The sequence below is a fragment of the Buteo buteo genome, chromosome Z (genome assembly GCF_964188355.1).
Source record: "Buteo buteo chromosome Z, bButBut1.hap1.1, whole genome shotgun sequence".
In the NCBI taxonomy this organism is placed as follows: domain Eukaryota; kingdom Metazoa; phylum Chordata; class Aves; order Accipitriformes; family Accipitridae; genus Buteo; species Buteo buteo.
Genome location: NC_134204.1, coordinates 17,023,935 through 17,168,113, shown reverse-complemented (window position 1 = coordinate 17,168,113; position 144,179 = coordinate 17,023,935). Strand labels below are relative to the sequence as shown.

General features: G+C 38.0%; 1 protein-coding gene across 4 annotated transcripts; it reads left to right on the top strand.

Moving 5' to 3' along the window:
- Positions 1 to 67,289: 67,289 nt before the first annotated feature.
- FGF10 (fibroblast growth factor 10) lies at positions 67,290 to 133,213 on the top strand. Of its 4 annotated transcripts, none has more exons than XM_075021719.1 (5): positions 67,290 to 67,573; positions 67,995 to 68,069; positions 68,161 to 68,724; positions 126,070 to 126,173; positions 130,097 to 133,213. In XM_075021719.1, the coding sequence occupies exons 3-5, from the start codon at positions 68,388 to 68,390 to the stop codon at positions 130,292 to 130,294; spliced, it is 639 nt and encodes a 212-aa protein (XP_074877820.1). In that variant the 5' UTR covers positions 67,290 to 67,573; positions 67,995 to 68,069; positions 68,161 to 68,387; the 3' UTR covers positions 130,295 to 133,213. The 4 variants fall into 4 exon arrangements, with proteins under 4 accessions (XP_074877820.1, XP_074877821.1, XP_074877819.1 ...); XM_075021720.1 differs by lacking the exon at positions 67,290 to 67,573 and adding an exon at positions 67,650 to 67,879; XM_075021718.1 differs by lacking the exon at positions 67,290 to 67,573 and adding an exon at positions 67,650 to 67,905.
- Positions 133,214 to 144,179: the final 10,966 nt, after the last annotated feature.

The following is a 144,179-nucleotide window of genomic DNA, read 5'->3' as shown; positions in this document are numbered from 1 at the left end:
TGGAGCCAGGAGATCCCTAATTTAATCATTACATCATATATTCCCAAATAACAAATCTCAGTAATTCCATTTCTGAGCAGCTCAAAGAAAATCTGGCAGCAGTGTGACTTGCCTTTCATTACAGTCCCTATAGATTTTATTCATATGCCTGGTATGTATTCAAACATGTTCATTTTCAGGTTAAGGCACTTTCAACAGATCAAGCTAACAGCAGGAAAACAAAATAATACCCAGGCTTTCAGAGGCTTACTCTGCATGAAAGAGCCAGCTATACAAGAATCATCACAGACAAGATAGTCACTGTTGTGATGGGGAACAAAGGTAGTAAATTGTATAAACTGTACTAAATGATATATAATTTTAAAGCTTTACTTGGCTGTTTTCCTGAGTGAACTTCCTCCGCTTAGTCCTTCTCAATACCTTGCATGATTTAGTCCCTAGTGAAGTGGCTCTTTCTGGCTACTTCACCACTTCAGGGTGAATGCATAGTGGGCTAAAAACATATGGTTCATGTTTCAATACAAACACTTATTTTTCTATATAGAGCCTAGCAGGGTGAATGTTGGCTTTTATTATGCAGATGCAGAAATGTGCTATTGTTTTGATTTTGACCTATGGTTCCCCTATCATCCTTTTGAGTTCACAATCATCTATAACTTTCACACTGAGAAGCAGTGATACGAATGTAAGAAGTCACTCCACTTTTCATGAGATTCCACTTAAGGCAATATCTATCTTCCTGTTGGTAGTCCTATCATGCAGGGTAATAAAAGGGATTTATGAGCCACCAAACAGTTACAAATGCATATGTAAGAATCCGCAAATGAATCATGAGCATGAGTCAGGAGTAACTGGAGTTTGAGACTGGTTTTAAATGCAGCAGTTTCTCTTTGGCTCTTTATTCATAACAAAAGTACATCATCACTAAGTAGAAAATAAATTGTTTTAAAAACATAAACAAAATCTCTGTAAATGGGAAATAATAACAAAAGAAGCAGCTGTGAAACTGATGACTATATTCTTCAGTTGCTTCTGTTGCCTCTAACACGCCATTTGCTTTCTGATTTTCAGTAACTGTGTCCTTTTTTGTCAGCATCAGTCCAAGGATCTCGCTAGTGACTGGGATTTGAACTACTTCTGTAGCAAGATAAACTGGAGAAGTTCTCCTGCTCTAATTGAGATATGTGTCAACACAACTCAGCCTTCATCCCACCTGAGTGTGAAACTACATGATCAATGGTCATTTTCATAAACCATCATAAAACATTTTAAAACAAAATACAAAATACATTTTCTTACATAATACTTATTAAATAGTATGTTCTGAATCTTTATTTATTTTAATATGGCATCAGAGCTCCTTATTTCTGTATTAGAGTTTTTAAGGGGGGGGGGTGGTTAAAAAAAAAGAAGGTGACTGACACTGAAGTGTATGAACAGAGGAAAATACTCTGACACTGACTCAGATCTCCCCTATGAGCTCACAGTGGGATCAAAGCTAATTTGGTTAATTAAAGACCATCAACACAGCACAATAAAAACAGGGAAAAAGGAAGTGATTTTTGCTCACTTTTTTCATCATAATAATCTTAGTTGTAACTAGAGTAAGTATAAAAACTTAGGGCAGAGATGTGACCTTTGGTTTGGTTTCTTTATTCAGTTGCTTTTTTCTTAGAAAAATACGGAACATAACTTTAAAATTTGAGATTTCCTTACCTATGTTCATTCAACTTAAAGCACTTACTGTTATTTAAAGCCTTGCTTTAATGAAAAATTCAGTCCCTGTGCAAGTAAATGCAGTGCTACAGACAGCTGTAACTTTTGTTGTTCATTTAAACTCAGTGTTTCTGTCCTAAACCAGGCTCTATTACTCTGTCGACACAGCCTGTGGTACTATGCTCTCATTTTCCAAGCCATCAAGACCTAGCCTGTCTTTAGGAACAAAATCTGAATATGAATCAATCTGCTTCCCCTCTTCTCATAACACAGTTTCCCTGACTGGAAAATTACTTGGGCTTGATTACCAAAAGAGACAAAACACAAGATAAAAAATAGATTGCATGGATATTCAAAGTATTTTGGCTTGTGTGTGATCTTGAGTCCTAAGTTTGAGCATAGAGAGGTACACTCCTCTGGATGCACATGCGTACACAATGAAAAGATGGTTTCTGTTGCAGAGATATAATGCTGTTTTATACTAGTTGGATTTGGCCACGAGTGTTTACTTCCAGCATGCGGTTCTTTTGTTTACTACAGTTAATTAGTTTTTTTTTTAATGTTAGCTGTATATAATTGGACTTCTAGTTAACAGTTTTAATGTTCTTAGTTTGGAAGCCATACACCTTTATAATTTTCTATAAACATTTATTTTGTCAATAAAAAATCTCACATTCTGCAGGACACTACGAAGTATGCAGTGAAAATAAAGAGATGGCCCATTTCAAACAAACAGAGGAAGGTCAAGGCAGCAGATATTTAGTGCCTCGGCCCTTCTGCCATATGAAGACAGAGAATGTCTGTTTCTTGTCAGCTCGCAATAGGAAGCAAAGCAGGATGTAAAAGCTGCTGCAGTATGGAGGAAAAGGGCACACCAAACATCATTCATGTCAAGTCCATTGTTTGATCCGTGCTTCTTTATCCTTTACATCTTTGCATATCCATACCATTTAGGTTTTGTCTACATGAACATGACATCTAGCTCTTGAGGTCACAGTCACTTTTCAAGAACTTCTAATTTACATCCTGAACATGTAGATAATTATCCTCTAAGCCTATTCACGCAACTAATAACAGTTATAATGCTGTTAATAACTTCAGTTCATGCACTTAGTCAGTATTTTCTCTATAAAGCAACTTGAAAAAAATCTTCCATAAAGTATTCCATAGCTTTCAGAAGCCTTATTTCTGAAGACTTTCTGCCTAAATTTTCATTAAACTACTCTGTTGCTCCTAATTCTTTCATCATGCATTACACTATTTCTTAACTGTAGTCTCAGAGGTCACTTTATATCTCAGAGTCTCAGGTGCCCCAGCAGGAAATTTTCCATGCTTACTTCAGTGCATCTCTGGGCTAGTGTAGTAAGATGTTTCTTGCTGTAAGAGATATTATGGATACGTGGAAAGAAGGTTTTGGAAATAGACATAAACTTTGCATTCTTTAGGTTCTTCTTTAGCTAGGAAGATGAAGGGAAAATAATCCTTAAGAGATGTTAAGCTAGAGAAAAACAGACCTAAATGTGTCAGCATTTTCTCTGAGAGCAAAGTTGGGAGTTTGGGTCCTTTTAATAGTTTGTGAGGAAGACGAGGCAAAAAATGCTTGTGGTGTAAGTTTGTTTATATAAAATTGGCTACCAATAGTACTTTTCATATTACTATTATATGAGGCTTTCTTGCTTAGAACTTGAATTCAGGTTGATTTTTATACCTTTCAGAGTATAGGAATGATGCAGGGCCAAAGACACAGACAGACAGTACATAGACAGTACTGTGTACTATAAGCACCTATTTTGCTAAAGCAGGGCTATGCCATTAAAGAAATGATCAACTATAGTAAAACAAAGAAACAAAAATATCCCATGAGCCAAGTTCCATTTTGTCCTTCCAGTACACAGACAGGAAAACTACTTCTTTTTTGTCTTTCCTCTATGTAATCTCTCTCATAGTACTCAACCCCACATTAGGGCTTGCAACACAATATGCAAATGTTACCTTCACTGCCATAAGACAGTTGGCGCTAGATTATGTATGTATGAACTGAATGAAAAGAGAGCCCAAAAGCTTGCTTGTCTTCACTAACTAGCAATGAGCCCACTTAGCATTACCACTGCATGCCTTGCTTCCTCAACCCCTTTAGACCATTGCATGCCTAACAAAACTGTCGCTGCAGGGTGCATTGTGGTGAACATAATCTCATCTCAAACTGCATGGACAGCTTACACTGGAGGCAGGGATTAACGGGAAAAAGAATGTCCTCAGATCCAGGCCTCTAAATGTTGACCTCTGAGGCACAGTCAGGAGACAGGCCTGTACAGTTCAGCTTGTTTAGGTAATGGTTCAGTATTATAGCAAACACTTGTACAGCCGAATCTAAGTTACATTTACTTTCTCAAGAAGCTACTCAGGTTTAGTTTATGGGCTTATCCAAATATTGTTAATAGGAAATGTTCTTGGCTCAAAAATCCTCTCCATGACCAGAAGGGTGCATTGTCTGCACAGAATTAATTACTGCAAAACGAGACTATGAAGACACGTACCATGTACCATGGGTGGAGTCTAGCTAAGTACTTCAGTGTTGAAATAATGGCCTAAGAAAGGCATCTTTTGACTGCCTATTGTAACAGTGCATACCCTCATGTGGAAAGCATTTTTACACCCTATTCATCAAACAGAAAAGCCTCCACTGACGCAGTACAATTGTAAACAGACAGATTTTAAGAACCTCACACAAGAAATCTGACTGTAGAAGTTTATGGTACTGCTGAAACTCCTGTTGATGTCATGTTGGCAACCAGTTGACTTCCTCAGCATCTGATGCTACTACACTTGATCAGGTCAGTGGTGACTGGATACCAGTACACTAAGAATGGGAAGGCTACTTCTAGCTTGCTCTGGGGATGCAAGTCAAGAAGCTTTAGGGCAATAGAACAATAGAACAAACACCCCAGAATTAAAAAAAAACAACACTGACTGCAGGCAACGTCCAGCAGCTAACTCTGCTGAAAGGAAATGAAGCAAACAGGAACATTTCATGCAGAAAGCTTGTAACTTCAAAGGTACGACACGAGAAATTTCATGACAGTGTATGAAGAACAATTTCCCTGTGAATGCTGACAAGACTCATAATTAGTTGCTTATATGTTGTCAGAGGCATACACAAAATTCATATTCTATAACTAGACCAACTAAAAGATTTGGTAGAATACAAAGACAAACTGAACTGTGACTCAATGTAATTTTCAGCCCAACTATTATTTTTATTTAACTCATATGTTAGACCAAACTGATATCCAGTGCAAAGTTGCTGTCAATTTTCCTTCAAAAATGATTTCTCAGGATTTTAGCACAGCTGTTCAAACATAGTTTCTTCTCATAAACCAAATATAAAAAGGAAATTAATCTAGAAATGCTGAAACTCTACCATATGCTAAGGCTATTTTGACAAAACTTCATCTGCCACTGCAAAGGTCCATTTTTAAAGGATTCACAAACAGGCTATGAATATCTACAGTTCAGAAAATAGCCAACTATTATTCTGGGAAATTACATGGTTTGTTGACTGCCCCAATAACATTCAGTTGAACTGCTGGTTAAAATGGTTTCCAGAAGTACAATTCATATTTAAAATCTTTCTGCAGGCAAAAAATAGAGTCCTACAAAAATAAAATCTTTTTTCATCATTCAACTTAAAACAGATATTTTGTCTTGTGTTGATACAACCAGGTTTTATGACACTTGTCCAACTGTTTCTAAGATAGTTTCTTCTATCCAAGCTGGCATAAATCTGTGCTCTGTCTACTCGGTAGTAAGAATTATATATCAGAGCCATATCTGAGGCAATAAACCATGGAAAAGAAAAATTCTTACGTATATTAGAAGGCATATCAGTGGAATTTAGCAGTACTTTCATTAATTAAAATTTCATTAAATCTGGTGTAATGAGATTGGTGCAGAGTGGCTAAATTCATGTTTTGCTAATTTGGCACAAAATACTAGTGTCTGGACAATATTAGGCAGAGTACTAGGAAGGCTGGCTGAGGAGAAGATTCATCCCTCAGACCTGAGTGAGATTTGGGCATAGCCATATCTGTATTTCATAGAGTTCATGGCATAACATGTTTCCTGTCTCTATAAAGGCTTACTCCATGTTTCAGAATCATAGCAGGGGTCTAGTTAAGGGTAGAATATCGGCATTTTGATTTGTCACCAGCTGGTCATGGCAGGAAGGTTGGCGCAGCTTGATCTCCTACACATTAGCACCATCCTACATGGGATGTCATTCTGACCCTTCTTTCTCCCTTGTATATGCCTGGGCCAAATGCATTCAGAGAACAACCTTTATAAATTAGAAAAATTGCACATCCATATGAAGGATAAGATTTGAAACAGAAGAGAATGTGACTGTAGTTTACATTAAATCCAGTATGGAACAAAGTAGTTAATGCATTTCTGCTTATGCCTCTGTTTCTTACCTCTTCCAACAGAAAGTGGAAACTTCCGTTCCATGAGAAGTGCTGCAAACAGACATGAAATTACCTTTGCCATCTCTAGACAGCTGACTATTTTTACAGGTACTGCATCAGCTCCTTAGCATGTGAAAGAGTAAAAGATACTCAGACTTTAAACATTTGAATGTAACATAGGTGAAATTAAGCAGAAGGCAAGATATCCCACAAAGCCAATCTAAAATTTCTAAGTATTTTCCAATTACATTTATCATTCCCTTCTGGAATGTGAAATGGAATCAAGTGGAGTGGGTCAGCAGTCAAGGAATTATTTCTTGAGAAAGACCAATTCCTTGTTATCCAAACTAAGCATTAAAGAGAGTAGTTGAATGCCCTTTTAAAATTATTTCAGTACCCTTCTATTTAGATTTATTTTACTTTTTGTTGCTTCATTTGTGAAACCAAGGCTTCTAGGAGCTTAGTTTCCTCTCCTATCTTCCTTTAAAGCTCTATATGTTTCCAGAGTAATGTATATGTCTGGTATAAACGGATGTAGCTATAACTTTCTGCAAACAAGATTGTAGAGTGCACTTTCCTACAGAAAGTCAGCTTTTGCTTGAAGGAGTGTCCAATTACTATAAGTAGATTCTTCAGTGAAACATAAAATATTTCAGAGACACTACCTAAATTATTGCTTTAAACCTGTAAATTAATTATTAAATTTGTACACAAGGTCTTTGGTCATATCATTTCTGTATCTCATACTAGCTAAAAAAATCCTGTGTCAAGGAACTTAGATCCTCATTAAACTTTCTGTATTGCTGAAGACATGATGCCATTCTGTCACTGCAAAAAGCCATGTGGATCATTTTTTCTTTTGGTTTAATCCAAACTGATTTGGAACAAATGAAAAAAAACCCTGCAATAGGCCATTCTTAAGCCAAGCTATTCACAGAAGCTTGGATTTATACAGATTTGAGAGTAGAGAAAAATGCTGAGACAACTAGTACAAGATTTCTTAGAAAGTAATCTCAAAGAAACTTTGATTTATTTGCATTAGATCATATGGTACACAATTGCTCATTGTTTACATTACGGTGAAGAGGTAATCTCTTAATGCATTGCAAACTTTGAGTATAGGAAACAATTAAGACTAGGCAAGTGTTGAAACCCAGTTGAACAAAGGCTAAGTAGCAGAGAAGGGAGCTTCTTTACTGGTTCGTCATTACTTTTAACTTTGCTATAAGTCGTGTAGGGTCTCTGAAGGACAGAATGGTTTCTTCTTCTTCTGAGACTCTTCACAGACTTTTTCTCCACCAGCAGTATTTTTAATTGCCAAATGCAATTCTCATTCATACAGCTTTGGCAAAAGCAATCAACAAATATTTAGCTAAGAGATCCCATATCACTTTCAATGTGTATTTTATGTGCATATGTGTGTGTACACATACACATGCACACATATTTATACAGATTTAAAGGAAATTATTAGTTCCTGGGTGTAATCTTATCCTGGTACATATACACAGAAATATTTTAGATCAGACATGCACTTAGCCTTCTAAGTATACTAGATTTAGAAAGAGTCTTCTAAGTTTAGGACACATTGCTTGCCATGGCTACTGCATAAACCTGAGTAAGGACAGCATCTCCAAAATAGGAACAGAAGAGAACACTGTTTGCAGCCTTGTTAACCCAGGCCTGCAAGCACGTTTGTTTGGGAAGATGAACACTGTTAACTGAGCTATAACGGAGTTGGATACTAATAAAAACAGTTGTCAACTTGATGTGAGTCAGCTTGGGCAAAAGACAAGTGCCAGAAGAACCTTAGGATATAAAATTTTGACTGCTTCCCTCTTTTTCCCACATAGTTTCACAAGCTGGCACAACAAGGAATCAAGGCATCACATTCCACTGCGACACTAGTTTTAGTTTAGTTAATAACTCAGAAGCCACACAAAACTTGAGGATGGTTTGTCTTAGTAATATATGCATTAAACATCATAAAGGTCTTGTCTAAACAAGGACTTTTAAGAAATATAGGGTAAATCAACTAATTTAATGTGCAAGTGCATTAAGTTCTTGCTCCCTTTAGACTGTCACATTCAGGGGCACAGTGGTTTTATTTCAGTTTAAGCTAATCCTATCCAAAAAGAATTAAAATTCCTTTACTTCTGTAAGAGGTCACAACTAACAGGTAAATCCATTTGTATTTTGTGCATTAGCTCTGGTTGATCCCTCCTAACTTTTCTTTTTCCTGTATAGACTAGCCTGAGCGAAATTTTTGGCCCTCTACTCAGGTACATGATTCAAGTACCTGACCACTATGTTGATTTTCAGGCATGCCTGTAAGATACATAGATTAGAAGAGTCCCAGAAAATAAGAAAAATTTCTAGGAAAGCTCACTATAGAGCTGTCCTCCATGAGATCTCTTTTCCATTCCTGCAGCACTGGCATAAAATCTAACTATGTGAACTGTAAGAGGATAGAAATCTTAGGCCTGCTCAAAATAATAGCAAAATAGGTATCTGTCAGCAATGTGGTTTGCATTACATTGGACAGAACATAAAACCAGAAAAACAACATAAATTACTGTATAAGAAGCATTGTAACAGTGCTGTAATTTATGTCTGTTTTTCACAGCACTTGATTTCATTCCTGCTAGCCTTCATTTTCTCTTTGCTATCGTCCACATTCTGCTTTGGAAACACTGTACTAATTTTAATATCAGTTTAGCAATTAACCCTAGGGAGAGAAATGGCAGCTAGATGCATAGAGAGGAGCTAAGGGATGGCAACAACAAGGTGAGCCACGAGAGAAAAGAACAAATGCCAATGGATACAGGTAGGAAAGGTCAATCTCTTTTATTTCTCCCCAAGCGAAGGAGAGAAAAGGAGAGTGATAAGGACAGAAACAGGAATAGAGTCACGGAGAGGGCAAAGCATACTAACTTTGTTAAGTCTGCATGTTAGAACTGCGCCTATAGTTCACGAATGTTAAGCTGTGCCTATCAAAAGAGTGTGGCATAAACAACAATCCTACAAAAATCAATCTAGTTTAAAAGCAGGAATATTTTTTTCTGGGACAATTTTTCTAGCACTTTATATCCCCCTTGCCTTTGGGTTTTCTGTTTCCATCCACCTTGTATTAGTGGTCAGGGAGAGGAATGCAGTAGAATCACAAAATGGGAGATGTTGTCTGATACATAACATGGCATTGTGTTTTGGAGTTAGACATGGAGCAGGAAAACACAGGAATGAATGAATGAAATGACTAAATATCTAAAGCAGACATTTCATTTGCAGTTTGGTCACGCAAAAGTCACTTCCAATCATGGACACTAAAGATATGGTTCTTTTCTAACACTCTCTAAGATATACCTCATATCTGTCTATGAATTATTGCTAGCGATTCATTTAGTAACTGGAAATTATCATTTCCCTACACATTATTAGTTTCCTTCTGACAAGTAACTTTTCGCCCTTTTTATAAGTTTAACATGCAGCTAAACTCAAACTGTCCTGTTTTTATCTAAGGATGCAGGCTGAGGTTACAAGTAAACGGCCCTAACCGTAAGCTGCTGTCAGAAGAAGCAATCGTGCTTCCTCTCTTCTCCCACCAGCTCTGTACTCGCAGCCCTCTGCCCCGCCTCTGCACCAGGGAGAAGATTTTCTTTCTCTTCCTTCCTTTTTCTTGTTTCCCTCTCTTTCTCTTTTTCTCGCTCTCTTCCGCTGTCCCTCCCCGTCCTCCTTCTTCCTTCCTTCCTTCCTTCCTTCCTTCCTTCCTTCCTTCCTTCCTTCCTTCCTTCCTTCCTTCCTTCCTTCCTTCCTTCCTTCCTTCCTTCCTTCCTTCCTTCCTCCCTCCCTCCCTCCCTCCCTCCCTCCCTCCCTCCCTCCCTCCCTCCCTCCCTCCCTCCCTCCCTCCGCTCTCCCTCCCTCCCTCCGCTCTCCCTCTTTGGCCGTCGCTTCCTCTCTCCTGCCCGAGCCACCTCGCCGGGGCCGGGGCCGGGGCCGGGGCCGGGGCCGGGGCCGGGGCCGGGGCCGGGGCCGGTGGCGGAGGCGCGGCGGGAGCGCGGCGGGGCGGCCGGTAGCCGGCGGGGTCAGGGCGCCCGGAGCCCGGCTGCCGGCAGAGGGAGCGAGCGTACGGCGTGGCTCGGCGGGGGCCCGGGCTGCAGAACCGCCTCGTCCCAGCCCGGCGGCGCAGTAACGGGCGTAGCAAGAGCGGGGCTGCGTCTGGGGGTCCATTCCCGACTCTCGGCCCGTCAGAACTGGGGTTTAAACCAAGCACGGGCTTAAACGGGGTAACGGCTTCCCCCTTGTCCTTGCAGCAGGTTTCATACGAGTCAGAAGAATCACTGTTTATTTAACCATTTGGTCAGAATTCAAATCTGGGATGTGCGGTAAACACACACAGGAAATCAGTTCTGGAGTACAGGGAGGTAACAGGGGAACAGCTTGGAGAGAGCCAGGAGTGGCCTCGCAGCTCTTACGATTTCCATAAAACGAGTGCATTTACGTAAGAAAATACACGCGAGCTAACACAAATAAAGCAACGTGCACTCAAAGTCAGGAAAGCCAAATGCTAAGCTCTAACTTCTTCAGGTTTAACTCTTCACATTGTATATCCTGTAGTTTTTATGGTAGACCGTAAATAACAAAATGATACATTACGGTTTCCATTTAATAAGGAAAACCAGGAATAGAAAATAACACGTGTACAGCTTGGCCAAGTAAACACTGTGGAAACAGTCTTAAATTTTAGTGTTTCCTGAGTCTGGATTGAGGATGTTTTAGACCCACATCTGGATCAAATGATGTGACTTGAGTCCTTCTCAGATATGAAACTATGGCATAAGATACATTCTTGTATTAGCACAACTTGGCTCCAATGGTTTGGGGTTTTTGGTTTTTAGCTTGGGGGGGAGGTGTCGAAATTTGGGAAATTTAGTGTATTTAGATTGAACAGCAACAATTATAAATTTTACCACTGAAGTAATTAATTTGAAATAGTTGCAACATACTGGAAGTAGAGTGAGAAGGTTAAGAAAAAACATCCTCTACTGAGAGAATTTCTGCTTCTTGAGATACCCACAGTTAAACAAGAGAGTGTGCAGTTAATTGCAGCTGATAATGAACCATCTTACATGAAATTACACCAGAACTACTACATCAGTTGCAACTGAATTGTTCCAGATTTACACAAGCACAAGTGAGATTAAACAAGACCTTTGGTTACATCTAAAATATGAGATCATACTTTCCAAGAGCCTACCTTTTTGACAAAAACATCTATTCTACCTTCGTGGTACTCATAGCAGAAAAGTCCCATGGTAAACTCCAGTTCTCTCTTTATTTGTATAAAATAACGTTATCTTTTTTTAGGGCTCAGCTGGAGTCTCTGGAATGTGCACCTCTCACTTGGTTTAGAGCTCTAATTTTGAAAGTGTCTATAATCAAATTTAAAGAAAGGGCAAAATAGGTGCACATGAGCGTAAGTACAGATGAGTAACTGGAGTGTATTTTTGAGATCCATGATAACATAAGAAAAATCAAGATGTTATCTGCTGTACTGTAAGTACACTGTAAAGCATCCTATGCAGGTAACAATCATCAACAGCTGCGGAATCCCTGAAAAATGGTTGGAGTCATTTTTGAACTATGAGACACTCAGAGTAGGCATGGTAATGATGATGGCCTCAGACATGTTATCGCACCCGCCTTGACACATCATACTTTCCTCAGAGAGTTGGACTGAAGAGGATTAGAAGGAAATGTATCTTTCAGCTTCCCAGTTCTTTCCCACCTGGACTCCAGATGGCCTCCAGGGGCCTTGCAGGTGTTTAAGTTACACCAGCTTCACGTATGCCATGATGTCCGGTACATCGTATAGGGAATCAAGTATATAGCTTCAGGATTCCAGCTGCCAGAGTTGTTAGCTATTTTTGCTCTAAGGTGTTGGACGAATGAGAGGTATCTTCTACAGCACCTGCAGGTTTTCTCCATTAGAACGTGGGGTTTGATTCACAACAACCTGAGGACTCTCCAGTTCCAGAGTATGTGTCTTTAATTTAAGGCATTTGTTCTAACATTCAGTCAGTGAGATATTTGCTCAGACATTTTGTCTGAAGGCCCAAGGGCATTTCCATATATACACAGCCGCATTTAAAAGCAAACATCTTAATGTTTCTGCCTCTGAAATTCTTGAATTAAAGTTCTGACCACTTACCTCAATTTCTTTCAGGTAGCTATGAATGTCAGAGATTGTACAAAGCTATGAAATATTGTACAAAGCTATGAAATATTCACCATTAAAGTTCACTTGGAGCTTTAACTGGTTCTGGAAAAAGCCCATTGCAAGTGTTCCAGTAAAATCAGTTCCTTGACGTATTTTATCACCTCTCACTCTGTTGGAGCTCAGAGCACCTAGGGATATGTCCAGAACAAGGCAGGGTTATGTCTAGAACAAGGCTGGGACATGCGCAGAGGCACTTTTCTGAAAGAAGCATGGAGTGCTCACAGCCTCGCTCACAGCCTCTCCAGACCAAAAGACCACAAACAAGTTCCCAAGTACCAGGATGTCTTATTATACCTCTACAACTCTCCGAAGACATAGTCTGCTGAAAACATGACTCATGCTAGCAGAGTGGTCAGCATTGATGCAGAATTGTCCAGCGGCCACAAGCAAAAATCTGCCTGCAAAAGACCACAGCAATGCAGCTGTGTACAGAGGCACACAAAACACATAAATCTTGCCCTGCTGCAGGAAAAGGACCCCAAAGACCTCTGGAGAACTCCTATATTTTACGTAAAAATCAGAAACACCTTGTATTCTTTTTCTCTCCTTTCTAATTTCTGTTCTAACCAGATATTCTGAGTAATCACTTCCTTCTCTGAACACCACAAAAATCAAAAGGACCTTGGACAACCTGTCAGCTTGTCATTTTGCATTTTGCAGACCAACACATCATTCTGATACAAATCAAAACTTCATTATAATTTCACATATAAAATCTCTCTGCAGATATTTTCACGTAGTTCTATTCCTAAATTATTGAGCCATATAAAATACATCTGTGGTCATGCCTGCTAGAGTCCTTGTAACTCAGTGGATAAGCACTGGTTACACACACTAGAATTTCCTAACGTGGCTTTGGCAGAGCAGAAGTGCTGAGATTTTTAAACAAGATTTCATAGTGGTTTGGTGAAGAAAATATTTGTCTGGTGGATTTACTACACTATATTCTTCTTGCATATATTTTTATTTTCCTATATGTTCTGGCAAGATTCCCAAAATATTAAGTAAACTCAAAAGAAAAACTAAAATACTTCTAAACATGCAAATATTTCCTTTTTGTTTCTTTTGTAAAGCACAACACTCAAAATGAAGGCATAGGATAACTTCCATTTAGAGTTTCCCACTGTTAATAGCTGATACTGTGTGACTTTGATCCAAAGACAGGAGAGAATTGTCAGGGAAGAGACACAGACCACGCAGACCTTTACATCTTGAAGAGGTTTTTGCAAAATGTCATTGAAACTAGCGATGTGTGGTGCATGTCAGGTGGTGTTGGTCTGAAGGGTGGTTTTCCCACCCTACCTGGATATATGCTCCACCTCCTCTTACCTGTATGAAAATTGTTTGTTCTCAAGCCTGTGGGGGCTTAGCCCTTCGGCACGTGCCTTGCAGGGTGGTGCCCAGAAGATGGGGCTGGGAAGAGGTGGCTGAGGAGCCCGGGGCTGAGACTGCACCAGGAACCCCAGAGGTTTCTCCACAGTTGCACATGGGGCAGCCACCTGAAGTCCCTAAAGTTCACTGCAGCTTCCCCTCACCATAAAAAAATTAACTGCCAACTATGATTAATTTCAAACCAATCATTTAGCTAATTGGGCAATATTCAAGTAACCTCTGAGCTGCATTACAGACTTCGTTTGCTATCAGTAAATAATAGTTTTAGCTGCAATTAAAAAGCAACAAGTATGCTAGTGTATAGTAGCATAAGATTTAGGTAAAATGTGGTGGGGAGGGAAAACACAGTTCTGATAGCCAAAAAGAGCAACAGATAAAAACTTCATCAAGGAATTTCAGATTATACGTTAGTAAGCACTTTCTTGGAGTGTGGACATGAACAGAACATATTTCCTGGCACCCCCAGCATCAGGTTGCAAGAGCAGATGGGACAGACACCTCTAGGAAGGACACACATCCTGCCTGGGGTGGCGAGCTGAGGTCTCTCTGCTCCTGCCAGCACTGCTTTCTCCAGCAGCAGGGGAGTCTTTACAAAGAGCACCCAGCATACCTATTGCTACCCAATATTGTTTGCCAGGTTATCCACTGTATTACGAATTCTATTGTTATGGGGTCTTTTCCTGTTACTTTTAACACATCCTCACAATGTTCTCTGCAATATTATCACAGCAGAGAGTAATCAGTGTAAGGTAGACATGCTGAACTCCATTCCTTCAGCTGGCTACCTGTGGTATGGGTCCTTGTCTAGCTTGCCAACGTGGCCTGATTCACCTTGCTCCCCCAGTCCGTTAAGTCTATTCAGAACGGACATAGGAAGAATCTGTACTTTAGTCCCCTTTGAAAACTGATTGGGAGCCATTACCACCTGCTTATCATGGCTTTCTGTATGATACTAATAAGGTTGCATTCTTTGTAATTCTTTGTTTTCAGAAAAGTCTTGAAAAATTAAAACTGGCTTGTTCAGCAAAAAAGCAAGTAGAAGGCAGCAGGAAAGGGAGTATTTTAAATATACACTTGCTTCAGGGCTCCCTAGTGCCAGTGTTTTGGGAACATATTCTGCATTAGTCTCTCTCTCCAATAAAAACTGGTGAGAGTCCAAAACTCCAATCTTTTATTTTTGAAAATTATGCCCTTGATAGACCATTTTATGTAATAAAAAGTTTAAACATTTATTAATAAAGGAGTGTCTTCTTTTTTTTTCTTTTTTTTTTTCCCCACAGACACAGGATCTTAAGGCCCCAGTGTCATACTCAGTTATCCATCAGTGGATTTTTGCATCTACCCCAGGAATAAAAATAACAATAGAAAAAGAAAAGCATTACAGTAATGGGGTCTTGCAGAGAAACTGTCAATTCTAATCACCAATTTTTGGTAGGCTCCAGATAGGACACAAGTAACATATATAGCATAACTAGAATACGAAACATGAAATACAGGACAATGTTAAGTCAGGAAATTAAAATTATGCTTCCTGCAGCAAATTAATCTGTGCTGCAGATAGACACTTATTGATGGTTTTGGAGTTGGTCCATATATGTAAGGTTTAGCATAAAGAGTGGAAGAAGGAACATGCAGCTGGGGACAGGAGAAGGAAGAAAGTGTTAAATTGTTTCAGCCACAGTATTAGAGTAAGGCTCTGAATTTCAGGAGTCAGGGAAGTGGGCAGGGTCTAGAACATCACAAAGTCCTTTCTCTGGGGTCAGTCAAGCAAACTCTCTCTGACACTGTCATAGATACACTTCACGGTTAGAATAAGACAGGTTAGTAAGAGCCCCTTGCTGTAGCTAGGGGGGATAGTGTTTTTCATTATCAGCCTTTACCTTTCTTGGATGTCCATGACATTCAGGATGGTTTCTCAGCTTTATTTCAATCACTGTTACAGCAGCCCAGAAAATTCAGAGACGCCAAGCAGTGCCAGGCAGGGTGAGATGAAGTGGAAATTTGCCATTCCTGTAATCACAAAGGAGCTGAGACCAGATAGCGAAACCAGTTTATAATCTTTAGGCATTTAGCATTTTAGTTTATCTAGCAAAGGGTTGGTAACTCCACCAAAAGTACAATTTTTTAATGGGAGGATTTGTCCCCTCCCTCATATATCTGAACAGAAAAGTCATAAATCTCCTTTAGGTTTCCTTTGGCTGAAATGCTAACATGGGTTGTTTCATCACATTTTTAGTAATGAACAAGCGAAAACAAAGAATTAGGTCAGTTCCAAGTTTGCACCCCAAAAAACATAGCTTTTATCACTGACCAAAATGTATAATGTAAAATAATGCAATTGGTTATCCTGGAAAAACTGTGAACATTCATAATATAACTGCCTCTGCCAGAATTCCTTCTCAAATTGTTACTTTGACCAAAAAAAATAATGTTTTGCCTTTAAAGCTCCTCCTATACTAAGTTCTCTTAGAGTCATATCATAAGCCTTTTTTACAACATAAATCCCTAGAGAAAGCAAGAAGAAATTTCAAAAGCTCTTTATTTCAACAGAGTTGGCTCATCATAAGCAATTGTCTCAAGTACAATTATTTGAGTTATCTGAAGACTAGAACCTTAGTAAACAGGAAAAACTGATATAACAAAGCTTATATTAGAGTATCTTGTTTATGGAATTATGGCCTATTGCTAAACCTGGTGTATCTTGTAACTGCTGGATGATTACCCAAGAGAACTCGGTCATTAACTTGAATTTTTCTGTGCTCACTTTTTCATTCGTTTATTCCAAAGCCCTGAATCTAAGTCAAATTAAACACATAGCAATGCCTGTCAAGGAACAGATTAATGCTTTTTAACTCCTGCTTAATACATTGTTCTAACCTGTTATGACTGTGAAGGCAAGTAATACTGCCCAAACCAATATCAGATTCACCACAGGGTACATCATTCCTGGCCAATGACCCAGAGTGGCTGTCAGCAAAAAAATGACTCATTTGTCCAATCCCTTAGTAAAGTTGGAGGATTTAGTTCAGATTCTCACATTATGTTTGGCTTAAATGACAAAGGCATGTATTGCTGTAGTGGCTGGCCTTGGTAGATGAGTGATATGAAGTTAGATCAGGAATCCCTAAAGAGCAGAAGCAGGACCAGCCACAAAGAGTTTTTTCAGAGTAGGTTTTAACAAATTAATTTTAAATGTGGTTGCAGGAACACATACTCGTTTTGGGAAAGGCTCTTCCCTGTAATTCCTGAGCTACAGCTCCTCAGGGGCTGAACGCAGCCCATGGCAGATGAGCTGTACTTGCAGCATAAGCTGTTCCTCAGAGAAGACTTCAGCACACCCCATCCCCCTCAGTAAGTAGGGAGAAGGACATCAATACCATCTCCTCTTCCTTCTTTCTGAGCTACAGATCATTGCCAGTCATCAACTTCAGTGGTCACCCTGCTGAAGAGGAGTCACTCCACCTATTCCATCAGCAAGCATCAGGTAAGCAACTGCAGTCCATCTTTTCTTCTCTAATCTGCCTTGCCAAATTTGCAATCCACATGCTTTTTGTGGCGCTGAAGTTATCTGCCCGGTCTCAAAGGCAAATTCAAGTAGATGCAAGTGGCAGTATGGTGTTTTTCATAAGATGACTGCTAGAAGTGGCAAGCTCTACTAATACTAGGTTATCCAGGAGCAGGTTTTGAGGAGTTGAAAATGAGTATATAATGCTATAGGGAAATCTTTTGCATCTGGTCTGTTGTCTGATATATTTTGTGTCTTTTCTGTATGTGTCTGCATATTAACAGAATTATGGGAAATTAATATATTCATTGTCACAGTTCCACAACACTATTTTTAAAAATATAATTTTTAAAAAATACAGTCCTGTTTATAAATATCTTACTGCTTTATGTTATAAAATATAATGCTATATGCATTTCACAAAAGCATATAATAAATTGTAAAATTATCATTATGAAAATTATATACAATATAAAATTGATCATTTGGTAATAACCTATTTAGAAGGTGAAAAAAAAGTGTACTATTTCACAGGCAGGCATTTACAGGATGTCCTTCCAACACCACTAGGTTTCCAACAGCTCCTTCCTGGAAAAGTTTGTACTAGGTAGAACCTCATTTATTCTTTGCTATATTTATTCAGTGTTACTAAAACACATATGTTAAAATATGTGCTAATATATTAAAATAACATCTGTTAAAAATACACATACATTAAAATATGAATTAATTATATTCATTGTAATTAAGAGCAGAAGTGGCTTTCTACCTTTGCTAGCCAAAAATCTGTATAAATTTTTGATAATATTGAAAATATTCTATGAATTTTTTTTTCACAACACTCTTTGGCAGCTAAGGAGTGAATGGTAACTTAGCATCTAGGTAAATACCATGGTAACATTTTAAACAATTGTAATTGTATTTATTACAATGAATATTTTAATTATTGATATGATTTTAATTATGAAACTGCAGCTATTAAACCATTTACATGGCCTTTAAATCTTTCAGACTGATATTGCCAGCAGTCAGGATTTCATAACCACTTTGTTAACTATCTAATAATCCCTTGCACAGCTACATAATGCTGATTCAGGTCATAGCACTATTGCTTTTGAGCACTGTATCACAGTTTGGAGCCAGATTTTCATATATGTTATTCCAGCAACAAAATTATAATTAACTCTTTCCTGTGCTAAGACCCCTGCTGAACCTTCAGATCTACTAATTTTCGTATGGATCTAGAAGTCTATTTCAGATATTGCTCCTTGGAAATTATGAGAATAAATTAAAGTCTAAGTGTACTGCGATATTCAGGGTAGATGCTGAGTAACCTGAATTTTCACCAGCTGCAGGCAGTTACCTCTGTAAGTTAATGGCTCAGAGAGAGATGTTCCAGGGAGGGGAAACACTTTCAGCCCTTATCAGAACTAAAACCTTCAACTGATGCAAGTTAAATAGTCCTTATTTCCCAAGCTGTGGCCCAAAGTGATGGGTTTGAACTGCTCCCAAACACAACACAGGTTTAAGGCTTACAATAAAAAAATGGACGTTTCTGGAGGGCATTTTTATTAGGGCTGGTTTGGAATTTTCTTTCAGATTTTTTTTTTCAAGCAGAAATTTATATTTTCATTTTTAAAAAATCACAATTCTTAAGATGAAAATGGTCAATTCTGACTTCGCAAATTGTTTGGGGGAGTATGTGGAGAGTGCCAAGAAATAAAGACTTCCAGCACTGTGAGTCTGGAGAGCCTTGGAGACTGACAGCCTCAGAGCAAGGCAAGGCACTCATGGTCCCACATTCAGCTCCTTTACAGCGGAGCTTCCTGGCCTTGCCTGCTGTGGCTGAGCTGACATTTCCAGGCTTCCAGATTTTGCTGTAGGGCAGTGAGACAGCAAATACAGACCAGTACGTCTATTTAATTTTGTAAAAGAAAAAAAAAACAAAAATCAGTTTCAGAGATAAGAAGAATTTTGGAGGTTTTTTGTGACTTGGGACATGCAATCCAGCATGTTTCTCAATCCAGCTTTAATTTTAATTAGCACTAAAAGGAATAATCCTGTCTTATTTCAATAAAAATGTTGAGTAACACTTGTATTTTATTCCTACTGCAGTCATTGTCTCAAGCCTGACTATAGTCCTAGAACATTATTTGATTTTATGCTATGCATGCTGAGCAAAAAATATAAGCTTGTACTCTGCTGGCATTTGGAGAAAGGGACAAAGGCTTATTTTTGTTAAAATGAAACTAGAAGCCAAGTCTGTGTACAAGAAATGTGTGTGGGATACTTACTCGCAGGAAATTTTAGGCATGATTCTTAAAACACAACTGAAACCTTTATTGTATGAGCACAAGGAACATGGGAGAAAATGGATGAAGAGCTACTACTCCAGGATATGAAACCAGAGATGGCAGAAGTAACAAACAGCTGCTGTAACTGAAGCATAGGTGTAGGATTTAGAGGAACAGACAAACATAAGGATGAAGGTGCCAAACTGAACACTAGTGATGACAGACACTGTGAATAAGAACTAATATAAATAAAAGAAAAATCTTACTGAGTCAAAAAATCAGTCTCTGATGAAGAATGATGGTGCAAGGGGTTAATTGGGGTTAATGCTGGAAATCTCTGTGAATCCTTTAGATTATATTTGGATATAAACAAAGATCTTGGTAATTTTATTTGAGACAAATACTACAGCAAATTTATGTCATTATGGGAGACTGTAACATTGGATATCCAATCTATGAATAACATAGGGCTAGTTAGCCCTGGATGGGGTAGCTCTCACCTGACAATAAGCTGAACACATGAGAGGTGAGGGTCTTTTAGACTTTGTTTGAGCAAATAGTAAAAGCCATCATAAAACCTTAAATGGAAGGACAAACAAAAGCAGATCTGCAATGGAGGCTCACAATTTCAGGTGGGTGAACTAAGAAACTCTGAGAGCTAGTCAATGAAGTCAAAGGGACTAAAAAGATAAGGAACTATATAGGAGATGTGAAATGTTTTTTAAAACAAAAATGCAAATAGTATTCATGGTTTGCATTACAAATAGAGCAATAAACTTAAGGGAAGTAGTCTTCAGATGTAATCCAGTGAATAAAGAGCTGAAATGGGATACCTGCTTATGAGGAAAAGGGGGGAAAAAGACTGGCTAAAATATGCTCAAAATTCATCAATTATAGGGATAAGGAAGAAATATCAAAAGTCTACAAGCTACTTTCTAGAAGACTAATACAAACCATAGGAAGTTCTCTGGCAACATAAATGAAAAGGAAATAAAAACAGAGGGGTAGAACTTCTATGACAAAATATAGAAAAAGATAAAAATGAAATAAAAGAAAATAAAAATAAAATAAAATAAAATAAAATAAAATAAAATAAAATAAAATAAAAGTCTATGTAACAGCTCCCAAACTAAACAGATATTTTCCCTCAGTTTCCAGTAAAAGTTTTGATGCTGAATACCAGAAAAAATGAACAACCAAAATGGGGGGAATGAGAATGAAAAGAGTAACAATCCAGGTAGACTAAAAAAATTCCTTGAGTTTAATATCTCGCTTAATGGGAACAGAGTAATCCACCTCGCAGAATTTTAAAACTGAAATAAAACAAACATTTTGATTCAGGATTCATCAGACAGGATGCATACCCAGTCCTCCAGGTATTAAAGCTCTTCGCAAAATATGCAATACTTTGACTTATGTCCCTGCTTTGTATGAGCAAATTTGAAGTTAGAAGGGATTCCCTGATCACTGAATTATGGGGTATTTTGGTTTGATGATAAAGGATAGTCCCAGCCCCTCATTTCCTCCTTCAGAGTCAGTAAGTGGCTTTGGAATGAATTTAGTTCCCATTTTGGGACACTTAGTGGAATTTGTTGAGTGGCAAATATTTTGAACAATAAGTGGTGGTAAGTGTTAAAAAAACTAGTCCTGAATGCTTTGCACTGTCACTTGACAATGTCTATGTAGTTGTGACCTTATTTTGACGTTTATGTTGTACTTATAAAGTTGGGATTAATATTGGAAATCTCTGTGAATCCTTTAGGTTAGATGAGATGTACTTACAAAATTCACTTGTAAATCTACGAATTTGTAGTCTTTACATGGCAAGGGGCATTTGAAGGCACAGTTTTGGTTGCTGTTGAATGATACAATGAAAATCGGTTTGAAGGCTCCTATTTCTAGATCAAAGATGCTGCAGCCATGAGTCACAAACTGTGGTTGCCTTATAAAATCACCCAGTACTTCAGGTGCATTCCAAAACTATTGCTTAATTAACTTGCTACCTATAGGTTTTATGCCAAATACTCTGTCTTTCCACAACTAGCATAAAAACACAAGGCCAGTATACTTTCTGGCACTGTGCTTTAGTTCATTTGGCAGCAAGATTCTGTGCCCATGCCTGATGCAGAACCTGTGTATATTTCTAGGGATTGGACTCTGAAGGCCTATAGTATGCCAAAAAGACACATACACAATGATCAGAACAAGATATAATGTAAACCAATATAAAAAAATTTCAAAAAAAACCCCAAACAACAAAACAAAACTCTGGGAAGAAATCTTGATATATATAATTGTCAAATCTAAGGTAGTATAGCCAAGCCACGCTTTTTCATTTTATCTAATTCAGGAACCTTTGGTGTCTATTAAGGATACAGAGGTACCCCGGTAGGTGTTTTGATTCTCATTAGCTCTTTGAAGCACTCTACTGCCAATGAACACTTGAAGGGATCAGCAGTGCAGGTGATTGAATATCCAGACAAATTAATGATATTGGATAACAAAGTTGCCATAGTTATTAGTTTCCAATGTTCCATCTACAATTTAATTGGGAAAGCAGTTCAGTGTTATCCATCTCTGGAACAGAGGCTGGCAATTAAAGCAGAAAATTTTATAGGTCTGCAATTTTTGGAAAATCAGTGAAATCAGAATTGACATAATGAAATCCTTGTTGGAATTTTAATTTAAACTCAAAGTTTATTTTTGACAGATTTAAAAGGACATCTGGCTCCTCAAGTAGTTCAAGGAACACTCATTGTAGAAAATAAAATGCTTTGCTACCTCAACTTTAAAAAATCGATATATTTATTTTTCTACTTTCTATATTTCAGTTTGTATTATGCCTGAAACCCAGCAAAATTAATCAATAGTATCAAATCTTCTCTCTGGGGGAACCCAAAGAGAAAATGCTATACCAGATGTTATTATGACCCAGCTGCAGAAACAGAGCAAATGCCTAGTTTGTCAAAAATCACTGGAGCAGAAGCTTTCAGCAGCTTATTTAATCTAGCATGGTTTATCAAGACGTGCTTCGGCAAGAGCTACTTACGAGTAGCACAAGTTGTTCATTCTAGTATTCTTCAGCCAAGTTAGTATTAACATCCATCTGATTTAATGTGGAGAAGCACTGCTACCACCGGATAAGATGGCTTCACAAATATCTCAGTGGCAATCATACACATATATACACTTTTAGCTTCTAAGCTCGTTGTCAGTCTGTCTGTCAATTAGAGTAAAATGGTTTTAAGCCTCCAGCTTTATCTACCAGTTGGACTCCAGTCTCCCTGAACTAGGTAAGAGTTGCTGCTTTACGTCAAAGAATAAGCCAGGTTCTGAACTCTCTTCTTATACCTGAAATCAAGTAGTTAGACTATGATAAAGCAGGTGTCAAGGATGGTAGAGAAAAACAGCTGCTACAACAGGTCTGTAAAACCATGTCACTTCCACAAAATATCTCTTCAGCAGATGCCAACAAATCCCTATTGCTTGTCTCCCACTCGAACACTGTGGTGCCTGTTATAAGAAACTCTGTTAGGAAGACAATTCAGAAATGAGATTAGATTTGTTGCTGCTTCTTAAGGTATATAAAATGGGAACTGGAAAACCTGAGCTGTAAAAACTTGAACCAGCTACTGCTTAGAGACTGTTTGTTCTGTTCTGCTTATTATCTGTGATGGCAGCAAACAAATTCCTCTCTACATTAATTCTGATGATGAGCTCTCCTATGATTATGAAATCCAAGGACTGTTTTCACCACACAATTGTCAGACTTAATTTAGTGTAGCTCTTCCTTAAAAAAAAAAAAAAAAAAGGTGGTGGTGGGGAGGTCTTCAGCTAGCCGGACACTAGTTGTTTCAAATGTACTTAACACCCCTGTAAATCATCTTCTGCCATTTTTTGTTCTTGTTGTTAGGAGCATCACGAGCTCATAAATCAGTGGACTTTTCACATTTTTAGCATTATCTCTAGAAAATCTTTATAACCCTTAAGCTGACTCCCACAAGAGCGTTTACCACACTTAAATGTCTTATGGGAGAGTCTGCCTCCACACATTTAGATCACATGGCCAACCACTTCAAATGTACATTAGAGAACTCCCTGATGCATTTGTTCTTAGTAGGACTTCAGTGTCTGCTACCTCCTGCCACCAGAGAATTTCCATGGTCTTTGAGGCAACTTAAGGAGAAGTGAGAGTTTCTTAATGTGGCTGTGTGACAACACACTGGAGATGTTACAACATTGTCTTGCAGGACTTAAGTTTTGTTCTCAGTTTGATGCCTCCTCTCTTCACAGTCTCATCCAGAGTCTTCTAAAACACTTAAAGCCTTTGATAATCTGTGGTTTATTTCATCATGTGGGCGTGCATCCTATAAATGGTGCTTCTTAGTGAATGACTTCATCCAGAGCAGACAGCAAACGCCTAATGGTGATGTTAGCTAGCATTAACAAGAACTGGTTGATAAGTGTTTTTTATCTTTTTTAAATGAAGAGTAGAAACAAAGTTATCACAAGTCCTATGGACCTTACAGCTACCAATAACACATTTTTTTTCAAGAGAGTGTTAGGATCACCTGGATTATTGTTATGTGGAACCAATGGATCAGAAAAGGAGGAACCTAATACCAAGATCATGAGAGAGTGTTGTTAGTAAAACAAGAAAAGTCTTCAGAGAGACGGAGGATTTCATTAAAGTTCCTGGGCTGAAAAATCTTGCTGGAAATGGAGTCTAGGTGAAGACAAAGTGAATTCTTTCCCCATTTTGGGGAAGAGAGTGAATGGAAGAAAGGCAATTCATAACATAGGAAGAAAGGTAAGATAAAGGAAAATAGTTAAATCAAAGTGAAAAATTGCCCTCCTTAAATATTTATGATTTAGATTGATGAGATTTTTAGTCCTGATGGACATCTTGCAGACTAATGGGCTTTTAATTGTCCTTGATGCAATTAAGGGTGATGGTCTTTTGCTAAATCCTGAGTTTCAGCCATGGTTTATGTAAGTCGTTCACATTACTCAACCTATAATGATGTACTTGGCTTCATTGTTTGTGGTCTGGTTCTTATTTGTCTGGCATTACATTCTAAGATTGCAATGACTCAGATTTCCTTTAGTTTTACAACGAAAAGCACTAGCATGTATTGCATGAGGCATTTCAAATTCATTCACTTGTTTGTGGTCTTCTTGTGCAGGCTTCTCAAGCAGGTGTATGCAGACACATATCTCTGTATTCAGAGGATAAATAGGAACTCCCTGCTAGAACGTCAGTATCGTGACTCCTTCACTATATAAAGACTGCATTATATTTGAAGTTTTTAATGTAATTTGAAAACTTTCAGTCCAGGATGTTCCTGAGAAATTATTTAATCATAGTCCTTTATTTTTAATAGAGACTGAGATCTATGTCTTTCTTCTTACAATGGAGGAGAAAGCTATACTCAAACTATACTATGTAGGAGAAAACAAAAATTGCACATAATCTACTTGGCAGTGCTTCCAGAAAACCTTGCTTAACCTTTATTCAGACAAAGCTCTGCTAAAGTTGATAAGTCTTTTACCTGGAGCAGGAAGGCAGGAGTTGGCCACTGTGGTGCTACAGTATGTTTTCACTTATACAAAAGGAACTGCTATATGTTTCTGTTGGCTTTAAGTCAATTAGTATTTTTGCTGTAAGCAATAAAAAGGGCTATCCAAATGTTCATGCTGATAAGGTGAAATGGATTCAAGAATTTTAATAGACTTTGTGATATGACTTTTCTGTGTATTCAGACAGCAGAAACAATGGTGTAAACTTCAGCATATGCTAACCAAAGCGTGTAGTCAGATTCCCTCAACTGTTTATACCTCAACTGTTTCTGCATGTCCATGGCTTCGTTGTCACTGAGCCCAGGTAGGATTATTAAAATTAAAATTATTAAAATTAAACCAGACAGTCAAGTGTATGGTATAGTCTTACCTTCACTTTGTCATGTGTTGTGGTGGGTTGACCCTGGCTGGATGCCAGGTGCCCACCAAAACCATTCTATCACTCCCCCCCACCCGGACAAGTGAGAGAAAAATATAACAAAGGGCTCATGGGTCAAGATAAGGACAGGGAGAGATCACTCAACCAATTACCATCACAGTCAAAACAGACTCAACTTGGGGAAAATTAACTTAATTTATTGCCAATCAACCAGAGTAGGGTAATGAGAAATAAAACCAAATCTCAAAACACTTGCCCTCCACCCCTGCTTTCTTCCCGGGCACAGCTTCACTCCTGGATTCTCCACCTACCCCCTCCAGTGGCACAGGGGGATGGGGAATGGGGGTTATGAACAGTTCATCACATGTTGTTTCTGCTGCTTCATCCTCTTCAGGGGGAGGACTACTCACACTCTTCCCCTGCTCCAGCATGGGGTCCCTCCCATGGGACACGGTTCTTCATGAACTTCTCCAACATGGGTCCTTCCCAGGGGCTGCAATTCTTCATAAACTGCTTCAGCGTGGGTCCCTTCCATGGGCTGCAGTCCTTCAGGTGCAGACTGCTCCAGCGTGGCTTCCCCGCAGGGTCACAAGTCCTGCCAGAAAACCTGCTCCAACGTGGGCTTCTCTCTCCATGGGTCCACAGGTCCTGCCAGGAGCCTGCTCCAGTGCGGGCTTCCCACGGGGTCACAGCCTCCTTTGGGAACCAGCCTGCTCGAGCATGGGGTCCTCGCTGGACTGCAGGTGGATATCTGCTCTGCTCTGGACCTCCCTGGGCTGCAGGGGGACAGCCTGCCTCACCATGGTCTTCCCCACGGGCTGCAGGGGAATCTCTGCTCTGGTGCCTGGAGCACCTCTTCCCCCTCCTTCTTCATTGACCTTGGGGTCTGCAGGGTTGTTTCTCTCACATGTTCCCACTCCTCTTTCCGGCTGCAGGTTTTGTGCCACAGCAACTTTTTTTCCCTTCTTAAATCTGTTATCCCAGAGGTGCTACCGCCGTTGTTGATGGGTTCGGCCTTGGCCATCTTAGAGACAGCTGGCATTGGCTCTGTTAGACATAGGGGAAGCTTCTAGGAGCTTCTCACAGAAGTCACCCCTGCAACCTCCCCCACTACCAAAACCTTGCCACACAAACCCAATACACATATACACAACCAGAATACAGTATGTCCAGGAAGAAAAACCCTAAAGAAAGAAGGGAAGAACTGTAAGCAGGTACAGAGGATTTGGAAAAACAGAATGATCATTTTTTTTCTGCTGGGCCTGGAAATGAGATAGAATTCAAAGGGACATTGAATTTAATTCCTAGGCTCTAGATTCCTATGGATATTCCTTTGGACCCATCTCTCCAAATTGGTAGGTGGCAGGGAAGAGGGTAGAAGAGGACATTGAAAAGACCTAGCACAGACAGATGATTTTTGAGGGAAGAATGCATGTTGTTCTACTTTGGATGGAGAATATTCTTCCCAGGACTTCAATAATCAGTAGGACCTAGCTAGTAGGCTGAGCTCAGAGGCACTGTATAATGATCAGAAAGGACTCTGAATTTGACTGACACTGTGAGAAGCAACCCAGTGAAACCTGAGGATTCACATTCTGGCAACAGATTTTCTCTGCACTTGCAAAGACTCAGTCACATAATAGTTTTAGTTCTACACATAATTAAGCTAGAGTATTTAATAATTCTCTATTATGTTCAGCTATAGCCTCTAAATAAAGTAAGGAAAACAACAACAAAAAAACCCCAAAATTGATGGCCTTGAGATCCTGAACTACAGACTGCAGCACCTGGATGCAGAGATCCAAAATTTTGTGGTCAGGGTCTGCAACAGCTCGTACTCTGTGGATAAATAAAGGGACAAACCTACACAATATACTCACCAGGAGGTTTTGAATAAAATCTCAGTTGAAATAGCTCTATCTTAGTTATACCTGGACAGATTTACCATTAACAACAGGAATTTAAAAAAAAACCTGTAGGATGACCTAATGATCACCTTGTCAACAAAAAAAAAAAAAAAAAGAGCCTTCAACACTTTTTGTGTTCTCTGATGGTTTTAATAGAAGTTGTGTATTTCTTCAAATATCAAAACATGTTCTATCTTCTGCAGTGGCCAAAAAATTAACTAGGAAATCATAAGTCCTCCTGACCTTGGAGAAAGCTTGTGTGTATGCCTGCAAGCATTGTTGGCTTATTCTGTTCCTTTTCATTCTTTTTTTCCATGGTACCTTTAGCAGTGACCCCTGAAAACCAGGCACAAAACCCTAATTTATTTTTCTTTTTGATGAAGAAATGGCCAATAACAAAGATAAATATAGAATACTGGATGGCCATTGCCCTGATTCATTTTGGCAGTTCACAATAATCTTATGTAAAATTCAATTGGTTCCTGGAGTCTGACTGTATGTCATTATTGATACATTTCCTGGGGTCCTCATTCAAATTCATTCAATCAGCCCCTGAAGCAACTCCAAGGATTCCAGATCTCTTTCTCCAGGGCACTCTGTTCTAAAACCAGTATTTTTTTTCTCAGAAAATACTTTAGTGGCATACCAAAAGAAACTTTACATCACCACACATGAATTTATAACATAGATGATGACGAGATTTCAATAAGCAATGCAACTTGATGCTGATGAAAGCAATCAGCTTTCAAACTGTTCAAGTATAGAACACAATGGATCTGTAGCCAGTGGAAAGGCTTCCCCTTGCCTTTCCAAGGTCAATTCAGTTGTCTTAAGATTAGGCATCATGATTATTATTTTCCCATGAGGACAATGAGGAAGGTTTGCATTCCTCATTCCATTATGCAATTCACCTTGACATGTTTTTTACATTTGAAACTGTCCCCAAAAATGTAAAATATCATAGTCTTGTTACATAGATGTTTTATTTTCAGAACAGCATTAATAGGAACATTACAGTTTCAGGAATAGCAATAAAAGTTAAGCTACATTGTGTAATGTGTGTTTTTAAGAACCTGCAAAGAATTAGTTGGAATTGTAATGGTTATTACAGATGGACTGTAATAATTTTGAATCAGAAGGAGATCACTAAGACTCAAATTTCATATGGGCAAAACTCTACTTTTTCTAACTCAAATGACTCACAAGAGTCAGTGAACCAAGAGAGGAGTAATTTGCATTTTGCAGGGCTTACAGGGACAACAAACATCTTGTAAGTGCATATTCCATGCTCTTGCTTCTTAGGAGAGACATGAAAGCTATCGTCCCAACAGCAATTATTTAGAATCCCATCTTAACCTGCCTCCTTCTTAAGCTGACTGATTTGCAGTAGCAGGGGCCAAGAATGGTGAAAATTGAATGGAAAGGACCATCAGTCATCCCAAGCAGAAGTGTAGGATTAGGAAACTAAGGCAGCTTCATCCTAGGAGATACAGCACCTCTAAAGCAGAGAAGTTTGTGCAAAGACCAGTCCCAAAGGCAGCATCACCACATTGTCATAAAATCCTTCTAGTTTTCTGCAGCTCTGCACTCTAATACAGGCAAAGTCAAGACTGGAAAAGATACAATACATTGCTGGCGTACAGGTACTGTTAAACCAGGAGAGGGTCAGGGCTTCAGTGGGTGCAATGGCATCTAAACTTCACCTAATATGAGATCTCTGCCCATGGCTAGTTTGGCCCACTGGAAAGGAGGCCATTGTAAGATTCAGATGTGAATCCCAAGCTTGATCTTAAACTGGAATTTGAAAAAAACCCAAATTTAGTAATTAAAGATACTTTATTTTCCATTCCCATAAATTTAAGGGGGTTTCATATTATACAAAATTCTAACTAGTAGCAGCTTGTGGACATTTTTTTCAAAACTGGATCATTTTGCAAGATTTCCCTTCCTCTATAACACCAAATGAAAACATGCAATTTTAAATACATCCTCTATGCTTTAGAGCAAACTCTATGCCTTTTCCAGCTAGTAGCACAAAGAACCATTTGTAAGATTAAAAATTAGTATAAATTCTGAGTCTAGCAAGATCATTTGAAAGAAATGATCCTCTTTACCTTATCCTTTATCAAATAGTCAAAGTAACTATTGAAGTTAAAACCTTATTAAGAATTATCATATTAAATGAGACACAAATGTCAATGAACACCAAAAATACAGAATGCCTCCAAAACAAAATAACACTCTCCATGTTGAAACTCCTTTACAGAATAATAAAGCATAGAAGAGCTATCAAAATAACCTGCTGTCCTCTCTTCATGTTATATTCACTGATATAACCTGACCTGCTCTTCAGAGAGAAGAAAGCACTGGGGCATTCTGGGGGGGAGCAGGGTGCAAGTAGTTATCCTCATGAACAGACATCAGAGTCCATTTCTCAGTCCTACAGATTTTGAAGCATTAGTGGAAGGGCCAAGGCCACCTTACAGCACTCGTCCCTTGGCTGCAGGTCTCTGACCACCCCCCACAGGACACTCATACTTGAAAGCCCCTCTTTAAGAAGAGCACCCATTGCAACACAGAGGAGATATGGAACTGTATTATCCCTTAGTCTAGCCCAGGATGCTGACAAAAAATGGCGTATCCTGTTCTCTTTGAGTGGAGCTTCAGGCACACAGGGAAACCTCCATGATGGCCTAAGCACAAAAAATAGAAAAAGAACGCTGATGTGAAAAAATCTGTCCTCCACACACAAAACCACCATAATCCAATGACAAAACAAAGATGAAAAAAGATGATCTTTGAAGATAACACACCCATGTCAGAAAGGGAATACAGAAGTAAATTTTTCCCAAAGAAACACGCATTGGAAGTGAGTCTCTTTCTGACAATATAGAGTTTGCAGCAAAAATACCAATACCAAAATATTCTGATACCTTTCAGTTTTCAGTAGGCATACTGGTCTTCTCTTTCCCCTGTATTTTTCTGAAGAGACCAAGATGCCGAGTGATAAGAAGCTGTGCATTATGAAGACTAAAACTGACTGAAGAGATCTGCCTAAAATAAAGTAGCAGCACAAAGCTGAGCAATCAAAGGCATGAATGTTCACAAGGCAGTTCAACCTTTCCAAGGCTAAGATATGAAAGCCTTATTTTAAAAGGAAAAAAAGTACCATCAAAAGCAGACTTGATTAAATTTGTTCACAAAGCTCTTGGAATGATTCTAGCTGGAATCCAAATCTCTAAACTTTTGGCCCAGAAGAGAGAACACCAGTAAACTCATGCTAGCTTTTGCAGCATTTTGCTTGTAGAGTCTGATCAGAGTTTAGCTTGTAGGATCCAAACACAGTTGAGCAACACTTGATTATGATTATTTTATTTGATTTTCTGAAGTATTTGCACAATATTATTGTTACTTTGAAGATACCTCACTTCAAGCTGTTCAGCTTTTATTCAACAAAGCTAAACACAATTTCTTTTTATGAAATACTGTAAATATAGAAAGCTGTAAATTAAGTTGCTTTGGAACAGAGAAAGCAATTTCAAGAAATGTCAAGTGATATATCTAGCTTTGAAATCACTCTCCATGGGAAGGAACAGGACTTTCCCTGTGTTCCTGCCACAATGGGTAGCAAAAAGGCTAGTTCAATTTCAGGCCAGAAAAAAAAATAACTATGTGTTTACAATGTAACATATACCAGTAGGTAGAAGAGATACTGAGAGAAACAAGAATTGTGCTTATGACCACAAAACTTAGGTGTTAGCGTAAGTATTAGAAGTACACTCCAATTTTTTAAAGCTATGAATCATTTACTGCAGCACTTACTAGAATATAGGCTTTAACTACTCCTTTACCTAAAATAATCACTTACAAGCTTGTACTATTGGTTACACACCACAGTGGTTTTGGAACTATCTTTATAAAATTAAGTAATTAAATAATTATTCAAGAAAGCACATATATTGCAGTACTGATATGAATGGGTCTGTTAATGATACAAGTTATTCTTGCTTTTAATGTGCCTTTCACACATGAATGATCCAACCATTTAACTCTAGATAGACCTGAAAGGTATTCTTCTGTATGGGCTGGTAACTATTAAAACCTTACCATGAGCAAAGATTTTGGAACAAGTATTTCCAAACTGGTTTGCTGAGCAGACCTTGAAGAGTTTCCCAAACGATGGTGATGGGTTACTTGAGTTGAAGCAGTTCTACACAAGCATTTCCAGCTGATCCCTATTATGTCACTGCTGTGTGCTGCAGAGGTTACTTCTTGGCAGCCTGTGTGATTTGCAGCTTTTGCTGCAAGAAAACAACCAGCACTGGAACCTGCTTTTCAGGTTCAGCACATGGGAGCAGGGCCAAGGCAAGGCAGCTTGCTTGGAGGAGGGAGTCGAGATGTTCTATATAGGCTTAAGGGTACAATAGCCTTGGCAAAGCAGTGGAGTCTGAATGGGAATGCACGATGAGAAAGCAGGACCTTTGTAGTGGGGTCCTGGCTTTAGGGTTTTGCAGGACAAAGATGGCAAGAAGGGGAGAGAGATGTTAGACTTCCATTTCACACACACAATCTGCATAAAACAGGAACAACCAGATTTTTAAAAAGCCCTCTGGTGAAAGAAAAAAATACAAGGCCAATTTAAGGATATATGTAAAAGGTTATTCATTCAAAACGTGTTGTAAACCAGTCCTATAGTGTGCTGGTCAAACTGCTGAAAGGAAAGAGCCCTAGAAAACCTGTAATCTCATTTCCACAAAATTTGAAAAGAAATTTTGATTCTAAGTTTGTTATTACACACTAGGTAAGTGCAGGTACTTGTATAGTGAATTGTCTAAAAAAATTGGTAAGAAATTATGCCCAGAAGTTGAAAGTGATTTCTGAAAATGCAACTTTATGGACCCTAATGTGTATGATTCCACCATCTACTTAGTGAAAAAGTTCCTGTGGGTTTATACTCCCTTCCAATTATCACTAGTATTGTTCATTGTGCTTTCAATCCTGCTTAGATGCAGTTTTGGGGGGCAATATAAAACAGCCAGTCATGCTTTGTAGATTAATAACATGTCTGAAAAATGCATAGATAGGCCTCCATTAACCCAGTGCTCAAAACAATATCGGTGTCCAATTTAAACAGCTGTTGACTGCAAATCAGTGATAACAAAGCTAGAGCATTGTACTACTCTAGCAGTATATATATATAACCCCGGAAGTTATCTTCTAGTACGTTTATGTGTCCTGGTGATCAATACATCTACATAATCACACCTGAAGCCTCTAATTGCTCTACTATTACAGACCCATACCATAGTGCTTGCTTAGTGAAATGAAATTATTCCTTAGGACATCACAAGTAAGCATCCCACAAGCACAAGCAGATTTTAATCTCCTTCTACCCAATCTGAACAGAAGAAAGACACACTATGAAAGATGTCAGTGTGAAAACTGGTAGAGTTTGATACTCAGACTTCTGATTACAGCCTATGTTCCATCACCTTTCCCCTTCATTTAAAGAAAATTATCTACAGAAGTTTTATATTTGTCCAAACTCCTGAAATCCAAATACTGTGTCTCCTGACTAGGTTTTGTTAGCTTTCTGTTAAATTTCTGCCAGAGAGCATTGCTTATTCTTTGATTGAGATTATCAGCACTTTTAGCCAGATCTATTAGCTGGAAGGAGATCTCTCAAGTCCTGAGCAATTTCTCCTCCACAAGCCATCTCCTATTAAGCATAAACTTGCTGGTAGAGTTCCAAATTCCCTCTTCATCCCTCTGGGATGTTTCTTAAATCTCTGCACCAGGTCCTGAACAAAGGAATGAGTTCTTGGGTTTGGATTCAACAAGAATAAACTGTTTAGTGTCTTAATTACTGGGCTAGGCTCTCTCCAACAGGGACTAAGTTTGGGATTCTTTTCCTGGCTACTTTTTCTAATCAAGAGCCAAGCATTTGCTGCTCCCTGGATGGGCACATAATTCTTTTTGTTTCTTTTGGGCTTCTACTGTCTTTACTTACAGCTCAGAACTGCATTATATTGAGGAATACTGTGCCAAAGGCAGAGATATAACGACGCTGCAACAACAGCTACCTAGAGATGACTGATAATTATCAGTGCCTTTTTCTTAAGGCACAGGAAATCAGAAGTGCAAAAATAAGATCTGGGAAAGTAATGGATAATAGAACACTAGCAAAGACAACAAATGTTATTTTTATACTCTAGCATTTATAGTCTTCACCAAGACTTTAAGCATTTAATTTGCAGCCTCCAAACTCCACACCAATCAAGCTCAATTTATTCAAGTGCAAATCCCACAGCAACTTTCAGTGTTGCATAAAAGTAATTTCCCATACAGAAGCTGCAAGAGACTAGGATCAATTTGGAAATTTAAATACAATCTAGTTCATAAAAATCCTTTCTTCACCAATTCAAATCCTTTTTGCTGGTCCTCTGTCAAAAGTCACTCTATTAGCTGGTACTACAATGGTATTGCCCACTCGTCCAAACTGTATACAAGTCGTCTGTACTTTCAAACCAATGAATTTCTTCCAGTCTTGAAGAAATTTTCTAGCCCATTCTAATGGCCAGTTCTGTAATTGGAGGTGCAGGAGCATATATGACGTTACTTTAAGCTTGCTTTCTCTTCCTGTTCCTACCAAATATCTCTCCTCTATTCCATATAAGCTGTTGAAATAATATAAGTAGTTGAGAACATCTTCCATTCCCAAACATTGGGTTAGAACAGTTACTGCTCACTAGCAAATCCAAAAAGCATTCCACAGTGAGGTTTTCCTTACTTTAATTATAGACAGAAACAAAATATATTACATATTTTGCTGCCAATGTTTTACATTGTGTGCTACAGGAGAAAGCTGTTAACTATCTTGAACTACCCGTGCATTAGGGATCAGGGTCAGGACATGTCCTCCCGTTTCTGTCATACTTGTAAAGTTATTACCATAAGGGATGTCTAATCAGCTTGTTATTTAGTTTCTTTTCTCTTTAGGTGACACCTCATGAAGTCCTACAGACTGGCTTTCTGTCAGTAACACGCTTTGATTTAAGCTTGTCCTAGTAACACAGGATCGAATCTCCCAAGATTTCTGTTATTTTGGAAAACATAATAGCATATGTTGAGAACTGTAGTTACAATTGCCGTTTCCTGCTTTTTCAGTTCTCTATTCCAAGGCATCCTCTAGATCCCTGATTCATGGCAGCTTCATAGAACTTGTTCTCCTGCAATTAACTTTGCAGCATAAGCTGCAATGAACCCAGTATCCTTGGTCTGATTCTTGGTCAGCCTCAGTATTCTCAACCATAAGTCCCTCAGGAGTACAGCTCTCCTCTACAGAGCAAAGATCTTAATTTTAAATGCCAGTGCATTCACTGCCACAATCCAATGCTAGTTTTATGCACTCACATTTCTACTTCATTTACTTTGGTTTGAGAAACCTTCTCATATAGAGTTGGCTGTTTCCATATGTTGTAACACTGACCTTAGAGGATCATTTTGCCACAATTAAGCAGTATTCTGTATGTGTAATTGCTGCAGAATTCACCCCTGACCTGTCCACTGCATTCTTCCTCCCCAACACTGTGTTTTCTTTTATTCCTCACACACCCTCTAAGCTACTGAACTGCCGGCCAGGGGAGGAAAAAGTCAGCAGAAGTATTTCACTTATGCTTAGAGCTTCAAATAGGCTACAACATCATGAAACAATATCCCAAATGATAAGATTTATGGACACCATTGATTAATTTAGAACAAGACAAGACAGACAAACTGTAATGACATGAAAGCAACCACTAGATAAATCTGAAGCTAAGTGCCTTAACTAGGTAATTTCACATCATTGCTTTTATTTGGTTTAACCAAATCTAAAGCAGTATCAGCCAAGAGTGGGAGGACAATAAGAAATTTAGATTCCTTTCTTAAAACCAATTTTTTTTTTTTGCTAATTTCTCTTCTAGAAAGCTTTCATGCTTAGAGAAATCAGATTCTTAAAAATGGAAAGGAAAATCGTGTTCCAAGACTCCATCAGTGTACTGTTTTCAAAAAGATCTTGGAGAAGCATGTGTCAGGCACTTGGTTTAGGTAGACTAGAGACAGTGACAGTGTTCTCTGTCAAAGGAAGACATTTTGACCATCAGAAATTAAAGCATTTCCAAAGTCCTAATAGATTTGCAGCAAGTCAAGGGTTTTTTCCTAGAAAATGAAATGTTTTTGCAAAAACACCCTGTATTTGAAAACTTAATTTTCTATGAAAAACAAATATGACAAAAACCACTTGATCACTTTTGGCTGGACACATGGTGACATGTTATGAATCTATTTCTGAAGGCTTCTGACTTACTGTGTTGCTCCCTTGATCATCGAAACTTTGCGGATATCCACTGACTAATAAATCTAGGCAAAATTTTAAAATACACTCCTTTTAAAAAGGAATTTAAGTTCTAGTGTGCTTGGTGCTGCACAAACTTTAACAAAAATACAGTTCCCTTCACAGTCCTACAGTCTCATAATTTGGATAAGATCCTAAGAATACAATTCCCATTTAATTCAATGGTAAGTACATAACTAAAACCCTGTGCAAGGCATTGAACATTTAGCGCAGTATTCACTAAGTAGATCCAGATGATGGGCCAAATCCAGCTCTGATGTAGGTGGGCAAAATGCCATTGAAATCATTTGAGTTGCAACACTAGAGCTGAATTTGACCTTATATTTTTTGAACATGATGCCAAATGACTGCAAAAACAATGTAGTTTTTACTCAAGTGCAAATGAATGCGGTGGTTTCATCCTAGCCCCTGGAGGACATGTATTCAGAGCACAAAAGCATCACACAGCTTGGCACAGCTTGTAACTGCCTTTCCGCAAAGATCCAGGACTAGAGTGTTCAGGGCGTTGCAGGTCATGAGCAAAGGAGGCGAAGCAGGATAGCTGCATGGACATGGCTGCACACTGTTTGCCTCTTGCTAACCTCTTGCCAGCACTCGTTACCTCATTTTCATCATTCACTTTAATGTTTCAAGAACAACAACAGCAATTTGAATTATTTTGAAGTCTCAGTGGATGTGCATTGTTCCTCCCCAGGGCCTACTGAAAGGCAACTCTATAACTTTGTATTTATGCTGATAGAACTACAAGCTGAATTTGTCTTAGTGTGGCTATTAACACTTGGCCTGTGTAATGTTCTACCTTCAAAGATGTCAAGGGTCTTTTGAATTCAAATTTATAGAAGGCTGTGATAAATGGGACCAGCATTTATAATACTCGTACTTGTTAGCCATTCATATTTTCATATTTAGACTTTGACTTCCAGAATTAGTAAACATAAGGAAATTTTATTAGCTTCCTTGAGAACTATATTCACCCTATGCCTCCAGGGACCTCATTCAGGATATAAATCCAAGCCTTTACATTCTCCTTCAAGTCAGTGGCAACATCTTTAATTAGCACAAATAAGCACAAGACAGGTAACAATTGAAAAAAAAAAATTAAAAAAAATTCAGGTAGTCCACAAAAAGGCTGCCTGGATTATGACATTCAGCAACAAGATAAATAGGAATGCAGTCAAGAAGGGCTCAAAACTCTGACTTAAACCTGTGCCTTCTCACTGCTTTATGAGGGTGTTGAGTAAATTTAGCACCAATGTCCCTGACTGCTGCTTTTCCTGTTTACCTTTTCTGTCTAGAGGTAATAAGAAAAAGCAGAAAGCTTTCCACACACACACACAAAAAAAGGCACAAAAATATAATGTCTGGGGAAAATTTCCACATTTTGAAGGGGGGTGGGGGGAGAGATTAGTGTCTAATAAGTTGAAAATTCAATAGAGGAAGAAGACGCAAGCCTTCTGTTTTTGTTGGTATTTCATAAGAACAACTTTTGTTCTGCTCTTTGTTCATCTCATTTGTAGTCTTCCAAACTGTACTGTCACCAAAGAAACTTCCCTGAAAGAAATCACAAGGATAACACCCCAGGGCCACAGAATAGCTGGAGAAATAATCTGCAGTAGTACTTGCTCTCTTCTCACATAGAAAACGTGAAAGCTAATTTGTTCCTCACAACCTTCTGCTCTACTCTCCTAGCAGTATTTATCACCAGTTTAATTCTTACTTCCAGCATTCTCTGATCCGTCCAAATGAGATATTATAGCAGTGTTGTTTGTTTTGCAGCTGTGTGGATCCCATACTACCCCAACCTGCAGACCAAATCTACAAAGCAAGCTAAGAAACTGAAACCCAAAGCAGGCAGTACCAGTGTGAAGTGAGCAGAAGCAACTCTTTGGTCATGTAGATAGACTATTAAGGAAAAGTTATGAAAAACACAAATGGAAGCTGAGGATTTATCAGGAACTGTCCCAAAAGCAAGTGAAATTAAAAGTCTGAATTCATTAAGCCAGTTTGACCACCTTGACTTCCTGCTCTTCAGGCTTCTGATTTGGGATTTTTAATTGTAATTAGGAGTACACACCATTCCATGTTTTCCAAGATATTCTAGAAGACAAAGGTTCAGATCTCACAGTTCATTTACACATCTTTCAAAGAATCTACTCAACCAACAGCATGTAATGTTGTTATATCTACATAAACTTCATCCGGTTGCAATGACATCAGAATTACATTCTTCACAAGAACTTTTAAACTGCTGCTGAACAAACATTTTAGATTTATCTTCTGATAGGTCGCACATATACTTTTTCTTGCCTGTTTTACTCCAACAGGTATCAGGAAATAGATACAAAAAACATCATGGAAAACAAGAAATGTATTCCTGTATGAGCCAAAACCTAGACTTTTCAAATAAAAAGATGTGCAACATAGTTCTTTTAAAAACACACTTTACAACCTTCTTTTTCTTTCTCTAACTCATTTTTTTCTTACAGATAGGATGTCTGGAAAACTGTAGTAAACTGGCTTCCAATTCCAGTAAGCCCCCCTAGGAAAGCAGCTTTCAGTTCCAGGAGAAAATTTTTACTTAGTGGCTAAAACACTTCCAAGTTCATGATCCAGAACAGGCCAAGAGCACTTAAAAGTCAACAACATCATAAATTAGCTAAGTAAAATTAAAGTACTCAAGTATCTGAGGTTGATTTTGGGGATATCAAATCCGAATTTAACTCAGACTTCCAAACCCTATTTTCTTATAGAAATTCTGTCTAAAAAACAGTTCATTCCAAAATACTATATCCCACAAAACACATCACTGAAACCTTAAACAGGCTTTTGCATTACAAAGGCCAAACTTTTTTTTCCCCTTGACCATCTTTTTGCTAAATCAGACTTCAAATAAAGAGCTTTTCTGGGAGGAATTAAAAGACACTCACAAACTAACCCCATTTTAGATTGAATTTGACATTTCATAAGGAGGTTAGAGCTAAGTCTAGCCAACTTTTGGGTGGAAAACTTCCAACCCAGGATTCTGTGGCACGTAGGACTGGTGGATAGGTCACATTCTTTCCTCCAGCCATACAAATTGATGTCCTAATATGGTGCTAGGTGGCACTACTCTGCGAACAGACTCTTTTTCAAATGTAACTCTTCATTACTAAATATCACTGTACTGTTTGACAAAAATGTGGAGTTAACCCATTATTTGGCAAATCCAGGGCATTAGCTACCTTAGGCCCACAGCCATTTCAGCCAGCCTGTTTTGGTTCAGTTCATACATCCAACTGCATGTACTGCTGCTGCTAGACAGGATATAGGTCTTAAAGTATTGTGTAAAGATGCTTGTGCTTTCTAAGTAGGGTATCATTAAAGTTAAGAAAACCTTTGAAAACATTCAATACAGTATTCATTTGTAAAATCTCTGCGAGATCTTGTAGAAGAAAGGCTCCAGATCTGTATGAAGAATTATTTAATGAGACAAAATTTTACACCTTTGCACTGTGCTGTAGGTAATTCAGACTCATACTGCCCTACTCCCTAATCTGCTGATCCCTGTAAGAATATACAGATGATTCTTTCTTTGCAGTGTACACTTCACACCTTCCTTCTTCCTTTGTGGACATCACTGCTGCATAAGGAAACATGAACAAGAATTCACTGAGACAGAGCACCTATTTCTTTAGGGACTGAAAGCCAGAAACTTGGACTGCAGTACCAAATGTACCATTAACATCCTGTAACAGCTTTAACCTGTATGCCTCAGTTTCACTTAGAAGAAAATATGTGGCAATATTTTGCCATGCTTATGACATGTCTTGACATAACTAAACTGTGGCATTCAAGTGCCTTTTATTATCCCTTTCATATTTCACAGATAAGCAGAGTTTATATAGGCCAGCAGATTTGCTTTCCAAAAAATGTAAAGCAGCAATGAGGGGAAAAAAAATCCCACCTCCCCATCATGAGACCTTACAAAATTTCTTTTTTGTCTTGATGTTGCAGTCACTTAATGTAGTACCACTTTCAGATGACACTTCTATCTGTAGTCACTTGTAATTCCTATGTCTCCCCAGAATACCCTTGGGGTTATCAATCTCTTGTATTTAGCTCAACTTCTTACTGTAGCCCAAGATTTTTAAAAATAGCAGCACTGGGGACCTCTCATAAGAGAGAAGATATTTTACATTTATTTCTTGCCATCCATTCTTACTGGCAATTTGATGACATTCTGAAAACATTTGGCACTAGGCAAGCAGTGTGATTGGGCTAATTAACAATGATGTTCTTAAATACTACGCTTTATTGAAAAAAATCCTCTAATAACAGACAACCAGTTTTCATGACAGGAAAGCCACAGAACTCTGTAGATATTAAAGCTATATTTTCCCAAGCATTTCAGGTTCAGCTTATGATAATTGGATATCTGTTGAAGCTGCATTCCCAGGTTTAGACTGCCTTTATAAATAGTAAAATACACTACAATAGAAAGGTATCAGATTTATCATGAACACATTTCATGGAAAGGAGCTCCCTCTTTATTACCTGCCAAATGAAACAAAGAAATTATTCATAATCCGAGGGGGCAGAGTGAGTTTTGTTTTGCCCTTTTCCCACCCCCCCATCTGTCTTTCTATCTTGTCTGTTTTCTTATATATTCTATCCTGTGGAAGGCCATTTTGCATTCCTCTTCCCTGGTCTCCAATTTGTCCATCTCACGTGAAAGATAACAAGAACGGGCCAGGTAGCAAAGGCAGAGCTTGCTATGGTTAAGACAGCAGAAGAATTAGCAGGCAGTGTGGTACAGAGCCATGCCTCCCCTCCGCAGCGCTGCAGCCTGCACAACTTTCCCTCCCTTTTAGAGGGGCAGGTTATGGCCAGGAGGAGGGGCAGCCCCCAAGAGATACACTTTCACACTCCAGTCAATTTGCAGACATCAAACAGCTCCATGGGGTTGTTGTACTAACACTATCCCATTTGTTGTCGTCTTAGGCTCTGGAGAAAACTTTTGAGTAATGCTAAGTTTACTTAGCTGCAGAAAGTTTGGTGAACTTCAGTTCATTCTGAGGCCTGTTAACAGCAGGAAAAGTCCAGCCTACAGCTACCGAGGATTCACTGCTTGATGACATTAATAAAATCCAGATCCAAGAGGTAGACACAGCTGTGATCTTGCGTATCCTCTGCCTGCAGGGTGAGTAAGCTAAAGCTTTTCATCCCCTTTATAGTGTTCCTGCTCCCCACTCAAGTGCTTAGGGTGAGGGGAAACCAGGAGAAATTAGTGCCCTACTTTTGCATTAGTAAGAATTCGTAAACCTCTGCTGAGCAGATAAAGCTTAGAGAGACTGCTGTGAAGGTGCTTCAGCCTTACTAACTTTTTAAACAGATACACTTATGAAGAGCAGAGAAATAGAAGCTTTTTACAAATAGCAAAACCAGGAGAAGATAAACATACGCATAAGGAGGCTGACAAAGCAGTTTCTTTGATAAAGTCAAGATTCTGGAAATAAAAGCCACAGCAAAAAAGCTGAGGATGCATTAAGCTCCCAACATACTTCATAGAAGTGATTTCTATGTCTACATTGTTATTACACTAAAAATATGTTTTTCATGAATAGACACAGATATTACCACAATGTTTAATGAAGTGCCTTTGTATTTTTATCTAATATCAGCATCACAGCTGAAAAATATAACAAAAGTATCTGAGGGAGAAAAAGCAATGTGCCTCTTTAGCTTTTTTAGCTTTGTCTTTTCAAAAAATTCTTCCATTTCTAATGTGAGGAATTACATTATGGGCAACAGTTTGCTTAGTGTCAAGTATCATTTACATATGAGTTATATATGAAGCAACTGCATGCCACAAGCTATTCAGACTAAACAATTTACATTCTCTATTCAGAAAACAGAGAGGGCCCTATTCTGAAAATCATGGCTTGTGGGTAGGCACTGATCACTGGTGGTATTTCTTTGAGCAGAGGTTAGCAGGATTAAGTCCTAATCTATGCACCTGACATCAAACCATTAAGGAAAATCCACACAGACAACAGATGTTTACCCTGAAGTTTAACAGTGACACACACAAACCACATCAGAGACAACACAAGAGCCCTTTTGAACTGTATTTATTATTGTCAGGAAATACATATCTTTCATCTCATGTAATGGAATATTTTGGCTTATTAAATCTAACTTGAACAGGTGAAACTGTAAGAAATAATTCAGTTAATAGCTTATTTTTAAAATTCAGATGACATTGCTATAGTTAAAGGGAATATCAACAGAAGGCGCAAAAGGTAAAATGAACAAAGTCATAAGAGACCAAAAGATCTATTTGTTACTGCTTTAGACAACTAGCTTCCAGCAAAATATTTCTTTGATTATTGACAGACAAAAAACTATTATCACTAGAACATTTCTAGCCGTGTGTTATTTTACTATCCTTATAAAAATGATTAATTATCTAGTTTCAAAATAACTTTCATGGAATACAGAGATTTTACTGTATAAAATTTAGATTCAGAAGGAACCATGATGTCTAAATCAGTATATTGTCTGTGTGCTTTTTTTCCTCCCTTCTACAGTACTTGCATTTCCAAAATATGCATTCTAGCAGTTGTCTAATTCAAAGTTGCTGTCCATGCTTGGCCTTGACTTCAATTATGCAAGTTGTGTGCCCATATCGTGCCATAGAGTTGGGATCTCATTTAGGTGGCACATTATTGACATTGGTAAAAAAAAAGCATTGCTTTCAGAATGAAAGCAAAAGAATAAATAAGAATTTGAACACGCAGGAAGGTCAAACGTTGCAGATGGTTCCTATCAAAAGACTGATATCTAGATATAGCTTTATTGGAAAGCTAAATATTTATAAAATAATTTGGGTTTGTATTTAAAGGTCATCTAGTTAAACAAATAAGTAACATTAAATTAGTCATAAAGGTTCTTAAAATATTGGTTTGTGCCATTTACAAACCTTTTACATTTAGCCAGTAGATAGTTGACTCATACTTCTCACATCTGACAAAGTGTTACTTTTGATTTTTAAAGCTATAAAAGGTTTTAAGCTATATGAGGCTACTAATATTTAAATGGGAATTGAGAATAGGCTTTGAGTCATATTTGGCATGATGTCCTACTTCTTTTCCCTGTGGTAAAAATTATTGCTGAATTTCCCATTAACTTTCACAGCAACGTTCTTTGGACACAACCTGACAAATTCTATCCAGATTTACAGTCTGGAATCCCAAGCAAAGCCAGTAGAGATGCAAACTACAGCCCAGCAGCTATCTGCCAAAAGGTGACATGCTGTGATGTGTCTGTTTGTCATCAGGATACTGCTGTGGTAAAAACTAATATTACAGTTATCCCAAACACCTTTTCAAAGCCACTGCTCTTACTTTGAACATTTAGGCAATGTTTACTTCAGAGAAACACTAATCTGAATGTATGGCGAGTTAATTTGATCCCTGCAATTTAGCACCTTTGTAGTACAGCATTTGTAATGGAACAGATAAGTAAGTGGTTTCAGAGGAAGGATTTTAATGAGACAGAGATGCCTTTTTTTTTAAAGGATGGCACCGATTCTATCTAATCGTTGTAGTACCCACTATTCTTCTGTTGGTGTTGACAAAGGCCATTTCAGCTTTATTTAATACCTTCTTGATTTTTGCTACAAAAAGGGTGATTACACATAGCCCTGCACTGAAATGTTTGCCCATTTGCCAAATAATGTGAAATAAATTAACAAATATATACCAACAAAAGCGTTCCCCTAACTGTAACAAGCCAACAAACTACACAAAGTTCTTAGCCTGATACAGCAACATTTTACAAAGTAATAATAGTATGGCCCTGGCAAGATTGTACACACCAGTTTCAATTGCTGTAGAATTATTTTCACTTCAAAACAGTTTATGCTCAGAGTATGTTCAGTTTTAGTTTGCAATGCTGAAATCTAGTATCTACAACAGGTTTCGTTTTGATCTAAACTGGCTTCACTTTGGAGGTCATTTTGTTAGTATAAAGTAGAATCAATGAATTCTCAATTGTACTTGATTCCTCTTTTCAATTCTGGGCATAGCTCTGCTCCTGAAAAAATTAAATGACAAGGAAATACAACACATGCCCAAATCTTTTTCTGTAGCATATGCAAAATAGTAATATATGGGTTCCAGTTCCTGCTTCAGTGATAGTCTGCAGCAAAATTCCCATGGGTACAAAACCACATTGCGTCGTATCCTCTTGACACAATATATAACAATATCCAGCAAGCTTAATACTCTACATAATATATTTCAACATCAGAGCCACAATTATTTTTAGACATCTAATTCCCTAAGCCTTTCTGTGTTATTGTAAGGAACTTTAGCCATCACATTTCCCCTCTGCCTGCCCCCCCCCCCCCCCCCCCTCCCCAAAGTAAGCTGGAATAATATCTGTTGAGAGCTCAGAACTTACTACAGAGCAGACTGGGAGATTGCCATCAACACCAGCAGCCTACAGAGTTCCTCCCACTAGTGACAAACAGAAAGAGGCTGAGATTTTCAGTCTGATCCAAACTTAATAGCCTTAAAATATTTGCAAAGTGAATTTGAATGCCATTGTAATTCACCTATTAATACAAATTTAAATCTACATGAGACAGAAAAATATTCCTGCCTATTAGGGTCGTGTCCTTTCAAGGATTTCAGTCCTTCCCTAATTAAAGGAAATTGCAAAACTCCTGTCCGCTTCACTGGAAGAAGAATCAGATCCTTTCAGATCTTTACCAGGGACTACACCCTGCTATGCATGTTTCTACATGAGAATCATCCATATCCAAAAGTATTTTTGCAATAGGAATTAACACAAAAAATGAGGCACATAACACAGAATCCAGAGTAGATAGTCAGTACTGTTTTCTCAACCCCTAGCATTTGGCTGTCTTTCTTAGTCCCAACAGGCTAGTTATAATCCACTTCGTAGGCTTCAGGATGTAGGAAAGATCCAAGAGTCAACAAAATTTAGCTGAAAAAAATAACAAATGTGCAAGTGGAGCAGGGTGTCCTGCTTGCTTCATTAACAAGCCCTAAGCACACATGTGCTCAGCTAAGTGTCACGCACGATCACACTGTAGGACATTGTAGTAACCAAAGCAGCTCTCACTGCAGTTGCTTTCTGTCCTTATCAGACTGTGCTGTGCCTTCTTCCCAGTAAAAATAGTCAAATTCTCCACTTGGGCACACCTTACAAAACACTGAAGTCTTGGTATACAACTGTTTCTAACACTTCCATAATTAGCTTGAGCTCTGGCTTGGAGGGTGTTGGGGAAGGAGCAGGAGGAGAGAAAAAGCTCTGTGTTAAATATTGTAAGACTTCCGCTGTTTTATATGTAACATCAGAAAGAGGGAACTTCTGCATAAGGTCATTCTCATGGTTTTCATTATCACATATAGTTAATCAGAAACACTTCAACCCCAGGCAACCAACACACTGCAAAGAGAATATTAAGAGGATATAAAAGCATCCTACTCACTTGGAAACTAATTAACTTTCTTAAAAATGAAACAGTTTTTTAAAAAGTACTGTAGTGTCAGGAGGGGCTTGTTGATACCTCAGATTTACTATGTGTGCACACAAATGAAAGCCAATTTTGCTTCTGTTGAAGGTAATGGCAAAAGTCCATCCCCAGTGCAGGCAGATCAGGCCTTTAGCATTAGACTTAAATCTTGAAAAAACCAGGATAGCTGTATAGTGGCTCAGGTTTTAAAAAAAATAGGCTTTATGTGCCTGATGCTAGTTTAAGAGCAATTTAGGTACTTAACTCCAAAATAATAGCCCTGAAAATCCTTCTTCAACAACTTCCTAAACTTTGCAGTGCATCTATTATTGACAATATCTATTTCCAGTTTGGCACAGACTAAACAGCTTCTTTCTCAACTATTATACTGCTCCCTGCCTAACTTCCCACCTACCCGTGGCCAGATACAGCCCAACACTCTGGGGCCAAGACCCTTCCATCAAGCTGCGGTGATCTACCATGTAGGTGCCCCATTTGACATCATCAGCAAGAATCTTTCTATGGTCAAGGGAAATCCAAGTCACTGTACTTAATGGAGTTTGGGACACAACTACCTTCTCCCAAGATTTGCTCAGAAGAATTATGGTCTAGATTCCACTCTATCATCCACAGGACAAATACCTCAGACATTGATACTCGGAGGTAGGTAAGAAGAACTCTGCATTCAGGGTCACTCTTCCTATTTCTTTTATCAAGCACACATTCTCTGAGCACATCTACTGAACACCAGCTGAAGCAGGATCTGCATAAAATGCAGTAGCAATCCCTTTCATTTAGAAGATGTTTGGAAGAACTGCCTTCCCTTTTACACCAAGAGATCAGAGCACACATGCAGATTATGAAAGAATAATTTTCTGTCTGAGGACATTTGAATTCATGTCCCCAGATGTTCAAAAGCCCTGCAAGTATTGGTTAGTCTGATGACCATGTCAGATAAGGAATTGATGGTTTCAGAGCCTCTTGATGAAGTTGTTCCACTAAACAAACAAACAAAAACCTAAAAATTTATCAAGGTGGAAGACAGCAAGAAGGAGCAAGACTTTTTGCAGCATGGCATGCAAAACCCCTGACTCCTGAACAGACTCCAGAAGCAAGTGAGTGCATCCTTTCTCTTCTGCAGGACAACTACCTTTCAGCACGAGCGCACATTCCCATCTCTCAGGAGATGGTCATGCTCGAGTGTCCCACCCACTTGGCACTCCATGGGGTTTCCAAATTGAGATCCCTCTGAAATACTGAATAAAATATATAAAACATCCAAGAGCAGAACAAACCCACCTTTGTTCACCACATTTCACCCAGAGTAGTTTGGGTGACTCTAATCAGCTGGTTTGGATTTCATCCTGAGGTTTTTCTCTGTATGGAATTGATATTCATTCTGGGTACTTTTCCAGGCACCAGACTGATAAGAAGAAAGCACCTTCCTTAGGATGTGCTCACCCTCTGCCAATTTCAGTTCTGACCCTACACTGAAAGCTTCCTGGCTAGATCCTATATCTATATGGGAAGCTAATGAAATTCGCAGCAAGTGCCTTAATATGTTACGGGAGTTTCTGAAGAATGGAGGCCCTAATTTGAAATTCTCCCTCACTGACATGGATTAAAATTGGAATAGGCAAAATTAATAAATATTTCTATTTAAAAAAAAAAAATCACATCAAATCCTACATTGGAGTATTTTTGGACATAGCTTCACAACAATTTAAATAAGGATCTCAAAAACTTAGTACAGAATAGGTCACAAGTCTTTAAAACTGTTACTGATACCTATTGTGTACTGGGATTATTCTGTTGCACTGATTAATAATAGATAGAGCACATTAGAGTGGTTTTATTTACTCAGCTTTCTCTCACATGAAACTAATCCATACATACATTATTGATAAATAATGCACACCTCTCCAGTTCACAGCATCTAAATTATGCAGAATTAGGAACAGCTGACAAACTAATACACATAACTGTTTATCCTAGTAGATATCAGGTTATTTATTGGCAGCATATTTGGTGAATGCAGTTTTGAGTAAAACCTGCAGTTTTATATATAGATGGAGTTTTTCCATAGATGCCACAACGTCTGCCATTCAGATTGATACCACTCTCATTACTCTTTTGCTCTGATAAAATATATTAGAATTAAGTTAAATATATACAGAAGCATCATTTGAAAGCAATAATGCAGCTTTATAAAAATAAAAAGTTCTGCAGTATTTTACAGTATATTAACTTGCAAATGTTTCAGTACTGCATTGCACTATAGTTGTTCCCTCAACAATAAATAACCTTCTACCTTCTTTACAAAGCAGTGTTTATTTTCATCTAGGAACTAAACACAACATCATCAAGCAACATCTCTCAACAGTCATGAAGTATTTAGCACAATATTCACCTGAGAGCATCACCTAGTACAGATTTTCAAAGCAACAATCTTAGGTTACATTTGCATTGGGTTTCCAGGAAGAAGTATGAGTTTTCCTATGCAGATACACAAGGCCAAATTCACCTCGTCAGTTCACTTAATTCATGTCTGGAATGAATTTGGGCTATTCTCTATTCAACTGTGTTGAATTAAACTTTGCATCTTCAGCTTTATTTAGATGGAAATAATTACCTGAGAAAAGCCCCACAGAATATTCATTGTTTAATATTACAGTATTACAGAGAAATATGCAAAATTTTGCATAAAGTTCATTATACGCTGTATGTTCTGCCAGTTATGACTGGACAGCTTAGGTGAGCAATTCACAGGGCCAATAACGTACATTGTGGGGTTTGGGGCTTTTTTGATCACTGGGGCAATACAAGTATGAGACGAAAGCTTAAAACCCTAAAAGCAAGCCATTCTTCAAATACTGAAATCTAAATCCCATTTTATTATGCTGTCAATGAACTGCTGAGATTCTCCTTTGCTTGTTAACATGATAGCAGACAGATGAGAAGAAATAAAAAGTACTGGCCTGTGAAAGGCAAATCGAAAAGGGAGATTGAAGGGATTTCTCAGGTTACTCAGGTGAGTCTTTAAGCCCCAGCCAGTGACCCAGCCAGTGGTCAGAACGGTGCAGGTTCCGTTTGGTTGCTCCACACGCTTAGACACGGTATCCAACTGTCTGCCCAAAAGGCTGAGAATTTGCAGTTTCTTTGTAAGCTTACTGCACAATAAACAAAAGAAGGGAATTTGATACTAACTAAACAAAGAATGAATAGTCAATAACATTGTACAAACTTTTTCAAGGCACAAATCTTTATGCAGCAGGAGCAACTTTGCATGTTACTGAAGTCTTTTACTGCAAAGATTTTTGTTCCCTCCCCTCATTTTTTAAGTGTAAAATGTATTTCTCTAAAATGAAACCCTCAACTGTTGGCAGATAATGACATGGAATCCCTAACTTCTATAAAAGAAAGGTAAACCATAGACTAAATAGAAATCAAAGTGAATGAAGAAAACAGAGAGCACTATGGTTATAGATACTTAAATATTCTACAGAACTGCAAAATAATTATATTACTTTCAACATGGGTGGCTTAATGTTTAGGAAATACATTATTCTAGTAAAACAAAGTATATTTTTTCCATTGTTGGATCTCAAGTTCTTAAATTTAAAAAAGCATTTAAAGTATCATAACCAATATTTTGAATAAAAAATTAAAATATGTAACAAGCTCCATGCTATCATAACTCAACAACCATGAAATGAGGTGACATGTGAAGAAGAAACACAGAGGACAAAATGCAAACAAGGATATTTGTACAACAATTCTGAGTGCAGTTAACCAGAGTTTATAGACCTAAACCTGAATACTCTTACAGTGGAAACATTATTGTATGCATCATGGTGTATATTTCTCAGAATGCGTTAGCTGTCAAGTTTAAGTAATACCTTACATGCCCTTTTCAAACTTGCAGAATTAGCTTTATGAAACCCAGCTGTTCGAAATAAACCCTGGACTAGCAGTGCCATCTAGCATCTTTAAAAAAAACCCCAACAACAACAAAATCTCTGTGCACTTACAGAATTGGTAGGTTAGTATTTATTAAGACTATCAATCTTTGTAATAGATCTATGCATCAAGTCATAACCCTCAAGTGAGCAACAGAACATGTTTTGATAATCAGTGTATTACCAAATATAACATCTGTACACATCACAAACCATCTGGACAATAAAAGTGTCAGACAAAACTCTTTAGCCTTTGGAAGAGCTGAACTGAGACTGGGAAGAAGAGGGCTGCATTTACTCATGCAGTGTTGGGTTATAATGCATGGATAGTGTGAAGCTGCAATAAAGATGGGAAGAAGGAACAGCAAGAGGTTTTCTTCCTTAAGCAATATAAAATACGCAGAATGCTTTAGATGACCGAAGAAAATATTTGCTTATGCCAGTAAAAAGAGACGTCTGCTTTGCACAGCTTAATAAATAAATTCCCATTCTGATATCTAATAGACTTCTGCTTTGCACAGGTATATATTGACATGTAACAATGCATATGAAATATATTCATTTGCTCCTCTCTATATGGAGTTAAAAGTCTTAAGATTTGCTAAAGTATAACACTGAGAGAAATTTCACCCACTTTTATTGTTTGTTGAACAGAATGAATTGCTTGGCATTGCATAAGACAAAACATGAAACCAAATACTGCCTCTCAGAGCCTACAGTATAGAAGACAGGCTCTGAAATGACAGGATGTACTGGGAAGCCTTGAAACACAGTCATTAATTATCGCCATTGTTAGGAGCAAGCCTTTAGAAAGAACTTGAGTGCAAACAAGGATGGGAAAACCTTAGCATAAGGAGCTTAGAGAAAGAGAAGTGAGATGAGTTATTACAAGCTCAGCCACAGCAGCCCCTTGGCACAACAGTGTACAGATAGGCACACACCTTTGCCCCATAGCTATGAATCATTTCTATATTGCATAAACCAGAGGAATTAATTATATCATAGGCATGATAATTAGATTATGAATCTTTCAGTTGAAAGCCCCTGAAGAACCATTACAATGTGAAAAATTACTAATGCCTTGGTGACTTCAAACAGATTTCATCTGCCACTGTTTTCCCCTGTTCCTGTGCATTTTTGCATGGACATTCCCTGAGAAAAGTTTCCTTGATCTAGAACTGTAAATTTAAGATAGAGCTTGCAATACCCTCGATTATGCTGTTCGTAAAGCAAAATTCTTCCCCCACCATGGCAAAGCTTTCTTGGAACAGAAACAAAAACAGAGTACGAAGATGTAAACAAATACCTCTGGAGCAAAACTAACCCCACTGAGTCTGGATGCCCAGTCACTCAGCTCAGAAAACCAATGTGTCCAGTCTATGACACCACAAGCAAACTTTGTTTCCACAGAAACACATACAAAACAAACCAATTGAGAGACAGTTTAATATACTATTCTGCATCTGGCTTACATGTTAAAAATAAACTAAGTTATGTCAGTGTAACTGTTTGGCAGCCACTGTAAAGTTACCTGGAAATATCTCAAAATCATTGCTTTGTTAGCAGCCCCAGTAGGAAAGTGCTATATCTAGATATATATTTAGGTGATTTTCTATCAGAGAACAAGTGCCTTTTATCAGTCAAAAGACACACTTTATTATTACCTACTTATTGCAACTGGTATTACATAAGGTTTTGTGACCTTCAACTATGGCACAGCATTCAGCTGAGTTAGATACAAACACTAAATACATATCCATGATATTCTCATTTTCCATGTCAGGACTTGGACTGTTTGATGTTTATTTTTCCAAAACACTTTTCTTCCTAGAGAGAAATACTACTCTGTAAAAATAGTTATTTTTAAAATACAACGTATCTGCAGTACTTTCAAAAAGACCAGCAGGTTTTACAGAGAAGTGGAAAAGCAAACTGTCAACACTATAGCCTGTTAGAATGTTTTTGCCTTTGTAAAAGAATATACAAATGGTGGCAGCATGCCATGTGTTTTCCAGTGCAATCACCCTAACTTTAGACCTACCAACAGAAAGGAAAAACGTGCACTTTGAAAGAAAATCTAAAGGAAATGTGGGAATGAAGACATGGCAGATGTTTTACAGAGCTCCCTTCTGCCCTTAGTTGCTTATTTTAAGCTTGCTAGAAAGGAAATGCTGTGAGGTGGTAACCAAGAGATTGTTTTCTTTTCACACTCTTTTCAACTTTCTGCTTAAATGCAGGTTAGTATCTTACCTTTTTGCTGTGTTCTAATTAAGAAACTTTTATTTTCCCTTCTTATTTGCGTTACAGCAGGCTGGTGTGATTGGGAATTCATCCCCACTGGATGACTCTCTGTTTATAGACCTAGGGAGGCAAGGAACCTTGTACACACTAGCATAGCTATTTATGCAGTTCACATCAGTTTATTCAGACGACTTATCATAACCCTGCAGAGGTCAGGGCTTGATACGAGAGTGCTCCCATTTATTAAGCATCATCCCTTTAATGCTTAAACAGTAAGAATGTTTCCAAAGGAAACCAGCAGCAGAGAATAAAATACCAGGAAGGGGGAAATACATTCAAACTAGACACCCCCCCCCCCCACACACACACACACAGCTAACCCACTGGCACAAAACTGATTAGCTGCCTAAGGCCACTGAGAGCATAGGCACAGGATGTTTTCCTAAAGGGAGGAGGGGCTAGCTTGACCTTTTAATTTATAAAGGGAAACCACACACCCAGGTGTTGCAGCTCTGCTCACTAGGAGCAATTAGGACATAATCTGGGTTGTTTATTTTGTTGGGTTCAGAGGTCCACGCTGAAAGATCAAAAAAGACTTATAGTCACTCAGTAAGCTCCATGCATGTGATGTTTTTCAACTGGCTTTTGTGTTGGTACCATCTAGTTATTTATTTGTTTGGAAAGAAAAAACAGTCTCTTTAAGTAGGAAATCCCATTTGGGCTACAACGAGGCAAATCACCCCTTCATGTTAAAGTTGGATTTTAAGGGAAAAGAAACTTGAAAGGAAATATATGCCTGTACAGTGAGCAGCAGCCATTCAGTTAAAGGTGTATTCTTAAAACTGATACAGCCAATCCTTTCTAGATGAATGTGCTTTTATTGAATACTTTGTGACTTAAGGTATATTCTTATAAACAAATTAGTAAAAAGATTGATTTAGTATATTTTAAACCAGTAACAGGCTTCAGAGGCTAGAACAATTCTGCTTGTTATCTGTAGAGACATATAAGAGAAAACATATAGCCATCAATGAGAACAGGTGCTTTAAGGGACTCTTCTGGGCAACAGTGACATCAATGTCACAGCCAAAGTTGCACAATTACCTCTGCAACTTTCCCAGAACGAAAGAGTCAAGCTTGCATGGCTCTTCTGACACAAACTGTGCCAGCATGGCAAAGAAAGTTGGGCAGTATTTCAAACAAGCAATAAAAAAATGTTTCTCAGGCTGTCAGCACAGAACCAATAGTGACAGGAACAGAACATGCTGTGGTGTTCCCAACCTCTGGCATCCCGAATCTCTCCAAAGATTTACAGGTGCTGTCCTAAAAGTGCTGCCTCTTAGTGTGGTCTCAGGTTTCTTTAAAACAGTCATGGATTGAAGATGTGCACATGTGCACAGTGCACCCTTTGACCTTCATACTGGTTCAAGGATAAATCTGACTGCAACAGCTTAAATTACTTTTTTTTTTTCTTGATGGAAGTGGAATATAGCACTTAAAAGATGATTGCTTGTGTCATCCACCCAGGAAATGTAGGTCCTCCTGTCAGACAAGACTTATCATGTATTGTATGGATATGCAACTTTTAGCATATTGTAATGTCTTGGACAATCTTCAAGCAAGCAAGAGATTCCTCCCCTCTACTAAAGTGCTTGGTAGTTGATCTGTCATCAACTACCCACAAGAGAGAAAGAGGGTAAAAATAGCCATTCTTCACAACAAATTCCTTTCCAAATCTTTTAGATTCCCTGTCAATGCCTTTTCTGTGGTGACTGTTCTTGCAGCTACAGGGGACCTTGGCCAACAGGATGGCAGGCCAGCCATACAGTGGAAACTCTCTGAAATCTTGAGATTGGCACAGAAAGATGTCAAAACTCGCCAACAGTTACATTACTGCAATGACTAACAACAGACTGGGATACTGCAATCTGGTCGCTACCCTTGCAAAGACTTGTACGCAACCTCAAATTAACATACTGGTAGCCTGATCCAGAAAACACTGATATTAAAGGAGACCTTTTTCCAGCTGATGTGACAGATCTTTGGCTCAGGAATTGTAAACAGCCTTGTTTGTGTGAGTATGGTTTCTTTCAATGTGTGAACTTAAATCATGAAGGTTATGATAGCAGCACCTACCTGGGACATGTTGGGATAGAGCAGCCAAAAGCATTAGAAAGGAATTAATACAGGGTGATTTTTTTCTTGAAATATTCTGCTTATTTCTAATGTTTGCTGACATTTAATCTTACATCAACAAGAAATTTTAAATGAAGACAAACTGGCTGTTTGGTCTTGTCTTCACTATTTAGAAATTTCCTCTCTAAGGTTTTCATGGAAAGAAAATAAAAACCAAGTCTAATATCTCAAGCTTCCAGAACAACCCATAAGCCTAGACATGTCCATTTCTTTTCTTTTTTTTTTCCACAAATATGAAGCAAGTATGTTTTTCTAAAGGAAATGGCATATGAAAAATTTGGCACTGTAAGATCTGATTCACTGCAGTGTCTTCTTTTTCCATTCCATTTGGACTAACACAAAGACCAGTGATGTAGAAATGTCAGCCCTCATTTTATATGACATTAATATTTTCCACAGCTCTGATACTCTAAGACAAAAATTACGACAGAATCAGTTCTGCTATCTTTAGCTCCAATGAAGAAAAACTACAGCATTCTATAAGATTCACAAAACTCATTTTTCTTTCATCAGAGCTAAAAGCTAATTTGCCATGGCACAAACAGCAAACAGAGAGAAAATCCATTTCTGAATGCATCTGTTGGTTATGAACATAAATTAAGATGAGGTTTTGTTCTTTTTAACTGATGGAAAAGTTTAAAATATCACAAATACAGTAAAAGCTGAAAATAAAATATAGAAGTTTCAACATTTCATCCAAAAGTAAATTTCCTGAACTTAGACACCAATTCCTTCACTTTTATGTAACTAGAACATGTTTTCATTGTTTCAGTTTTGATTTTTTGGGAGGTATGGCTATTGTACAGATTCATGAATTTCTAGTCCATAAGCCAGTGTATGTCATACTCAGAGCTTGTTCCTCCTCACAGTGTTGACTAGAATCCACCGTTGGAAGCTTCTGGAAAGTTACTTTTAACCACAAGTTATTGTACTAACCGCAGGAATTCTGTGGAAGATAGATACGGGAAAGAGGAGCTTTCTGTAGCGTACATTAGAACACAAGATGGATCTGATAGCCATAATAGTTATTCCTGGCTCTATTGTTTATGAAAAAAAAAATAGAATCTTTATCAATAATGGATGTAAATTTTATTCCATATTTTAAAGAGAGCCTACCATGTACAAAGCTACAGAGCTACAAAGCTGGTAGTAATTTAAAAAGAAAGGCAAGATGTAATTGAGAAATAGAGAAGCAAGTTCAATGGTTTATTTCTTAAAATTTTAAACTACATCAGATGAGCAAAATAGCAAATGAGCAAATAAGCGGATGAGCAAAATCCTATTTTGTCAGCTATTTTACAATCCAAAGTAAGTGGGCACTACATGGGAAGAAAGAACTTGCTGCATAGATGGAGTAGCAGACTCGGATTTGGAAGATTTGGCTCTTACCTCTGTTCTGGGTTGCCTTCTGGGTTGCCTTCAGCAAGTCACTTCACAGCTGTACCTCAGTTTTGTAGTATGTAATGTGGATTTCCTCTGAAAGCATTCTGAGATCTCTTGTAATGCTCTCATAGTTAAATTATATTGTTTCATATTTTACTGTGATCTTATCCTTTTTGCAGGCAAAATATAGTTTGGGCATGTGGGATATAATTTAACCCATGGCACTACCCTTGGGCAAATAATGTTAACCCAGGGCTATCTGCAGTATCCAAAATGGGATTTAAGGCAGACTTAACGCATCTAATCAACTGAACTTTTGAAAACCTTTGCTCAGAGTTTGTTTAAAGTTCATAAGGGCCTCAGGCTTCCAGAAAAGGTGCACTGGCACCTACATATCAACTTCTAGTGTGTAAAAAAGCACTTAAGCACCTAAAACTGGACAGGACCAACCAACTCTGCACACTAATGCATACTTTATGTCATGGTGTAAGCACATGTTCTGCTGGAATCCTGAAACTAAATGTGCTTGTTTCCATGAGAGATTCAATCCAGTGGCTGTTAACAATAATACCTGTGAGAAGAAAGACTTGAAGTTCAGTGCCTGCTTGAACTACCTCTTATTTATTTTGCATTAGGCAGTCATAAAATGCATAAACATACCATGGAACAATGACTGGAACCTACATCTTTATTTTAAGAGGAAAATTTTAACCCTGGGCCTCAGCTGGTGTTTTTCTGAACACAAGTGCATGCAAAGTGGAAAAATGACATTAGAATTGAGTAATAAGAAGATTATTCACCTAACATGGCTCAAGCACTTTGTTGGACTGGAGATGTGCACCTAAATCCTCTTCAGGCAGAGGGATTTGAACCAAAAAGTCCCATCGCATTAGTAAGAACCTGTGGATGAAAAGCAATCATCACTTGTGCTTTCACTTCTGTTTCAAAGTACTGATTCTTACTTCACTTGAAGAAAGAAGATTTACCTGAAGTGTGTGTCTATAAATTCAAAGGAGAAGGTGGCATCATCCTCTAGTATGGAAACAGCACCTAGGTCTCCAACAGAGTGGTAACCAGGTCAGATGTTTTCTTCTAGGTATAGAGACAACAGTCTAGATGCAACAGGCTGTAGCTTCTTCTAGAGGAGCCAAGCATCTGATACTGACGGACTGCAATGATGAACATCACGGTGCCGAAATCCTTTATTATGAATAGATGCTCATGGTGGTTATACTGCACAAAAACAGGAACTCACTCATAGACATGATGATGTCTCCAGACACCCAGCAACTTTTAGCGGTTCTTACCATGTTTCAGTTCAGATTTCAGCTTTTTAACTGACACATTTTCTCATAAAAATAGGTAGGAAGATTGATTTAGATATCTTGCACTTACCAGTAAGAAATTACATTCTGACAGCCACATAAAGGCATAATCTAGTAACTAATCTGACATGAGTCAAACATTGTCCATGTCTAGTTGAGGTCCTTAGTACCTTGACCCACTGTCATATTTTTTACAGCTAATTTCAAGAATGTTGAAAAAAACCTGTCGGGGGAAGGGGTGGAGAGTGAGGGTGTCTGTATGCACACACATTTCTGAAGAGGTTGATCCAGTCAGGATTTGCGGCAGTATAAACTACAACTTTCTGAGTTTTTATTATTGAATAATTTATTTGAATGCCGACTGAGGATATGATTCTTGATACAGTTACCTGTTTTTCACATCTGTTGTCTATTCAGAAAATAACACAAAATCTGGCTCAATAAAAGACGAAGACAAGACTACTTCAAACTGATGGAGTATTTACACAGTTAAATTTTTGACACAATTAACATGGTTAAATTTTTGACACAATTTAAAACCAGCAGGAGCTTTACAAGTAAACAGGCTGCAGAATTGGTCTAGGACCATTTACAGGACTTGGATTGTTATGGTAGCCTTGAGTAAGAGTGACAAATAAACAGCATCATGACAGAAGAAGCCCTTCTGAGTCAGATAGCCTCTAGTGACTTTTTTCCCCCTTTCCATGAAGGTTGATAATATCACCAGCAAAAGATTCTTTCCTCTAACTCAGCACCAGAGGGTAAAAGGAACTTAGTCTACCTATTCTCTGCTACCACCATCCCCAGCTAAATACTTTGGTGCACCAAGCACATGCACGCATAGCTCCTACTTACTGCTGCTATAGCAGACCAATGTCCAAGACAGCAGAACAAGGGTAGCTGAAGAGGTCCTCTTTTTCTCGGCCGTAAGGATGCATTCTTCAGACTAATTGGTTACAAATGTTCACTTAACAAGCAAAGTTATTCATATGTTACAGTAATGCAATAGCGAGTCTTGAAGACTTTAAATGTTGTTCACTTGTCTTTCTAAATCAAAATCACCCAGCAATTATTATGGGAAAAAAAAACCAGTATGTAAAGCAAATGTCATTTTTAATCTAGGGGAAATTTGTATCCCAGAATTTAATGGATTGTTAGCATTCTTTTCTCTCTCTTTTTTTTTTTTTTTTTTAACCAGAGAGCAAACCCTTTACATGAATGCATGCCATAGCTAAAAAAACCCCAAGGATTAAAAATAGAAGTAGAAGCCTTTTGCTGCTACGCTGTTGATTTTTTTACTTAGATATGATCAAATAGTCATACTGTCTGACAGGTATTCAGTGTACTGTGTTAAACAATCTGCTAAATCAAACTCCTAGGGGATGTGCACACATGACACAAATATACTACACTGGAAAAAATATAGGAAGAATGAAAAAAATCAGCGTGCACTGAATGAGCATTAATTACTGTCTTCCTTAGTCTACACTGGAAATTTCCAGGGAATTTCTAGAATTGCCACGCCCTGATGTATTTTCTGCAGTTTGGTCAGTGCAGGAAAACCACATAGAATCTGTTGAAGTCAGCTGCCCAGAATCAACTGAAATTTGAGTCCTGTTTATTCTCTAAGTTTTGCAGAATCAGAGTTTTAGAGAGAGAAGATCCTCATAAAAAGAAATGGAAAATAAATTATTGTGAAAGGATGAGAGAGCTTGCTCTGTTCTTGCTTATGCTGTAATTTCGCAGGAGATGTCACTTAGTAATGCAAGCATTTTGTTAAGCTTTTAATCAAGAGCTATCTGTTTCTTTCAAAATCATGAAAATTATAAAAAAGAATCCAGCAATCATCTAAGATGAACCCTACACCAGATCAGGTCCACCTAGAACAACCCAACAAATTTCTTTCTAACTTACTTTTGAAACTTCCCATGAAAAAGCTCATAAGCTCATACAACTTACTGGTTCTTTGTAATACTCACCAAAAACACTGAACATTGTGTGCATACTAATGACCTTCTCCTGAGAGGATACGTAACAGCTACTTTGGTACCATTCTTTCCAGTTATGAAAATGTTAGTAGCTTTCAGACTTGAAGAAGTGCCACGCAAAAATAGCTTTTTATTCCCACATTTTGGGTAGGTTTTAATTCCTTAAAAAATCTTGATAATCTCAGTCCTGATACCCAGATTTCTACAAGGAGAATTCCACGCTTGAGGAACTTCTTATAAGCCAGCTGAAAATCTGAGTAGAAAAAGCCAAATAAACCTCCCCTTAGAGTACTGAAACACACAAGCCCAGCTGTGCTTGAAGATTGCTAATAGATTAGAGGGTCTTAATTATGGATAGTGTTTTCTATGTCATGAGTTGGTGAGTTGACTTGCGTTTATTTCCCTGACATTAATCTCAGTAATTATCTCTTCACAGATATGACTTGCACATTTGCCTCTGTTGTAGAGGACAATACTTCTTACATATTAGCTGATATTGATTTGCTTTTCTCAGAGATACAGGCTGGACATAGTCATTCCTGGTGGCAGGCTGCTCCCTACTCTCAATTCTATTCAGTGTTCAGAAAGGAGATCTACACCTGTCAGCCATCAGTCAAAAAAATGGGGAGATGACAGCCCAGTCTTCACTTCTCTGCAAATGCTCCATGTCGGGAATAGGATAGGCAGTTTTCGGGGTCCACAATATGGTGGATTTCTGAACAGATCTTCAACGCCAAGTATTCATTTTGGAGGATGCATGGCTTCTCCCTAGCTCCCATTTGAGGATACTAAGCAATTGCAAGAGAATGGAAGGAAATTTCTTCTGAAGACTGCCAGGGAGCAACTTGTCCAGTGGAGCTGTGCATGAGTTCCCAGTCTTAGACTTCTGGAGGAGCACCTTTTACTGCAAACTGTAGAGTAAAAAGAGCTTTATTTCCCTCACACCCCTCTCCTCAAAGAGCTGACATGTGGTAGCTTATCTGATGGTGTGATTTGTTGACAAATTTGAATGCATGTCCATAGGGAACCAGGACCAGAAAGGCTGTTTGGTCATTAAATTGTATGATCTGAGTTAATACATTATTTGTAAATGCTTTTAAATTTTTTTCTCACTAGTTGCCATTCAATAACCAAGAATCTAACTAGCTTTCTCTCATACCTATAGTTTTTTGTAGGGAGCATTCACCTGCCACTTTACTAACTAACTACCTAGCTAACTAACTAACTAACTAAATAATAGAATTGTTAATTAATTGAAGAGTTTTCTGCCTTTTGGTGCATGCCTGACACAGGCACCAACAAGTGAAGCTGACCTGGGGCAGAATGAAGCAAGGGTCACCACTGCTTTTTTAAATCACTTGTACAACAGACTCACAGAAGTTCAGAAGACATTAAAAGCACTAGTGTTGAATGCCTCAGAAATTAAGCAAATATTTTTACTCCTCCATCATCTGTGGATATTGTAGGTCGGCCTATCTATTCAGTCCTTCCATATGGTCTCCTCTGCTTAGACAGCATTTTGTATTAAGTAGTGCTTTCCCACAGAGAACAGTCAACATTTGCCACAGATAAGTAACTGGCTCTTTGTTGTTTCTACTTGTATCATTCAGATACACAAGAAGGGCTCCAAGAAGATATTCCTTCCCCAGTAATCACGTGAATAGGATAAATTGGTGATTCAGGGCAGGAAGGAATACCAGAGACAAGGCAGCATGACAAGCAGAGCAGCAGAGAAAGAAATGGATGTGTCCTTCCTTCTTTGGCTTCCTCCCTCCATTCTTTGGGTGCAGGAAGTTCTTCTATGCTTTTAAAAACTGCTCAGAATGAGCTTATACCATATATGCAGGCTTCTACTGCTTGTTATGATCAGTAATGTCTCTTGGTTTGGCAAATTCCAGCCTCATTTAGGGGGTACATATCCCTGAGCTCCACTGAAAAAATCTGCGGCAGTTTTTTTGGTATTTAGAAATATCCAAGGAAGGTATTTTACCAATTATTGGCATGCAAAACCAATGTGTGACATTTTCAAAGTTCCTTGCTTTTAACTACATGTAGGATACATGAAACGTGATGTCAAGTTTACTGAATCCGGTATTTAGGAGATAATCATTATCATCAGTAACTTCCAACATGGTTAAAATCCACAGTAATTTGGATCTGTGTGGCCAGTTGTTACCCATATGCTTTAAAGAAAAATAATCTCTTTAAGCCTTGCAGAATGGATGACTGCTCTTCAGAGAGTTGCTTAAATCTTTAACATGCTGTAAACATTTTAAATAATGCTAGAAAGAAGATACCATATTGTTATCCTTTGTCTCTGTGTTTTGATCTTAATAAAAGCTAAAGAATCTGCTAGTAAATATAGAACTAATTAAGCTGCATTTCCACAACCATAATCAGCAGCTGGAGAGTACCCTATAACAGAAGAAAATATTCTTTAAAAAGATCGCAAGTCAGCAATAAGCTGACTTTGAGGGTCTCGTTCTTTGATACAGAGCCTAGAACAGCAGTAGAGCCTGGCTGTTCTTTCTGATATCCGGGACTACATAATAAAAAGGGCGTATCTAGCCGGGCAATTGTATCTGAGTCATGGTGTTCTTACTAATAACGCTAATGGTACTACTATGCCCTAAGCTATGAAGTGCTTAGGAAAAAATCCCGTATATTTGAGCTGACTCCACATTTGCTCTTTGTCTTCACGGTAGCTTCGATAAGACGTGTTTGTCACATGCATGTGGAAAGGTATGGCCCTAGGAAAGGTGGTGTCCAGCCCTGCACAGCACTTCTGAGGAAACGCAGGTGGAACGTACCCTGCAAGAGATGCTGTGCTACATACCGCCCACCCAGATGATGCCATGCGTGGGAAGGCTGATAGGCGCCCAGCCTGGCTTGCAGCAGCTCCAGCACTGCCCACTCAGCGAGAGGCATGGGGAGCTGTCCCTCGCTTCCCAGCCCTGCCCCACGCTTCTCTGCCAGCAAAGGGCTCACTTCCATCACCCTTCCTCACGCTGAGAGGTGCTTGCTCACAGAAGTCATTCCAGTGACTGCTACAAATTAACTGACAAAGAAGAGGCAATGTGTGAGCTCCCTCTGCAATGTGTGAGCTATTAACCAGCTCAGAGGGAGCCCAGCTGGCTACCCTGGTTGCCTGTGGTGAGGCAAGCATGTTCAGCTGTTGGGCTGATGTTCCTAGCTGTCAGCTCTGTTTAAAATAGCTCCACAAGCAATGCCTAGAAGTGACTTCTTCACTCCCTTCCAGTAGCACTCAAGAAGGATGGAGCCTAGCAGAGCTGCCGAGTTTGGGGTTGGCTTTGTTGCCTTTCTAAAAGAGATCTTGGTTGGGTCCAGGAAGAGTACCAGATAGTTAGCACCTTTCAGGGTACACACCCTTGTTCATAAAAAAGCTTGTATAACTTCTTAGGTTTTGTCTCAGTTACGTCCCACACAAAGACCTCTTCCAGTAAATTAAGAGATACAATTCAAAGTACAAAGATGACACTGAAGTACCAAATTATCTCTATTTCTGGAAAGTTTCCTCCAGCAAATGGGAGCTTCAATGTCACAAATGAGCCAACACCTTGTTTCAGCTGAATGTTTTGATCCTGGGAATGATTAGTGAATATGTTTATAGTGTATCTTCAGAAGAAGTTGTATAAAAAGTTAGAATAACCGGGGGGGGGGGGGGGGGGCGGAATTCATTACCATCAGCATTATCCTTTACAAGGAAAACTCACAGGTGCATAGGTTTATGTGGTGTGAGGGTATATCAGAATGCACAGAGTATTTCCTCAGAGTCCTTGTAGGTTTCTCCATTGAAAATGTAGGCTTACATGAGGTTGGGTGGGGGGAAAAAAAGAAAGACTCTGCAAAGGCCTGACTGACATTTGCCTCTTCCTGATGGTTTCTGACAGTTTTGTTCTCAATCAGCCATATTTATAGGATTATTTAAGTGGCCTACACTCATGGTAGTTCTGTACGAAATGAGAAAAAAAAACCAAATCCTCTAAGATTAAAGTAACTCCTTGAAAATATTGCCTTTTTAATTATGTTTGTGCCGCAGAGTATGCAAAACTGGCTGCCAGCAGACCATTACTAAACACGGTCAGTGTCCAACCCACGCACATAGCTATTTATGGCACTGCAGCTCAATGTCTGGGGGTCTGTAGTCTCCTCTAGCTGACCTCCATAGAATGCATTTTTTCACTTATTTCTTCTTAATAGCTGTATTTATCAAACAAAAATTGTACAGATATTTTCAAATGTCATACATCTCTCTGTAATTTCTTTGTCAGACATAGCATAACTGTAAACATATTCTAAGAGAATAGCCATAATTTGCATTTTAAGAAGAATAAACAATTTGCTTAATTGTCTGCTTGAAGCACAGCATTCAGACAGTTTTGCCAACACATCAATGAGAGAGAAACACATACTACTAATTTAAGTAATGGGGCAAATCCTGTCTGGTCCCTCAATTTATATGTCTGTTCACATGAAGATGACCTGTCTGGATGACCTGTGCAGTCGTAAGAGCTGCCATATTTTGATTCTGTTTCTTAAAAGAAAAACATAGAACAATGTATATTCCATCTAATCATTATTTATCACCCGTGGCAGTACTAGCCCAGCCAACTCTTCATTATTCCACCAGATCTCACAGAGTGAGTACTACCTTACTCCTCCGGAGGACTAGCCTCAGCCTGGGCAGGACACTTGGCCATTCTCAATAGTGACTCTGTAGGCTGGGTAGAACCAGCTCTGGCTGAACTACATTTTCGTTATCTCAGACTCATTTTGCACGTGTCTGTTGTTACGTCTGACCTAGAAAAGCAAGTGGTTTTGAAATAAAAAAGAAATGCTGAAACAAGCATTTTATTAACCTCTACTAAACTCTGCTCGAGTTCTTCTCCAGTTTTGGATACTTAGCTGGAAAGGAGTGTGCACAGAGGAGCCAAGGAGTATGCTCCACACACTACCAAATCCTCCTACAGGCAGATAAAATTGTATTCTGACTTTATATGTCTTATTCCAGCTTCAAACACACAGATGAGTTATGCCGCCTTCAGTCTTGATCTTTGACAACTTAAGGGCTTATTTTATACCTCATTCTATACATAAAATTAGAATAATATTAGTATTTTGACAATTTTAAAATGACATGGAAGTACATGAAATTATGAAGAATAGAGATAAATACAATGATAGTGATTTTGCAGATTTCTCAGAAGAAAACAACTGTAATGATGATTTTTTTCTCAAGCTTTAAGACATGCTTTAGTCAGATAAAATGCAATGGCCTTCCCTGTTGTTGGTGGGCATGAACTACTGCACGGCGTAAAGATTTCAGCAAGTAGCGCTGTATCTCAGATCAAACAGATTGTCTCATTGCTAGCTGGTGATTGTGAACACTGTATGCCACTGCCTTTTCTTTATAACCAAGATTAGTGTTTTACAACACTACCGAGTTCTGCAGTTTGGAACTGACATATAGACAGAGGCATCTGAGCCGTCACTGGCATTTGGCATTCCTCGCCTCATTTCTGGCAGAGCTGCCTCTCTGGCAGTGACATTCCTGGCCCAAATCTCTCTCAATGAAATCAGTGGCAAATTTCCCAATGCCTTGAATAAGAACAGAATTGGGTCCCATGACTGGAAGATGCATGTGCAACTCTCATCATACTGTAAGCAGCAAATGGTCATAATTGCTATCTAGCAATCCAAACTGAGGGGCTGGTGACATCTGAGAGTGAGTTGATTATATTAACAGTCAAAGGCATATACAGAACTTATTTACAACACCAGAAAAGATAATGCCTTGCCCAAGGGAAATCATACAAGGCAAAATCTATTCCAACTATCTTAAAATATTCCGTCTCTGATTCAAGTCATCTACATAACAAGAAAAAAAAAAAACAACCAACCAAAACACAAACAAAAAAATGCCAAGACATCCCTCCTTGCTGATCAAACGACAAAAACATGACCTAAGCTACTGCTACAAGTATCAAAAAAATATTTTGTTTAGACCATTTTCATTAAAATTCACCTGTACAACTCATTTCCCTGAACATTCTTTGGAAAGAAAACAGCCTGAAAAGAAAATTCTGAAAATACATTTTCTACTTTTTGCACATTTTTTAGAAAGGGTTTTCTTTATTTCATTCTGGATGGGTCAATGTAATTCAGCATTTATAAAACCGCAGCACAGGAAACTTCACAGAATCTTAGAGCGCTAAAAGGCAAAACAGAAACACTGTTTTAGAAGCAGCAGGTACCATTTCTAGTCTAGGACCTGTACTGAAGGCAGCCGCTTTTCAAGTTTAGCAATGGAACAATTAATAAAGGAACCCATTAAGGTCTGATTGTTGCTGCTAAAAAGGAAGGTTGAATTTCAGTCCTTTGAAGTAACTGAGAATGATTCAGGCCTCATTACAGAGATATAATCTACATTCATACATTTATGTTAGTGATTCAAATCTATTGGGACAGATTGAATTCCGTTAAATAGTGCATCTTTCCTGTGGAACTTTTCTCAGGCTTTCTCAGGCTAACCTAAGAGGTGACTTGACAATACAAAGTAATGGGGTATTTAGGGATTCAACTGTGCTATAAAAGAAAGGCTATACAGAAGGTAGAAAAAAGAATGAGATATAATCTAAAAAGCTATGTCAGCTTTTCATTTGGACTCTGTTTTGTAAATGCCCTCCCTGTCATCACACGGGATAGAAAAGGACTCTATGCGTTGTAGGAGTTTTAAGTACTGCACTGAAAATTGCACCTGCCAGAAGCAGATTTAATATGAAATTCTGGATATGTGGGCTTTGTTCTTAACCAGCAGATCTTAAAAACAACATACAACCAATCACAAGCTAGAAATAGGTCTAAGCAGAACTCTTCTTGAGTAAACTCAAGACAGTACCTATGTTTTTTAATGAGCAGGGCTTAAATATATCGGTTTGACCCACAAACTACTATTTTCTCCTGCCACCAGAGATCCTAAAATGCTGATTCATATTCCAGCATTTGACAGGAAAAAGAGAAAAAATGAAAAAATCTTCAAATGTATAATTTTAACACATTATAGCCATTATCTATGATTTAAGTTGTTGCAATTAAAAGAACTTCCATTTTAGAAATAACATGTTGTACCCTTCATGACCTGGACATCAAGCAAACACTGACATCAGCCTTGTAGCTCACATACATGTAAGTTGTCAGGCATTCACCAAAAAGTAGGCTTTTGCTTTTCATTTTGGTTTTATTTCTTTTTTTTATTAGTTCCCACAAAAGGAAAGCCTAAATCAGATTCACAAAAAATTTTCTGAAATGCTTTGCACTCGGTGCAAATACATGCAGAATAAACACTCTGAAGTACCATAAACAACATCATAAAACATATTGATTCTAACATTAAATGGTTTCATTTTTGAGGCTGTTTAAATGCCACCCCCACAAGCTGAACACATAAATTTAGGAGCCAATTCTCTCCAGAATAAACACCATAATTGGAGATAATAATTTCTAATTTCTGTTGTGAAGTTAACAATATATTTAACATCCTAATCTAATGAATCCATCTAATTTTAGAACTATTTGTTCTTTTCTGCATTTTCTGTTGCTTAAATTAAGATTTACTCCAAATGCCAAATGTAATTGCATAGGCGGTTTTCCATTGCACTCCATTGATCTGCGTTATTAAAGTGCCTCTATTTCAGAAAAGTTCTGCGTTTACATATTGAGCTACTCACTGTGTTTCAGTACCGCTTCACTTCTCCGCTACTCCATTCTCTCAGCAAATGTTCCACCTACTTGCATTCCAAAACAGTTATTTTACAGTACTAAATACTGAACCAAAATATAATGTCTCGCATGGTGCCCATATCCTGTTAGTCCCTAATCCCTTATTCTGGTGTTAAAAGGTAGTACATCATATGGAAGATGCCTGTTAATTACTGGGAAAGTTGACAGTTCAGTGATGGGCTAGAAATATGAATCTGTCATAACTTTCAGTATGTGAAATGACAATTCCATTAGCAGGGATGGAATCAAAGGAAAAACCAACAACATATGCCCCTCCAGGAAAATAATAGCTTGAAAAACCTCTTTAAAATAGCCTTGAAAATGGAAAATTTGTTTCTTTCTGGCAAAGGAAACTGCATTAGTTTAAAAAAAAAGACAGCAAAATATTCAGACAGATTTTATGGGGAAACCTTTGCAATCCCAATAAAGCCCCTTTTGCTTTGATGTCAGATGTGTGATTCAGTAAATGACTCATGTTAGCAATTAGAAAATGGTCATTTAGGGCCCTGATTTCTTTTGAGACAAGGAGGGTGAGGGTGGGGAAAGAGACACAATAAATCGTGAGAGGCTTAAAAGGAAGAGCAGGCTAAAGTGTGAATTTTTTATTTCAGCAACGGAAGCGAGAAATCAGTGATTCATTAAAGGAGGGAGAAAGACCTCCATGGAAGCTGGCAAAGAAGGAGGAAAAGGAGCTAATTATGCCTCTTCCCTTTTTACTCTGACCAGCATATAATCTGCTTTTCCAGGGTCTGCCTGCAGTATATACTTCTTTCCAACCTCTCCACCCAACCCCTCCTCCAGCGGGGGGGCGGGGAGGGGGAGATCTAGCAGGCAACAAGTTCCAGGTGGCTTTCTCAAGCACTTCACTGCCAACAAAATAAAATAAAATCCTCCGCTAGAAAACAAGTTTCTTGGGGGGGGAGGCTGTGTGTGAAGGGGGAGGGAAGCCTCCCTAGAGGGGATTGGTTCAGCCTGGAAGACAGGGAAATTAGTAAAGCATGAGTCTCCAAGCCATGCTGGTGGCCGGCGCTCCGAGGAGAAGAACGCTTTAGGAGCAATTAGCAGCGAGCCGACGGCGGCGGCTGCCGCTGCCGCGGCAGCCCGGGAGGAAGCGAGGGCAGCTCCCGAGGCTCCCTCCGCAGCAGGCACCGCTCGCTCCAGCTGCAAAAGGGTTTCAGATGTCCCACCGCTGCTTGACCCCCTGCAAATAAGGGTTGACCACCAGAGGCACATCCCACCTCTGACTTGTAATCGCTGGCATTTAGGCTACAGCTTCCAACCTGTTTACAACCATAGGGGGAGGGAAAGGAAGGGGGGCGGGGAGGGGGGGGCGACAAGTTAGGATTTTTCCCTCTCTCTTTCTGGATGGTTGTTTTTTGGTTTGGGTTGTGTTTTTGTTGGGTTTTTTTTTTTTTTAATACTGTTCTGGAGAATTCAAAGCAAAACAAAGAAACTGCCTCCTCTGGGGTTGTCAGTGAGAAAGGACGAGTTGTGCAACTGGCTTGGGATTTGCAAGGGGGTGGGGATCAGAAGAAGGTGCAAAGCCACGAAGTGTGAGTGTATGTGTGTGTGTAAAGGGGTATGTGTGAAAAATCCCTTCCAGCATCCCTTTCCGCTGGTTATTATTTAGTTTTGTTGTTGTTCACTTTGCTGTCATCTATTTTTCAGACCTTTCTGCATCTAAGATGGTGAAGAAAGGAGTGAGGAAGAGAACAAAATAACTACTGGGAAGCCTCAAACCAGGTTGGGGAGTGTGTGTGTATGTGGGGGGGGGTGGGGTGGGGAAGAGAAAAAGAGGATTAACCACAGCAACCCCCCCAAAAAAAACCAACAGCTCTTTTTTCTGAGGGAGGACTCGAAGGATTAAAAGGCAGCAACTTCTGAGGCGATTTGTCCCCTGAGTTATGGATGTTGGTGCACTTACTTCAGGCCAGATCAGAGCTCAGAGGGATCTAACCAGGAGCAGCAACCACCGGCTCTCCACTTGCCTTTTACCAGGTTTTACCCTTCCAGTATGTTTCATTCGATAAGACATTTTCCAGCGCCCAGAGTTTCAGTACAATGTGCAAATGGATACTGACAAATGGTGCCTCAGCCTTTTCCCACCTGCCTCGTTGCTGCTTGCTGCTGCTCTTCCTGGCGTCTTCTGTGCCTGTCACCTGCCATGACCTCGGCCAGGACATGCTGTCCCCGGAGGCCACCAACTCTTCTTCTTCATCCTCCTCCTCCTTCCCCTCGTCCTTCTCCTCTCCTTCCAGTGCGGGGAGACACGTGCGGAGCTACAATCACCTCCAAGGAGACGTGCGCAAGAGGAAGCTCTACTCTTACAACAAGTACTTTCTCAAGATCGAGAAGAACGGCAAGGTCAGCGGCACCAAGAAGGAGAACTGCCCCTTCAGTAAGTACCGCTCTGCCGCCGCGCTGCCGGCCAGCGGCTGCCGGCCGCCCCCAGCGCCCCGGCGGCGGCAGAGCCCCGGCCCCGGAGCCCCCCAGGCCCCTCGCTGGGGAGGGAAGGGGAGGGGGACGCCTGGGCGGGGAGGGGGCGCGGGGCAGAGGTGGGGTGGGCTCCTGCGGGACGCCGCTCCCCGCCTGCCCGCTTCTGCCCATCTCTGCCCTTACGTTTGTTTTGCAAATGGCTTCGCCCACCACAGTTCGTCTCTTCGCCTGGCAGAAGAGCAAATTAGAAAGACTTGTAAGGATGTGGCGCGGAGCTGGGGGGGGGGGGGGCATTGTCTCCCGAATCTGAAAATCATTATCCCCTGTCATTACAGCGCCTTGACGAGAACGCTGCATTGAAACAATGCATCGATTTCCCCCCACGCACGCACGCACACACACACACGCTCTTCTCCCCCAGCCGCGCAAGAGCTGCCCGCTCCGCGCTCCCTCCTCCCCGAGCCCCGAAGAGCGGCGGGGGGGTCCTTCGGGCTGGGTTTTTGCCCGGGTTTGCTCTCCGCCGTGCGGGTGCCGTTGCGCGGGCGCGGGGAGGCGTTGCGCGGCCGCGCAGCCGCCCGCGGGGAGACGATGCGGGTGCCCGGCGCGTCCCCGGCGCCCGCCCCGCCGCTGCCGGCCCGCTGTACCGCCACTCGCTCCGTGGTAAACATCTGGGGCTGGGGCCGTGCAGACCTCACACGCGTTTCATTGTCACTTGTGTGTGGGTTTGGTTTTTTTTTTAAAGAAATTATTTCAAAGCAAAAGTCATACGGCTCTTTCCATGGCTGAAGTTTCCAGCTTTTCTCTAGTACCAATTAGGCTTTCAGTAATAGTATGCTTCTGGTAATGTATTTTTGGCTGTCAGTGCTAGAAACCTAACGTTTATTCGGTTTTCCTCCCTGTGCAATCTCAAATTGAAGTAATTGTAGTAATCACAATATATTGCATTGTAACTCCTAAGTGGCTGCATCCCACTGCAGTAGCATGCAGAGAAAGTAAGCTGTTATGCAACTGTTGGAGGAAACTCTCTGACTTGCTTCGCTGGTGGAGAACCACGTTGTGGTGCTTGGGTTGTTTTGCATAAATCCAGATAAACCTGGGGATAAATCTTCTCTTACATTAAAGCAACTTAAAGTGCCTTAAGTAGATCTCTTGTTAGCTAATGTGTAAAGGATGGAGTCCTTCAGCAGGTTGCCCTGCTATATGGTAGACACTACTGTTAATTCAGCTGTATTTCTGTTAAATACCCATAATACAGGCTTACAAACAGGGAAGAGAGGGCTGCTGTATCATATGTCACTACTCCACTTGCTCCACCTTGCAACATCATACTTTATCACACACTTAGTGTTTGTAAAAGCTTTAAATGTCGAAGCAGCTGAATCTTACTACCTTCCTTTCTGTATTTCATAGAAAGCCAAATGCTTGAAAAACAGAGCTGTGATGAAGGCTTCACTTTGATCTGTTTGTGTGGAATGAGGTCCTAGCACTGTATTTCGTAGATTACTTTTGTTTGTGGAGGGCGACAGCATCATTCCCCTAAAATGGGATTCTGAAAGCGTTGTGTTCATCTCCGAGAACATCAAGGCATTCTATGTAGAACATTGCTGCCAAAAAGGCTATAGGTGGCCCAGTCTGACAACAGTGTACTTGGAGAGGTAACTACTCATCTAAGCAGTCCCACTTAGCCAGCAGAACTGTTCAGTGAGTAAAGTTGCACATATGCATGAGCTTCTGTGAGATCTTGCAAAGGAGAGGTAGAATACACTGAGATGCACATACACATCTTTCTACTCCTTCAGTCTGCGTGCAAGAACAACCCTCTGCAACTACAGGGTGTGATTCTTTTTTCCTCGTTTTCCAGTTGGTGCATCAGAAAGAGAACTGGCATTCTTGGTGATGTCATGGTTATTGTAACATCTGCAGAGTGTCTGCTGAAAGAGAGGAGAATGTAATTTGTTTCATATAAAAGTAAAACGATGCCTTTATTACACATATTTGTATCCTGTGCCTCAAGTTTATGTGCAGTGAGTGAAGAAAGGACTTCCATCATCTTAAAACTTAGAATTTGGCAACCTCACTTACATCACAAAGTCAGACCTAGTGTACAACATCCTTAAATACGAAACAATTAGGATCTTGTTAGCAGAAGATAAACAGTTGTACGTTCTTCTTTAGTAGTCATTATAATTTGCAGTGTGAAATTGTGTTTTCTGTGAAAGTACATAGTCTGAGACCATTCAAGAATATATTCGCTGTGCCTTTATTTCAAGGGTGTCTGTGTAGAAAAGTGTTGCAAAAGATTCAGCAAATCTATGCTTTTCATAACTTCACGTGTAGCTGTGCCATCATAATACTGCTGTAATCCCCAGCTGGACTGATTCCATGCAAATATATGGTAACTTCAAGATAGTCTAAAATATGTAATTACATGTGAATAGATTTGTGCCACGCATAAAGGGTTAGCCAGCTAGCCCACTAAATTGTAGCCTGTTTGACATTAAAGGCTATTTAATCTCTAATGCAAGTTCCTCTTTCGAAACCATGCTTTCCTAAACAAAAATTAGTGACTATTGACACACAAGACTTTGAAATATTCTAATTTGGGGGCTGATTTTCTTTTCTCATATGCTAATGTTTAAAATCCATTTATGCTGCAGTAAAGCCTTATCTGTAGGGCTGTAAGATCATGATATGTTGTGTAATTAGACAACAGCTTTCATGGCTGGCAGCCAATGAAGCACTGTCAAGTAAGAACAGTTGGAGAAAGTCAGAATAAACATTCAGAAAACAGAATTCAGTCTCCAGCCTTTAAATGGCTCAAGCAGCATTCATTGATTTGCTCTATAAATATTGTGCAGAGTGCGCTAAATTAGAAGTTTATTCTGGCAGATGTTTTCCAACCTGATTGCTTGGAACTGTTCCATCAGCCTTTCTGTACCTATAGGGCAATGGGAACAGAGGTGGCTTCTGACTGCTCTGTCAGGAGGCTGGGTGAACTTGCAGTATTTGACACAGCTGGAGGGTGTCTGCCACTAGATAGAAGTAGGACACTTTTTAGGTTTTGTTTTATTGTTCCTTACATCTGGAAATCTGTCCTCAAAATGCAATTGCTAGCTCATCCTGCAGCACCACAGCTTTGAAGTCCCTTGCCCCTGTTATTGATAGACCTGTTTGCATGCATAAGGAGAGCTGTACTGCTTTCTGGTGACTTAGGTACTTGTTGGGGGAAAAACAAAACCAAAAAGCCTCCACAGAGCAATAACAAAAGCTTTCATTATAACTTCGGATCTGGGATGACCAAGAGAAGCTTAAGCCATATATTAAAATTGAGAAAGAGCTGCGTGTGTGCAGATCCTGACTTGACTTGCACCCAGAAAGCCTTCTTGAAGATAATGAAAGTCTTTGGGTTTAATGGATGGCATGCATTGGGCTACATGATATAGGATAAGCTGGTTCAGGAAAACTTGACTGTATTTTTGAGTATTATACTATGTTCAGTTTAGTTTTAAGGCAACCGTTAATAGTGCTATGAAGCACACAAACTTCAAATTTACAGGATAGGTCTTAGTAGCTGAAGAATGGTAATACAATATGCAGCGCTTAATTAGCAGCAGCTAACCTGCAGTGTGTAGGGGGAGTTCTGCCTGAGCAAGGATTGCAGGATCGGGCCGTTATTTAGGTACGTGTTTAGGGAGTGGAATCTGTGTCATTGAGCCTGGATATTAGTGGGAAACATTGCTGGAGTTATTCCTGCGGGCTTTGGACCAAGCAGTGCTATGCAAAACCTACGGTAGATGGCGGCACAGCCACTGTCTGGTGTCACCTCTGCTCCACGTAGGTGGACAAGGAGGGGCTGAATCCTCAGCTGTATGAGCTAATTTAGCTCAAGCAAAGCTAAAAGGGCTTAAACCAGCTGAGATTCTATGAATTGGTCTTCTGAGCATCCACAGTGGGTAAATCCAAGCAGTGCAAAGGCACCGCAGTTGCAGAGTGAGAGTGTTTACTGGGGGGGGGCTAGCATTAAATAATTAGCTACTTCTCACAAGCTAACCTACCCGAGACTTTTCCCCTGAGTATGCAATTATCCTTTATACATAGCTTTAGGATCTGCTGAAGACCCTGATAGTCTTTGGTTTTGCTTTAGTTAGTGTGGGATCAGATTAGCAATATAGTGACTAATAGCAAGAAAGTTTCGAGCCTCATTCTGTAGCCCAAAAGACTGTAAAGAACCACTCTAATTACTAGAAATGCTGAACATTACTACTGAGGGTTCTAAGTGTGTGCACATATACATGCCAAATACAGATTTGTACTATGTATTGCGTTATATACATTAAAATAGCATTAAATGTGTTTTGATTAAGTATGCTCAGTTTGATACTCATGTTTTTTATAACACCTCAGGTGTAATAAAATCATAAAGTTTGATAGGTACTTTAACCTCAGCTGTAGAGTTCAAACCAGATTAGAATACTTGGTAAAATATGTTCTTTTGCTACTGAACATTTTTTTTTAAGCTAGCTGTTTGGGGTGATCGAATCATCGTGAGCTGGTGTTTGTAAAGTAATGTGAGAACTTTTCTCCATTTTTCTGAAGACCAATCAGTAGGCATATGTGTTTTGTTGTTTTCCTCTCCATAGAGATCTGGTTTATTTTTTTACCAATAAAAAGACTTAAAATAGGAAATAATACTCTTTTAGCAAAGTAATTTGAAACAGGTTCTTTACTATGAAATGTATAAGTTCTTATGGAGATGATTTCTCACTTTAAGTCTTTTTTTGTTTGTTTTTTTTTTTTCTGCAGAACTCAGTTGCGTAATTTATAACCAACAGTATACAACATTAGGCACTTAGGATTTATGAATGTGGAAAGAATTGTACTATTTAAGGTCTACATGACACTGTCCTGTTACCCCTACTGCATTCCTGCCTTGTGGACCCTCCGTGCTGATTCTGTAGCCCTGTCATAAATCTGTTCAAAATACACAGTTGTAAGAAGTCTTTTTGTCTTCATAAATCTAACTTATAACCACTTGGGGGGAAAAAAAAAAAAAGGAAAAAAAAACCAGGGGCAATTGGAAGTTTGTCTTCTTAAAACCTCACAAGAAAGAAACCAAGGGGCATGCAGGCTTATAGATGCCATGCTGCTGTTTTAATGGGAGGGTTCTCAAGTAGTGGCTCCGTCAAAGGTTCCTTGAAGATGGTATTAACTCAGTGAGCACTATAGAATGTGCTTACACTTCTGAAACATCTTGGATGCATTCACTTATAGGATAAGATCCTCTGTTTTGAAATAAGACATTTTAAGATGACTTTCAGATGTCTTTGAGCTGTGTGTGTGAATAGGGGCCTTTTCACTTCAAATGGGAGTCAGATCAGGTCTTGCAATAGGGGAGTTTTTGTTTATTCCGCAGAGCCATTCATTTTGGAAAAGGAAAGACCCTTCTACGAGCAAATCTTGTTAACCTGTGTGTCTTAAGTTAAAAATAGCAGGTACCTGTATGAACACAGGGCAACATCTCCTGTCATGGTGGATTCCTGACTTTTCCTCTGAGCAAGTAATATAATTGCACAAGGAAGATTCTAAATAGGAAAAAAAAAAAAATCTTTGTAAAACATATTGTATTTCTGTTCTTAAGCTTAATATTTGGGATGATAGAAATAGTGTCAGCAAAGCAGAGAAATTATTTGGTCAACTTGGGAGTTGTTATAATGCCCACTTCATGGCCTGGGGTTTTTTTTGTTGTTGTTTTCTCAGTTTTCTGAAGAGCTTTCTGAATCTCTTACAGTCCCTTCCCCAAAACAGCACCGAGTTGAAATTTCAGTTTGCACATTTTGAGCGCTTGCTACCGCTACTTGCAGTCACCATAAGACACTGAACTACCTTACCCTAATATTCTGGGGTTTATCAACCAATGACCTCTTCGCCACTTTGAACAGCACAGTTTGTTTATCAGCATTAACAAGCAATGCCAGCTTGATGAGACTGCGTGGAAGAGTAATCTTTGCTTGCTCTGGGCTATGAAAACCAAATTATCAGATCAGAAATGGAGGATGCATTTAATTAATGTTAGTACACGTATGGTTTTTGGTCAGTAGGTGTGCTAGTGCTGCTAGTCTAACTGTATGTGCTTACCAAACAAATTCTCCTTTTACTTTGACAACTTATTTTGATGCAATATTTTAATATCTTGCAGCCTTTCATTGCTCAGATGCTTTGAACACAGAAAAGTAGTCAATGGTACTTGGCACCTAGTTCCATTAACTAGGAAGATCCTTTCCTGGCTGTATTAATTGCTTCTGTTTCTAGTGCCGATTTGTTGTAACTAACAGAGATGTTTTACAACATAGTAAAAAGGAGACAGGAAACACTGTTACATGACTTTTCAAAAGTCATCCTGGGAAACTCTCTGTGTTTATGAAGAAAATTAAAATCTTCAAGGGTAGGAGTGAGGAGGAAGTGGCTTAATCTTTAATCACTGAATGGATATTAAAACTGCATTCATTAGCTGAGTGGTTATTAAAACTGATTATGCTACTTCATGAGTACAGTGCAACCAATGGAAGTTGCAGGGGAAAGAAATGGTTACAAGTGAGCCAGGTCACACACTAAATAATGGCTTTAAAGACATTCTTTGCTTTTAAATTAGGTCACTTGTGTTCTTTCTTTGAACATTCAGTTCTAATTGCAACAGTAAATCAAAGAATACACTCAAAGTAGATTCCCATGTAAGGTGGACAACTGGACAGTGCCTTTTTACTGCTACTAACACGTGCATCCAATTACTGGTTTGATATACTCACAGTGTCAGCTGTGAAGCATTCCCCTGTTTTATAGTTAGCCTAAAGAATTATTAGCCTGTCCCTTTTCACATTTACCTCTAAATAATCTGTCAGTAGTGTATGTCTTCTACAGTTAAAGAGGAATTTTCACATGCATTGAAGCTGACTTTCAAGAAAAAAGAAATGTTGAAACTACACCAAAAAGTTTCATTCCTTTTCTCCCTCTCCTCTTCCATAATTTCTGGTGTTGTGCAAGAGAGGAAAAGGCTACGAATACTAGAAACATGAATGCTCATGAATTTTATATAAAACCAAAGATCAGATCTTTCATAAACCTTGATTTAGTAAAGCAATATGATGCCTACTCCTTTCATGGTGGAAAATGTATGTATGTGAAGGACAATAAACTTAGTTGTTTCTTTGCAGTTCCTGACTCTTCTTCCTACGTGGGGAGCAGAAGTGAAAATGAAGGGGCCTGAGGATTCTAGTTGCTCTTCCTTCTTCTGCCACTGAGACTAGAGGTTCAAACATTGCATAGAAATAAAGGAAATGTAAATTTTCTTTCAGGTTGCTGATGCACATCTGCACAGCTTTAGTCGGTGTGTGTGGGAGTTGGGGAGGGAATGCTGAAGCATTTTGGAAGCATTCAGGATGTTGTTTAATTGGAATCAAGGCATGGTACTAAGTGGAGGCTGGGTATAAATCAATGATATCGTGCCCGCATTAGAAGAAGGGGATGGGAAGTGTGACGAGTGCCAGAGCAACACTAGAAAGGATAAATAAGAGAAATAGGGGCAGCATGTGTCATGAGTGGGAGAGAAGTGGGGAGAAGGGGAGTGTGGGTTACCCATTTTGGCAGCTCTGAACTGTCAGTGATGTTGAATTGTCCTGTCACATCTCACTGCATCATTAGTTTGCTCACAGACTAGCTTATGAAGCCATTAAGGTGCCTGTTGAATTAGTCTAAAAGTGTGGAATCGGTTTTGGGATATAAACTCTTTCCACTCCCAATTTCATTGTGTCTTCTCTGACCCTGTTCTATAGATACTATTTGGTACACGCTCAGGGACTTTCTTCTTCATGTTATCCTCTTCAAGAGGATGAATAACCTGCTTTATTCTTAATGTCAAAGTCACTATAGACTACTTGCAAGCAGAAAGGTGGGCAAACTTGCCCTTGGAAGTAAAAAGCTATTTAAAGGAGCCACAAGCAAACCTGTGTTAAAGAAGAAAAAAGTTGGGGGTTTTGGCTGGTTGGGTTTTCTTCATTTTTTCACTATGCTATTACTATATACTTTATTTGTTATGAGAAACATACACCTGAAGGACATCAAGTTATCCTCAACTTCAAAGTGTTTTAATCTTTTGAGAGTGGAATAGGGTATTTTTGTGACTGATATGTTTAGTGTTATCAAGTATGTCATATTTTGGAAGCTTGTCTTTAAGATTCGAAGTAGTTACATAGTTACAAGTTCATAAATTCAGTAATTTTGTTACTACAGTGAGCAAGGGAATATATGCTCTAGAATAGGATATAGGATGACTGTATTTAATATGAAGTGGTTTTTATAAGACTGCAGTTTTAGTGACTTCTCATACATTTTAATGACATTTTAGGGGATGCTAAAGCTCCTGATATTCACTGAAAGAGTCTTTTGACTTCAGCAGAACAAAGTTGTATCTCTGTGTATTTCCTAGATACTTATTTTTTCCTTGTGGTTTTCCTGGAGGTAAACATTAAAAGTGTAAACCATGTCAATCCGAAGTACCTCCCTCATCCACATGAAGTATCTGAGTAGCCGTGGCACCTGTTCCTTGGAGGCAAGGAAGCTAATGAAAACCTTCCTCTGAACCGTAAGCTTAGCTGACTTCACTGTGCCATTCTGCCCTGTCTCAGGGGAAGCGGGGCGGTGCACATGGACCATGTCCTGGTGACGGGACACCTTTCCTTCGTCACAACACTAGTGCTAATAACTGCAATACAGAAATTGTGTGCTGAGGATCTGCAGCTGCAAAACTAATGGTCACATGAAAAGAAGCAGCAGAAAGAGTCTAGAGATAACCACATAAGCCAAGGTGTGGCCGCTTTTTGTTAGTCTGCTTCACCGTCTAGGCCTGGTTGCTTAGCTGGCTCTTCAGATGCTGAAAAGATAACCTACTCCCGTAAAAGATACATGTGTGGTTTTGGTGCTACCCTTACTGGGTAGCTGGGTCAGCAGTAGGTGGTTTAGCCAAAGGGCTGCGCTAAGGCACCACTGTGTGTAAACTCGAGCAGAAAGTTAGTACAAGCTGAGTTTTACTGGGTGTTTCTGAGGTACAACCAGACATCCAAACCATTGCAAGCTCTTTAAATTATCACTTTACCTGGTTCTGGCAGAAATAGCTTGAAAAGTGAGTAGCATGTGAGAAATGGAAGCAAGTTATGATTGTTTCAGCTTCTTACAGGTGAAGATGCTGGGTGAAGGCACATGTTGTGCAAGTACACCAAGTATTATGAACAGTGATGTTTGCTGTCACGTCGGTTAGCTTTTATTCACAGACTAGCAGCACCTTTGCTTCCAAGCATCCCTGAGTGCACACAAGCAATGACTCCTTAGGGCAATGCATAGTTTAAACCACTTAAGCAGCTAAAACAAAATTTACTAAGGTTAGAACTGGGAAGTGCAAATTATGCCCTTTCTGAGGCTCAGAAGTGGATTCAATTCAAGCAGATTTGCTGCTTCTCTTGCATTTTGCTTTGTGGGCAGCCCTAGTCCTAGGCCAAGGGGGATGGAGGGATATGGTGAGATCATGCAGACTGGCAATTCTATCCATCCTGGCAATGATGATGATTTCCTGTTGCCAACATACAGTGGGAGACACTGCAGGACAGGAGGGGGGAGACAATACTAACAAAAATCTCTGCTTGAAGTACTATGTAGCGAAATGAACCATTTCTCTCAGCTTGATGTGCCTGAATAATCTGAGGAGTGGTAATTGGAACCCAGTCTGTACATTCCCTACATGGCATTTAGACTGTGTCACAGCTATGTATTATTTAGTTATTCCTTGGTACTTCCTCTTCTCATGGCATAAGCCAGTCAAGAACAGCAACTGCCAGTGCTTCAAAGCTGGTAATTGTGTTAAGGAGCTACAGGGCTGAACCCACTGGCATCACTAGAAACATTTTGAGATCACTGTATGGAAGACACAGAAAGGTTACTATTACTAAATGCAGTGTGTAAAATACCTTGCTATAGGGCTTTGGATGAGGAAATGCGTTTCAGCTAGGTGGTATACCTCACAGAACAGCTACTCCATCAAGGTTCCAACTAAATAGGTTGGGAAAGAAAAGGTCCAACACCAGCTTTCTTTGTAGAATAGTTTGTGGGGTTCTTTGAACTTTAGAAAGATTCTTAATGACGACAATGGATTTTTTTTTTTATTTTTTTTTTTAATCAAAACAAGACTGGAACACATAAGAGCTTGAATAATGATATAGGATTGTGGGACACTAAAGGCTCATGTCCTTCACTGTGTGCTGTGAAGATAGCCTGGGTGTAAAGGGAGCTGGGGCACTCTTCTGAGTTCCTCCTGCTCCTCCTGCTGATGGTCAAGCAACACAGAGGAGGAATCTGCTTTAAGGGAGAGGGAAGAATATTGAACATTTTGGCACAACGATAGTCTGCAGGAACTAAACTTTGAGTATAGGGAGTGCCATAAAGTGTTAAGTATTATGAAATATCAGGTCCTATATATGCTTTTTATCCATTGTACCCCAAAATTTATAAATATATTAGACTCTAATCTCTCTTTGGCTCTTTGCTGCTTATAAAATGAGGATAGTAATACTTCCTACATAAGCAAAGGTGTTATGGAAACAAATTATTTGTGAAACACACCAGTAGCATTGTGATGAGTGCCAGGGGAAAAAACAAAAAGCCCACCCTGAGGGTAATCATTCTCTTTTTACAGAAAGGTTTGGATATAAGGAATAGCAAGGGCAGTTTTATCCTCTTATAGAACAGGACAGAGTAGGCTACTTATTAACTCTAGCAGACTTAGATGTTTGTCTTTTGCCTAGAAAAAAGATTCCCCAGAAAAAAAAATATTCTATAGTCTCTCTTGCAAGCAACCTGTTAAGATAACTCAACAATTGTTTTGCATAGCATAATACAAAAGTTAATGGGAAGATAGCTCTTAACCAAACAGCATGGGAGTAGGTGCTGATTGGATCTGTCCTTCTGTCAGGCTGACTCTAGATCTGGTTGTGCAGCATGAACATTATAGTCACAAGTGATGTCAAAATCTATTTTGCTTTAAAGGTATGAACATTAGGATGTTTCAGCTCAAGGTTCTATATAATCTCCATGATTAAACAGTTAAAATATAATTGTGATTTCACTCTCTTTTCTTTACTGTCAGGCCTATCCATCGAAGAAATTTGAGCATGATCTCCACCTAATATTTATTGTATTTGGCCCTATTATGTATTTTTGGGACTGTCTTAATTTCCCTGAAATGCTGTCTATGTGTTGGAATTAAACTACTGGAATTATTTGTTTGGTTTTTATTTCTTTTCCTAACTTTTTTTTATTATTGATACTTCCCCTTTAGTGTCACAGACATTATTCTTTCAGTTTAATTTATTAGTGTTACTTTTACATGTCACAACTTCTCTTTGAAATGACAGCCATCTAAGTTAAAGTCTTTTCAACTTCAGTGAAAACACATATAATGAGGCTGACACTTGGCTCATGTGGTATTAATCTGGTCTCTTGGTCATTTCTTCTGTGTCTCCTGCTGCAGTCTGCTCTCAAGAAGACATATCTGCAGCTGGGGAGTACATAAGATTAACTTCCGCCTCTCTGTGGCTTCTTGCCTCAGACCACACACCAAATAATTCCTCAAAGCATTATCCAGATTTGCTCAAAATTCACCATGCTTGCTTTATTCCTTCAGTTCTGCCACACATGCATTTGTGGACTCTGCTTGCAGCTGATTCTGCTTATGAAACAGGAAACATTTTGCAAAGATGAGGATTTGGAGACAAACACTATTGTAAAATATCGATAATAATTTTTCTGTGGAACTCTTCCATTTTTGGTTTTGCTGATTTTATAAATGTACACAGTAGACCAGAAAGGTCAGCAAGATGTAACCTTTTTGTTTTCAACTGTAGTCAGGGCATAACAAAGACTGATGTAGATTTTTGGTACAGACTGAATTATAGCAACCCCTGTCTCCAAAATGAAATTGGAAAAAAGCAAACCACAGTACTTATATTCAGGAAGATCTTTAGTGCTGTCTGAACTATTAAATTAAATAATGCTAAAAAAAAATTGCTGCTGTGCAGGTGGAGGAAAGGTTAGTCAGCTTTATTATCCAGGGACGTCCAAACCTTAATCACAGTTTAAAATCCTTAAAAAGGGAGCTACAGATGTGAGCAGTACAAGTACCCATGCTCACACACCAATGCAGACTCAAGAAGTATCTGTAATGATGAGCAGGAAAACCGGTAAAAACATCTAACTACTTTCTGTTACCTTGTGCTTAATACAAGAAGTTACAGCTGAGGTTACCAGACACTTCTTATTAAGTCCATAATGGGGGTGGGAACATAATTTTGGTGTTTGAGCAAACTTCAGTCTGGCATTTTCTAATATTCTTATTGTTGGTTTTTCAACTAAGTATTTTTTCATGCTTGTTTCAGAATCTTTCTGCTTTTCACAGTAGCCAGTCATAAATATATATATATATATAAAAAAGCTTTTCATTTATAGATGTGTTTTGTGCACCAAGCTATGGAAGTTGTACATGCAAAACTCTTGTTACACTCTCACAGGCATACTGATAATGCAAGAGCAGATTGCATGATGATGCAATAAGATGAAATTTCCAAAGAATCTGTAAGGGCCCTAACTGAGGAGCACACTTATATTTTTCAGGTGTAATCTTTGTGCAGCTATTGCTGTGAGCACTACTGAGTTTATGATGTGAAAGCTCTCATGATGTGAAACATCTCAAGAATATGTAGAAATCTGTGTCATTATTACAGTATTTGGACACATTAGATTAATGTCTTCAGGAGGACCATAACATACGCTTTACCTAGCAAAGGATGACAAATGTTAGAGACTTCTAGATATCTAATAATAGTTTCAGAGTTTATTCAGTTAAAGAACTGATCTCATCCTCTTGTTCCAACAAATACCTTGCTAATGAATCCTAGTTAACGTGACCTTGTAGTAACGTTTTTTGCTGTTGCCTTTTTTTTTTTTGCATTCCTTTATCCAAATGGTGGATTTGTTTTCTGATTTTGAAGGAGAGCTGATACTCACAAGTCATATGTCACAAGCCACTAAAAGTGTCAAAATCTTACAGCAGGCCCTTGGTGGCTTGTTAATCTCTCCCTCTCCCTCCCCCGCCTCCCCCCCGCCCCCTCTTTTTTTAAAGGAAACAGACTAATTCACTTAAATATAATGAGAGCCATGCTTGCCATAGCCTACTTTTTAAACAGCATCAGTCCAAGTAAGATCTGTCTTATTTCTTTGCCTCCTTTTCTTGGCTCCAACAATTAAACACAAAGCTGAAAAATACATATTTGTATGGCAGAGCTATTTCATATGTCAAATGAGAAATGGAGGCTGTTGTTTTCATAACAGAAAAATATACAAGTGTTAGGGCAGGGACGTGTTTCTTTTCCTTTGTGCCCCTTCTAAATTATCATCAGCAACATGCAAAAGATAAACCTGTATGTTAAATAGGGAGACCAGATGTATGGTTAACCTCTTGCCCTCATTTTTCTAATTGGCTTCCATTAGGAACAAAAAGTTAAAATATCTCTAAACAAAAATAACTGATATGGTAAGGTGAACTTTTCAACTGGATAAGAGCTCTTTAGAAAAAGACAGTATTACAGAGTCCTGTGTCAGGCCAACATACTGTTCTCCTGTAGTGATACATCTATACTCAGAACAATAACTCCATTTTTACTTTTGATAAGTAGTGGCAGAAAGTTTGTTGAGTTGCAGCAAAAATGAAAGTAACAAGTAGTTAAAATTCTCATGTGTTAAAGAAATTCTAGAAATATCATGCTACAGATGTTAGGTTTGCTGTTCAGTGTTAGACTTTTTTACCTCTACAAACATTAGCTAACCAAATCTTGAAATGTGGTTGTGTTATTTTCCCCTTCTTCAGAGACAGGGACTGAGGCAGAGAGTTTGAAGACCGGGATTTTATCTCATATCTTTATTCAAGCTAATCCCACCATAAATCCATTGACTGATGATTCTACTCTGTTCCTTGTTACGTGTTCACAATACAAAGGATGATATTCATGTTCTTAATAGAAATGGGAATTGAAGGGTGAAGAGTAATACTGTTTTGTATAGCAAAGTATGTCTCCAACATAGATGTACATGTATGACAGACTAAATGACAACTTTAACACTAGTTAAAGGTACAGGAAGTAGGAGAAAAGTCTACAGAAGTGACTGGAAAGAGCTAATAGGCAATTCTGTCTAAAGACAGAAGTAATGGGAAGTGTCTTCTCTTGGTAAAAATGCCTGTCAACCAGTGGAGTCAAGAAAATTGGCAATGTTTGAAAATGAGTTGTTCTTAATGAGCAAAGCTAGGAGCTGCTGAGAACCTATAAGCTATCCTGTGGAAGAGTTTGGGAGCTGAGTTTGTTTTATCATGAAAGATAAATGTTTTAAGTGCTGTTAATGTATTCACTACAGATACCAGCTGGAGAAACTCTGTCCTTTTGGAAGTGCACAGTCTGAAAACCAGCAGATTTTTCATATGGATTCTAAATTCATAATTTTAATTGCTTACTTCTCATATTGTTAAGCTTTTATGAATGAGTTAGTGTTTAGGAGAGATTTAACTAAAGAAAAGGTATTCACCTGGGAACAAAAGGAAATTGCCTACAGAAAGGCAGAAGAAACAGGTCTGACATTGAAAAAATGAAGAGACTATTGCAATCAGGGAATCACTACCAGAAGTGGGTGAGTAGAGGAGAAGCTCTCTAGCAACTTGTTCTAACTCCTCTGCTGGAGGTTACTAAATCTCACCAGCTCGTGTTAGCATTCCATAATCTCCCCCATGCAAAATCACACAGCTTTACTGGCTTAAATACAAGGTTTCAGCCATCCTGGCTGATATTATCTAAGCAAATGTACACGTGAGTGTTAGGAGAGCAGCTAAGCCCCATCTGGGGAAATCACATAAAGACGGACTGGTATAGATTTTTTTTTTTTCCCCTTTAGTCATGATTCATAACAGGGATGCAGGATGTTTTAGAAGGGGAAAAAAGTAAAGGGAGTGTAAAAAGGAGTGACGTTTGATACAAAATCACCAAAATCATTTAGACTTTGAACAGAGAGGACAGAGTTTTGACCCTGTACCTAAGTGTAGCAGTCCAGGATCTCAGGTATGCATTCCTCATATATCTCTGAAATTGGCAATGTAAAGTAGCCTATTTATTCACACTGTGATTTCAATTTCTATCAAGAGTATTGTTTCGGCACCTTATAAAAGTAATAATACCACCTTAGAACCTAGTCCAGGAGAAAATACCAGTTGATTTTATGGGTTGTGCCAATCCTGGAAAGAGTTGCAGATGTCAGCTTTACAGGAGGCTGGAATAGCCAAAGGAAAAGGTCAGTTGTGGGATAAAGGGGAAAAGGAAATTAAAAAAGAATTCTTTGTGCTGCAAGCTGCAAGCTGATGTGGGGAGGCAGGAGCACTCTGAATTCCCACAGTGAGCTCCTCATCTTTTGTGCCCTGCAACTACCTTAGAAACTGTCTTCTCCTTATCTGCATAAATTTCAAAGGCAAAAGGCTAATATTGGAACCATTCCTACTGGATAGCTCGAGCAGACAGTTTCTGTGGAACAGCAGTCTATGCATGGTATCAACGGCATCTTCACTGCACGTCCTGAACGCTCTCCTACCCACCAGATGGGCACTTCCAGGTGGCCTCTCCCGCCTACAGACATCCTGCCTGCGGCAGTCGGAGAGCCATAGGGAGGTGGGGAGTGGTTTGTGGCTCTTGGCCTAGAACAGGGAAGTTCTGCAAAGCCATGTCATATGTAACCACTGAACTTATGGAACCCAAGAATATCTCTACTCATCTTTCTCTGGCTGCTTCTTTTAACATCAGCTTTTGGTGGATCACTTCAAGTTGGTCAGACGAACCTTGTGTCCCAGGATCAGGAAGCGGCCAGCATTGCTGTGTGGTTTATGGTGACTGGGGAGCTCTGCTGCATGCACAGCCTCGCTATGGGCATTTGTTACACTTGGTTGGTGTGTGTCCATTTATTAAAAATATGTCAAGTCGCAGGAAAGCGGGACCAAGGAAAACCTCCTGGGAACCCTAATATAGCCCCTTTACCGCCAGTGCTTGTCATATAAATTTGTTCAGAAGTTTATACAAGTTCAGTTCCTCACCATACTCATTAGCTGAAGGCTGTTCCACAATCTCACTCCTCCAAGCGCTACAAATAATTCTTATTTCCAATCAAAATACCTTCATAATCAGCACTACTCTCCTGCTCTTCTACCCCAGTAGCATCCTTCACTGCCCCACAGTTTTTCTTCTTTAGAGTTCACCACCACAGTGTACACGTAGGAGGCCATTATATTCTCTCTTCTTTTTCCTCTGCTAAACTTAATATGCCAGGTTCATTGCTAAACAGAGAACAGTGTGCTGAGACATAGCCCACCATCTTCCTGCTGGTTCTGGACTTGAAGCAAGTAGCTACTTCCACATAGGCTAAGCTATACATCTTAGTGGAACATACTACCTCCTGTATGGCACCCTGGAAATGTAATTGTCTTGCTTTCCAAACCCAAGTTTAATAGATTTCTGGGGCAGTTTAATTTGAAGTATTTCTTGTGGGTCTTCTGGCTGGTTCTATGCAGACATGCCCTTTTCTTGTAAGATAATGCTTTCCCCTGCCTTTCTAGAACTGCTTCTAGGTGCCTGGTCTTAAACCAGAACTGTGCACCATGTCCCAGACCTAAAAGAAGAATTCCAAGATTGCCAAGACTAATAAACCCACCAAACAGACCTCACATCTGCCACTTGGCAAAGGCTGCCCACTACCCAATTAGTAAAAGAAATGAGCTATAGAAATGGGTCTGGTTTGCAGTGTGTTTGACAGGGCTGAGTGTTGAAGGGTTGAAGTACTCTAAGAGTGATGGTCAGAATACAGCTGATGTAGGCAAAAGTGAATTGAAACAATTTATCACATAATATTCTACTGTCATTGATTTGCATATAAGACTTCACTTGAAATTTAAAAGGAGAATATTGGTTTATGGGTGTTTTCCCCACTTTCTTAAAGATGTTCAAATGCCAAAGCATTTTCCAATTAGAGTGAATATGAGATATTGAAACAGACTTTCCTACAAAATCAAAGTCCAGAATAATGTCAGTTTAGATGAAGCATGACATTTTGTGGGAATTAGAAATATATCATGAAAACTGTCCAAATGGATTTTTTTTTTTTTTACTGTAGTAAGCTTAACAAGATGTTTCTCTTATTCTTTTAAAGGTATAAAAAATTAATTTTATCATAATTTTTAGGAGGTTGAATTGAAAATTTGGTGGAAACCCATTATTTCTATGGGGAAATGAAATTAATTTAGTGATATTTTTCAAATGAAATAATGTTTGGTCATAAAAGTTCCATATATAGCTTACTAATTTCAAAATAGGAAAAGAATTGGAGAGTGAGCAAATAAATGCTCAGAAGAGAGTTATAGTATTCTTTGCCAAAATAATCAGGCTCTTCACTGACATGATGCTAAACACAAAGAATGATTATGTTGTGTTTTTCAGAGGCCTGTGTCCAAGTTCTTGGTCCAGGCAAGCAGTTTGACTTTGACTGTCTGTAAAATGTCTAAGTTAGTACTTGAGGCTCAAGGAATAGATAGTTCCAGCTAGTCCTTGGGTAGCTTCAGTCCCTAAGAGTTACTGAATTCCAAATACTAGAGAATTAGGGTGCATACCCATAATGGTTTAACATTGTGCAGAGAACTGTTGCTTTCCATGCAGAAACTTGCCCACAGGTCATTATCTCTCTGTCCCATAATGTAGAAGGGAAGAGGCAGAGCTCTACGTTTACTTCCTTGGCTTCATTCTCGAATGTTATCGATGGGTTTAGGGTAAACATTAGGAAATACGCTTGTTTTCTGCTCCCCAAGCAAAGCATTGCTTCCCCTGACTTTTTTCAGGAATAGCAAGAGAACTGGCATTTGTTCTGGGTAGAGTGCAAGCTGAGCAACCAGGACTTTCTTTCATGAAGTTGTATCTTTTTTATGCTAAACACACATTTGTGTTTAGAAAAGCACTTTAGGAAACAGAGTGGTTTATGTGGCTGTGTATTTGCATTTGATATAATCCATACAGGGATCTTGCTTCTGTGTTGAGGAGGGGTGAAAAGAATGTGTTGACAATTTTTTTTTCCTGTTGTGACAGATCTTTTCAGTATAGTATTTCCTGAAGCCTTTAGGTATAATTTTGCTTGTTCCTGCCATTCTAAGATAGATATATCAATGAAAGCTATTCTTAGTGCTCCCCTGACGCATCAAGATGTCATAGAAGAAGTGTGGACTGTTGCAGCTGATATATGGAGATAATGGGCAACACATGACAATTATTTTTTTTCTGTTTTCTTTTTCTTTCACTGTCTGTACGTCTGGCTTTAATCAGGGAGTTTCTGTGAAATGTTGCAATTGGGCCTGAAGAAACTCTTTGCTCTTCTCTGATATGGACCTGTGGATTATAGGTGAAACTGCATTAAGGGGCTACAGAGGTTAATTATGCCTGAAAGTTTCCAGTACTATCCACATCAGTTGACACTCTCAGCACACTACATAAACAATCTGGGAGAAGCTATCATTAGCAAAGCAGGAGAGCTGCACTTCCCCAGCCTCTGCTTGCATTTCGAAGCCTTCACACATGGTTGTACATTTTGCATGAGTCATTTATGCATTCAAATAAGTTTGTTGGTCTGCTGCACATCCTGTGTGTGGCATTTCTTTCATATATACAAGGAAAAAGATTCCTACCTATCCTCCAAAAATTTAACACCTAAATAGACCTTTCTAAAAGCTTTATTTTTATTTAAAGTACCAAATCTTTCTTTTTTTTAATAAAAGCTTGAAGTAATTTTGGTAGAACACTTGCATGTGTTGTACTTGTCAAGAACTTTTGAGGTTCTGTGATCACATTTTGCTCATTTAAAAAATATTTTTTTCTCTGTTGTCCCATGAAAATTCCACGTTGAGCCAGAAGCTAACTTTCACTGGGAAAATAGTAAAACTGGGTAAACAGAAGTGTTGTCAAGAGTGCAGTGTAAGCATACTGATAAATCACTGCTCTCTTTTTAATAGAATTCTTTTAAGTGTTAGGTTAAAACCAGAAAGCATAAGGTTTTCAAACAAAAGCAGTCCTCAGGACAATCATGTCTCATTTAAGATTATTTTATTTCACACCAAACTACAGTGAAATCAGTTATCTCCTATGCAAAACAAAGAAATGAAAGGGCAAGTAAGTACCTGCTTCCCTCTATCTCCTGTTATGATGTTTTATTACATTCCAACACCGTTTTCTTTACTCTTTTTGAAGAGAAGAGGCAGCTTTATGCTTTGGAGTGTGCAGGAACAAGTTGAGGAAGGGTTGGAAGGTCAGCCAGTGAGCTCAAAGCGTGGCAGTTCACTTCTGTCTCACCTCATTCCTGCTTCTTCAGAGCAGCAGCACAATAATCTTTTAAATCTGTTTGATATGGCTCATATGCTTGAAGCAACTTGGACACTACTTGCATAGGAGCTGTCTTGAATTTGCCTATATGATATCACAGCAAAAAAAAAATAAAATCATAGGACACTCAAGGAATTCTCCAGGTTGCTAGATTTAATTACTGGAATTTCTAAGGAATTCTTTTGTACCAAAAATAATTGGATCATCATTTTTTTAAGTGGATTAGATACAAAAATATAATGTAAACCAGCCATTATATTGAGATATGATGTGGGACATTTTTAGCTGTCAAAATGTGCTTAGAAATGTATAACAAATGCCAACATGATACTGTGAATTGTGAAAAGGAAAAGACACAAGTTCTGCTGTTTGCTGTTGGCAGTAAATGTCTACTTTTGTTTAGACATTATTACTACAAAAGCCAAGATAAGGTTGTGATTTGCCAAATGTTGCATTGTGCTGTCCAACTCGGGTTTTGAATTAAAATACATATATGCCAAAAATTATGTTTATATAATTTAGTATGTTGTGTAACAAAAGTGTGTTAGGTAGTCAAGTTAATGAAATTATTAAATTTTGGCAGAGTGGTGTTAAATTGAGTTTATATTTCATATTGGTTTGGGGGAGAGTGGGTGGAAGGAGAGTTGAATTCTACTTCATATTAATAGAAATGGATTAAGCTGTTGATGTAATAATGCCTGTAAATAGCAATGAACTGCTATGTGATGGTAGGTTTTTCTAAAAAGACAACTTAGAAAGAGTTTGTTTTAAAACAGAATAGTCTAAAGTGGAGCTTTTATTCCCTGTAAGCAAGAATGTGTGCAGCCAACTTCCCTTTTGGACAGGTGAGATGTTGCTGGTCCCAAGAGAACTGTGTGCTGGGGAAAAGGTCTTTTAACTCATAGTCCAAATCAAAAAATGAGAGTTAAATATTTAGTGGCAGAAGCTGGCCCATGGCAATTAGCATACCTTATTATCTTCTGTCAGATGAGGTCTTGCTTTTCAAAATGAGTATGACCTTTTCCATTTTTTGTAAATTAGTGTACAAGTACAATTTAAAGGATCTCATTCTTTATATAAAACCCTATTGTAGTCACTTGGATAATTCTCCTGAGGTTAAATATCACTTGGATGGAGGAGTTTGCAGGATCAGCTTCAGTTTCCTTGCAAGTTGCCCAGGCACTTTTAGTTGGACAAAATCTGCAGACCCCAGCTTTTATGAGTTATGTTTGTTGTTTATTTTTCAGTTATCAAGATGACCAGTTATATGTTTCATAAGTAGTTTTTCGATTAAGAGTGTGGCAAACAAGCTCCATTCATCCCTTGTTTGGTTTGACACCCTTCCTGGACGCTAACACTTAATTAGTCATTGTCTGATGGGAGGAATTTGAGTAGCTTGTTGTTTTTGTTTGTTTATTCCACCCCATCAGTAAGTAGACTAGTGTAAGACATATCTTGAAACAGAATATGATGTGAAATGTCCATGTTGAAAAAATTGTTCATTATGGGTAACAGAAGTTAAACGATTGCAATATTCTTAATTTCATGTTGATTGTGCAATGAGACATGACACTCCTGTAAATTACATATCAGAAAAAGAGAGGGATGGGTTGAAATTGTAGCTAGGAATATCTCTGAAGTTTTAAGGTAAAATTAAACACTTTCCTAGGAAGAAAGTAAGTCAAAATTTGAAAATACAATGTATTTAAGCCAGTTTGAAATAAAGTTGTCTGAAAATCAACAACAGCAGTTGTAAAGGGCTTGTGCTGTCAGTCTAGTCTAGACGCATACTACTCTTTCTTCTGAGCATTAGCTTTCTAGTTTGGGTATCACTGAATAAAAATGTTAAAAGAAAATTCAAGTTCTAGAAAGATTTCCACATAGACAAAAATACCAGCCCTGTTCCTTTTTGAATGATTTGTATAAACACTTGCAACAACTCAGTCCCAAACTGTTCATTAAAGTCAACGTCTGCTAAGCTTCACAATTTCTGGCTTCACTGTGAATGTTTCCAGTTGTTGCAAACTAGGTAATTGGGGTTTTTTTCCCCATTTTACTTAGCATATTTTGCTGTAGCAATAAACGAAGAGGCAGGTAAAGATGTTTTAAAGTATTATTTTATTTGCATCAATTCAAGCCAAACCTTAACAGCTTGTATTTGTATGAAATTTTTCCCTTTGTATTTATTTTAAATTAAAAGAACTTTAAAATCTTTGATGCTACAAGCTAAGCCTTTGCGTATCCACTGATAGTGTCCAAATGTGCATACTTTTTTGCACATTCAAGCAGTTATAGCTGCTGTCCAGAAAGGTATGCTAAATAATAATCACTCTGTTCACGTATATTGCAACAAAATAGTTAGGAGTAGATAAGAAAGGCGAGACAAGGCCCAGAACAATAAGATAAAAGATGAGAGATCTGGTTATTTAAAATTATGAACAAAAATGTCATCATTGACATACATCTCATGAGTATTTTCTTAGCAGAAATATTTATATAAGATGACCAGGTCTGACTGCCCAGCTGTAGGAGAGTATTAGGTGTCTTGTAGTGTTATGGATGTAGAGAAACCGTAGGAATTGAAAAGAGTAGGCGTGTGTATGTGTGAGTGTGTATCTGTACAAAGAACAGATTAAATAACAGATGTTACCCTACTCAAGGTGGTTTACTGCAAAATAGCTTTTTTTGTTGTTTCATTAATTAATCGTTTGGCTTGTTATCTAGCTGCCTGGTTTTGTTCTCATGGCTGCAGTTGTTTTGCCTAGATACACACATGCATGAACATATATTGCAGGGGATTTGGAGGAAGGATTTACAGTAATTTACAAAAGTTAGCCACATGAAATAAAAGCAAGGGCATTCCTGTTTGCTAGAAACCTGGCTTCAGCTAGTGTCTGCATAACCGCTGTTGAGTCTAATGAATAGCAATGGAGCCTGGTATTACGAAGTGCAGGGAATCATCAAAGGTAATAAAATTGAGATCAGACCAAAGCGGCATCTGGGAGTGAAGTTTTAAGTAGCAGACAGGAATGTGTACTAATTATTGCATTGTTAATATGTTGCATGTGTTGGTTGAGTAGAGATGGTGTGACTAAGGGCAGGCAGTAGCACAGCCAGTAGCCCTGGATTTTATCCATCACAGATTCTGTATTAAATCTCCAGCTGCTTTATAACTTTCCTAATACGACATATTCCCATGCAAAACCTGTCTGTCCAGCTGAGCACACCACTTCTTTCAGATGTCACCAAATTTATGTAACAGCCTAGGACCATTTGGCTTCCTGCTAAACTGGATTGAAAGCTTAGAAGAGACAGCTGGACAATGTTTCACTGCTACTAAAATATTTGCATTGTATACATCAGACACTCAAGTTCATCAATGTGCTTTGATGGCTTCTTTCCTATATATACAGGAGGAACATTTAGTTGAGATGATGTTGCAGCATTGCCTTCAAACACAGCATTCCAAGGTGTCTTTTATCCTTAGAGAATACTGTTCTTAAGTCTGTTCCTCCTTTTTATGGATCAGGAGGCTTGGAGAAAGTATTGTTTTCTGTACAAGGTATGCCAAAGAAATACAGAACAAGCACACTTCACCAGCCAAAAAAAAAATCTCTTCATCCTGAATTTTACATGTTTATTATTTGAAGTATCAAAGCTGTGAAATTAAATGTAATACTAATCAACCTGTTGAACAGAATAATACTTAGAAATTGCACTTCAAATTTTCAAAGCTATAGCAACATAAGCTAATTAATGTTCTGGAAGCACAGGAAGCAATAAAAGTCCTGTAGTGCTCTGAATGTGATATAGCAGGATAACATAGTCAGCTTACATGTCTGCATAAGAAATAGTCTTGACTATTAGCTGGAGTAATAGTGTGGTAAGTGAAGCCATATTTGTTCTCTATGAAGTCTTTAAAATTTCAGGCTTTTGCCATCAATATCTGTTTCAAATGCAGAAAATTCACCTGTTAACATCACTGCTGTTTGCATCATTCTCAGTTTATGTCCTGTTCTGTTCCCAGACATCCTTGGGCTATCTGATGTCAATGAAAAATCATAGGATTATGACAGATGTCAAGGGAATTTGCCTCTCACACCTAGTAGCCTTGTGAAGCTCTTATGGAAAATTCTTGGTTTTCATGCCAGTTTGAATGTTGTCTTCATGTTAGGGAAATATTTTAATTGTTTATAAATGGTACAAAATTGAATTTGTCTATCAAGGGCATTTGTAGGATGTGGTATCGAATACTTCATGGACAGTCTGCTAATGTGGTTGTCGTTCCATGATGAAAAATTTTGGCTAGAGTTAGTGAAAAGTAGAGAGGCACTGAAAGACCTCACATCACCATCCCTTTGACCTGGGAATGGACTTGCATTTTTTATTTGATCAGGAGCATACGTCAGGAACAGTCACGTGTTGTTGTGCCCCCTGTCACAGGGTCATCAAGAAAGGAGGCAGCAGGGCACAGGCTGCCAGCTTGATTATGGTGCTCTGGATCTGCCCTATGATATTAAGGATTTTCTCACCCCAGTCTTAAACTATCAAATGACCAGATGCTACCACACTAAAGAATTTACATTTGAAAAGAGAAGGGGGAAGTGTGCTGTAGCTCTTCTGGGCTTTGTTCATTCTCCTGTACATTATTTTTTCCAGGCTGCCAGGACTCCAATCGGGTGTTTTCTATTCTAATTTTGCTCTCAGACTCTAGTGCTGAGAAAGTCTGATTTTTCTTTTTTCCCAACTCTGTAGATTTTGAGACCTATCTTGTCACTATCTGTTTTGCTCTGTAACATATTTTACTTTGGACACAAATACCCACCTATCTGATTCCAGTGGTAGCAGTGGCTTGGTCAGCCTCCTTGGTGCAGAATGGGAACACTTTTGAAATCTTGAAATGTTTCCTGGGCTAGAGAGATGATTTCCCACCCAGCTCTTGCTAGCAGTCACATATTTATCCATGGAATCCCCATATGGCTTTGTGGGTGGTAATGTGTAGAGGGCAGCTTTCCCACCGCAGCAGTTTTCCTCAATAGAGAATTATTTCTCTTTTGCTCTGCAGAGTTTTCAATCTTAATCACTGCTAAACTTAGACCTGGTGTTTGTAGGCCAATATTAACTGTATGAGGAAATAGCCTATATTGAACCTTACAGCTCCTTGGATACCCATTTGTTACTTTTGTCTTTAAAATTGGATAATTATTTTGAAAGTTTCCTCATCCTGACTAGAGGCAGAATAGAATGTACAAAATCCTGGCACCAAGGCTTTCATTACAAACTCCAGCCTGGAGGCAAATTGGTGACTCTCTGAGGGTTGAAAACCTCAGCCATGCAGAAAGCAAAGAACCAACAAAAGCAGAGTCCTCTGGCTGACTCCTGTAGTTGAGAGTGCTGCAGTGCTCTGTGTACGTAGCAGGGGGCAGACAGCAGCCAACTTTTGGCATCTTTGTCAGCTCTGAAGTCAGCACTCCTCAGAAATTCATGGTACAGAAGTATGAGAGCAACAGGGTCACACTGAAATTGATAAATACCAGTTTGAAAATGTTTTCCATTATATGAAGATTGGCTGGAACCAGACTGAGTGTCACATATCTTGCCCTGTTAACTTGTGAGCTGAATCCAGGAATTTGAGATGTGTCCCTGTCTTTTGTTATTAATATGCTCGAAGGGGCTGGGAATTCTTTTGGTTCCAGTCCAGTGGTTACAGATCTTAGCTCAGTTAGAAGATGCCTTTCTGGCAAATATCACTTATTCTCATACTTTGAGGAAATATTATTATAATATTGTGGGGGAAAAGGGAAAGAATAAGGCATCATTCATATATCCTGTCCTCACTTGAGACCTAGGGTGCAAGAGGCATTTAATGCACACTGTGGGCTTCCATGGCAGTCTGGTGCAAAGGCAAATGTGACTGGGACACCAGGCAACCATCTCTCCTTCTCTTGTAAGGTGCATGAAGTACCACTATCCCACTCCCATCATACTCATGGGGCCTAAGTAAACTGTAGGCATCAATGTGTTAAGATTTTTTCTTCATTTCATGGAGCTCATTGGAGGTTTCATACCCACAGGCCAAAATTGGTTTTAAAACAGTAGTTTTCAACAATATTACATGATGATCTTATATAAAATGTAAAAGCTGTTAGAGGTGTGCGTGTCCATGCTGAAACCTCACAATGGCATGCTAATGTGTATCATCTGGCTCAAGTCTGAATTTTTGTTTTTAACTTTAAGATTGCTTTCAAAGTATTCTTCTCCTTTAACTGCTTAAAATTACATGACTATCATCATCTCACCATGTCTTGTTATTTCATAGGTGCTACTGCCTAGCATAATAAAAGTATAAACAAAACAGGAAGGGAGATCAGTTGAGTCTAAACTCTGTATGGAAGTTAAACACTGCCATTCAGATGTTGCCATACAGCTGTCTCTAATGGATGATGTTTAAGCAAAAAAAGAAAGTAAATAGGACCAGTTAATAAAGTACACGAAAGCAAATCTGTCAGTTGCAGTTCATAATTCATTTCATTTTGGTTTACGTCAGTAAGTTATCCCTGTATTTCCAACCATCAGAAAACCGAAGTTGTGAATTAAAACTAAATGCAAGTATATATGTAAGTAAACACCTAGTGAATGCAACTTCCATTTTCCTAATAAAACAGTCAGAAAAAGAATTTGATTTACTGCTGCTGCAATTGGAAGAAAGATTGCCCTAAATTTTGTATGTTGTTTGCAAGCTAAAGACATGAGAAATGTTCTCCTTTATAGTGACCTTATCTGGATTTAGTCTTTCCATAAAAAGTACTGAATATATTTGAAAGTACACTTAAAAGATGTGAGGCTGTTCTTTCATTGTTTCTAGTTGTTTGGTGGTTTGGGGGAATTTTCTTTGTATGAAGAAGTTGGATTCTGGGACCACAAGTGCTGCTTTATGAGGTGCTGTATGAGCACTTAAGAAAACATAGTCTCAGCAGAAGTGAAGCCTTTCACTTGTGTCTTTGGAAGTGGCAAGGGAAAGAGGAGCAGGAAGAGGATATGTCAGGAACCATCATCAGACTGGGGATTTCAGGATTTGTTGTAATAATTGTAGGACCTTAACCTTAGAAAATGAGGCATTTGCTCCTGGTTTAGGAACAACAAAAGGTTTCCATCTCTGGTTACAAGCTTAATGTAAAAGAAGATTGAGTAGAACAACTGCAACATGGTCTGGAGTAAGCTGTGCCCAGGCACATTTGCCAAGTTGGGTGAAAGGGATAAGAAGAGACTGGTTCTTGGTACAAACTCAGAGAATTAGACTGAACTAAGGGAACTGAGCACTGAAAGGCAGTAGGAAGGGCCCTTGCCCCTCCGTTTGCTTGAATAACTTAGTGGCAGTATATTAGAAACCCCAGCTTTGACTACAAGGGAAACAGAAAGTTTAGCAGTTAATGCATGTTAGTGCCTCTTCTTTAGAAGGAAAACTCTCAGAATAAACCTTAAAAAAGACTTTTTTTTTTTTTAACTTCAATTTGCATAGTTCTGATTTACCCTCTTGTTTCTTTGGTCAAAAGCACTAAAGAACTCTTGCTTAAATCCAAGGCAGAAGTTTTCTTTATAATGTAAATCAAAGTTATCTTCCCATGTGTGGTGCAATCTCTTATCAGTGATAAATATAGAGTAACAAAATATACTGCTTTCATTTTCTTTCCTAAGTTGGCAAAAGTTAGTTTTCTGACAGAGACAAAGTCAGTGTCACATCCTCAGGGGATTTTATGCATCTGTTCATTGTATTACACCATGGTAAGAAAGTAGCAGCTGAAATTGCAGGACCTGATGTCATTCTCCTTCAAACCAGCAGTAGTTTTCCCATTGACTTCATTGGAAGTAGGTCCAGTTTACATTTCACTGGAGTGTAAACCCCTGTTTTCTGAAGAAGAATGGCACTTCTAAAGCAACCCTTGAACTACCTTTCACAATCTTCAAGTCTTAAGGCTGTCATGCAAATTTTATCTCATACAAAATAATCCATTGAAAAAATACTGCCCTAGATAGAAGTCACTGACAGAGGCATTCCCAAGGGTGGTCTTGGTGCACAACAGATCTTAGTAGAGAGACTACTTCATTAGCAGCAAGGAAAATCTTCGCTTGTTTGTCTTACAGTGGCATTTTATTTTATGCAGTTATCGCAATATCATAGCAGTGTGCAAACTCACAATTTCAGACAGCTTCTTGGATGCCTAAGCTCCAGGCTTATTTATCTCTGTTGAAATTGCTAAGGTCTTTTTTGTGGTTTTAAGTAGCCTCTTAATTTGGTGTCACAAACAGAAATAAAGAAGAAAAACATTTGGGGGGCATTAGTTCTTTGTGGATTACTGCAATGTTCAGCAGGTGACAAAAGCTCTTGACATCCCCATTTGAAAGTCACTACATCACTGAAATTCCAGAAACCAAAAACTTCATTAGGCTTTTGTGTACCACCACTGCCTTTACTTTTCATCCCATTCACAAAGCCCAAACAGCCTCATATCCAAAAAACTAGTTAAGAGGTTTTTTATACTACCAAAACAATATCAATAAACAGAGTAAGACCTCACTGAGGTGTAAAAAAGGATACTGTATTGATTCCAGGGGAGCAGTTCTGGTATCAACTAGACAAGGGTTTGATCCTTTTATTTTACACAAGGTTTTGTTTGTCTTTGTGAGTGGGAAGGCTTGATAGTATTTTTGCTATTTTGTTTTTGGTATTCAAATATTTCCCTTTAAGAGGTCAAACAGGAAATGCCCCCTTGCATATGTTTGCTGAGAATTGTTGTTAGAGTGATTATAATTATTGTTTTTTGAAGAAAAGTATGTCCTTCATTGTAGATTGGTAAAAAAACAACTGTTGACTGTATCTGGTACAGACACAGCTGATCATCAACATACACTGTATCTTGTACAGACATAGCTGATCATCAACATACATTAATATCTCCTTTTGTTATGTTTTATTTTACAGACATTTTCTGTGTTGTGTGTATATTTTCAGATTGTGATAAAGTAGTATTTATTCTGATTGTGAGTTGAGTTTGAGTTGCAAGGAAAGGGACTTCACTGAGATACATGCCATTAAAGGGTCCAGACTGAAGTTCATGGAAGTGTTTCCACTGACTCCAGTGAACTTTAGATCTGGTCCCTAATGAATGTCAAATTAAAATGCCCTATTTTCATAGATTACTTACTTAAACTTACTGCCCTGCACTTTTGGTTCACAACTGGAAGATAACAACAATAAGTTTCAACAAGAATTTCAGTTCTCTTGTGTAAATCACTATTCTATATGAGGGGTTGGTCCCAACATTGTTAAAATGTGGCATTAAAATGCAGGTACTTCTTTGTGAGATGAGGAAAAGGAAAATCTTTCAAACATGCAGTTGACTTTTATTTTGTTTTAATTTTAACCTCTTGTCTTCAAGAGCTACTCTTTAACTTTTAGATAGGAGTTTTTAAATCAAGTTTAAATGCAGTTCCAGATAAATCAACTTCTAACATGGCTGTCTTGGCAGAATATTTGTTTTAAGTAGACCTAAGAATTAAAATGTGGTTTAGCTTAGATAAAAAGGTTGAAAAGCCCAGAGACTGTTATATCTTTGTTTCTCAGAGTAGCGCAGAAGATTCCCATTCTATGTTTCCAAGCTTTAATGATCCATAAAAATTACTGTACGCTTGGGATGGATGGCAAAGTATCAAATTTCTTGCTTTGCCTTAGACACAAGCATGCATCCTCCTGAAAAAATTATCCTGGATAGCAATTTCAACATGACTTTGAATTCATCCTTGACAGCATCTTACTCTGAACACAGTTTTGTCTCAAAGGGCCCTACTGGACACATGGCTGTCCTCAAAGATTCAGGTCTCTGACATCTGGAGAAGATCTCACTGTGATTGCTTTCTCTCATCTCCCACCAATCTTCACTCAAACAATTTCCAACTCATTTTTCTCACACAAGCATTATTATGCCCAGAATTTATCTTTGGAGTATTTTTATCTGCACAAAGAAATGGTAACAGTACAAAGCTATGACTCATTGAACAAAGCCTGTCAGTATGAATTCTGAAAACTGTTACCTTCAGAAAGCTTTGTTTGGTTTCTTCTAGCCATGTTAGTCTTTATTGACCATTTACTCCAGCTTTTGCAAATGCCATTGCTTTTCTTGTCTGTTCCTTCTCACCTTTCTCACACTTCCAAAAAGTCTGTAAAAACTATTATACTGGCCTTTCCAGTCTCTGCTTCCAATTCGTGTATCAAAACACACCCAGAACACTGTTGCTAATTGACCTGGCCACACTGTCACATGTTAACTTGTGCTTACTTATCCTATTTGTTGTATCTTGTCAATATCTTTTTAGGGTGGAAACTCTTGGGACCAGGGTCATTTCATGTTTGAGTACAGAACTCTGCAAAATAGGATGGTAGATCCGGCATGAGATCACCAAGCACCATTGCAGCTAAACAGAAATACTTTCTATGCATGCACTTATATACATAGCCTAAACTTTTCATGTTAGGAAAACTCTTCTTGTCATTGTAAAGAAGCAAGGCACATCCTTTAGAAGGTTTATGCAGGACCGTGTGGAGATATGGTTATGGACAAAGATCTGGTGTAATTCACTCCTATGCACAAAGCCTTGTGCATATTAAGTTCAGCTTAAGCATATTTACAAGATAAGAGGAATCATTTTGTCTTGTTTTTCCATTAGTATCTTCATCCCCTACTTTCAACTGCATGAAGATGGCAAGGTTGTAATGTCTCTTCCATCTGTTGATAAACAAGGACAGACTGTGATTCTTTACAATGCCCTCCTGCTTGCGTAGAACACAAACTTTTTTTTCCACAAGATGGATTCAAGCATTTTTTCAGAAAAACACCACTTTGTGAGCTGTTTTTCAAAGGACATAGAGTCTTAAAGGCAGGTTTTAGCAAAGAAGTGGTATTTTGAGACTTCTGTCCTGTGGTAGCTAGCCACACCTGTCCATTACATATTCTTTACTGAGTGGCATCAAAAAAAGAAATGGGGTGCATTGCCACTGGCTATTATCAGTCAAAAAAAATCAGTTTGGGGATCTACTGCTGATTCAGGAGAAGGAGGACTGCTCTTTGTGATTCTGACTGCTCTTAGATTCTTCTGCTCATTCCATTCAAATTTTTCCTTTTTGGCTTGTCCACACAAGTAAAAATCAGATAATCTAAAAATCATAAGATGTAATTATTCTCTTCTTTAACATTCACTTTAAATGCATGGACATAAATAGAAAATGGGTTAAAATTTAACATGGATTTTCTGAAAGGGCATAATGTCAGGGTAATCTGATATCTTTCTTTGATGATTGTTTTTTTTCTGGACAAGGAAAATAAATGAGATCTCATCTATCTGGCTGGACTTCAGGAGAGTTGATACATTTTCAATGCTTTCACGAGTAACTTGGCCAACAAAGCAAATTAAATTTGGTGGTGTGACACTGAGAAATCTTGAAAATACAAAGCAGCAGTAGTATATAGGAAGTATTTAATGAGATTGGTGAATGGAGAGGTGAGAGGAAATTTGATAGTTTAAAGAGCAAGTCATACCATTATGGGCCAGTAACAAGAGTATATATTATAGGCAACTATTGACTAATCTGAAAGCAGGATTTCATCATACAGCTTCATCACAGAATGAATAAGAATTTCTAATGTGATGTAGCCATGAAAAATATAAACACAAGCCTCTAGTGTTCTGCATTAGGGAGTTGCTGTAGAGGTGGAGTAATTGAGGTTCCATTCTGGCACTGTTAAGAGCACATCTGAAATAAAATGCATGATTCTAGTCAAGAGAAAAATGGAAATGGGAGCTGAGGCAGACACGAAGCTGTGGATAGCTCTGCAATGGAGAGGCACAGTTTTACCAAGGAGTCTGAAAAAAACTTACTTGTTTAATCAAGCAAAAGAAAGGCTGAATGAAGATGTAAGACTTCTCTGTTAATATATCTAAGCAGGAAGAAAAAAATGAGTAACCCTGCAGATATGGGAAGAGATGAGATGACTGCTTACACTAAAAGAGACTAATGATACAGAAGAAAATGAGTAAAAACTGACCCCTTAAAAATTTTGCTGGAATTTATTTTTTTTAACTGAACAATAAGGAGATTTTTGAAAAGCACGTTCAACAAAAGCCTAAACTGGAATTAAGGTTTATCAGTTTATGAAATGACTATATGATGCAGTTGCTTCACATAGCAAGTAACTTAACTCGGCTTTACTCCCTACTTTATACTACCATGATTTAAAGCATCAAACAGGAATATTTAATTTAAGAATAATCATTTGGCATTTGTTGGTTTTAGTAATTTTGTTGGTTCTCAGTGCTTGGTACTGTTTAACACTCCTCTTTGCTAACCACAAAGTATCTGCAGATTTGTATATGCATTGTTATATGGCTTAATGAACAGTTATTCAGATTCATAATTTTTCCTTTTTGGTTTTGCTAGAAAATGGTGGATGATAAGTTAGTTATTTACAAGATAATCAATTACATATGGCTTTTGTCAAGCCACATTTGGAAAGAAATTAGCATGTAACTAAAAAAATTCAAAAACAACAATTTAACATTGTTTTGTTTGTTAAATTACATTAAATGACATTATGTTGGAAACATAAAGAGTAATTTGTCGAAACATGCTTTGCATTTAGCATGAACTAATTTATTAAGCAAAAGAAGTGTATGCAGTTAGTGTACTGAACTGTCTGTTTCTGGTTACTGTTTCCTTTGGGTTTTTAAAAAGTGGTAGAACTCATCTTCTGACACCTTATTTTTAATCATAAATTTCTTTCCTGTTAAAAATGTAGCTATTTTTCAAAATCCCAGTCACTTCTTAACTTCTAATGGATGAGTTACTGACATGAATAAGTTGAATAAATCTTAATGAAGAGGTTATTTTCTCTGCTAAAACTCTGATGCAAAGTGTTTCGTCCATGTCCTTTACTACTCAAGTGTTTGACATCTGACTTCATTAGCAAGCGTGCTACTTCATTTAATACCATGATTTTAGTGTCAGTCTTAATATGTTGTCCTACAGCTGAACTTTCTCATTAAATAATATTTATTAAATGAAAAATAAACCGGATAAGTAAATAACATGTTAAAAGTAAATAACATGTTAACATTGATTCTTTTCTAGTTAAAACAGATCTCATGCTACAGATTTGTATTTTTCCAATTATACAAAAGAGAGACACGGTGGACTGTTTAATAATGGGGAGTGCTGTATCATTGTCTACAATAATTACTTGAGCAACTTCCGTGATTCAAAACTGTCATGGTTTAACCCTGGTGGGCAGATAAGCTTCACACAGCTGCTTGCTCACTCAACCGCCCAGTGAGACAACGGAGAGAATCAGAGGGGTAAAAGTGACATAACTCATGGGTTGAGAAAAAGACTGTCTTATAATTTCTTTTAAAAGGAAGAAAAAAAAACAGTGAAGAGGAAAAATAAAAAAAAAAACAAGAAAAACAAGTGGTGAAAAAACCTACCCAAAAAAACAATTGCTCACCAGCAACCAACTAATGCCCAGCCAGTCCCTTAGCAATGGCAGCCCTGGCCAAATGCCCTCCCCAACACTGTGGTCAGTTGGAGTCAGCTGTCCCAGCTGTGTCCCCTCCAATTCTTGTGCCCCCCCAGCCTGCTCGCTGGTGGGATGGGGTGAGGAGCAGAAAAGGCCCTGACTCTGTAAGCACTGCTCAGCAGTAACAAAAACATCCCTGTGTTATCAACACTGTTTTCATCACATATCCAAAACAGCACCATATGAGGTACTATGAAGAAATTTAACTCAATGCCAGCCAAAACCAGTATAAAACCCAATATTGCATTCAGACTTTTGTACACCGCACTACAATCAAAGTAATATCTGTTTAAGTATCTAAGAGCCAAATGCTCAATCAGTAGGTACTGAGGAGGCATAATATTATAAAGGGATAGGGGGATGCGGGGTTGAAAGAAATTCAACATTGATTTTAGTGGAAGCAGATTTAGCATGAGAATGAACTTGTTTACATTTAGGCCTATCTTAAATGTCACTGTGAGTTTATCTTATTTGCCCACTCTACTGGCACAAATAAAATATTACTGCAATAAACAAATCAAAATAATGTTGCCTTGGAAGTTGTATGATGAACTGTCAGTGTTCTTGCGTACTGTAATATCCACTAATTCTGAAATATTTACTAAACTCTGATTTTTATTATTCATTATGTTTTCAGGGACCTGAGCCTTTTTTCAAGCAGTAGATTGTTTCCAGTGTTGGCAAGACTTCCAGGTTGTAAAATGAAAGTATTTTACATAGAGAAGTCAGAAAGCAAGCTTGAGATTTTACTATACCTGACACATCTCTACTAAAACTGCTGTCACCACTGTATTTGCCAGCCCTGCTTATGGCTCACAGGAAGAAAAACTATAAACTCCAGCCGTTTTGTGCACCCATTTTCAGACACTGCATTTCATAATTGCATTTCACAGTTCCTTTTCAGCAAAGCCATCCAAATGTTTCATTGCAATCTCTTCTTTATTAATGAAGTGTCCCTGTAGAGACAAGGTTTTTGCTGATGCTTTCGTGAGGTATTTGAGGTTAGTCTGTGAGCATGCTGTGTGAATACACTTCAGCCCTGTGGTGAAGTGGACATTGCAATGTAGTCCAACAATTTCAGTTTTCATTTTTTATTGTCTGTTATGTCACTTGACAATGTTTCTGCTTACTTATACTGAAAAATCATGCATTGGGACATCTGGCAGATGGTTTCTGTGGTGTGGAGAGAGATGCAAACACCTGCATCAATAAGCTTAGTATTCATCAACTAGATTACTATTAGTGGATATTATTATCTTTAGGGATATATCAGTGTAAACAGACGTGTTATCTGATGTCACCAAAAACAAATCCTGTTTTACAGATGTCTGCCAAAAGTTGGCTAAATACAGCTGAGCTGAAAAGATACCCATAATTAGTGAAAAACTGGGAATACTTTCTGAAAGACATCCTTCTCTGGTTCTAGCTGTTATTTCTTTTGTTTGGCCTTCCTCCAGATGGGAAATAGTTTAGGCAAGATCTATCCATTAGACAACATTGACATCTGTCTTGTGGGTAGAAATATGAGAAGGGAAGATGAATGGTGTCTCATGCCTCTGCTGAAATACATCAAATTTTAAGAGAATCAAATTCACCCTGTGCCCTTGGATTACATAAAGTATTTACAAGAGGTCACTATCATTTCGCCTGCATGTAGAATCCTGTAACTTTTTTTTTTCCTACATGATTTTCTGTATCAGAAATATTCACTACTAGCTAATGCACTTCATACATGTTCAATATAATTTGAGAGTATGAACAATTTCATAGCCGTCCAGCTGTTTGGCTTCTGATGGGAAATACACCTGGGATTTCACATCCAGTTAGATGTACTTCAGAGTTTAGGAGTACATTTCTAAGTTAGATTTTAAATGCTCAATATATATAAGAAGTTTTCATGAACAGTATTTCAGTAGCTAACATTCATATGGTTGGATCTATATTTTTATATCATGAGGTACGTATATACAGAATGATATATATGTTTAGTACATATGCAAAAGTATGCATGTGAAAAAAAACTTTTCCTACATGCAGTTTAATGTTGTGAACAAGGTGATACTTGCAGGTGCATAAAGATATAACCTCTATCAGTTCAGTTTTGTTGCTGAACTTAAAAGTCATGTGTTCTTTAAGTAAAGGGACAGGTAAAACTGTTCACGGCAACTTAGCCTTTACAACCAGATACCAGTTTATAAATACTATCTGAAGACTTGATATGATTGGAACAAAAGTGGAAACATCACTGATCAACTGGACCAATGGCCCACAAAAGGATAGCATCTAATGCAGGAAAACAGCTAAGCACCGAGAATCAGAATGAGTCAAACTGAAAGGGTGAGGTTTATTCTGGAGAAGAGACAAAAGTATTCTTCACTATGGTGTTACAAAGCTGTTCAACCAGCTTTAAACTAGCTAGCCTGAGTATCAGCAGCAATCAAGCCACTGGGCTGAATTACTCTGCAGAGCTAACACATTGCGTGCTGAGCACCTAGAAATGCGTAGTGCTAATCCCGTTACGCTAAACACAATACACATACAAAATAGGAGGCAGTTCCTCTGAAAAATGTGATGACATTAAACATATTATTTGCTTGGGTTTTATTTTTTATCAGATACAGTGTAATGCCTCTAAAGGCATTACTTTAAAATCAAACAATTTAAATAAATCAGTGCAGGCTCCTAGCCCACATGGGAGTTTGTCACATGGGCAGGGCTGCTCACTCAGATGGTGAGATGTCTTAACAAGCAGACAAGTCAAGTTTCCTTTTAAAAAGTCTCTGTACTGCATCAACTGTTCCAAAACCTCTGTAGTTTTGTTTTAATTGTTCTGGTAAGTGATGTTACCCAAGTTTCTCTAGTCACAAACACTAATGAATTCCAAGGATTTCAGAAGAGCTGTTTTCAGTTTACACTGTGGTATTTTCATTTCTCTTTAGCAGTCAAACTCCTACCTCCAGCACCTACACATGCGATTACACATGTTGTTTCTGAACATCATACATATGCATTACTTAGAATTTTATTGTCACAGATGTTCAAAAATCAATGTTTGAAGCCAATGCTTGTTTGATGGAAATGAATGCCAAAGTTACTTCAGTTTAAGTCAGTATTCACTATTTTAGTCTTGCATACCTAGAATTAGTTGTAGATGTGCTGCTTTGTTTACCATACTGATTTATGCTGTGGTTTCAGGCAAAGCAACAGAGGGAGAATGGAGGATAATCTTAAGGAGTAAAGAATTAGGCACACTTTCTATTTATCTCAAAGGAGCAAACATGTTAAATTTTGATATTAAAATTAAACATATACTGACTAGATAAATCTAATAAATTACTGATTAACTTAGTTAACTTAAAAATATGTACACTTGGGAAAGGAGACTGAAAATGCCTTGCCTCTTGGATTTTGCAGGTTATGTTTTCTCTATCCCCCCCTCCCCCCTTCCTTTTGTGGGGTGAAATTTTTGCATTTATTTCTACCTTTTGTAGAGTGTTACCTGCATTTAGTAGTTCCTTCATACATGAGCTATGTGTATCGCTTTTGTGAGAAGAAATGATACTCAAATCCAGTTATAGGTAAAATAACTATTTTTATCTTGAACCAAATTTTTGCATGCTTAGAGTTTTCTGCTTGCTTCTGGCTGAAATTGTTTGTTGCATTTGATTCACAGAACTGAATTTTTCACAATAAATCCTATAGCCAGTATACAGCATGTGTACTCCTGCTGTCCCCAAGCATCTATAGTTTATTTCCACTATCCTCATTTATTTTTCCTGTGGTAGATAAATGGTCACCAACTAACAAAAAATGTTTAGTGATCTTAGCTCAGATATTATAGCATTTCTTATAAATGTTAAAACACTATGTCGTAGTTCAAGGCTGTTAGAAAGCTTTTGTTACAATTCAGCTTTTTTATGGTATGTTTTCTTTGAATTGCACTGCAATGGGGAAGACGAGGAAAAGGCTCTACTGATATCTGAAACACATCAAAGGCTTAAGAAACTAAACATGCAAGACATGCTTTTGTTAACATGTGCTGTATCACCATCTTTAGCAGCATATACAGCTTCATGATTTGACAGAATTACTATTTTGCTGCTTACTGATGTGAAAATTTGATACAGTAGAAAACAATTGTTTCTGGAGGGAAATCTCATTTTTTTACAGAAATTCTAACCTAAAAATACAACTTTGAAGAAAAAGAAAAAAAAAAGATAATTGCTAATATACAGCAATTCTTAGAGTTCTTAATTGTATGGAAAGATAATAGCATCTAGTCTGACTGCTTGTATATTGCAGCCTATTGCATTTTCTACAGTTAACACTGCAAAGGGAAGAGTAACTTCCACTTTGAGCAAAACTAATATTTGGCTAATCATATATCCCAGACAGGCATTAGTCTTGGTTTAGACACATTACTATAGAGAGAATCTTCTTTTTTTTTTTCTTTGATAGCTAGTACCAAACCTTGATCAAAATTTTTCATTAAAGTGCTTTCATTCTTAATGAATTTTCCTGGATTCAGCTTCTACAATTTGATCTCTGCTGAGTCTCTGAGTATTTTACATTAGGCAGTCATTAGGTTTGGGTTTGTTTTGGTTTTTTTTTTTTTAATAATGAGCAGAAACCTCAACACAGAAATAATCCTAGAAGGGAGCAACGATTGCCAGTACGGTTGTAACAGCAAACCCTTCCTAACATAGGCCCAGCTTTGGACTTGAGTTCTGAAGTTTGAGTTGGAAACAGTAGGGGAAAGGGAGTATGGATCTTCCCATTCCTCCATGTGTATAGCCCCAGCTGCCCTTCCCCTCAAGCTCCTGTATTACCAGATTCTGATTTCTGATATTTTTACTTGAAGTAAAACAATAATGGTGGTGATGATAATCTAATAAATTGGCTAATGAATATGAAATAAATTGGCTAATGAATGCTGCCCTCTACTGCATCAACTCTAGGGTGTGCATAGGTCTAGGCTGTTTACAATTAGAGACAATTCTTCCTAAGTTCAAGTGGTAGAGAGGCCTGTTACTAGGTCCTATCCCCACTTCTGCTTTGTAACCACAAATTTGTTACAGTATTTTACACATACTGCTTTCCATTTGTAGACCTCATTGAAAATACTCATCTCTAAATATTCCCAGCTTTTCCCCTCATTCAGAATATGATATACCACTGGGATTTCCTTATCTTGTTTAAACTGAAAATGGGCATGGACTAAGACTGTCAGTTTTGGTTCATTCCATTATAGTTAAAGTAGCAGCCTTTAATCATTACCAGCAATATTAGTGCCACAACAGTGTTTACATCTCAAATATGCTTCTAATTTTCCCAGTCAAAGGCAAATTGTTGGTGATATCTTAATGTTTTTTTAGGTAGCTAATGCCAAAATGCAAGGTTATGATCTTGATCTGAATATTTCCCAGATGTGTGGTAAGGTGAAAGGTGGAACAGCTAACAGAACTTGACTTCCTATCCATGTTAGTCTAACTTAAGTGAATTCTAAGTCAGGCATAATTAGAGATTGAGACCCCCAGAAGCCTTCACCTTCACAACTGTTTGAGATGAAAGCTTAGTGCTTGGGTGGATGTAACATAATCCACATGTTGGAAGAGAAATCAGAATCAGCTTTCACTGTCTCCTTGCATATGTTTTACAGTGCCCATTAGCCACCACCTTGTCAAAAGTCAGTGATCTTCTCCAAGCTTAATGCTTCTAATTCATTTACAGTGGAATCAGGACCAGATTCTGAATCTGATGCCAGTTCTACCACAGTGACTTCCACTGAGGTTTCAGTTTGCATATGGCGATCCAGTTTTGGAAGAGATCATTGATAGAGATGGATTCTAAGGATCCTTGATCATGGAAGTCACTTAACCCTTTTCCAGGACAGCCATGACAGCAGTAACATAGATATCAAAAAGAAGAAATAGAACAACTTAACAAAACTTTGAATTTGGCCCATAGGGTTTGGACCAGATGTCCTCCAAAGGCCTTTTCCAACTTAAATTATTTTCTGAATTGAAAAGGGATCTAGAAATCTTTTCTATGTCCCACAACACTGGAATTGTTAAGCTGGGAAACAGAGGTTGATATTCAAATCATTTAAGATAATTAGGAAAGTTTGCTTTTATTAAATATTGTAGCCTCACTGGATAAAACACTGAAATAGAACTGAGATAACAGAGTCCTATTTCAAGCTTTGCTATTATTCTGCTAGGTCACGGCTGCAAAGCTATCAGTCTCTTGGATCAGTGGTGTTTACTGGCTTCTCAAACTGATCTTTCTGGCTCTGATACCTAATGATACTGGAATGACGGTCACACTCTCTATGCTAGTATGTACATAAAGGGAAAATGACATCAGGGGCATGACTGTTAAGAGTAAACAGGTAATAGCCTTTGTTTAATGTACATGATAAAAAATATTTTATGAGGGCAGAGTGGGAGGACATTAGAGTGGTCCTATAACAAGTCCATCAGTGATTTGCTCTAGCCCGCTTGTTACTAAGGTAAGCCAGGTTTCTTGAAGTAAGATTTAAGTATTCATGCTAGTTGTCTTCTCCTAATAGCTTTTGCATCTGCTGAAAATCTTCATTCAGGTTTGTTAATGAATAGCTCTGAGTTTTCGGGTAAACAAAGATATAGCTCTTATGAGATAACAGGCAAGCAATCAAAGAAGTGACAAATCATTAGTTCTACACTAAGAAAAATGGTAGATTTAATCAACCACAGGCCATAGATCTGCAAGAACATTTTTTGTTAGTTTTCAAAGCTATGTATATTTTGTCAGAAGCAGCACAGAAATAAGGAATTGCTGAAGTATCAGCTCATGATTACAGTATATTTCAGGACAGTGCTGATCACTGGCTCTACATGTTATACATTAACTAAGAAGATATAAGGCTTCATAAACTACAGCATACTGCTCATTAAAATCCTATTTCTGAGGCTGGACTTAAGATGGTTTTGAGCAAATAATGGTGAACCAGCTGAGAACTGTGCCAGTCTGGTCACTTATTGATTCATCTGATATCTCCTGTTGAAATGGGATTTAAGGAGGAAGGATAGATCTGGTATAACTTAGGTCAGCCTTTGGAAACTTCCAGTCTCCCTGACTATGGGTAGTTTGCCTCAGTTTGGGAATGTGGCCACAGAGCTCCCTTTTATGTGCCTCACAGCACTGGATTTGTTACATTGGAAATCAGAGATTGATATTCAAAGACTTAGATCAATTAGAAAGGATTGCTGAGGTCAGTGGGCACTGGGTCTTGTCAGCTGACATTTGGAGCAGTGGCACTGACAGCTTTGAGATCCTTCAGGCAACATGCTAGAACTCCTTGCACCAGAACTGTTCCACTTCGATACTAGACAACTGAGAGGGTTTTGCCAACTGGGATTTTGTCATCTCTGTCTTATTAAAGATTTTACAGAGCACTAGCTCTTGCTCAGTATGTACATGAAACATATGGGACATGGAAATTAAAAAATCACCTGCAACTAGTGTCAGTAATATATTCATGTTACTCTATTGTCATAACAAAGGAAATATTTGCAGTATAATTTCTATCCTGATACAAAAATTTCTTCTATCTTTCCTACCAGAGACTGGTTTATTATCTTCTGCTTTCCCTGAGGGCTTTTATTTTTTCATAGGCAGCTGACAGTGCAACTGGTGGAACTAAGTGGGGTCAGGCAGTCCAGTTGCTTTGTAGTTGCATGGAAGTGAGTTATGATTGTGCAGATGCATGACAATAGATTTAGCAGTGTCTTATAACTGTTGATTATTCTGTTAGTTTATACACAGCAAGGAGCTCCCAGAGTGTGGTCTTGGCACACACAGATTTCAAAACAGCAAAATAAATAAAGTAAATAAATAGACTGACAGTTTAAAGGAAGCCACTGTGATGCTTAGTCATATGTTTCAACTTACTCTTTTTCTATCAAGTTCTTTTGTCAGTGTCTACCACAAGGAGATAGGAGGAGATTACAGTGTGGGCTTGAGGGGGAGAAGAGACGCACTAGGGAAATCATGAATAGAAATAAAATAATTCACTAGAGGTGGGCAGAGGAACATGGACCTTAAGAATCAAATTTTCAAAAGTGGTTCTGTTATCTTCATGCTTTGCTTTGTAGAATACTTGCTGTTTATGAGCCTGATTTGTGAAAAGAGTACCCACAAATTTGTAAGTCTTGTAGGAACTACAGTTGGCAGTCCAGCTTTCAGATACTGAATCCTAAGTTCTGTAGGATGCACCAGCATGCAAGGTCATTATTTATTTTTGGTAAGTAGAAGTCCCTTCAAATTTCAAACAGGTCTAGTACTGTTGTCATAATAATGCTTTTCATTACAGAAATAAATAGATGTCTCATTTCTAAACACCACTGACTACAGTGTTTGAATGGTTTCCAATAAAACAAAAAGGAATTATGGTCAGTGTTGCATTTGATCAGATATCAATTAGGATCAATAAGCACAAGCCTGCAAATGAAGAACGTGAGGATGAGGGACATGAAGTTCACAATTTAGAGGCAAGATCTCCAAAGTTTATGCATAATCTGTGAAGATGATGCACTGTGAAACAATTTATGGTCTTGAAATTTTTGTAAGCAAAATGTAAATGGTCACACTCCTACTATCGCCTAGAGCTACCACATACCTGAACTGACCTCTTCTGCTGTCTAGGCCTTTTAATGATTCTTTGCATTTCTTCTAGAATTCCAATGCATTGACCAGAAATATCATACAGTAGTTCTGACTGGTTTCTGTGTAATCAAAAATCCTGAACTATTCAGGACATGAGCTGCACACCATGCACGCTGTCAGTCCATACATTTCTAGAAGTGTTTGATTTCCTATGCAAAGACTGTACAGAACACTGCTTTGTAGCATAGCAAGTCCAACATTTTCAGAAACATTTGATTGACTTCTTGTGTGTGGTAACACAGCTGTATAGGCTTGGAAGAAATTTCAGGAGATCATGTGGTGCATCCCCTTGTCCCACAATGTACATATGGATGATACCTATCAACAACTCCGCTGGACACTTTTATCACCTGCTCTTAAAGACTGCACTCACTCCAAAGCATCTTTAATGAATACAGAGAGGTTTTACCACCCTTATTAAAATCTTATTATTCTTAATATTCTCTCTTATTCTTTTGTGCTCTTGAGCCCATTATTTCTGTTGCCATATGCATGGAATATTCTCCTCCTCTTTCCAGATATTTTTTAAGTATGTGAAAGTTACTGATATGCTATCTCTTACCAAATCTCCTCTTCTTAAGATAAACAGGATGAATTTGTTTAATTTTCCATTGCAAATCAATTTTTCTAGACCTATGGCCATGCTGGTTGCCCTCCTTAGACATATCTTGAAATGAGCATAGAGCCTAGATGAAGCCTTCCAAGTGCTGAATAATGTGGAGAGATTGTCTTTTGCATTTCACACACTATATTCATGTTTAGACATGTTTGGAACATGTTTGCTTTTGCTGTTGTTCACTCAAGCCCTAACTGTGGACCACTAGCCACCCAGACACTTTTCTGCAAAATGGCTATCTGATTTTTCTTCATCCTGTATTTGCATTTCCTCAATACTTCATTCCATTTTGGCAGTGAATCATTGAGAATGATTCTCTAAATATGGTTTTCTAGCCTGTTTTTCATCCTACTTAAAATACAGTTTTATATGAAACTAGTGTATTTGTGATAATGTAATGTGATAGTGTCAAAAGCCTAACTACATAGCTTTTTTCATGATATGACCTGTTACGTTGTCATATGAATGAAATTAAACAGAATTTGCTCTTGACAAATCTTTGTTGGCTGTTTCTCTGCTTTCTTCCATTTCTCTATATGAGGGGATGTATATGTAAGAATTAAAGGGCAACTCCAATGCTTCAGACTAAAGGTCAAGTCTAGTTTCCTGTCTCTGACAGTAGCAGTAGCAATAGCCTATTTACTTGTCCTAGGAACACGTTTTTGGAATTAATTGTTCTGATTGCTATTCATTTCATGTAAACTGACATGCTACTAATGACTACTGTAATCTAACAAATATGGAAAAATACCTTCTTTCGTTTTAAACATCTGGCCAATAATTTCATTTAAGATTCAGTTGGTAGTTGCTCTTTGTTCACTTTCTCAATGTTGCCTACAATTTTGTAGATTCGTGCTCCTCAAGCCATTTCTGTTCCACCCTGAGAAGCCCTAGGTTTTATTTATTCCTCAAACAATAGTTAATCCTTATTTCTGACCATGCATGTTGCCCTTTCCTGTAGCTTTTCCAGTTCTGTTCCATCTTTTATGAGATGAGAGGCTAGGGTAGCGTGCTTGTTCAAAATGCAAGCACAGATGGACTTAAACTCGGCTGCTATATTTTCCATTTCCTAAGCGTTCCCTACTCCTGTACTGTACATTCCTAATTTTTGTTTTGCTATCTATTATAAGAGTAAGAAGTGATAGCTGGGCCATAAGCCATTCTGTAACACATTCCATGTTTATAAACCTAACGTTACTTTCCCTGTGTGCACCAGTTTTTACAACATTCACGTACATTGAGTTTTATCTAGTATTTTATTGCCTTGTCAGCTTGGATCCTGAGATTCTTCTGCAGTTACTCCCAGTTCCTTCAGATTTACTACCCTGAATAGTTTAGTATAATCAGCAGGGTTTGTCATGGCATTACTGTGGATCATTAATGAAAATGTTGAACACAGACAACGCCAGTACTTTGCCGATTACTTTCCTGAGAAAACTGGTTACTTTTGTTCCCTTATTTTAACACATCACTATTTATTTATTGTTATCTATACATCAGCTACACAACATGTCTATAGAAATGCTGATGCTTCTTGAAATATAGGTGTGGAGTTTGTTCACACACAAGCAGTAAGACATTGTACATAGTTTTATATTTACTGTCTACATAGTTTTATATTTACTGTCTGTGCCCAGGCTGTACAAGCAGCACATGCACCATTGCTCTGACATTGCTCAGAAGTGTCTGTCTCCAAATGCAAAATCCCAGACAAAATATGGCAGCTCTGTTCTTCAGCTGCTCATCCCAATAGCTGTCTAAGACTTAGTCTACAGTGTCGGATAACTTAGCTCCCCAGGTGGCTTTTGGATGCAGCACTCCTGACCTGTCACATTGCACATGTTAGTTCACGCTTAGCTGGTTTTGGCATGAACGATTTCCTCCTGGCATGAACCTCCACAAAATTCTCAGGATAGTTCACTGCAGGGACCACTCCTAAGAGGGTATATGGACAAGACCAAGCCAGGCTTGGTTCCTTTGGTTTTATTCACTCTCGTGCCAGGCCCTGCAAGGGGATCTCTACATGACCTTGGCATCAGACTATACAAACAGTGAACTGGTGGGTTGCCACACAGTCTTCACAATATGTCAGTCACCCAGAACAGAAAAACCACAGACGTGTCTGAGGGCTATGGGTAAAGTCTCTGGAGGTAATAGCCTGAGGAAGATTGAACCAAGCACTCTCAGGGATGCACGAGACCACCCGAGAAGGTGCGAATACGGTTGTCAACCAGTTTTCACCAAATGGCCTAGGGGCCAGGTGCTCTTTGCAAGGTTAGACGGTAGTGTAAGGAAAGGTATCTCTGAACCTGAAATAAAAGTACAGGAGGTTCTTTGCCCTCTACACATTCCCTGACAAGGATACTGCTGGGATCACAGCAGAAACTGCATTCACTGTCAGCTAAGTAGTTGATTGGGGGTGGTTGGCTGAGTGGGATTTTGTGCTGTTAGACTCCAGTGAGTAGAAACCCCAATTTAAATACAGAAGGTTGAGTAGAAAAGCTGGAAAGAATGTATCAAACCTTCTGAATTGTATTTTCTGTTAACTGTCCCAAGCATAGTTTTGTGAGTATTTGTGCAAGAGACTTACATAGTTCAAGGAAAGAGCATACCAGAAAGATTTCAGCAACCCAGGCTAGGGAATCCGAGTTTGTATAAAAGGACAAGACATGAGACGCAAGAATGTGTGCAATTAGATCACATAATCCTGTGTGCAAAACATGCTTGTTAGCTGCTATCTGAGGATGCCAGCAGAGGAGATGGGAAACAATATAGAAGGAGACTTGAAGATAATGAAAGCAGAAGGGTGTGAAGTGATTGTGCTCTGCAGATCGGCCTTTTAAGTTTCTGTGCAAGACTGACGATTTTGTCATCCTGCTTTTTGATGAGGTGTTGAATGAACGTTTAAGATGACAGCACTTATCACTGCTCATCAAAGTTTTAAAAAAACTGTTTGTACTAAAAGACTGAAGATACTAGGTCCAGCCAGGTTAGGAGACAGTCAAGTATTAAAGATGAAAACACTGTGAAAGACATATATCAGGTGCTTGCACTATAGCGGGCAATAGTTTACATCTGCGTGCAAGAGTACAGACCTTGTTACTTGCTTTAGTGTTTCAGCATACCTTTGATGATGAAAGAAGCGTACAAAATATGTAAGACGAAGTACAAATCTACCATTAAAAATGAGAAGCTGATCACATAGCATTATAACAAGAATAATAAGTTATGGAATTGTGTCTTTTTGACTGGTTGTAATTTAAGATTAATTAGGTACACAGAATTATTTATGTCAGAAAAAAAAACAAAAAATGGACAAATCAATGAACTAGTGATCAGAGGTCATTGAGTTCTTTTCAGCTGCTAAACTGTTAGCCTTAACTCATATAGTAACAACTTGCAATCAATTTATCTTTATTTACTTAAAGACTGTGCAATAACAATTCTCATAATAATTGTGTCTTTCAATAAATATTTTGTCTGAAAAAGGTTAGACAGTAGTTTGTTTGCAAAGTACCCAAGGGGTTATGAGTTACTCACAACCTATGACTGGTCATCTTAAATCATATACAACATTCACCCAAACTATGCAAATATGAGTATTAGGGTCAGAGACCTGCCTTTCAATTGATCACATCTGGGTCAGTTAAGAAAAGAATTTGTGGAGGAAAAAAAAAAGCTACAAGGGACAAAGAACAGTTAGGAGTTTTAAGATAGACTGAAATACTGTTTGCAGTCATTTACTTAATACTGATCAACCATACCACACAGCTGCCCTAATCTACACTTCTCAGATATTCATTCTGTTCCCACAGTCATTATAAAGTTTCCTTAAAAAAGTGATTATTGTGACCAAGCAATACTAGGAATACTTGCGGCATTGTAGAAGAAAACTGCTGAAAGTGTTGATAAGTAACTGCCACCAAAGATAATTACGTGAAAAAGAATGATCATTATAGCTGTCCAGGGGTAGTCTTGCATTATAAACATGTGGATCCCATATTTTAAAATACCATGGATTCCCTGTTCGTGTGTGAGGCGAAGACAGACATAAACCATTAGAACCAACAACTAATTGATGTGGATTACTGTGTTTAGCAACTTTCTGATTTGCAAGGAAAACACTAAAACATCCTTTTTTTCCAAAGAAACATAGCAGTAGCAGGATACTGCTAGGAATTGTACCTAGTCATGGTCTCTTAAAGAGGACCCTGTAGAACTTTGTGATTTTTCTATTTTACCACATTACTAGGTCATTATGCCCATGCAGATTTAGAAGAGGATCCTACCTGCCACAGGCAGTGCAATGCACATTGCCAAGCTTTGTGGTACAGCTATGCAGTGAGTTTCCTTCTGTCTCCTACCTTCACAAGAAGATAAGTATTTGAGACTAGCAAATGAGAAACCATATTTTTCCAGTCCTGTTGTCTTGCACAATGGGGAGTCAAGTTGAGATCTATCGTAAGAACAAATGAGGCCCAAAATTAAACATAACTGTTGAAAGAAACTGTTGTCTCATTTTGATGTGCAGCTGAGCAGCCTTAGCTAGAGCAACAGCCACAGTATGTGTCAGACAGTCCCAGTAGGAGGCAAAAAACCTGTCATTTGGATAAAGATTGTTGACAGACAAGTAGCAGAGGCCATCTGCAGCACACTAGCTTTCATAAGTCTCACAACTTCCATACAATGTCTCATAGGGATGCCTTTTTTCATCTGTTTGTACATACTCTGACCACTTTAGCACCCAGACCTACTTCCATCTGCTCATATGTGTCAATGCCTAAGTAGCGATTGGCTCCATTTAATTATAATTTGTGCCGCACTTGTGAATGTCTGTCCTGTATCTGCTAGAAGCTCCTGACTGAGCAGCAGCTGACTGCCTGAGCAAGTGAAGTCCTGCCTTTCCTGAGATTGCAGGTGATGGACAGCTACTCCTCCTATCAGTCACCATGCATTTTGACTGTTTCTTCTGCAGTGCCACTGCCTATGCATTTTCCCTTCCTTGTGTGTTGGGATGGGCAATAAATGGAACAGCCTTAACTCCATCCAGTTTCTTCCAATTTGCAATTATTCACATTGAAACTTATAGAAATGGTAAAATGCAGGAGGTGAACGTAATGACCATGCATGTGAAAGATAACTCAGGATTCCACCTAGGTTGAAGTAGGCAGTTCCGCACACCCCTGAGAAAATTTACTGAGCTGTACTAGTCTCTTATAAGCTTTCCATTCTCCTGTGTATTTCTGTGGAAACCTAGAAATTTAAGATTTGGCAGAAATCCTGAGTGCCTGGTCCTGTCTACTAAATGGAAACATATATGGACTGCCAAGTTTCGATTAGGATTTGGATTGGGATCCAAGTTTCCTTATAAACACATGAAGTAATCTTTCTGCTCAATTCAGTACCCATTACGCCTTAGTTAGAACATTGGTCCAGTCTTGGGCACCTCACTTCAAAAAAATTAGCCAATTGGAAAGAAACCAGAAAGAGAGCAATAGGAGGTCTAGAAAACATATACTACTAGGAATGACTGCAAAGACTTGGATTGTTTAGTCCTTAGGGGTTTAGGTTGATTTGTTTTCTATTCAGAGATCCAAGCCAGATCATTCCAATGATTTTGTTTATAGTGCTGCTCCACAAACAGTTATATTTGAAGGGTTGGTGAACTTCAGCACAGAGGCAGGAAGAAGTATCTGGGGGAAGGGAGGGCTGAAACTGTTTAAGCCATCTTTGTCAAGAGATCTAACAAATCGGATAACTACAACCCTGCATCTAACCATATATACTAGGTGAGCGTGGGGCCGGGGGTGTTTTGTTTTCCTTTTTTTCTATTGGCATATGAATTGCTACCATTTCTTGATCAGTATGAGTCATCAGTTATAACTCCTCCATCCCAGAAACAGATCAGATAATAGATTCTGACACTGTCTGTGTCTAACCTACAAGTTATCAATCAATTCTTGCAATGCTGGTGTCAAGCATGCTGAAATGTTCAGACCTTTGTATTTTCCGTCAACATTCACGTAGCTGGCTGTATCTCTTCCCATCTTGGCTTAAAGCATGGAGCTCAAGAAATCTGAGCTCTGATTAACAGAGCTAGGTACGGTTGGCCCTACCTGTAGCCACCCCTTGTCCACAGCATGAATTAAATCCATGTGAAGGAAGCAAACATGTTTATCTTCCCTCCTGCAAGACAGTTCTAGCACTTTGGCTAAATCTGATTACATGCTTGCATGTTAGTGATGAAAGTGATGGACAAGGTGTCCTTGAGGGCAGATCTGAACTCGTCACAACTGACAGCATAGATGTGTCCTCAAAGTCACTTCTGCATTTCCTTTGCTTAAGTTTAACCCATCTAACTTTGGACATTTAAACTAACTGTATTCCTGAATTAATTGTTTCTGTTACATGTCAGGATGTATACTAGCTAAATTGATTCCTGCCATTCTTGTAGCTAAACTTAAACTCCTCCTTTGCTAACCAACAGCTCTCACTACTGCATTACTAATGAGGTTCTCTCTTCCCATGTACCCTACTTCTGCCACCTTTCCATTTACTTCCTCTACAGAGGAGCGTTGGCTGAGTGGTCCTTGCTCTGCTCTGAAATTAAAGCCATAAAAGCAGCAGATAAGGAAAGGAAAAGCAGTTTAGTTTCCTTTAATCCCCTTGTCGGTCTGAGAAAGGGCTCTAATAATTAGTCTTTTACGTGGTCTTTATGCACCAAGGAGATTTCACATCTTATGCTGATATTGTGTTAATGCAGGAAGGCTCAGAGGTCCTGTTCCCACAGCCTTCCAGAAGTTTGGATACATATCTCAGGCTTATCCAAATGCATCAGATGTGGGAATTGGACTGGAAAGCTCATGGGACATTCACATTTTGGCTATAGTTGATCTAAATATGACACATTAGCAGCTTGCTTTGTGGTCTTTCAGTACTTTCACTTCTGATTTAGAGCAGGAACGGTGGAGGTCTCAGAAAATATTAAATAATAATAAAAATCACCAAACCGATTTTAACTTCAGGTGAAGTTTTAGTTTTAAGTCAAAGCTCAGGTCATGGATCAGGTTGGTTCTTATTTGAGATTTCTGCCCATAACTGTGGCATCATGGGTTGTGAGATTTGTATCTTAAGCTGCCTTCCAAAGACAACCGCAAAGTCTGTAAGAGATTACATTTTAGTGGAACTACTTTGCTTCATTGAAAAAGCTTCCAAAAGCAAGTCTTGCTTAGCCCATCATCAGTTTTCTAGGTTTGTTTTATCTTCTACTTCCACCATCTTCCTCCTTCTGTTGTCAATAATTCTTATGAAAAAGAAATAAAAGATAGGGATAACTATAACTTCTCATTTGGGGGATGTTTTCAACTTGCTTTGCACAGGTGTAACTGGTGAAACGGAGTGGAAAGAGAGTTAGTGGGCTCATAATCCTTAGCACTTCACTCTTTCATGACCACATCCACCCAGTCTCATTTCTTCTAACCAGCTACTAAGAGCAGCTTTTTGAAATATCAAATCTTTAACATTATGCCTTATCACAAACTTTGTTTGACCCAAGCCAATGCCAGTCAAAGGTACCCCTTCAGAGAAGCTCCCTGGAGGATGCACACAAAGTTCTTAAAAGTCAGTTTAGAGGAATGTTACCAATTTCCATCCTCTCCACCAAGAGCAGCAGTTGTCTTCACAGGCCCAGCAGGTTCTTGTCACCATTTGGGAAACCGGAAAGTTTTGGAAGCTCTTAGTCATCATCACATTCCATCCAGCTGAACTCACTCTTCATCTGTGGTATTTCTGCAGACAGAAGAAAGGGCAAGGGAGGGAGGGGCTGCCTGTAGGTTGCCATGTATATGGGATAATCTCTGAAAGGGAGAGGAAGGTGCAAGGTGGTCCTGTTCCTTTACATTAAGAGGACTGCAGCTAGGGTTGCAGACATTTAAAGTGCATTTTAAGAACTTATTACACAAATGACACAGCTACAGAAAAATGGTCACTGCCTCACACTGCAAAGAAGTTGAATTTGGTCCCAGAATCAAGTGGTTCTCTTTGCAGGGTGTGCTTGAATTCATTGCAGTACTGCCTCGATAATACATCTGGTACTCTGTCAAGTTGTCTTTCCTAACAAATTGCTTGACATAATTTCACTCAAGTTCTAGGATATTTTGTAATTTTTTTGCTTCATATTACCAGCATTTTTATAAAAACATAGGACATTTAGAATTAGCGTACAGAGTTACGTAAGTGAAATTTTTCACTTGTATTTTTTACAGTCCCTCTGTGCAGAGCAAGACAGCCAGTCAGCTTTCTGTTGCCTTGTCATTTATATAATGATCACTTTGACAAACTATAAAAATACAGTTTATTTAAGTTAAATATATTTGGGTTCTATTGGGAGTATGTTTCTAGCCTTTGAGACCTGTAAACAGAGCACATGCATAGCTACAGGGCACATCTCAAGTTGATATTTGAAATGTTTCTAATTATAATGACTTGGAAATGGTTTGGGTATTGAAAGCTATGCTTTTACAGTGCATGTGGTCAAAGCGGATTAGTTGTAATTGTTGAAGTTTACAGAGTTATGGCTGTAAAATAATAGTGTGCTATCTGTTTTAAAACCATAATGGAGGCCACAGAATAATTTTTTTTTTAATTATTCTATTTTCCTTTCCAAGTTCCTAAAAAGCATGGAACCGGAAATGTGTAACTACTAACGAGAATTTTCCCCCTAAGAATATTAATTTTTTGTAGTGCTTATTATCAAGCCTAATTGCAAGTCACATTATATTGTGGAAATTACTTCACACATTCGCTTGGAATGAAAGGTTTTAAGGCATGGAAATGCCTGAGCCCAAGCAATGTTATAAAATCAGATACAAGAAACGTACAAGGAAGTATGCTGAAATGCCTTTTTTGTTTCAGTCTTCACAGAAAAGAAACAGGAGCTCCAAAGAGAAGCTAACATTGGTTGGAATAGAAAGAGAACAAAATGAAAATGAGTTGGATGTTATCTGGTTTTCACTTGATAAAATTTACTTGCTCTACTGAGTAGGCTGGCAAGCCTTTAGAGATTAATTCTGAAAACTTGAGGAGAAAAATGACTCCCCACATAACTGAGGAAGTAGTAAATATAATACCTATCTTTTAAAAGGGAAAAAAACAAAGACGTAGAGACAAATCATCATATCCTGAGGAAAAAAAGATGGGAAAAGCAATTTTTAAATTTATGTTTATAAGCACCTGAGAAATTATCAACCAAAAATAATTAAACAAAGAATTAATCAAAGAGAAGTAATATCAAACCAACCTAATTTTCAACTGTGATGAGATAAAAATCTTCATGTGTAGCAGAGAAGCAGTAGATACCATCAATTTGGGAAAGATTTTTGAAACTAATGTCCCTAATGATATTCTCTTAACCAAGATCAGCAAGCAAAATATAAGTGGAATTCTTACACTATGGAAAGCCATACTCAGGACTCACCAGTTTTTCACTGCCAATCTGAACAGAGGCATCAAGTTCCGCAAAGTCTCTTCAAGGTATCTCCTAATCAAAAATTCATTAATAATTTGAGTGAAGGAACTGAAAATATGGTTTAAAAAGTTGCAGGCAATATGAAACTTGGAATAGTTGCGAGTACTTTGAAGGACTTATAAGAACTCAAAACAACATTGACAAATTAGAGAAATTATAAAATAAACAAGAGACCACTTAACTGGGGCATGTGCAAAGTATGACATTTAACTAGGAGTAATCAAATTCACAACTACAGAATGAGGAATGATTGCTTACATTTCTTCCATGTATGCAAGGGTGATGGATCACAAATCAAATATGAATCAGTATTATCATATTAGTCTAAAAAAAAAAAGGAAGTATGCATAAATGTATGAGTATGCATATATCCTTTGCAGGAAAAGTGAAATATTCCTTCATGTATTAACACTGGTAAGATTTCAGCAAGAGTACTATGGCTGTGTTGTGAACAAAAGCAACAGGAGTGTTCAAAGATCTAGAAAACCTGAAAGCTTTAAGGAAAGCATTGAAAAACTGGGATTGTTCAGAGAGCAAAAGTTGGTAGGTAGATAGGTAGGTGTGATAATAATTCCTGAATATGTAAAAGGTTTCTGCAAAGAAAAAAAAATATCTCTTTTTTTATGTTAGTTTACAGTTTAAACAAGAATTAATGGGCTCAAATTACAACAAGGCCATTTAAATTGGATACTAAAAAAAACTTTCTAATGTAGATAGTGGAATAAGTTACACGGTAGGTCGTAGAAACTCATTTTTTGGAGGTGTCTGAGACCAATCATCTGTCAAGAACAGCTTTCCTAACTAAGGCCAGTGGAGTACCCACAGTGGTCTGGTATCCTTTCAGCCATATTGTCTAATAGGCTCTTAACGTCCAAGCCTGGAGCACTTGAAGAATATGAAATTTTACAGAGTAATTCTTGAGAGCCCATGGAAAACATATTTTTTTATTGCAGTAATATAGAAGTCCAATCACAGCCCAAGACTCTGCTACATAAACCTTGAAGAAAATACAAAATGATTTGTGCCCTCAAAGAAGTCAGTTCCATTAGATAGTGAAAACACTACAGTTTTAACCTTCATACTGTATGTCTCGATTTCTTTTTTTATACATTCCTGCTGAATTTAATAATGACTCAAGAATAATCAAATACATATTTTCACCCTTACATCAAAGGCATTTGATTTAAATCCAGTCTTTTCAAAGTTTTGAAAAGTCCTTATGACTTCTGCTTGTAGATCCATGTCAGATGAATTGGTGCTCTCATGCTGACTTTTGAAATTTATGTCTACATCACTGACACCTATGAAAAAATTCTTATTGTCTTCAGTAGATTTCTGTCAAACTCATGAGGGAATCTCCTCCTGAGAAAATCTGTAAATAATACTGAATAATTTGCAATCTACACAAAAGCTAGTTCTGTGCTTGTAACTAGTATGTAACTCCAGTGAAGTCTCCAGGGTGTACAGAGAGTAGTAGAGTAGATAAGTACCAAATTATGTCCCTGTTACCCAAGGGGTATTAGATTCAAGACTTTTAGATTCATTCAAAAGAAAAACAGCCATTAAAATTTCCCCTTCTCCCCTCCAAAGTACTGCAGAGGTTAGAATATGCAAAATTGTCACTGAAAATTACACATTTTTCAACTTCCAAATATACAAAACACATTCAGTGAGAATAAATCCCCGATCACTGGTGATGAGATCAAACTAATAATAGTTCCAAAGAATTCAGCTACATTTGGCTCCAGTTAAATAGTGTAACTAGGCATAATCAGGCTAGTTACTGTGGATGTAATGTAAATGTACTAACATTTGTCCTTATGACCTACTTTCAGCTGCCCCACTGTGGATATAATGGAGTTTGAGATTGCAAACAAACTTTACCAGAAAAAATTACTATATTTTCATTAATTATATGAATACTTCTGTTGCTTTAACTTAGGTATTGTACTGAAGAGCAGTGTATCTCCATCATTCAAGTGCAAGAGACTTAAAATGGGTTAATTCAGTGCAAGTTTCTTATTTAAGCACTGTTCTCCTTCAGCTGCAAGTGTAATAGTCAATTGAAATGAACTAATATGGTGTCATTGTTACAAGGATAATATGACAAAATATAACTCCGTTTAATCCATTTCAACATAAAAATTAATAATGGCATATGTTATGCCAGTTTCTTCTTTTTTTTTTCTTTTTTTTCCTTACTGCTGTTAGAAATGGACCCAGCCTAGTGGATCCACAGTGCCATGGTTCAGGTTACAGCAATTAATTTCTGTAGAAAGAATTAACTAAATTCTTCTCATCACTTTTTGGCATGGAAAATACAAAACCCCATGTCACTCATAAAAAGAAATGGGCATTGTAGCACTGCTTGCACCACATTCTTACCCGCTAATAGCTTCTCATCCACTTAAGGCACTCCACTTAACTGATTTCAAGCACAAATAGTTCAGGAGACACCCCACAGGAGAGAAATATTAAAGACCACTGCTCTATCTTAATGCTTTCACAGAAAATCAGGAAAGCAACTTTGGCTTTTCTTTACTGTGAAAATGAGCAACATTCTAAGAGTAATACAAGCATAATAGGTCTTGGCTGGTATGGACTCACTGATCTGCTTATATCAACAGCATGACACTGGTATATATGAGCTGACTATCAATGACTCACAACTTTTCTTGAGATTAGAGAGTATAATTCTCTTCATTTTACATATGGAAAATGATATAGGGCTGCTTTGCAACAGTAGACAAGTTAGCCTTAAAAGTAGGTCAAGGGTCTTAACTGACTCTTCCCTCACATTTTCTGTGTCGTCCTAGATTACAGTTCCCCTAAATTATAGCTCCTCTTATTTCCACCTAAGCACCTTGTGCTAATTCTCAAGCTAACATTACATATAAGTAGCTAATGAAGTTGTGTTTAGAGTTTTCATTTAAATAACCGGCCATATCTTTTCTGCTTGGCAGTAGTTAGGCAGCTCCAGATACCAGAGGGGCCTTTTCAGAGGGGCCTTTGCTGCTACTGAGTTGGACACCACTGATGATGGAGTGAGCTGATTTTGGAAACTGTTGTTTTTAACCCCCTCACAGGTAGCAGACTTGCAGTGCCATATGTAACTGCATTCACTCTGTTCAAGTCTGGGTTTCAAGCCCAAGAGGCAATTGGTACAGAATTATTCTCACATGGCTTAGTGGATATTCAGATCTTTCACTGCATAGATGAAGTTTTCTTAGTTTATATGTCCATCCTTAGCACTGCTGATTTTTCATGCTGCAATTAAGAATGTTACCATAAAAATCTTACAGCAGAAAGCTTTATCAGGTTTGTTGGTTTTTTTAATAATACATGATCATTTGTGTCTATCAACATTTATATTTGCATTTTGATACCAACATTTAAACAAAATAATCCTCCACTTTCATGTCTTCATAGGTTTGGACAAGAAAGTTATTTTTAATAGTATTTCTGGTTTGATATGGTCCACTTTCTGAAGGACTTTACTGGATCCTAGACCTGCTGGTTTTTATCTTACAGTTCTCACTGAAGTCTTTCTCATATGGAGGGACTATAGACCTTTTAGCTGTGGCCAACCTAATGCTTCTTGCTAAGTAAACGCAAAGTGTCTGGTAATTGCACTGGAATTTATATATCTTCATATCAAAATTTGTGCAGTTTATATAAGTATAGAATTTTATATATATTTAAAAATGCATCTAGGATTGGGTTTTTGACAATAAAAGGAGGTCTTTCATGTTAAATTGCCTAGTTTGATATTCTCTCTCTTCTTCACATGCATAAACTATGTCATCATTTACTTCCCAATAAAAATCAGCTATTAGTTTTTCATGCTTAATTCACAGACACTGCCCAGATAACATCAAAGTCTGCTTCTAGTCACAGAACAAGTAACACCCTCACTCCTGACTTGCATAGACCAGTTCAATAGCCATACAGAATGGCTTTTGCATCGTTATAAAGCATTCATTTTCAAAAAACTTTACAGTGAAAGAACTTCCTCCACACCTCCGCTGCACACTGAAGTCCACATGGTTCCAAAGTCTGAACAGACAGCATTCAGTTTTCAGGGACAGAAAATCAGCATTTCCAGAAAAAGCACTGAATACCAAGTTACACTGTTGGCTTCAGTTGATGTGTGGTTACCGTAAGGAATTTTTAAGTAAATGAAAAAACATATGGATTTTCCAGTACTACCCTACTCAGACAAAAAGCATAGCACATATTTTGGAGGAAATTACTGCAGTTTTGTTTTGTTTTGTTTTGTTTTTTATGCAGATAGCAACTCATCAGTGTTTTTCCAGCTCATCTATTTGTCACATTATTTGTTGGCTTGGTCTAGGATGTTCTTTACAATTTCTCAGCACTTTTGGCCCTCCTTTAATTTGCCCACTGGTAGACCCTTAGACACCACTGAGTTAGATTGGCTATTGTTCTGACTACTACTACTTTAATATCAGGAGAAATGTTGGAGCCAAGCATACTATCTGGATAGACCATTTAGAAGTTATTTGGTTGGAGCCATTTTTATCCTGTATTAAGACTCAATCCTGAAACAACATAGCCATCCAGTTACTCTAGTAATAGCTGAAAAGGGATCTCTGAAGTCATAATGTAAGTTGTAGTAACTTCTACTGCTCCCAAATCAGTATGCTCTAGGGCAGAAAACATAGAGATGAAAATCTCTGTCTCCCATTACTGGCCCCTTGAGCCATCCAGAATCCCAGAGTTTGTTTTAAAGAAAAAAAATTAATCATATCTATTACAAACAGAGCAAAATGTTTCTGATATCTGAAAGACAAAGATAATGTGGCCATTAGGGTTAGTCTTACTATATCCCAAAATGTCAACATACTTGCCAAAAGTGAATTTATCAGGTCAGTGCAGCCAAGAGATTTAGTTTATCTGAATGTCCTACAAGGAATAAATAGTTTACCACTGTTTTTGAAGATTGGGGTAATTCTAACATTCTATTGACATATGCTATAGATTTAATTTAATGCTGTGGTTCAGATGTCTCTTCTGATAAATTTCAGTAAACTCTGCTATGAAGAATGGAGCTGTTTCAGTATTTATGGCATTTAAAATGCAGGGTTAGCAAAGGAAACGTTAATTGAAACAATGTTTGTGTATATTATTGCAATGGTTTAGAGAAGAATTTAACTAAAGTTTGCTGGTCAGTTGGTTCTGAATATTGGAAGTTTAGGATTTTTCAGGTTTATTACCTTTTCTATAGTGAGAAAATCCTCTACTGAAGTGTTAAAATAGCTCAATTTTTATTTTTTAGGCATATTGGAGATAACATCTGTAGAAATCGGAGTGGTGGCAGTTAAGTCCATTAAGAGCAACTATTATTTAGCCATGAACAAGAAAGGAAAAGTCTACGGCTCTGTAAGTATTTTTTTACCTTCCAAACAGATTGCAGTAGTCGGCATAGTTCCCTCTCTTACCTACTGAAAACCCCGCTTGCCTGTGTGTTACTACTAATTAGAGCTGAAATGAGCTGTTCATCAAAATTTCATCCTCTGATAAAACAGCTGCCCCACTCTCCACAAGCTCCCTGTTGTTTATTAAGCTCATATCATACCAAAGCAGCTGCCAGGATTTATCATGCTTAACTGATTCAGTCAGGTTTCTAATTAAGTAGTGGCCAATGGAGAGGGTCCTACAAAATGTAATTTTTAAGGCTATTTTTCCATGTTTTTCTGCACTACAGTCACATTTAGCACTAATTTGGGGGGATGGGACTGGATAAAGTGTACCTGAAATCTTGGAAACGTCAGGTGATGGAGCAGACACACCAAATTACCAAACTACAAGTTTGAAGAAGATTTGTAGAGTAGCCAGCTTTAAATTGACTGTATTAATACTCAAGATTATGGGCAGTACAGAGAGACATAGACTTGCATATCAGCAGATAGATACACTTTGGGCAGAATTTGGGTATCATTCAAAAATTGTCCATATATACTCTATTTGAATTTGTGTAAGTTTGAGGTTACTGTTACTTTCGGGGGGGGGGGGGGGGACACAACCAAAAAAAACTGAAACAAACAAAAAAATAAAACCCAACCCAGCAAAACGAAGTAACTGTCAAAATATTTTTAATAGGAAGCAATATGATCTATAAATCTGACTACTCAGCTCAAGTGTACCCTCACTCATCCACATGATTACACAAACACCAGATTGTTCTGGTATTACATCTGGTTTGGTTTGTAATTTTGCCATTTTTTGCCAGTTCCAGTGAGTTTGAGCCCACATAAATGTAAACTTATTCAAGTCATCTGCAAAGGTTATGAGCCAATCTTCAAATTGTCCGGTATTCAGAACATACATAGGCTTTAAAGAGAGCATGTGATAGATAGGTGCTGAGGCTGGGTTTATCCTCAGGCGATGTAGCTAAGCCTCCTACGTCTGCTGAAAATAATGCAATAATGCCAGTCTCAACTGAGACTCAAGGGGCTTGAAGTCATTTGGCCCTCTTTTTTAAGGAAGCATTTCTACAGGATGGGTTTAGTTCATACAAACTATATAAACTGTCCTCCCTCATCTGCACTGTGGCTAGTCACTCCTGGTTCAAATGATTACTTCTGACTTTCTAAACTCCTGGACAGTGTCAAAGAATCACATTAAGAAAAGACCAGAACACAGAAATGTTTCTTAAGCTCCTGTAAATGTGGATTTTAATTTCTAGATTTACACTGGTCAGAAATACAGGATGATCAGTGCTCAGTTCTGCATCATTGAGACTTATAAGGGTGTACTGAGTTGCTGACAAGGTTACCATTTGTCAGTTAAGCTACACTCATTGATCATAGGTATACTTCTGTACATATGTGAAGGTGTTAGCATAAATCACCATCTTCAGTTCACACATCTCAGTTTACAGTGTTTAATTTAGTCATTTGTGATGGTCTCTCCCAAAGCGTGAGATAAGTTTTCCTATCCAAGTTGCTAGCCGCATCTGCTGTGGCTAAGAGTCCTTCCCAACCCTATATACACACAAAAGAAGTCAAAGTAGCTTTCATGTACCATAGGTGGAAACTGCTGCCATAAGATTCAGTAATTCATAGTGTATTAGAAATAGTGTTGACAGGAGGATACGAATGTGGAAAGCCTTTTTTTTAATTCCAGCTGAGATAATTTTTCAATATTCACATCATAAAATCACAACACAATGACTTATCGAAACCTATTCCATAATACTTCAGAGATTTCAAGAATGCTTCTGTTATTATTTTTCCCATCCTCCCAAGACTTGCAGTTAGACTCGTATTACTACAATGTGGCAGCTTGCAGATGGATATGAAAAACAGAACCAATAAAAATTTTAAAAACACTCTTAAGCATGTGCACAATAGACATTGGTGCAGGGTTATGCTGAAATTTGTTTGAAATGAGCAAAGCAATCCTGGGCTAACACTCAGACCCCTGCCAATAAGACTTCTTAACCACATCACAACATCATCTGTTCTCTCTTTATTATCTAAGAATAGAGATAAAAGTTTGGATTTGAGTACAATTCTGCATCTGGGAAAACAAGTTAAATAAGACTGTTTCTATGTTTATCAAATACTTTTCCATTTGACTGACTTTGGTTAGAATAAGGGAGCAGAAGAATACTCACTATTTTGTTTTTTTAACAAAACAAGCTGCTGGCAGATAGGAGAAGTTACTCTGGTTTAGAACTGTGATTGATGGCCACCTGCCTTCTTAATACTTTGATTCCAGAGGTGGCATATTACAGTATATAAATAGTAAATGATCTATATTTAGCTTTGTGAATACAGGCAGTATCAAGGGTCGTTTTGTAGAGAGTTGTCTCTTGATGTTGTCTTCCCCACCAGTCGTTGTTCAACTAACTACTAGTCCCAAAATCAAAGAGCATTTTGGGAGCCAAACTGACTTTGAATATGCATAATTCTGTTAGGAAAACATAAGCTGTGGTCTTAGCAGAAAATAAGTAAAACATTAATTATAGACCCAAAAATTCTTACTGTATAAAAGTACTGAACATTAACTAGTTTAAAAATTCTGATTTAAATTAATAGAAATTGAAAATTTATTTTTTTAATATTCTTATGTCCTTTTTTATTAATGTGGATGCTTTCTATGTCTTTATTAGCTGAATATCTAAGAATTTTGATCATAATAAAAGATAAAACATCCCTGAAATTCTTATCTGTACCATGAAAATTGTTTTATTATTCAGACATATTTCTTGTCTTGTTCGTAGACACGTTAAAAATACCACATGTAGTTAGTGTATCACACTCTGAGATTCTGACATGCTTCTGCCTAAGCTGTGAACACCTTATTTTCTGAAATGCAGAAGCAACAAAATACTAATTTTTGGTTGTAATTTAAGTGTGTTGTAAATGTCCCACTTTCAAAAGCCTTCTAAATGGAATATAAGTAACTTGATAAAACTGTGGGGGTTTATATGAAGGAATTACTTGTTTGTGAAAACAAAGCATTCTTGACTTCATTATAGGGAAGATCTGTGTAAAAGTGCATTTAACATTATAGAAAAAAATAGTCTCCCCCTACATTCTTCCACATGCTTGTATTTTTTATTCTTTCTAGCAAACTGACAACAGGTTGTCCTTTAAAAACAGAAAAACTTAATCCCTTGTACCATACACAAAGTTGCTTTCAAGTTTATTTAGTCAATAAGTTACAGGATCATACACAATTCTTTTTTAGGCTAAGCCCCTCTTCAGGTCAGCAGAATAAACAGGCCTCACATCCATTGTAACAGCAGCTTAACAGTGACTTGCACCCATTCAAAAAAGCCCTTTTTCAGGGCCAATGTGGTGTAAAGGATCTTACTTTAAATAAGAAGTAGGCCTATGCCATGCATATTTGTTTAACATATGGTATCAATAATGGAGTTCAAGATATTTAAGGGTTATATTTGTTAGAACTGAAATATGATGAATGATTCCAAGATTGCTACCTCATACCTCAAGTTTATGACTGAGAATTTAATATTGTTGTCATATTCCATCACGGAGAAGTTTAATTTCAGCTGTGAGTGAATTATATCATTTCACTGCTATAATTATGCACTGCATAACTGATTATGTATTTAGCTGGTTTCACTTTTTGCAGTCTAACTGATGTTGTTTTAAATGCTGGAGGCACAGTGAAAATATTCTTTAAATGTGCTGTAGAATGCTAACAGGGTGTCATATACAGAACACTGAAATCTTCCAAAATATTTCTGGGAACTATTTACCTTCAGTATGCTGCAACTCTGAAAGATTATGTTTATTCTGAATTAGTGTATTTTTTTCTTCTTTTAACAGAAGGAGTTTAACAGTGATTGCAAATTGAAGGAAAGAATAGAAGAAAATGGATATAACACATATGCATCATTAAATTGGAAGCACAATGGAAGGCAAATGTTTGTGGCCCTGAATGGAAGAGGAGCCACAAAGAGAGGACAGAAAACAAGAAGGAAAAACACTTCAGCTCACTTTCTTCCAATGGTAGTAATGTCATAGATGAAGGAACTATTTTATTGATGCAGTTGAATCAAAGGCTCTTATGTCAAGAATATTTGGTAATCCTCTTGAAGCGTAAATGCAAAGAAATAATGCAGACATCTGCTTGTTTGAAAAGAGAGCAGGGGAGGCCTTTGAAGGTTTTATACTTATTGCTGGCACATGAAATACTTTTATTTAGTTCGGTGTCATATCTTATAATGAAGATACAAGCTGGATCAAATGGGATGGAAGTTATTGCCAGTGTGAACAATTTTTTTTATCTCTGCAACAGAATTTAGGGGATGTGAGACAATCTGTTGAATTATCTTCATGGGGAAAGTTATTTATGGAATACTAACTCATATCAAAGACCTTAATTGCTCGTTCAAGCCTAGTGATCCAATGAACTGTTAGACACGCAAGCATTTACTGGAAGCACTTGGGTCATATGCACAAAAAAATGACATTTCTGGAGAAGCCTTGTGGAAGAATGGATAGGATTAAGGAATATAAGCAAAGTAGTGTAAAACTGTTCTAACAAAACGAATAGTATGGTTTGCTTGTATGTTCTAAATTCATTTCTTTTTATTTCTAAGTTATTTATTTAATAGGATGTTAAATATCTTTTTCATTTGAGATGTTTTCCTCATTTGCTTCTTTGTTATTTTTCCTTTTTCTCAGTACTTCACACAGAGGTTGATAGGTTAAAATGTCAAAACCTCAGAAGTACTCTGAAAACAGGTATGAGACAAGGCTTTAAAGGCAGAATTTAATGTGTATAATCCATTTTTTTCCTAAACTGTCTTGCACTTAAGCAAAAAGACCAAACAAGCAGTGCTTGGATTTATGGTATTGGGTGTCTGTATGTTGGAGAAATTTTTTCACTTACCAGCACTCAAGAAAAAACTTCAAGAAATATTTTGTTCAAAGGGTCTTTCTGCTATTTTGAAATTGAGAGAAGGGGCCATATCTGTGCTTGGGTGTCAATGCATCTGTGTGTATATTCATCTGACTTTTATTTCAGTTTGGAACTAAGATCTAATGCACAGCAATCAGTGTGATATTCTACAGCAAGCTTTGGGCTGGAACTTAGATGTGGACAGCCCTGTTAAAGTCACTGAGATTGCAAAGGTTAAAATTAAACAGTCTGTAATTCCCAAGTGTAAAATTTGGCCTCTGAAATATAAGTAAGAAGGCAAAACAGTCCTGCACTCCTTATTCAATTAATATGCCCATTCAGCACATTCGTCCTTGTTACCAGCTTGTAGAATCACGAGCATATAGTGGGAGCAATACCTAAGTAAGGACTGAGGGACAGGAGATCCAAAATCATGCTCATGCATTTATCAGAGATTATTACTCACATGTATGTTATATACGAGAGCCAACTAAAAAGCTGTGCTGGTATCCAGCTTTAGCATGCCTTTCATATCCATCATAGTAACTGAAGGCTCAAAATACATAATATCCAGCACATTTTTATGAAGTGTTACTAGTCCCATGGCTTAACTTGAGCAACTGCAGTATAATAAAGTTAAGCATAATATGAAGTCTGTTCAATTAAAGGTGCATAAGGTTTGTTTTATGTTTTGCTTTACTCTGTAATTTTAGAGAGCTCTGGATAGCTCACCAATGTAACCATATTGAGATTCATTTTGTTAGAGCAGATAAATAGAAAACAGTACATCAAACAATTTGTACCACTGTCTTCACATTGTATTCCACTAAATAAATAAATAAGCCTTTGCAGTGTCTTTAGTAAGAAACAAAAGTAGTATAATATTATTTTGTTCTAAATACTTTAAGTGATAACTATGAGATTATATTGATGCTGCAGTTTTATCTTCAATATTTCTTGTTGTGAAAAAGTTGGTTTATTTTTATTGTTTGGAAACTGTATTTTGGTACAAAGGAGAGCCTTGCTTAATGTGTCTTTTTGAGAATGTTTAACCTCTGTAAAGGCTGGTGGTGTTGGAATCTTCTATAACTTATTTAAGTCAATGTTTAACCAGCACTTCAATCTTAATCTGTTATTTAAATATTAGCTGTTTTTTTAAAAGAAGCAAAAAATAATAGCTTTCCCATAAAATACAAAATGGTCAGATTGTATTTCCTGTCCTTAAATAAGTCAACTGTTTTAAAACCAGGAATTCATTGAGAGACAACATTTTAGCTGATAGCTGACATTGTATTTCATGGTACTTTATCTCCAGCTTTCTTCCTCACAAATGACATTTTTCTAGAAAAGGAAATAAGAATTTCAGGTTTTAAATGTAATTGCAGGTCACAGCAAAACTTAACTACCATGACAAAAGTGAGTTTCTGTTGTTTAAATTTGTAATCAATAATTAAAACTGACAAGACATAATGGACCACCCGCAGTGAACATTCAATGTGAGCTCAGATGAACACAGTATTGGATGACCACTTAAAGAACATTTAGGGTACAAATGAAATTCTCTTTTGACAGAATTACCTAGATTACTTGCTCAGAGGAGGGATTATGCATAAATATTATCATAGTACTCAAAACACCATGTTGCTCAGAGACAAAAATTGGGAAATATGTCGTTTCCAAACATAAATAGTGGTTTCTGAAAATTAATGAAATTAAAAAACCCTTAAAGGAATCAATGATTCCTGTGTGTTTGGTATACTGTAATACCCACTGTAGTGGGAGCAAACTGCAGACACTCTTATCTAGAGTATCACAGATCCTCAATCATAAGCTCTGTTTTCTCTCACCCTCAGCATAACAGACTCCTGAGCAAAAGGAAAATGGGGATGGATTTAAAAAAGAAAAGGGAAGCAAAAATCACTAAGCAACAATGTATAGTATGTTATATTTAAATAAAAATAATAAAATGTGGGGATTAGAGAGTATTGTCCTTGTTTGTTTTATTAACCTGAAATGATACTGCACAATAAAAATTAAAAGGGAAAAGATCCATTGTACTACTGGATGTCATTTGGTGCTGTATAGCCCCAAAACAAAACAAAAATCACTTGAACATTTGTAAGTTTCTTTAATTTTTTGCATGTGTGAGTGAGTTATCTCCACACTAATAACAACCAAATGCTTTAGATTCTTCCTGTGTGTATTCAAATCCACCTAGTTTATACAGTGGTAAAAGCAATGAATTTGAAGAAAGCACATTTGATGAAAGAATGGAGGGGTTTAGGAAGAAGAACATGGACTCACATTTTTAAAGTAAACTTTAGATATGGAAAAATAGTTACATTTTGTATAAGACTTCATTCAAGACTTTTCAGGTTATAAAATTCACTAAAGGTTAGTAAGCTTTAGTAATATAAGAATATCGGTGTATGAACACAACTTTGTAATTCATGGCCCTGCTGAAACTGATTGTCTCCATTCACACAATGAGTCGTACTGCTTCAAGAAGTGATCTTGAAACTAATGCATGAAGACAGCTCCTCTTTTGAAGTATCGAGTATCATTATTTACTCTATTAAGTTAGACTGCGGGGCTGAATTCATCTTCCTAATTTCCTATTAAATTGGAGAAAGGAAAGTACAACACACAACACAAACACATTTTCTGCTGCAGCTGGTCAATGTGTGATTACTGATGGTATTTTTCAGATAAAGCTCATTGACTGAAACAATTTCAGTGCAACTGCAAGTAACAAACACATGCAAAAATAAAGTTTTTTCCCATCACATTATAAGCAAGAAATAGAATATGAAAAATTAATTAACTTTGAACCTATCAGATTATGATTTATAGTTATGCTTACCTGCTCAGATATTTGAAACTCATGTTTCACTATATGGAAGCTTTCTCCTAGTAAGTTTTAGAATTCTGTAATGAAGCACGGTGAAGCTCAGATACCTGATTAATGTCTTTTCACTTACTAATCCCAGAAAAAAAAAAAAAAAGTAGTATGTCTTTTGCCCACTCCAACAATATAAAGAAAATATGGTCCTGTGAAAGGCAAAATAAAGGAACCGTGACTAAGCCTCAAGTAACTTATATGAGAGCACTGGTCTCTAAGTTACTGCAGTATAAATTAGGAGAATTTGCACTCCTGAAATTCCTCACCAGGACCTTTAGTGATGTCACTGTATACTATTTCATTAATGCAAAATACTAACTCATGCAACTGAATAAATGGACATGTTGGTGGTGACATCAGAAATATGTCCTTTAAGACCATTGGCTAAAGGTGAGGCTATGAGAATTGCCATATCTGAAAAAAACCACAGAAAGTACCCCACTGTATAGTTCTGTGCAAAATATTTAGGGCACTGATAGTATATAGATAATGTATGACAGTGGAAAAAACAGAGTCTCTATTTACATCAAAGATCAGACTCTATATTTATCTTGTAATAATGTAGTAAATGAAGAATCAAGATATTACAGGTTCTTTATTACTACTGAAGTGTAAAGTGTGCATACCTTTGGTGTAGCCATTCATCCAAGCTCCAGATGCACTATTTCACCATCCAAACTATTCTGTGGCTGCTTTAAGTTATGTTATATGATTTTTTGATTATGAAACTGTTTTACTAATTGCTTAATGAACTTTTAACCCTTTAATTTGCTAACAGTTTTCACAGAAGTCTGGGAAAAGGCCAAACACTGGTCTACACCTGAATCTGCACTTTTTTTCCTGGCTATAAGTAGCTGAAAAAACGGATCACATTCAATGTTGTACATGCAGGAACTTGTCTTATTCAGTGACGTGTGTCTGAGTGGGATGAAAAATTAATCTCTCCCCTCTGTTATCTTCATGATGCCCAGCTAATTTATGTACTTTCTTGCATTAGAAATACTCTTGAAGTCTCACTTCCCCTTGTTTCCAAAATGTACATCACAAAATTGTATGAGCACTTTAGCTTTCTCTTTTATCTCTTTTTTTTTTTTAACAAGTTAAGACAGCACTCAGAAAAGAAACTGCCTTATCAGGACCCTGTACATATAATATAGCATTCTTTCCAAATTGTACTGGAATAATCCATTCAGGACAATCAAAATGTTTTCAGCTTGGTCATCTAGTATCCATATCAGTAGGCTTCAGATACAATTAACTACTTGAAAAAACTATTTTATTTATACTCAATTGTAGAAAGACTAGTCCAGTAACAGCAGAATCTTGGAAAAAACCTCAATAAACACCTTCTGGATGTCAGGGTCAATAGGCTGGGACCTTTCAGGCAATATTTCTAACAAATCACAATAAAAAATTGGGTGTAAATAAAAATCACAACATAAGTATTCACATGAGGTATTTCAAATTTTAGAATTTGCACCAAAAATGTGAGCTCAAAACACACATTCTTCATTTCACCTTTTTGAAAAATATAGTTTTCAGTTTACTCTTATACTGCTAACTATGTGTAGTATATTTCTTGTCCAGTTATGGTAATTTCCTATTTCTTCCTTCTTTTACATGTAGTGATGCGCCCGAACAATAAGATTCATAAATGGTTCACTGAGGCAGCTTGCACAACTGATGTCTGCAGTACGGTCTCATTCATGCCACATACATGATTCTCATTTCTGGTTCCACATAGAATATGACACAGAGATCCAGTTATACTGTAGTGTTTTGATAACCCTTGGCTCCCCTGAAACTACCTATATACTTACTAGTAAACATGCAAATTGGGTTCAAAAGTTAAATATGCATTGTGATAGCTTGGCTCTTACAACCACTGCCATGCACAAGATACATTGAAAATGAATATGTATTTTTCTCCTTTCCCTTTCCATGGTTCGCTTGAGGAAAGGGAAACAGAAGGAAAGGATATGATATTATTATTGTTAGTTACAGTCTTCATCGGTTTTCTTAATTGGTAGCCAATACATGACCTGTGCTTGTCTTTGACTGGATCTTATTTCAGTGATGAAATAGAATAGAGATATCAGAAATATTGTAAAAGAAGGGCCAGCCTCTTTTTTTTTTCCTTATGGTCAGCCAGTTTGACTTGCTGAGTGCTAGTGATATAGCGTACAGTTTATGCTCACTTAAATATAGATTAAGCTAAAAGATTCCAGCTTTGGAAGAAGAGATATGGCTCTGCTTATCCTATTAAATGAGTACTGTATCCTTTGCCTGACAGAGACGGATAAGATTTAATTCATTCATTTATTTAACTGATTTCTTCTTAAATGCTCTGAGATGAACGATATAGTGTGAGAGAAAAGTCTTGCTGATAGCTGTAATTATTACATTTCTATGGTAATTGGGAGGTGCAGTGGGAAGGTACAGTGTCAGGACAGTTAAAGTACTTACATACAAAATCCTGCAGCAAGGTTCAGCCTGTATTCGTACTGAAAGCCACCAATGAGTTGTAAATGAATGCCTGGGCCTCCAGATTGAGGAAGTCAGGTATACAGAAGCAATGGTAGGGGCCCTTTGCTCCCCTGACTGCTCTAGTATGTTAACCAGTCTCCGCATTAAAGTCACAACAAACTTGACTCTCATTATGTGTACAGATGTAGAATAGGAGGCAAATTCTATTCACAGTCAGAATGTGGCAACGACTGAGTTTAAGTCACCTGTGGCAATCACGTGTTTTTTCCCCTTCACTCTTGTAACATTTCCCTGGACTTCTTGTCTGAGTCCTGACACAAATGCAGTTTTTCCTCATTGCACTTGAAACATGATACAGCATGAGATCTCTTAACACCATACCCTATGTATCCCAAGTACTAAGGATGAAAATTCACTTCTGAAAAAGCTAAGTGAAAACTGTCAGGTGGCACCTTGCAAACACAACCACTGCTGAAAACTGCCTGTGACACACAGGACCAGATGTAAGAGCTGACCACTCCTCAGCACTTATGTGACAGGTATTCTGCTTGGAGTTAAGCCTTACATATATTAGATTTTCCCCAAATATTCATTTATTTTTCCATAAAGGTCTTCAGTGAACTTTAGACAGTTGTCTCAGCTTGTCCACTGAGGACTATAAATACAAGACACCAGGTTTTGGCCCAGGAAGTACTTGAGCTTCTTAGTGCTGGACTTTGGAAGTATACTTTAAGGAACTACTATAAAAGTGCTCCTTTTTCTGTTCATCCCTCTTGCCACACTTTTATGTTCACTGTTGGAGGAACAACATTTTAGAGGAATTGTTTTTAGTCTGGCATAATACAGCTGTTCTCATACTTTATTTGGCATGTCAGTAATTCCATTTTGGCTTCTAGACTTCCAAAAATGCCAACCTAGCCACTGCTCTTATGCAGATCAACACATAAGCAGTACTGCAGTAGCCGGGTATGCCCAGCTCCATTCAGACTGACCACATGTACCTCAGTCATTTGTGAAACATAGACACGGTATATACAACATATCCCAGAAAGCCACACCCTTACCTTCTACTCTACATGTAATATCTGTGCCCAAGAAAATCAAGATACAATGGCACTATGTAAGAAATACTTAAACTTTTCTGCCCAAAAAGGTTTATATCAGATTACTAAATCAAAATGACATGAAAGAGGTATCCAGTAACAAATTTTGCAAAATAATCATGGCTTGATAATCCTACAGACTGAGCTCTTCTCAAAATTCACAATGCTTGTGGCCATCATATGACAGCATTTCCATATCACCCTGTACATCTAGCCTCATCTGACTTTGAGGTAGAACCGCTACTACTGAGGAAGCTGCTCTATTTCCAGAACCATTAGGTTAGATTAGTTCTTCAAATATGTTAACACCAGTCAAAACTGGTTGTGTTGATTTTTTATACATATTCAGTTGGGCTATTCTGTTACATTGATAAATAAAATCCCACTATTTTCACCACAAATAGTTTGAGAACAAAATTATCAAACTAAAGTAGGGGAAATTTAAGTTTAAATATTTGCAAAAACCTTCTTAACCCTAAGAGCTCTGAAGTAAATTGATTAGGATAATTGTACAACTTTCTTTCTGAGTTTTAAGCATGTAAGAGCTATCAGGAATAGTTTACTTTGTTGATTCTGCCAGACAGGAGGATGGACTAGCTCTCTTCCAAGGTCCCTTATAGCAATATTTTCTATGATTCTGTGAACCATCAGCTGAATCTATATAAAACACTAGGCAGTCAGCTGCAGTCATAACTTTCAATTACTACCAACAAGCTGAAACTCAAGCCAGTAACATGTAGGCATCCTATAAAAAAATACCTGGAGCCATCCTGTTGCCTTCCCCCTCCCCAATTACTTTACACAAGCGTGTTGCAGAGCTGAACAGCAAAGAGACATAAGTAGTTAAAATCTTTCTAACTAAAAGAAATCAGAGTGACTAAAAGCAGCCCAAGCATGAGTTTTTTCAGCAGAGCACAAACTCTTCCAGGAAATGTCAGCAAGATGGCATTTGGTCCCTTTTTACTAACCATTACAGAGAGATGCAATCTGGGTCTGACTCAAGCTTCATTGCACATTGATTACAGGAAACAAGACTGACCCAGGCAGTTACAATATGCAAAGGTCAGTACCTACCTCCTTTTGACATTTAGTAACTTCACAAAAAACTGCAGATAATTTTCATAGATAATTGCTATATTTTTCAGAGGTTCTTGCAAGAATAATGCCATAGTGAATAAGCCTTTCCATTAACCCACTCCTCCTCAAAATGTGCTGTGTCCTAGTATAGGTTGACTTATGGATACTGTCCAAGAACGTTTACTTATTTCATCTATCACTAACAGCACTATAAATCAAGTAGTAAATCAGTTTGTTCTACTTAATGCAAGTTTTTGATCTGATGGCAGCTTAATAATTAGTATTTCTCATTTTATGTTTAATTTCTTCTGTTCATTTTTAAAGTAAGCATGGTAGTTGATCAAATGACAGGCTGATCCCGCATTATATAGAGCCCTGTATTTATACTAGGGACAGCTCAGCCACCCACAGTTTTTTCTTCTCACATTCGGTATCACAATTTTATATAAGCCCTGAAAAGAAGGACTGTTCCAGGGAAGAGGGAAAATATACAGTGTTCATGACTCTTCTGTTACTGCTTAGACTCTGCAAGCATGGCAAGGGTTCAGCATAACTGAAATACAGGGAGAAGAGGCTAACATTATTCTTACAGTTAATTATAGCACTAAGAAGATATGGATATATCATAAAATGTATAGTATGCTACACAACATAAACTCCATTTTCTTAAATTAATCCCATGTTAATGTATACAACATGTAACAAAATTTATACCCAGTAGTCATAAATACCACACACATGCACACAAACTTATACCACTTGCAGTTTCCTGCCAAACTCATTACGTTGTTTTCATTTTTTTCACCCCATAGGAGCACCAATGTTATCCCCTGCTGTTGCTTCTATAACTTACGTAGGAAGTTAACTTAATCAGCACCTTTCAAAAATAACGCCCATCTCTAAATTTCACAGCTCTTACAAATCCATATGAGAAAGCCTTGTACCTCAAAGTCATTGAGGCAAATGTTCTCATTTCTCTGTATATTTAGCAGCTATCAGTTTACTATTCACAGCAAAAGTACAGTTGTTAGCTACAGCTACTGCTGTTTTTAAAACTCCATTGTTTTAGGTGCCAAACAATAAAAGGTAAGAGAAGACAGGTTACCACTCCAGTACGATTACAACTATCTTGCCTGATATGGTGGAATACAATAGAGAACACTAAATAAATGCCAATGTTATCATTAAAGTATCATTATGCATGCCTCTCCATATCAGGGAGGATGGTGTTATGGTCCATACTGAAGAAGTGGAATTCAAGGAGTGATTTATAAGAAAATAAAGCAAAAGCTATACAGATTTTCATTTGGAGTGTTTTTTTTTTTTCCCTCAGTCCAAAGGAAGGAACATGAACAAAACCGCTGCAGACATTCTGAAGGTAGAGGCAATAATCGCAGCTAGTGTCATGGACCAGTAAATCATATAAGGCATGTCAGGGAAAATCTCAGTGGAACCCTCAAGTGTGGTCAAAGATAGAAAAACAATGAAAGGGAGCCAAGCCCTGTGATAGAAGAATGATTTTAGCAGCTGTGTCCTTAATACTCATAATGAGGGGACTCAGCACAGCTGGCATCCAAGCCAAACAGCAACAGGACATAATCCTTAAAGCATGTGATCATGATTGTCTCAGAACAAGGCACATGTTTCTCACTTAATAGATTCAGGAAGGAATTAGAAATAAATTGATATTTACCTGTTTGAAATACAGTCTCTAAACAAGACTTCATTATTCTAATTTAGAAAACAAAGTTACTGAGAAAAACAGCAATCATGCAAATACTGCTATGCTTTGGAAGAAAATACTACATGTAATTTAGAGGAGCATAACATGAACCTTGCTAATCCACTGTAACGACCAACATAAATGCTGTGTTGTTCAGAAGTGGCAGGATCAACTGTGTCAACCAAGAGCTGCTGGAAGGGGAGAGTGGATAGATCTAGAGCCACACATGAAACATTTATTGAAAATGTTTTACCTCTAGTTACTTTTTCTTTAAACAAATAGTAAGCTCAGTGCTATATTATGAGAATAAAAGGGATCATATCAGCATTGCAGAGCAAAATTAGAGCCTTAATCTTTACTTAGAAGGTATGCCCTAAGTGCAGCAAGGTGATACAAGTTTTATGCATGGGGGATCACTGCAAGAAACTGCTGGGCAAGAACACACATTGTATGCCCTAACTGCAGCAAGGAGATACAAGTTTTATGCGTAGGGGATCACTGCAAGAAACTGCTGGGCAAGGACAGGCGTTGTATCACAAAAGAAACAGAAGAATTTAAGTGGGGCTAGACCAGGAAGCACAGCAGTGCTAATAAGCAGTATTGGAAAGAATGAGTTAAAATAACTTTGGACAACCTCACAGAAAAGCCTCAATTTAAGTTTTGGGCAGTGCCTAGGCTTTAGGGAGAAGTTCAAATTTTCTTCAAATCCAGTCCTAGAAGCAAGTTGCTATTTGATTCTAATTATTAAATTAAATGTGATTTTTTTTTTGTTTCAGTCCCTCCCAGATTGTCCGTGTTGTAAACATTTTATTGGTAACATTATTGTGTTTTATGTAAATATGGAGAATTTTCTTAACTTGAGCCAGATCACATTTAAAACAAGCACGATGTAACAAGGACAGCCCTAATTAAACAGAGGCCAACTGGCAGTACTATTGTAATACATAGAAATCTTGTGCTGTTTCCTGTCTTTTTTTATTGAGCGTGAAATCCACAACAGATTTCTTGCCACCTAGGTAGAACTGAACAAGACACACTCTCACTCTTATTCTTCCCAGTAAATGCATACAGCCAGCACTGTAAGGAGCCACAGCATTGACTGGGGGACTATGCAGCAGGCTGTGTTTACCCAGGCACATGATACAGAGCCCGTGCCAACCCAGGCACTTTTACAGGGAAGACTGAGACAGTTAACATGCATGGTAAAACAGATCTCTATCATTGAACAAGCTTTAGAAAATTAGGGAAGAAGTTCTTCACATTGTCAGCTGTTCTTAGTTGCCACACAACATCAGACCACTCTTTGGAAGAACAGCAATGTGAAGCAAGAATGGAAGTAGTTTACACAGTGGAAAAAGGGCAAATAGAGGTGATGTAGTCAGTTTCATATGACATGTTCGGATAAGTACTCCACTCTGCTCTAAACATTGCTTCATACAAAGACCAATATAAGCAAGATGAGAGAAAAGATCAGAAAAAATTAATGAATTCAAGACAGAAGAGGAAAAAGACTGAAGCAGAAAATGCAGGAAGCTGGCTGCACAGTGGGTTGGCAGCCTGGGCTTAGTGCAATTATCTGTACTTTAACATACTGTCTGCAGTGACCAGGAGAACTCCATCAGTACAAGAAATAATCTAATAATTCACTGCAAACACTTGACACTGTTTAATGAACCACTGCTTCCACACTCCCATGACTGCTGTGCCTTTGATCATGAGTAATTATTTGACCAATAGTTTTATACACATACTCAGATATAGAATTTTTCAGTAATTGCTCTTGCAAAAAAGACAATTATCTTGTTCATCTTTCTCTCATGTACCCAAAAAGCATGAAACTACAAGGGAATATCACTTGATCTTCACAAATTTCTCTATTGTATCTATATTTAGCTCAATCAGGTTGTAACTGACTACAGCCTAATTTGTGTTTGGCTAGAGTGTATTCTCTTGAAAATGATCTTACCTTGATGGGAGTGTCTGAAGAAAGAGTGAGTCCAGTTTTGTCCCAGTTACGTATGTTATTTAAAATCTGTGTGTGTCTGACTTAAATGCAAATCTTAGTTTCAGTTGCATCTTTTTCAACTAGAGCTAAAAGGCAGTGAGAGCCAGTGTTTTACTCTCTGTTAAGGACCACAATCAAGTCACTCTCAAACAGAATTCTTTCAGTTGCTCAGCATAAGGCACATTGCTCCTCCTCTGATAATGTTTAAGACTCTTTTTTTGTGTGTCAGTGTCTGTAGTGTTTACAGTATCCTATCATGCAGAAACAAACCAAAACTTTCTTGTTTTATCACCCCTACTTTTAAGTCTGAGGATGAGACTCGTTCACCTTTTGCCACAGAAAGGTTTTTTATGAACTTTATTTTTACAGTTGTGTAAGAAGTTTATATTTATGTCCAGGTCATTAATTAAAATCCTGAATAGCACTAGGCCTAATATTCTCACTTCTGGAACTCCTGTCTAAACCCCTCTATTCAGTTGTTTTTCTCTGATTGCTACTTTTTGCCAATTGGTATGTCATTTAACATGTGTTTTACTGTTATTTCATAATATTGATTTTTGTAACTGCAGTATGACATGATGCTAAATGGAAAGTATATTAAATGTAGTATATCTACACTGTTAGTTTTATCAAACTTTTTATCTTATTAAAGAAAATCTAATTTACTTCATACGGTCTAAATTTCCTTTGAGGCCTAATAGCTAGTACTATGCTTTCATTCTCTGCTTCACAAATCCTGCAGCAGGAATTATATAATGCTGGCTGGCTCATATACCCCTGAGTTATCCCACATGCCTTTCTGATGATAATTACAATTTTGTATGCTACATATAAGGATTCTGATTTAATTCAATAATTCTGAATGTACTCTGTGTACATAGTTCCCAAAGAATCCAAGGCATTAAGAAAAACAAACCTATCATCAATATGCCTAATTTGCTGAATACAAGTTCACCTCTCCATTTCCATTGAATCTGCAAATGGGCCGAAAATTATTCATCTAATAATTAAGACAGTGGCCTGCTGTAGGAACATAACAAATAAGAAAATCCATGCTGGTTTTCTTGCTTATGAATCATTAATAATAAGTCACATAAGAAATTTGGCAGCTTATCCAGTAAAAAAACAAACAATGAATTACTAAATCTCTCAGAAAATTTACAGTTCATTTTCTATTTGCCTAGTACTTACTACTTTTATCAGTAAGCTGGAGATATAAAACTGATAATTTGCTATTCCAGACCTTTTGTCTAAGGCATAATCCATTACCTAGACCATCCCTGACAGAAGTTCATCCAACAGCTTCAACATATCTATTGATGGAAATTCTGCTGCTTCTCCAAGTAGCCTGCTTGGGTGTTAAACTGGCCTTTTGATGTGAAGGGTTTTCTTAATATCTAATATAAATAGTCCCTGCTACAAATTAATCTACCTAATTCATATTCTATCTTTTGCAGGGATGAAAACACTTGATCACCATCTTCTTTGCAAAAACCTTTTATGCATTTGAAGCCTGTTATCATTATTCCTTCCTCATTCTTCTCTTTTCCAGACTAAACAAATGAATTCTTTCATACTTGCTTTGGAGGTCATGTTTTCTAAACTGCTTATCATCTGGATTATTTATGATAAATTATCTCCAGTTTCTGTGTCTTTCAGAAAAATTGTCCCCTCCCACAAAAGTGCTTACCAATACCAGGTAGCATGA

Coding starts and splice junctions, on each gene's coding strand:
- FGF10 (XM_075021719.1), top strand. CDS start 68,388: ATGTGCAAATGGATACTGACAAATGGTGCCTCAGCCTTTTCCCACCTG. Junction 68,725..126,069: donor GAAGGAGAACTGCCCCTTCA/GTAAGTACCGCT, acceptor TTTATTTTTTAG/GCATATTGGAGATAACATCT. Junction 126,174..130,096: donor AAGGAAAAGTCTACGGCTCT/GTAAGTATTTTT, acceptor TTCTTTTAACAG/AAGGAGTTTAACAGTGATTG.